The sequence below is a fragment of the Stylophora pistillata genome, chromosome 8 (genome assembly GCF_964205215.1).
Source record: "Stylophora pistillata chromosome 8, jaStyPist1.2, whole genome shotgun sequence".
In the NCBI taxonomy this organism is placed as follows: Eukaryota; Metazoa; Cnidaria; class Anthozoa; order Scleractinia; family Pocilloporidae; genus Stylophora; species Stylophora pistillata.
In genome coordinates, this window is record NC_142526.1 from 5,778,996 (window position 1) to 5,918,669 (window position 139,674).

Below are 139,674 nucleotides of genomic sequence, written 5' to 3' on the forward strand. Positions count from 1 at the left end.
GAAATTCTCTGGCAACACCTCGGAAACTTAGTCTGCACGATTACCCTCAATCTTTTCTTTTGTGCCATTAAAAGGAGTGGACTGATTATTACCTAACTGCATAAAGTTGGGTACAAATGACTTGCAAATGGAGTACAAATAGAATATAAATATTGTAGGTTAGTTTTTTTTGTGCTGTAAAAATACCTGTTTCACTTGTCGGTTTGCGCGCGCTATACTTCTCTCTCCGCTTTGCTTTTCCCGCCTTATGAGAAATAAGGAGAAACTTTTGATAGAAAAAAAAAAGCAATTGGATAATAAATAATTTGTCAGACGTTTTGAAATTTGGAACACTATTTCAAATTTCCAGCGCTCTTCAGCACTTAATTTACTTTTGAGCAGAATTTGAGCCTTTTTTCGCTTTTTGGGAAACATTCCAGCACATTTTCCCCAATTTTCCATATGTTAAATGCAGTGTTTTGTCTTCTGTGATGCTTCGATACAATCGATCGCAGAGAGACTAATAATAGTTGTAGCTATGCGTTTGATTGTATATAGTTCTGTGATGCTGTGTGCTTTAGAAACTATGCTTGACTGATAATGAAGAGCTTTTGTTCGACGAACGTTCACGGCTAAAAAACCGTCGTTCACTGTTAATTTTACGTAATGGTAAATGTCTGAGAAATTTAACTTTAAACTAACGTTTTCCTTTTACTTTATGGTCACCTCGGTATATAAGAAAGTCGAAGTTAAGAGTTTGATAGAACTAGGAACGTGTAAAAACCTCTGCTAGAAAACAATACTAATAATAATAATAAAAAACGTGACTGCGAGCAACTTTTGTGCACTATTTCTAAATTTCGAGCCGTTTTTTTTTATATAAATCGAGCACTATTTGAGAACTTTTTTTTCTATGTTTTGAACAGTGTTGGGGATTTTTCCAGCGCAACCGGGACAGGCCTAACAAGGGCATCCAAATCACTACTCTGGGGCGGATCCAGGAGTGGCTCGGGTGGTTCGGTTGAACCCCCTAAATTTTCCCTCAGAACGCTGGAAATCATATATGTGAACGATCGTTCACATATACGTCTCATAACCGCAGTTCATACATATGTTTCATATGTTTGTTGTTGCTGGAAATCATGTTTGCGAAGACCTAATTTTCAAAATCTTGGACCCCTCAGAGGGGGAATAATTCTCCGAACCCCCCTCCGAACCCCCTTGACTAAATCCTGGATCCGCCCCAGCTATTGAGATGGCGTTCCATCCACCTTGTTTTGAGTTCCTTAGTACACAATTTCCTCACAAATCGTAGATAACAAAAACAACCTTTCTTCTTGTATCTGTTAAGACATAACCGCGCAGTACAGCGTTTTTTTTCGAGCGAAGCAACTGACTCATTTCTTATGACTGATCCCTCTTTTCCTCAGGCATTTTATAGCTCTATCGCCTTAAATTCCATCCTGACGAGCGTTTCTGAAGTTTTTTTTCAATTAAGAAAGCAATTTTTCTGATTTTAGAAAGTAGCATAATTATAAGTCCACAAAGGGTAATTATTAGACGGTCTCTTGTCTAACTTCCGTATCCCGAAAACACATGAAGCCGGACAGAAAATAGTACAGATCGGTGCCTTGAAAATGAGATCGAGAAATCCAGGTGAGAACTTAGCAAAAGCCTTCGCAAACGATCGCAATGTTCGAATGTTCTGCGTCCAAGTTATGCAACATTTTTTACACGATTTTTTTTTTTTTTATTTCGATCTTTCACTTTTACGCTAATGCGACAATGTTGCATCGTTTAGTACGGGCTGTAATGAACCTGCTCTAAGGAAATTCTCGCTTTGTAGGTTCTTGACAGGTGTTAAGAAAAAAAAAATTCCATGCAAAACTAAATTACTTCACTTTTAATCAGTCAATAAAGTGAAAGTTCTCACTGCATCAAGCAATATGAGTTTGTTTTGAGTGGATCGCAATTTGTACTCCTCACCCCTACCCCTCACCTGCTACCTCTTACACCTACATCTTACCCGCTACCCCTCACCCCTGGAATAGACATCAGTGTGGTGGATTGTGAGAGTTGATCTTATACCCGCTGATGATGTTTTAGAAGTGATATGTTTTGCCGAAAACTCTGTCGAAGGTATAGACAGTGGGGAAAGTAGCAGTCTAGATGGGTGGGTTAAAAATGAGATCGAGAAATCCTGGTGAGAACTTTGTAAAGCCCATCGCGAACAATCGCCATTCAACACGTGATTTTGAAAAGCAAAGTTATTCACCTTCAGAAGCCTTTTTTACGTTTTACTTCGCGAACAGTGCTTAAGTTTTGATTAAAAACTCTTATCTAAGGACAAAAAGTTCTATAATTTTCGCCAAGAGCACCTTTTGAACGATGCGACGTGGTATGATCCTACCATTAAGCTGCATTTGCGTTTCACAAGCGTACGTTTATCCCTGGAAGCAAGTTATTGTATTTCATATAGTTTATTTATGTTATTGTTCATAGTCTGTTATCTGAAGCTTACAAATTGAGTTATTCTCTTCTTTTTCTTTTACTCCCTGCACAACTCGCCTCGATTAGCGTACGCTATATGCGAGTTGTACATGTTCTTCTTTTAAATGTAGAAACATTAATAAAGTTTGTTTGTTGTTTGTTTGTTTGTTTGTTTGTTTGTGATACGATCAGCTGTTTTGTTAATAAGTTTCGTACAGTTTTTGTATTTTGGTTAACTTCAAAAAACCAATGGAACGAAAACATTGTCTTGTTGATATTCTTATTGAAGGAGAAGATGCTGAGGACGAGGAGTTTCCGATGGAGGAGTCAGCAGCTTCCAGTGAGTGAACTGTTTTTAAGTGGTACACATCCAACATAACAAGTGTAATGTTTGATTGTAGATCCAGAAGAATAACTTTAAGTTTGTAGGATATCAGCATATTTGTGTTAAAGGTTATAAATTTACTCCATTTGAATTATGGATGTTGACGCCCCCCCCCCCCCCTACCTCTCTGTTTTGGCATCCTCTGCTGCTCCCAGTTCTTCTTCCCCAGTAGTTAGTCATAGCCTTTTACTTTTCAAAGAATACGTATGATGGACGATCCTCGCAGTAGATAGCGCTATTTGAGCAATAGCGAAATTCAGACCTGAAAAAAAAAAAAAAAATCAGGCCTGTACGGGACTCGAACCACTGACCTCTGCGATACTAGTGCAGCGCTCTAACCAATTGAGCTAACAAGCCAACTGAGAGCAGGCCGTTAAGTTGATTCGTAATGAACCCGTGAAGGTGATAAATGAGATAGAATAAATATATGAAAATCATATATTTTGAACTGCGGTATTTGATACGTATGATGGACGATCCTCGCAGTAGATAGCGCTATTTGAGCAATAGCGAAATTCAGACCTGAAAAAAATCAGGCCTGTACGGGACTCGAACCACTGACCTCTGCGATACTAGTGCAGCGCTCTAACCAATTGAGCTAACAAGCCAACTGAGAGCAGGCCGTTAAGTTGATTCGTAATGAACCCGTGAAGGTGATAAATGAGATAGAATAAATATATGAAAATCATATATTTTGAACTGCGGTATTTGATACGTATGATGGACGATCCTCGCAGTAGATAGCGCTATTTGAGCAATAGCGAAATTCAGACCTGAAAAAAAAAAAAAAAAATCAGGCCTGTACGGGACTCGAACCACTGACCTCTGCGATACTAGTGCAGCGCTCTAACCAATTGAGCTAACAAGCCAACTGAGAGCAGGCCGTTAAGTTGATTCGTAATGAACCCGTGAAGGTGATAAATGAGATAGAATAAATATATGAAAATCATATATTTTGAACTGCGGTATTTGATACGTATGATGGACGATCCTCGCAGTAGATAGCGCTATTTGAGCAATAGCGAAATTCAGACCTGAAAAAAATCAGGCCTGTACGGGACTCGAACCACTGACCTCAAAGAATGTCAGACTTATTTTCCTGATGATGAATCTATGAACAGGCCTGTAAATTTAACAAAACTCTTTGAGATGATTTCCACCAAAAGATTGCGAGAAAGTTTCGTGATTTCCCTGAGAATGACACGTCACCAGTAAATACCAAAGTAACACCGGTCCCCTGCTCCTCTTACTACCTAACCAACCTTCCTCTCAGTTGGTGTGAGCTTAGAATTATTTTAGTTTTTCAGACAAAAGCAACTTCCATTCCAAAACTAACAATAACATGATTGACGTGTTATTTAACATGTACAGTGGTGAATGACTTCATGTTTGTTGATATCCTTCAACAGGAGCATTCTGAAACTTTACAAAGCTTTACACACTGTAGTAGCCAAAACTGAAAATTTCTCACAAGGAAAGGCAGAAGTTATTGTGTTTACACAGGGGAGACAGGCAAAGAAAGTGCATCCATGGCTGATCCTATACATTTGAGCCAGGCTAGCTGTTCTGTAAAATGTGCCATCTTGCCTTCGTCAATTGTTGAACTCATTTATGTTCTTGTATAATGAGTAAAACTCCAAAAGAAAAGTTGTTTTCAGCCTCATTTAAGATCAGAAGTTTAAAACAAAGGCAACTATTGAGTATGGAATAGACTTCCATCTTTATTAGCTTAATTACTTACTAAAGCTGGTTGTTTTGATTTCTTTAACTGGATCTCCATGCTTGAAAAATATATTAAGCAATTCTTAAAAACAATATGATCATTAAGGAGTTTAAGAAAATTGATTCACTTTCTTCATTTCATATTTAAGAAATAGATCACAAATCTAACTCGTGATTATATCTAACTCGTGAACCGCCTCCCGGTTAGCTCAATGGATAGAGCGCTGGACTGTTGTGCGGGAGGTCGAGGGTTCGAGCCCCGGCCGGACCAACACTCAGGGTCTTAAAATAATTGAGAAGAATTTGCTGCCTTTCTATAACATCAAGAAATGGTTAGATATTCTAGTCTTCTCGGATAGGGACGAATAAATGGAGGTCCCGTCTCCTGCAGGGTTGGGGTAGGAGACGTTAATTTCCCACACACGAGATTACTGTGTGATGGATGTCCTCCCCTGGGGTGGGATGGGTGGGAGGGTGGACTAGCACGAATGGTTCCTATGTTCCTTTCTAGTCCTTCCCCACTGCAAAACTTAATGCAGTGAAAATGGACTAAATTAAAATTAAAATTATATCAATTCTTTCCCTCTAATGAAACATTAACTAGATGTTTAGAGAAAGTGAGTAATATGGACCAATAGAAGTGAAAGGTCTTGGAAAGAATTCCTTTTAGATATTTTTCCTTGATGTTCTGCGAGCCCATACTTTTTTACGGAGGCCGAAAAGGAACAATCCAAAAATAGTTTGAAAATTGGTAGAAATATTAAAAATGGCTATGTTTCAGAAGCATTGCTTTTGAAAAGATGGTCAAATGGAGAAAACAATTTCAAATCTAAGTTTATGTGGTAGATCCACATAGAACTTTCACGAAAATCAAAAATAGTTTACGTTCCTAGAGTCTTTCCTAAATCCAGAAAGTTTTTGCAAATCAAGAAAACTATTTTGTCATATGACACACTTGCACCCAGCTATGGAAGGCTTTGGCATGCCACACAATGGATTAAAGAGAAAAGACAGCAACATATCAGCCTGTTCCACATCCCACTATATCCAAGAGGTGATGAAAGGCCTTCAATTTTACTTTTAATTATTTCGATCTCAAACTTTGTACCCTGAATGGACTTCATTTTCCCTTCTTAACCCAAACCCGTGCAACCTTCTCTCAGAGTGATCCTCAAGTTCATAGAAATACCATGGTGGTATTTTTCTAAAAACTGAACACTAGTATCATTATGAAATCCTCTTTCAAAGTAATATTCAATGGCAAGTCTTTCATCTGATGAACTGAGAAATGCATTTTTCTGCTCAGGTCTCTTTTAATGTTCCACATCAACACAATGAATAGCTCATAGCTCACATAATTCCTTCCACAGCTGTGGCAGAATATCGCAATACACTTGGTGCAGCTTAGTCCGTTGGTGTAGTGACTCCAAGTTGACCTGTTCTTTCAAGTGGGACACAATGTGCCGTTTCGCAACAGCGGAGCACTAAATACTGGCACAAGTGTCGTCTGACAAAATGTTTTTTTTTCTCAATTTGTGAAAATTTTGTGTATTTTGGAAATATTCTAGGAATGAAAACTATTTTTGATTTTCAAGAAAGTTACTTCTGGATCTATGAGTAAAACTAGGATTTGAAATTGTATTCTCTATCTGACAAACTTTTCAAAAATCATTTATCTAAAGGATATTGATTCTGAAGATTTTTTTTGATTTTCAAAATATATTGGATTATCCCTTTTCGGCTTCTGTACTTTTTACCAATTAATTTATTTGATCTTGATTTGCTCGCAATGTACTTGATCAATAACTTTCAGTTTGCATTGCAAAATTAATGTGCATGAAATTGCTCTTTCATTTCTTTTAAAGTTGACGGGTTTTTTTTTCAAATCTGATTCCATGATTTTATGAGACAGACAGTTGGTCATCATTTTGTGAATGATCAAGTGTGATATTTATTGAGAATGGGAGGAACTTTAATGAAAATAAGACGGGAGTGTGTATATTTCATGCACAAGAACAGACAATTTTACCCTCCAGGAGTCTGCCAAGTAATATAGGTACAGTCAAGCCTTGATTGTCCAAACTTTAAGTATGTGAATTTTTCAATTATCCAGGCTAGCTGCTCTGTTATATACCCTGTTTATCATGTTGTTCCTTAGCTTATGTAACTCTTTTTCAAAACTTTTGACATATCCTAAAAGTTTATGCAAAATGACTTGAGATTAAGTCAGTGGAATCAAGGATACAGGTACCGTATTTATTCGCCTATAAGCCGAGCGATTTTTCCAACAAATTAAACTGAGAACAGGTAAATTCTCGCCAAGGAAGGGGGTTCGGCTTATAGCCGAGTATTTTCGCCAAAAAATGTTTACGGGTGCTTAACAAGATTCGAAACAATGTTTATTCGACTGTAAGCCGAGCGATTATCAACAAACACAAATTTCCGAGATCACGAAAGGTAGGTACATGTAAATCATTGTTGGTTCTGCTCGACGGAAGCTCGAATCGCATAGGAGTTTCATCCATATATTAGCGGGGACGGCGACGGGGACTCCTAAACCCGCGTAAGACTGGGGAGAGAACGCCGTCGTGGCGGGAATTTCTAAACAGTTAAGCAGCCATTACAAAACGCCGCTCACTATGTCTTTGAAAGAAGTTCGAAATCAACTTTTGATTAGCCACAGTGATGGTTTGATAAACGATGAGGAACTTCTACTCCTGTACGATTTAAACAGGTCCGATAATGTCGATCTTCCGTATAATTCTTATCCTGGTTTTGACTTCGATGATTTAGAAGACGACGAGTGCCGTTCAGAGTTTCGTTTCTACAAGAACGACTTACCACTTCTAGCCGAAGTATTAGGGATTCCTGAGGTAGTGGAATGCTATCAAAGAAGTATCTGTAGTGGATTGGAGGCTCTTTGCATTTTTCTAAAGAGACATAGCTATCCTTGTCGATATTCAGACATGATAGCTCGCTTTGGGAAGCCTGTTCCAGTGTTGTGCATGATAAACAACTACATGATCGACTACATTTACCAGGCACACAGTCACAGAATTTTGCAGTGGAATGATAGCATCCTCAACCCTCATTCGCTGGAAAAATACAGTAACGCCATAACAGCTAAGGGATCCCCCTTGGATAACTGTTTTGGCTTTATTGATGGGACAGTTAGACCAATAAGCAAGCCTGGCCAAAATCAGCGCATTGTCTACAATGGTCACAAAAGAGTTCACGGTGTAAAATTCCAATCCGTGGCCTTACCAAATGGAATTATTGGAAATATGTATGGACCAATCGGTAAGGGAAATGGAATATAAAATTACCCTTCAGAAAAAGAACCGAAAATTTTTAATCAAAATGTTTTTAATTTGTCTTCTTTTTTTAATAGAGGGGAGACGACACGACGCTGCCATGCTAGCAGACTCCAATCTTCTTCAAGATATGCAACGCTATGCTTTTTCACCTGGGCCAGCGGGTCGTCCACTTTGTGTTTATGGAGACCCCGCCTACCCATTGAGGGTGCACCTCCAGACCCCTTTTAGAAACATGATACTCACCCCACAGATGGTAAATTTTAATAAGGCTATGAGCTCAGTGAGAGTCTCTGTAGAGTGGCTCTTTGGAGACATAGTTGAGTACTTCAAGTTTGTAGATTTCAAAAAGAACCTCAAGATTGGACTTTCTTCAATAGGAAAGATGTACATTGTTTGTGCCTTGTTAAGAAATGCATTAACATGCTTATATGGCAACACAACCTCCGAGTTTTTTGAGCTGGATCCACCCAACTTGGAAGAATACTTTGCTTAATTTTAGGGAGGGAGGATAAGGATTTGCCAGACATTAAAGGATATTAATAACATTTAATATATTTAATACATTCTGCTGTGTAGCTTGATGGGATGGGAGGGGGAAGTATAATATCCTTTCTCATGTTTGACCCCTGGGGTACTTTAAAGTAAAGTTACAGAGAGCCGCATGTAGGTACTAATGAAGTCATATTACCTCTAAAATAACTACATATTTTCCAAGTACTTTTGGTTTGAATTTTAAAATGACTTCCCATCCCCCCTCTCCAAAAAAAGGCTAAACTCTTCTTGTTGTCACAAAAAAAGAACAAATATGCAACCAACACAAATATCAAAATCGAATATTTCAAACTTAATAAAAGGTTTGCTCCTCCCTATGCCTTTAACATTTCCATGTACCCCATCTGCTTACGTAGGGGGGCTTGCGACCCTGTACGTTTCATAAGCCACGCCCAATAAAGTAATAATAAAGTAATCCTCATCTATGAGTCATTACCAGGTCAAGAATAAAACTAATTGGCCATTTCAGATTTTGCAATAAATTTGGTATCTACAGATGCCATGAATCAGTTTGTATTTTTTAAGGGAGAAGGATCACCATAGAGATCACTGGTGTAATTATATACCAGCACTAACAACCATAAAAGACTGGCACACCAGGGCATATTGCCATGGTCCTTCCAAATGCTTACTCTTTGAATTGGAACTCTGTAATTATCTCAACCCAATAAAGAACAACAATTTTATCCTTGGTTCAATATTGTGTATCGTAACATGAAAATGAGTGTAAAACAAAGAAAAAGACAAATTGAAACAAGGATGAAATTGAACTACAACAAATACATAGTATATCAACTTAAACTAAACTTAACATGTTTTTATTCTGTCTACTGCTTCTTGGCAAGCTCTTGCAGCACAGCCACTAGTGCCTGGTTCTGTTGTTGTTGTTGCTGCATTATAGTCATTTGCATCTGGCTTAGCTGTTGAAGCTGCTGATGTTGCTGCTGCTGGAGGTTAGCAAACATTGTTCGCTGCTGCTCCTGTTGATGGATCAGTTGCTGTGTCATTTCCTCTTGCCGCTTTGCTTGGGCACACTGTTCCTTTTTTTTAAGTTCTAGCTCTTCTTGCCTGATTTTTAATTCTTTTTCTGACTTCTCCCTCAGATATACCATGGTCTCTGCTCCAGATCTCCTTGTTCTTTTCTCCTTTTTCTCGGGCTCTTCACTAACCTCATCACCAACCACTCTTTCTTGTTTCTCCAACTTTCTCCAAAGCCTTGGCTCTAATATCCTCCACTTGCTTTTTCTCTTTCTCTGCACTGGCTTTTTTTTCCACTGATATCATTTGCTGATCTCTCTCTGCAGCCTCAGCTTTCTCACATATTTCTTCGATTGCTGCATCAAACTCTGAAGGCTCATCAACTGCTATTCCACTGGCCTTGCTTTCTTCTGCAACCTTTCTTCTGTGTTTCTTTATTAGTACCAGGTTTACACGGTCTCTCACAGACCTCAAAGAAACTGAGAAACGGGGCTCAGACACTGCACTCAGGTTTGAGGCAATTTCTTCCCACAGTCTCGCTCTCTCCCTACTTCCCTTCGGCTGGCTATACGGATCAACAATTAGCACTTCTCTTACTAAAAGTAAATCGTGATCTTTCGTCCAGTACATTGGAGTAGTCGACCTTAAACATAAACAAAGTAGATTGAACTGCCAGTACAAAACAGCTGACAAAACATACTTATCACAAGGTCACCTTTCGACTTAAGAAAAAATAATAGCCTGCAGAATACAGGGCAACTTTTCATGGTTTAATAACAAGTTCGGCTGGTTTAATTCACACAAAAAAAGGCCACGAAACCTATATAATAAAATTGTATATGCTTTTTTAAATTGTCCCTTTCTATAAAAATACAGACTAGTAAATTAAATGCTATCATCTGCGGATGATAAAGCGACTGAAGCCTCGAAACGTCAAGATATTTTTCCTTATTTTAAAAGTGCATTGGATTATTTTCACCTTCACAATCTCGAACAAATTTACAAGCGATACACAGTCAAAAAATTTAAAGTTTTTGTTGCAGTAAATGCAGATTGTGGAGTTCAACGAACCACTGGATTCGCCTTCAAAAAAGGCTCTGCCGTTGTGATGTTGAACCCAAAAATACGTTATAAAACCTAACATACAGTATCATAATCCTACAAAGTAAATTGGAAGAATATATTCTCGTAAGATGTTTGTTGTGCTGGAAGATAAAAAAACCAAAACGGCTACAGAAGTTGTAGTGCTCTCTGCACTTTTAAATCTGGCAAGAATATCTTCTTTGTCAAACTGTTTGAATTTTGAGTGATTCTCAGAGGATAATTTTCGATTGATATCAGTGTGAGCCAAGCTTATTTACATTACAATTTCTTACTTACATGTTGCTCAATGGTGTAAGTCTCGACGTTTCTGTTTAAAAACAAACCATCAATTTAAAGAATAATCGTACTTTATGAAATAAAAAATCGATGAAAGTTATTTTTGATTGTCTCCTAGGAATATTTAACGTTTAGATAGCAGAGAAAGGAATGCTCACGTCGATAGCAGAGAAAGGAATACTCACGTTTTCGGCCAACGTCAAATTGACTCGTTTCACGTCGGGCCCGAACGCAGAACGTCAAACTTTTTCTCGCCAGTCATGCGCAGATAGTTATTTGGATTTTCCCTGAGAGCCTGCGGTCCCCGTCGCCGTCCCCGTTCTCGTTGCTTAAAGTCCCTATTTGAACAGCCTGGAGAGCGAATGGCCATACCGCTGCCGAAGTGCGATCACGAACCGATGGAACCGGATGATCTTTCCTTCCAGATCTTGTGGGAGTCGCTGTGCCAGGGTTGTCCTAGTGCGAAGGCCGATGGAATGGCGCTTTTTCCATCTCTGGTAGCAACCCAATGAGGCTCTGAAGTCTGGATCACTGCTCAACTCCTTCGCTTTTAGCCGTAGAATTAATCCGCTTACAGCAATTCCTGTGAAAGATAACAGAGATCAATTGTTTGACTTGTTTTGACGACATGAAAAACTGGCCAATCAGAAGCGGTCATTCCCACGGTTTGTGTAAACATTGCAACACGATCTGACAAGTATCAGTTGATCGAAGCTTTTCATTGTTTTAAAGAAGCGAAAGACTTACCTTGACTCCCCTGCCCTGAAAACCAGTCCAGTAGTGTCTGATCCAATTCAGGATACTTTGGCGAAAAGCAGCCCATCGTCTTTCGCTTTGCTGACATTTTAAGCACACCATAAAACAGGTTCGCTTGATCTTTTCGCCAGCGACGCACCATCGATTCACTGATTCCGTAATCTCTAGCGATGTCGGAGTTGTTCTCGACGGCCTCTGCTTCAGCAACGACTTTTAGTTTGAACGCTAAGTTGTATGAAGAACGACGAACTTTCGGCATGATAATCGATTACGATAACTTTGAAAGAGAGCGATTGTTTGAGACAGGATTCTGAACTCAGGTGAATGTTTTGTTATTTCACGCATGGTTCTATTTATTTTCACATTAAATTCAACTTATCTGTGATTTGTTGTTACTTTCAATGAAACGACCAATAACAACTGAGTAAATAACCTACTTTTTGGTTACATGTTTCCCGAGAGGGAAGCTCCTTTTGTTTTGGGTTTCTGTTAATTCATCTCAGTTAACGACACGCGTGCAGTACTTTGCAATTACTAGGTCTCGGCTTATAGCCGAATGTTTTGTGTTTATTTTTTATTTCAATGCAACAGCTGCTGACAGGAAGAAGTTTAGGGTCTCGGCTTATAGCCGAGATCGGCTTATAGGCGAATAAATACGGGTAGATGGATTGGTGTTGAATGTCAATAAACCTCTTTATAACATTTTTATCATGTTTTTATCATTCTTGCACTATCAGAAGTTATTTTGGCACATTTAGTTTGTTTCAAAAATTAGAGCTTTTTGATAGAATGTTAAGTTTGGGAAATCTTGCTAAAATGTGTCATATTTTTATAGAATGTTATCATGTTCGCATCAATCATGATTAAAGATTGGGAAGTGTCAATTAGCTATATTCTGACACTTTGATGTTTATAGATCAATGTTATTAGTTAAAGTTCAAATTATCAGAGCAAATATGAGATGCTTGGCTAATAAACAGGCTTCACCTTCACCTTTTACCAGTTTGCATATAGTTAAATATCTGACACCTAATAGGCCTTCTCGAAATACAAATCTTTCTGGTGTTCTTGGTTTTCCCAGTTTCAGAGTAAATCTATTATTTGTTTCTTTCTCTAATGCAGTGTTTAATTACCCCTGTGGCTCCTTACAAGTATCACCATGGCAACAGTGGAAGGGACTACTGGCACATCAGAGATTGAGCAGTGCGCATATGCTTCTCTGCAGAAAGTACCACTAAAAGTTGTGGCCCCATGTAACACTGATTCTGGAGCATCATTATCCAGGCTTAATGATGAACACCAGGTAGTTATCACATCACTGTTAGTCTGATTATACAGTAAATGATTTGGAACTGCATGTGTATAACATTTAATCATTTCAGTTAATTTATCAACTCAGATTAAACATGGTTGATAGCATGCAAAAATGTTTACTACAGTTTTCTATAATTAAATTGCTGAGCCAGAGCGACGAAGACAGAGGCACTCGAAGCTCTTTTTAATGGCAGAGACTAGCTTGAGACTCATCCTTTCTGACTACAAACGTTTTACAGATTTCCACTTTCTTGTGGGGCTCCAAAGTTAAAATGTTTTAATTTTCTTAGATTACTTGCATATAATTTGCAATGACATGAAGATTAACTGGTAATTGAGATAAAGAATCTTCTTAGTTGCACCTAATTTAGAATAAAATTTGATGCCTGAAAACCACTCAGCTATGCAAGGTTGAATTCTTGAGCTCAGTGACTATAGTCCCTACTCTTCAAGCACCTTTCTTTTTTTTTCTTTGTTGAAAATTTAATTCAAGATGAGAGAGCATTTGGCGGTTGCTACAGAAGAATGGAAATATATTTTTTGTTCATAAAGTTGTACCAGAGAACACTCTAAAGAAATATTGGCCCACAGCAAACAGTAAACTGTTTCCAAACATTTACACATGCACATTGCAATATATTTGAAAACTGATAACCTTAAAAGCCTCAATTTTGTGTGAAAATGTACTGATATATTTGTCCTTTGACATTATCAAGCTCATAGTTTTCCTCAAACTTTGCTCAAGGAACACTGTTTGCATCTTGGAATAGGTTATGTCTGCAGACAAATATCCTGGCATGCATATTTTCACAACAAATAGAGGACATTCTTTGTTTGTTTTCTCTCTTTACCATGTACCTCAGAACTCCACAGCTGGAAGACAGCAATGACAACAGCAAGTCTACAACATGATGAAAGACCTTCAGCAAAAGCATTTAGCCAATCTCATACAGGGCAAAATAACTGAACAGGAAAATTCTGATCTTTCTGAGTCGCAGAGCATCTGCCGTCTATGCCACTCTTCTGGGGAAGAAGCCCTTATAACTCTGTGCTACTCTTCTGGCTCGGCACAACACGTTCATGCATCATGTCTTTTGACATGGTTTAAAAAAAGAAGAAAAAAATATTCGTCAATTGTGCCGGCATAAAGTTGATATCAAGAAAAAGGGAAAACCTTATGCTGAGGTAATTGTATTTTTTATTTTTGATTTGGCAGTTGATCTCTTAGGTACCATCATCATTATTGTTATTGCTATGATCATTATATTCTATACAAGGCTAAAAGATTAGCCTTGTATAGAATATACTTTACTGAGCGAACATTATGGATACTGTTATCATTGTCATCATCATTATTTCAACCGCCTTTGTTACCTCTTCCATATCTGTCTCCCTGGCTCTTCTACTCTCTCCTCCCCCCTTCAGTTTTAACTTTTGTCCCTCTCTTTTCCTATGTGCCTGTTGGTAAATAAAGCTGTTTGAAGGTGCTTGCACCTTGTGAGTCCACAGGATTTTGACCGCTGTGATGACGAATATTATTGTTGATTAGAGTACAGACCACTTTAAACCACTGTTGATTTATCAGTGAATATGAATATATGAAAATCATATATATGTAGTACTATTTCATGAAACCTATGAGAGTGATCCTCGCAGTAATATGTAGTAGGGGAAATAAGGCCTGAAAAAAATTCAGGTCTGTATGGGATTTGAACACACGACCCCTGCAATACTGACCAGTGCAGTGCTCTACCAACTGAGCTAACAATCCAACTGGGAGCTGGTCAGTACCTTGGTTTGTATTAAATCCATCAAAGCGATAAATCAATGAATTTCATTTGTTAAACTATCCAGAAGTGATTACCTTGTAACCTCTCCTTATTGCATCCATACATTTACTATCAAAAAGGTAATGAGAATACCTATCAGTTTTTATGTTGATCTAACATCAAATTCCTATAACTTCTTTACAAAGAAATGTATAGCAGCTATAGGGGAGAATTAGCAATCAGATCTTGGAATTGAAAGGAGTAAAGCCTCAGAAAATAGAAGCCATAGATGTTACAAATATGCACTTCTAGTTAAAAGAAATTTGCAAGGCTAACTTAGTTCCTTTCCTTTTAACCTTAGTGGTGTAGACCAGAAGATAAGCCAACCCCCATAATCTGGTTCACTGTATTTGTTGTTGGATTTTTCCTTAATGTGTTCTCCATCTCTGTGAGTGCTTCTGAACTGCAACAGCTTGTGTGATATTCTACAAAGTGAATGGATTTGGGATCATTCTTGATGCTGCTCTTCTATACTGCTGGTGGACAAAATTTCTCTTTTATCGGCAGAAGTGGTGTGCACTTAACCAGGAGTGGTCTATTGTAGTTGGCAATGGGCAGCCTGCTCCGCAGCAATGCAGCCAGGAAGAAAGATGCAGTGGAAGAACTATACAAATTCCTCATATAGTTTGAATTTGTGGTCCTATTCACCCACAAGTTGTTTTGCAAACAACCAGTTTACTAACACCTCAAGTCTTTTAGAAGTTGATCAGGTTCTGTGGAGAGAATCACTTAACCTTTTGTAGTATGTGAGCTCAATGACCTATAAGAAATTTCCTGCCAGAGATGTTGACGAGAAGACCCAAGATGTTAGTGAACTGGTCATTAGGAAACTAAATTGTAGTTGAAACCTTCAGTTACCCATAGTTCAAGAAGCTATTGAGGTCAGGGTGTCAAAGTGAAACTGCAGCTATATGATAGCAATGAATATGCAAGCTCTGTTATCCAATTTAAAATATTGTATCATGGGTATTAAGTTTGAAAGTCATGAAAATTGCAAGTAAGCCACAGATGCACATATTTATGTAGATAGGGTATTGAGAGTTTGTTAACTTGTAAAAGAAACTTGATTAAAAATAGGGTGAAGCAATTTCCAACTCTGTGTTAATCCTTTAACTGCCATGATCATGAGTGACCAAGACAGAATTTCTCCTTACATTATCAGTATAATATCAAGTAGATAAGTGATGAGAATAAAGAAAACTATTGATTAGGGGATCATTAGTTTCTCCAATTCCAAATTCTCTATACTTAACATGTGCAATCACGAAACTTTTGGCCAAAATTTTGAATATTCAGGCACTTTTTCCAGGAGTTGTTGCACAAAGACAGGGTGTGGAATTTGGTCCAGTTTGAATGATAGGGTTGGAATAATCATGAATTTCAATCTGGGATTGGGAAAGGTTCGCTTTAAGGAGGGTCCTATCCCTGCTGAAGAGAAGGTACTGCCAAGAAGAGCTTCTACAGAGGACTTGAGGCAGCTTTCTCAGATAACTTATTTCTACTTTTGTTTGATATTGAAGAGGCATGCCCCCCTCCTCTCCCATCGCTTCCCTTTGGCCAATTTTTTTTCTGTTACAAAGCTCTGTGTAAAGCCCTCTCCTCTGTCTGGTATGTCTAAGCATAGGCTGGGGCTTAATTGACTTCAACACAAAGTATAAATCTGCTGTCATGATTTATTCAACATTCATTTGATAAACTTAGAACTCTGGCCCTATCTACAAATATTTAAACCGGATTTCTTTGATTACAAAAAAAAACGAACTCTCAAAGAAAACTTTTAATCTAGCAAGAAATCTGTGCTTTATTTACTCATCTGATCCGCTCAGATCTCCAGAAGAACTTCAATAAACTCAACAGAAAACTATTTCTTGTAAAAGACACAAGCTGATCAAAACATACAGAAGCATGGAATAAATTAGGATGGAAACTATCCAATCATAAAGCGAGAAAGTTTCCTGAGAGGTCCGAGGTTTGTTTGTTCTCTCTGCAGTAAGCTTTGTATTTTTACTTCATTGTCATTGGTTCGACGTCCTTCGCTGTCAATAAACATCTTCATTGGTTCATTTTTTTTCATTTCGATCCGGTTTAATTAATCTTGCTCCTGTAAGCGCTTCATAGGAATTGTTTCGTTTCATTCAAGTTTTGAGTTGTTGTGTGGCAATGTTACTGAGCTGGTTACCTCACATTTTTAAAATTGTAAGTTGTTAGTATAATTTTTTTCCTTTTTAGTTTTATCAATTATTTGTGAAATTAGCGATGCTATATATAAAGGATACAGTCAGACTGACTCTTGCTAAGTAAATTCTTTGCGTGTTGTCTACCTGCTTCTGTGATGTTATTTCTGTTGAGGAATAACGTGCGTAGCTGACAGTTTTCGTTGCTGATGACTTCAGCCAAGTGCTGTGCTCCTTTGTCTGTGATGTTATTGCTCATGAGGTTTAACAAGCGTAGCTGACAGTTGTTGTCTCTGATGGCGTCAGCTAAGTACTTTGCTCCTTCATCTGTCAATTGATTGAGTGGGAGGTCTAACCAGCTCAGTTGAGAATTCCTACATTTTAACAATTTACAAATCTCTAAACAGCCCAAAGGGCCAATGTTATTGCTCATCAATTCTAAATGTGAAATGTTTTTACCTTGATTCTCAATTACAGTAACTAATGAAGCACAATCAACAGCTGTGAGTTGACAATAAGTAAAATTTACAAAATTAAAGTTAATTTGTTGAAGTTTTCTTTGAACTGTTTCCTTTATCTCATTATTTTCACTACAACATTTAAATAATGTCACTGCTAAATGTTTTTTATCGTAAGTCGGCCAGCGGGTGACTTTCCTTGGCCACTCTTCGTTGTTGCGTTTGCTTTCTTCCTCTTCAGTTTCCTCAGGAAGAAGGTCTGTGATAATTTCGCTCGGTAGTTTTTCTTTATCGTTCATTAGTCCTGCTAGAAACTGGAAAACCAGTTGCCATTTCCCATTATTGATGTTCTTAGAAACAAAGTTCCTCAATTCTGTTTTACTCATATTCGTCAGGTGCCTGGCAGCGAAAAACTCTTGCATTGTTAAATGAATAAAACAGAATTGTTTTTCGCGGTTTAACTCGTCAGTTCGGCGGTCGGGTAGGCGGTGAAAGAGGGCGCTGTCTTCCATTTCCCCTACTTCGTTCCCTCCAAAGATCAGCTTTCCTTCTTTAATTCCCTCAAATGCCATTTTGTCCAGTTTTTTAAATTTCTCTTCAACTTCGCGGGGTAAATTGTCAGATTCTAATTCTGCGCGAGTGAAATTCTTGCCGCGGAATTCTTCGTTGTGTCTCAAGTAGAAAATTTTCACTGCTTTCTTGTAAATATCTGTTAATTTCGTTGGTAGGCTAAGATTTAAAGAGCCATTGAAGCTCAACATATGAAAGAGACTTGAACAAATGATGAAACAACTCGCAGGAATATAGCATAGAGAGAGAATGTTCATGTTGCCGCCAATGTGTCGCCATAGTGTTTCTCCCGCGTGCGTGTCTTTTTCAGCAAATTTGTTTACGTACTCTTTGACTTGTTCGGATGAGAAGCCGAGGATCTCGTAGACTTTGTCGAAAAGAATCTTTTCGATGCATGGCATAGCTGTAGGTCTTGTAGTTGTCAAAACAGCAGCCCCTTTGAGAAGTTTCCTAGTCGCCAGCTTCTCATAAAGAGCGAAGAGAGGCATTTTCTCGTCCACACGGTGGCTTCTGAATTGCGGATCGTAGTTTTCATCACCGATCTTTGAGTTATGTTTAAATTCATCGATTCCATCGAAAATAATAAGAACTCTTTCGGGATTCTCAAGGATGTAATTCCAGACTTCGTCATCCATGTGATCAAAGGAAGAATGTTCTGACAATGTGAGCAGTTCCCGAAGGCTAAGGTCGGCTGCTGTGTTGAATGCCCTAAATTTGATGAGGAAAGCAACATCAAAATGAACTTGAGCATCTGACGATTGATGGAATACTTTGTCAAATGCCCAGTCTCTGAGAACTTTGGTACAGCAAAGTGTCTTTCCGATTCCGGGACGACCAACAATCAAAATGTTTTTGTTTTCGCGGTTAAAAATGTCCTCCGGCCCTCTAGGTGTTGTGTTTCTCTCACCCGATCTGGCGTAGACTTTGAGTTTCTCCTGTCGGTTTCCGGTAAAGTTATAGTCAGCTATGTCTTCAACAACAACAAGGTTGGTGTAAATCTGATCCAAACTCAAATGTTTAGGTGAGTATCCTTCGCCAGGAGTACTTGAAAAAGGTGACCGGAGTTGTGGAGGTCGACGTGTGTCTTCTTCAACAATTTTTTTTGTATTCTCGATGAATTCCTGAAGCGGTGTTGTTCGGAGTTGTTCAGACTCGTATGGAATATGCAGGACATTCGTCTCGTGGTCCGTTCTTTCCTCTACCTCGTGAATTTCTTGGGTGGGCCTGGTCGGATTTATAGCATTTTGTGAGCGGCCACGGGAGGGATTCAGGTGGGCTGTTAGAAACTGGGAATTTTTCATGAAATTATCCTTTTTCCACGCTCGCAACAAAATATATACGGCTTCTATCAGAACGACAGAGACAAAAACTCCGTTCACCACAAGAGCAGCCTTCATCCAGGAGTTTTTCTTAGTTGCTCGTTGATTATGACAACCGTGTAAAATTGATGTTGAGTTTTGTATGACGCCAGTAGAATTCCTTGGCTGATCTCCTGCAGAGTTTAGATCACAACTAAAGCTGGATGGAAAGTCCGTGGGATAAAAAATTTGAGTTTGTAGGACCATGAAGAGAACTCCAAACACAATCCTCGCGAAAAGTTGACTGCAGTAAGCGATAAACATTTTTTTTTCACTGGATAATGCGTTTTCGCCGTCGCGCGACTGTTCCTCGTCGCCGTTTATACGAGCGCTTGGAGTCAGTTTATCGACTGTAGGGCTCACCTTAAGGGAGTAAATAGCACAAACACTTACAACGAGGGAGAAATTAAGGACTACGAAGGCATAGATAGGAAGACTGTGTTTGTTGTACTGCTTCTCGTAGAGCTCAAAACATTGTCCACGGACAAGGTTGTTGTCTTCACTTTTTGCCCCACCACAGTGGAAATCGAACCTCGACTCGGCGATTTCCATCTCTAAGAAAATGCCAAAGAAGATTAGACCGATCGGAATCCAACAAGTAACTGCGAAATAGCTGACTTTGTTAAATGTTTTTAGCGCAAGCAATTCCTTGAGAGTATCCATTGGGGCCGTTTGTATTTTGAGCGAGCGAGTGGGAGAGGCAAGGATTGATCGATCTTGTCCCAATTTTGACCCGATGTTTCCGGGTGGTGATTATTTTACATGCTGCTTTATTTCGGATTACTATAGAAGGCGATAAACATCTCACAAGAAATTTAGAATGGCGCGATACATATCTTTTAAGGAGTGATTGGCGCTTAAGGAAAACTACGAAGCAAAACACTTTTACTGAAGAAGGACATTTTACTGTTTGAATCAGCGAATTACGTCCAGTAGATCCGAAAATATAATTGTTCAGTTCTTAACGTGACATGACAATAGATGATTAAGTTTCTCAAAGTAATTTTACAGTGACGTCTTCGGCACGTAATCGAAATCAAGATTGTTCCATAGCTGTAAGTTTAATCTGCATATCGTGGAAAATTTAAAGAAAAACTTGAGTCACTTAAAGAGAAAGCATTTTACCATTTCAATCATTGACTAATGCCCAGAAGAGCCGCAAAATATGCGAAGCGAGAGAGGTCTGAAATACTATACCTAGGAAATTAACAAGATGGCGCAATATCCATTTTGATGAAATAACAAAGGGAGGAATGGAAGAAAGGTGGAATATGGAACGAAAGTCTCAAAAACTAGAGTAAGAAAGTGATTTCTACTTAACAAGCAGCTGTTGATAAAAGCGGGAAGGCCGAAGGAGGATCGAAAATGAGAAATAGAGAACTGAATAAGGAATGCGAAAATAAAATGGAAATGAAGATTTTTTTCGAAGATTTATCTTTTAATATGCGGAATGAATGTTTCTCAGCAAAATTCAAGGAATGGAATTCTGCAACTGCACGCCAAACAAGAATAGTGTACTAAATAGTTGTTTCGTTTGTTTTGTTCTGTTTTTTTACGTGAAAATTTAGCCAGACCCATCTAATCTTGCATACTCCCAATCCCGAGAGTTAATAGTTAAAAAAAAAAAGAAAAAAACCAATATGTTTGTTGTCAAAATAAAAATTTTGAAGCTTCCGGAGCAGGACGTCGGGCTCTTTGAAGATTGGCGAAGATTTCGCAAGTTTTTCTCAACTTAGGTCGCACATATTTACGTTAACCATTTTCTTCCTTTTAGATTTCTCGCAAACATAATCGTATATCTACCGAAAACCCAAATTCTCCAAACGAGGTCTCGATTTTTGATGTTAACCAAAACAATTCCCTCCTCTTCAAACTTGATTGACAACTTCAAGGAAATTCTTTTCGTTACTCGCTCAGCTTCAGATACTCATAACGGAGCAAGTCGGTCAAATTGAAACTCGTTTTGTTATCATCAATTTCCTTTGTTCTTCAATTTTGCCTCTGAATGTTTTTGAAAAAAAACGCCGATATCGACAATGACCCCCGGGTGGGGTTACTCCCTTATAAGGGCTTAATGGGGACGTGTGGCCAGCCAGGGTATATTTTTCGAGATTTTTGTCTTAAACAGGGTATCGGATTCATCATTTTTTGTCTTAATCAGGGTATCGATTTATCAATTTTTGTCTTAAACAGAATATCTTTTCTTGGAAGATAAACAGCAAAATTTTTACAAGCTCTAATTTAATTATTATCGAATTCCTTTGATTTTGGCATTGATACCAGGCACATTAAATGTCTTAACCAGGGTATCAAAAATCGGAATTCTGTCTAAAAAGGGTAGGAAAATCAGCGATATTTGTCGTAAACAGGGTCAGAGTATTAGGGGCCGCGCCGCACCTCCCCACCCAGGAATATATCGAGTACCCCCCGGGCTATCACCGCAGAAAAATTCAAATACCGCATAAAAAAAAAAACCAATAAATCCAGCAAAATAAAAAGGTTCTCCCATTTTCAATATCTCATTTCGTTGTTTCATTCCTCATTCCCTATTCCTTATTCCTTATTCCTTAGTTCTATTCCTCATTCCCCATTCCTCCTTCCTCATCCTCATCCGTCCCTGAATAGTTCGCCAGCATTTTTCAACTGAGACACATCGGAATAACCTCGAAAGAGTTACCAAAACGAAAAGTTAGATTTCGAACTGGTAATGAACGGGAAATCAACGGGAAATCAACGGGAAATCAACGGAGAATGAACGGAGAATGAACGGGGAATGAACGGGAAATGAACGGGGAATGAACGGGGAATGAACGGGGAATGAACGGGGAATGAACGGGGAATGAACGGGAAATGAACGGGGAATGAGCGGGGAATGAACGGGGAATGAACGGGAAATGAACGGGGAATGAACGGGGAATGAACGGAGAATGAACGGGGAATGAACGGGGAATGAACGTGGAGTGAACGGGGAATGAACGGGAAATGAACGGGAAATGAACGGGGAATGAACGGGGAATGAACGGGGAATAAACGGGGAATGAAAGGAGAATGAACGGGGAATGAACGTAATCAAGGTGGTTTATGAGCACCTTTCAAGTCTGGTCGAGGTTAGGATAAACTCGCGTTACGTGTCACCCAAGCAAGCAAACCCGGCATGCAACCATGGGAGTTTCAACTATTATTACGCGCGGTTTGGGATAATTAAGGCCTTTAAAAAAGCAAATAAATAATTTTTAATGTCTCTGAGGTTGTGTAATTCGCAATTTCGAAACAGAGCATAGTACGGTTTCCCCTTCCTATAAAATTCGATTTCAAGCCTTATCCCGCATCCCGTTAAACCTATTGTTAGACCCTCTTGTAACATTCACATCACCACAAATGACTCCCGCAGTGTTCTTTGCGGTGAACATCCTGGTCCTTGAATTCCTTCGCTCCGACGAAGGGCTAACGCTCGAAACGTCAGCTTTTGTAATCGTTACGGTGGCCAATTTACCACTTCAACTTTGTTGATATATCCAAATTATTTTTTCGTTACTCCCACCGACGCAGCCCCAAACAGTTTCTTTCGAAACTATCAGCCTTTATTCCTTGAATTTCAGTCGCGTAAACATCTCCTGATTTCGGTCACACTTGGTGATTTTTGCTACCCGTCGATCTGCGTTTAAAAAGATAAAAAACGGATGAGTCTTCAGGTGAAAGTAAAAAAGAAGCCTGGCTGTAAGAACAGGATTCAAAGAAATTCGACACGAAATTGCGAAAGGATCGAATAAAGGCTGGGGATTAAGAAATCTTCGGCGCTTCCATTCGACTCACGGGCAACCATGAGTGCCTTCTCAGTGCTGCAGCGCGCTTAAGCCGCTTTGAAGTTGATGGAAACACTTGAAGCTGATCGAGCCGGCCGGCCGGCAGAATGGAACTAAAGCTTGGTCACAGGTAACTGTTTCGATAAGTTATCTACAAAATACATTTCGGGTGGAAATCTCCTGAGACTTTCCAGGACTAGTTTCGCAGAGTGTTGACAGAACTTGACATGCAGTCATGTACGCCAAATATCCTTAAAATGTTGCCAAAACTTTAAACTTGTAGTTTTATAGGCTTTTCGAGTGTCCTCCCAGCATCTCAAGTGGCTTTATTACGTTACAGAGGCCGTGAAAATATGCTTTGTAGTACTTCTTTGACAGAAATTCAGCAAATGGGGGCTCTAGAGGCTGATGAGGTCTCCCCTTGAAAACTGAACTGACCAATCAGACGATGCGTACTATGTTCATTCATGCTATAATATAAAGCTTTGTCAAGTGACACGCGTGATGTGATAATTGTCTGCCATATTTCCTCCGATTGATTTTCTCATCAACTATTCGTGTTCACAGAAACTGCTAAAAAAGACCAATCTTAGGGCATCGCAGATCCTGGCGTTACCCGACCAGCCCGACCCCTGCCCAAACCTCAGTTGTTTTTCCCTCCGCCAAGTTGCTCAGTTTTTACCAACAGAACTCCTCAATCTTGCTAGGTAACGCTTATGTGTCAATGTTGTATCGTTTAGTAGGGGCTGTAATAAACCTGCTTTCAAGCAAATTCTCGCTTTGTAGGTTCTTGACAGATCTTAAGACAAAAAAATCCCTGCAAAACTAAATTACTTTACATTTTATCAGGCAATAAAGTTAAAGTTCTCACTGCATCGAGCAATATGAGTTTGTTTCGAGTGGATCGCAATTTGTATTCCTCACCCCTACTCCTCACCCGCTACCTCTCACACCTACATCTCATCCCCTACCCCTCACCCCTGGAATAGCCATCAGTGTTTAGATTTAGAATTATTTAGCTTCGCCAACCGGCAGGGACACCGCCACAGCTTGCGCCAGTTATTGCGGGCCCAATAATCCCAACCATCCCACCCCAGGGGAGGACGGCCATCACACAGTAATCTCGTGTGTGGGAAATTAACGTCTCCTACCCCAACCCTGCAGGAGACGGGACCTCCATTTATTCGTCCCTATCCGAGAACACTAGTATATCTAACCATTTCTTGATGTTATAGAAAGGTAGCAAATTACTCTCAATTATTTTAAGACCTTTACTGTTGGTCCGGCCGGGGCTTGAACCCTCGACCTCCCGCACAACAGTCCAGCGCTCTATCCAGTGTGGTGGATTGTGAGAGTTTATCTTATCCCAACTGAAGTGTTAGAGGTGGTCTGTTTTGCAGAAAGCTCTGTCGAAGGTATAGACAGTGGGAAAAGTAGTAGTCTAGATTGGTGGCTTAAAAATGAGATCGAGAAATCCAGGCGAGAACTTTGTAAAACCCATCGCGAACGATCGCCATTCAACGCGTGATTATGAAAAGCAAAGTTATTCACCTTCAGTAGCCTTTTTTACGTTTTACATCGCGCACAGTTCTTGAGTTTTGATAAAAAACTCGTGTCTAAGAACAAAAATTTCCATAATTTTCACCAAGAGCACGTTTTGAACGATGTGATGTGATGTGATCCTACTATTTAGCTGTATTTGCGTTTCACAAGCGCACACGACACGTTATAAGATCAGCTGTTTTGTTTAAAAATTGAACAAATCGATCGTACTAAATTAACTCAGGTGAAAAGAGCTTTTAGTGGATAGTCCACATTTTGGCCATCTCCTGTTACCCAAAGGACCAAGGACCCCTTCCCCGCTCTTCTCTCCCCCCCTCGCCTATCCCTAGATATAGAAATCAACAGACCCGTTTTCTTTGATCAGATGGTTAATGATATAGGACCATTTACCATTCCGATGTTCTTAACCATCTACTCGAAGCCACTAGCCGCAGGAGCATTATGAATGGCGATCGTCTGTCAAATCAAGAGTAATCATGGATGAATGTTTTAGGCGATTGCACCCCGCACCCTTAACCCAACGAACTTAGGTTGAATAAATTGAAACGCTCTGTCCTTACATTTTGAAGTTCTTGACTATCATCATGAAAATAATTAAACGCTATTCTGTACTAAGGGATGAATGCCATACTTCCTTTTTCCAGAAACTTTCCTCGTCCCAAAGTATCTGCAAAATAAATGAGGTAAAGGATAAGAATAACGGTAATTAAAAATATCAGTTAATTTACATGTAATCGTAGGTGGAGAGTTTTATTAACGAAAGTTACAGCTCAAACGTACTGACGATGATCATCTTTCTTTTCTTTAGAGGTCATTTGTGTTGTGGAGTATTTTAAAGGATTGCTATTTTGAGTAGTTTTAGGTTTATCTTTTGTTTTAATGACTCTCGCCTTTTTGCGTCTGTGTTATTTTGGTAAATCTATAGTTTTGATCCTTTACTTTTAGTGTGTGCTTGAACTTAGCTCAGTTCTCTCTGTGCTAGACATTTTAATCGCTTGTTATGGTTGAGAATAATCAGTTTTATAGGTGGTCATGTTTCGGTTGGTAAAACTGACCTTGAGCTTTACCCACACTAAGATCATGTTTTGTGCGCGTGATTTTCGTATGCTGCTCGATCATTGGCGTTTAATTGGTTCCTTGGTGCTCGCCAAGTGTTTCGAAGCGAGCCACCCCATTTACCCCTTTGCAAAACAACGAATACACTGCGGAAACTCTCACGGTCAGCTAACCCAAACATGTCTGTGATTTTTACATTAAATGCGAGGGCACTCCTTGCTGAAGTTGGAAGAGAAATAACTGTGGGAGTAGAAGGTAGTAGCAACAATAGAAGAGTAGAGAATAAAGAAGAAAATTAATGTCTTGGTACCTCTCGTTAATTCAGCCAAGCGAGCGGTAAAAACCCCCCAACAAATTTGGTGGAGGACCCGTCTTCAACAAAACTGGAGGAGCACCCGTTATCTACAAGTTGGTAAAGGACGTTTTTGGAATTCCTACAATTGTGAGTGGAACTTCGCTTTTATCAGCATGCTTTTCCGTTGCAAGCTAATTTGACTTTCTACATCTGAGTGATAGCCCAGTTCTTTTCTAGTCAGCGTAGAATGTAGCAGTTTATTTAGTGTATAGGTCAGTTAGCTTCTGGTTTGAGTATCGCTGTTAATGATCAATTTCATGGTTTGGATTTTCAATTACGCGTCTGCAACATTTTCTCTTTATTAGAACCGTTTTCGATTACGTTGCTTTAATTTTTGGAAATTTGGCTCATGTGCCATCTCTTTAACAATCATCCTGATTACTAGGCAGCGAGCGCGTGCCCTGGCAGAAGAGGCCGTTCGCCAGGAAAATTTAGCCGTGAAAATTCGCCAGGAAAATTTGGCCGTTCGGGGTCGAATGAGTGGCCAGCCCCTCCTCCACCCGTTCAGCTATCTAGAGTACCATTCTTTCGTTCACTTTTTAAATCAGCTAGTAGATCGCTGAGGGCTGACGCACAATCAAGGGCGTTAAGTGGGATTCCTACGCCTAGTGAATGTTCTCTAGTTTCTTCTTGTACCGGTAGCCCAAGTTTTAGCTGACTCCGAAGAAGATCTTATTTATGAGAGCGGCAAGACCAGGAAAAATCTTGAGAATCGTGAAAAGTAAGCGAAGATTCTCTCGAAGCCCGTAATGACTCAGTTGTTAATAATTGACATAATTCTTTATACTCAAATCAATTTTCTCTTGCACCAGCCTATGCAGAAATGGAAGACCAAGTTAGTCAGTTATGCCAAGCAGTCGAACGAATGCAAACTTCGGTTAATTCACAAAATAGAATCGGTGGTGTGAAATCATCAGATACGTCTCCAATTTAATAGAGGTGACGAATCCGATGACGCTCATGAGTTCAATTTATTAGGAATTATAAGAGGGCCGGTAGACTAAATGGTTGGGACAATAAAAGTTTAGCATTAGGGGCTTCCTCTTTATTTAAAGGGTTACGCTTGCCTAGCGCTTGGTTTAAAACTTTACCGAGAGCCGATGAGATGTCTTTCGAAGAATTGTCTGAGAAGTTACTCACGCATTTTGCCTCCGGTGCTAGTGAGTGGCGCGTAAGACACTGGGCGCTAGGGCAGCGACGACAACTAGAGAAAGAATCGGTTGCGGATTATGCCTATAGCCTTCGAACACATTGTGCGAGAATTAATTTGCCTAATTCTGCGTGGACACACTATTTTGTCCAGGGTCTTCCCGAGATTCGCGAGTACGTTGTTTTGCAACAACCTGAAAATTTGGAATCGGCAGAAAACTTCGCTAAACTAAAAGAGTCAGTATTACAAGGGTCGGGTAAACGCGCAGACTTTAACCTAAGGAAGTATCGGCGCAAATTTTGGAAGAACTCTCAAAAGCAATTAACCCTAAAGATAAGTCAATTGGTTTTGTAGGTCCAGCTTTAGATCAAAACTCTCACATGAGCAAATCTGAGATGAAACAAATTATTGGAGACGATTTTCGCGAATTAATGGGAAGCAATATCGATACTAGACCCAGTGGTTAACTTCATTGTCTTCTATATATTTTGCCGGTGCATCTCCATCTACCTTTGCCACATTCCACGCCTGTCAGTCCACCTATCTTGCCAACAACCGTTCCAGAGAGTCACCGACAGAAAACCCGCACTCATTATTCGAAGCACAAGAGGACCGACCAATCGTCCAAAAAGAGCCTCCAAGGAAGCCCGTACTGCAAGGAATTGAATTGAACTGAAGTGAATTATTGTTTTCATTTTCTTATATTTTCATGATGAACTACCTAATAACTTTAACTTTAGTTCATTTTTCTCGAATATTAGAAGAAGCAACGGCCACCCAGCTAGCGTCGGTCAGCGGCCTGTTCGCAACCTTTAAACATCAATGTGAGAGTCAGCATCCGGAACTTGTCACTCCAGTATTCCGTGTAAACCAATCTTTTTCATGACAGGCATTTGATTTATTTTTAGTGTTCTTTTCTGGCCACGGACGTGCCATCGATTGGGATACTCATAACCTAGTTGAATTTGTCGATATTAGTCATTACTTCGTGGTTCATGAACAGTTCTTAAGTCATGTCTTTCGGGGCCCCATTTCTGATAATTTTTACCCTTTGTATGAAGAAAATCAGTTGCGTGCAGTAATGTTCACTTTAAAAATAAGGAATTGCCTTTCAGTAGTCCATAGCCTTTTAATCCGCGCGTCACGCGAGTGCGAAAACGTCTTCATTTTCAAATTAAAAACCTTTGGTTCGCAGGTGACGTAGTTCAATTTCGACAGTTGGTTAATGACCGCTTGGTTGGATTAAGTCTAAATTGATAGGTAATTAAAAAAAAATAAATAAATAAAAAATTCAGTTATTTTGTTAACGGAGCGAAGAGGTATCAATTAGCAATTTCATATCTATCATCCATGCAGTCTTTCCCTTACCATACGCATCGAGGACGATGCTTAATTTAGGCGGGGAGTAATGTAATGTTGTGGAGTATTTTAAAGGATTGCTATTTCGAGTATTTTTAGGTTTACCTTTTGTTTTGATGAGTCTCGCCTTTTTGCGTCTACGTGTTATTTTGGTAAATCTATAATTTTGATCTTTTATCTTTAGTGTGTGCTTGAACTTGGCTCAGTTCTTTCCGTGCTAGACATTTTAATCGCTTGTTGTGGTTGAGAATAATTAGTCAGTTCATAGGTGGTCATGTTTGGGCTGGTAAAACTGACCTTGAGATTTACCCACACTAAGATCATGTTTTGTGCGCGTGATTTTCGTATGCAGCTCGATCATTGGCGTTTAATTATATAATTGGTTCCTTGGTGCTCGCAAAGTGCTTCGGAACGAGCCACCCTATTTCCCCCTTTGCAAAACAACGAATACACTGCGGAAACTCTCACGGTCAGCTAACCCAAACAGGTCTACCATTTTCCTACTTAAAGCGTTGAGCATGGTGATGATTATTATTATTTGGATATATCAACAAAGTGGAAATGGTAAATTGGCCACCGTAACGATTACAAAAGCTGACGTTTCGAGCGTTAGCCCTTCTTTGGAGCGAATAGAGGAATTGTGGGTTGTGTGTGCTTTTAAAGGCAGAAAATGGAGCTACGTTATTGGTGGGAACATGGCAACGAGAAAAACAAGAGTAAATTAGTGGAATGAAAAGCGTTCGTTGATGATTATTATTAGATGCATAGAGCGTTGCTGTAGTAGCTGTCCAGAAGAGAATAAAGAAGAAAATTACAGTCTTAGTACCTCTCGTTAACTCAGCCAAGCGAGCGGTAAAAACCCCCCAACATTTGCATTAGATTTTACGGCGATGATGCTCCAAAGACAGATTTGCCAGCTTTCATATCGGCTTCCCCATAAAAGATCTACAAGAAACTTTTCTTCACGCAAACTCACAAATGATCAGTCATCATAAACAACTCTCCTACCTCGTTTTCCAACATATATCTCTCTTTTTCAGCACTCTTTCAACGTTCCTCCCGCAATAGTTTAATCTGTTTCTCCATTTCACTACAATAAATTCAAAAGACCGCAAAGCACAATTTTTTGGGGTAAGTACCGAATACAATGCTTACAGTGAATTTGCTTCATTTAGCGTTAATTTGCTCGTTTCCTGTTGCTGTTATTGTGACTTCTGCAAAGCTGTCCTAAAATCTAAAATTTGACAGAGTCATTCAATAAAGTCTACTACCAAGCAGCAAGTATTCTTGCGTTTCCTTCTCACGAAAACTGCATTTAGTGAGTTTGTTTGTTATTATGGGTCTGCTATCCCCTTCCCCCCCCCCCTCCCCCAGTATAAAAAACTCAGATAAACTCAACCGACCGGTTTTCTTCTACTAGCTTGCTGAGTATATCAGAATAGTACTTCATGGGGCCACCAGTAGCTATGTCAACCTCGTTCTCAGGGCTTTGCCCTTCCAAAATATTCAAAAAGAGAAAAGCCCTGGGAACGAGGTTGGAGCTCTGCAAGCCTGAATCCTCGGTCAAGTTAAGAGAACAGTTCTGTCAATTTTCTTAAGTCCCCCCCTTTTGGCGAGAACTAATCCCCCCTCCGTTCCCCCTCAAACCCCTTTGTAAGCCCCTTTCCCACCACTTCCCCCCCAAAAAAAATTTATACTGAAAAATAAATTTTATCTGAATGGTCCTCCTTCCTCCAAGCGGTAAATAATGAAGTTTACTTGCTCCTGATTTGAGAGATAATTAAGGCCCACAATTGACGGAATGAATTGTGGGCTGTATTTATCGGTCTCATCAAGAGTAATATTAATGTTCTTGCTTAATTTAAGGCCGAGCGTAATTCATCGATCACTCCCCAAAGACAAAAAAGCCATTTTGCAGTTGTGCGCTTAGTTGCCAAGCCTTTGATTTAGAAAAGGCTGAAGGTGACCTTGTTGCGATAGAGACCAGTATCTAATTAGTATGATCACAAAGTTATTTACATTTGAAAAGCAGCAACATTTGTGTCATAACAAGGTCACTCGGTCTCACCCATGTTCAAAGGCTTGGCAACCAAGCACGTAACTGTAAGATGGGCTATCCGGAAGGCAAAGTCTAAAAAATAGAGATCAATGGCCGGAAATGAAATTAGTTCGTTTTGGTCCGGTAATGTACTACATCCCTCTTCTTTAATGTCAATACCTTATCCAGGAATCAAGACATGAATTGTTATCCGCAAAAAACTTGCGGATCAAGATATTTTGGAATAACCAGGCTCGTTAATTATTTTCTTTTTCTTTTCAAACATCATTCTCTGAGCGATTATGAAACCATCTTGAAATCGCCCTTATTCAATACTGAATATCTAATACACTTTCCCTTTTTTTAATCCTTATAAACCCAATCGAGATTTTACTTTTCACCAAAGTCCCGAAGAATGTGCAACCCCATTCTAATAACTGCATTTAAAATACAATATCATTATAGTTATTCCATTTGTGAAAATATGACCCCATCCAGTGGCGCGCACATCCTCACAAGCCTATTTATGGGATATGCCCCACGGGGAAGAAACTTACTTCCTCGACAACAGCAGCTGGAATTTCATACTTTCGCCTTTCACTGTCGACAATAATTTCTTTTGCAACTTCGATCGCCTCTGTCAGTGATGTGATGCTCTTCCCAGAAAACCGATTCTTTATTTCTTAGCATTTCTCTTTTGACTTTTTCACACTCTCTTTGTGGTCCCATTTTGGCATTATTATTGAACAAGTTGTTTGAATTTCGTCAGCAAAGTGAACCTGTCTTTTACTACGCGTTGATGCGAGCTCCGATTCATGACATTTTATCACATGGCGCCGTTCAGAGGATTTTTTCTCGTATTCTTTGTTCTTAGACTGGCCGTCAATCAATAATTTCACAATCGTCAAGCTGTCAAGGAGGGAATTTCTCCTCTCGGAGGTATGGCGTTTGATGATCCTTCTTCTTTCAGCATTACGAAAATCTCTCTTCTCGTCGTCTTTATTGACATCCTTGATCGTTCTAACTTTGTCCTGGATACGGGCAACTGAGGGGACGTTCGTAGTCTGGGAGACTTCCGTTTCCTGGGGGACGTTCTTACTCTGGTAGACCTTCCTTTCCTGGGGGATTTCCGCACTCTAGGAAACTATTGTATTTATGACTGAGTAATTTGTTGATGTCATAAAAATGATGAGCCGTTTTTTAGACGAAGAAAAAGGATTGAGTACCGATGTAACAAACCGGTTCACTTTCATTAGAGCAAACAATATTAGATGCTTGTGGCAGAACATCCTACAATCTGATTCTTCGTTATCTGTTTCCTGTTTCCCGTACAAACATTTTCAGAAGAAAGAATCTCAGAATCAAACTGATATCAAAGCGACACATGGATCGAAAATTTAGCTTTGAGCACCACGATTTCGAGGGCGTTAAAGTCACACTACCCCGCCATCCCAGCTCCATTTAGCGTTGAGCAAGAATATGTTACTACATGTAGAAGCATCTCCGTTAATACAATAGTTTTTTTTTTGCAATTTACCTCCGTAGAAAGCAGACAATTGACTAATAATTAATTTCTTAAAGAAGCGTGAAAGTCCATCGCTTTCTCACACCCGCTATACCCTGTCTCGATTGCAAGTTTCGTAGCGGGTGTGAATTTTCCTACTCCTTCACTTCCTTTAAAGCGCAGCCGCTAGCTTTTCCGGCTTTATCTCATAAAAAACCATGATCATGCCTGTTGTAAAAATTTATTTTCATACCTGGTGTTTGAGAAGGACTGGGCAGAGGCTCTTCTTGAGGATAGCAAAAGTAGTAATAGCCCCCTTGATAATCATCTTCTGGAGGATAACTGCTATCAACTCTGACGATGGTAAGCTCTTCCTCGCCACTTTTACCAGTCTCTGCATCCGCATTTCTCGTAGACGTGTACAAGTATTCATAATGTTTCCTGATAGACCTGCAGGTAAAAACGAAAGGTTTAAGAACCTTATCTTAAGCTACGAGGATAACTGCATCACCAGCGACCTACTGTTCCTATCGTATATTTCATCTTAAGAATCAGTTTCGGAGTAAGAAGGGTTGAAACCAAAATACAGAAAGATTCAGACTCTCTGTGATTATGTGAGAAGAAAGGTCAAGAGGTCTTCAATTCCCGAAAGAAAAAGGGCTTACCTTTTTTCTTTAGCTTAAAAATTGATTACCAATTATATCTCTTTCTAACAACTAGCCAATCTGCTCAAGTAGCATATAAAGTTATCCAACAGATAAGGCTCTACCTAATGGGTAAGTGTTATCAAAACCTACTGCGCTCTTCACTCTGGATGAATATTTAAAATGCAATCCAAACTTCGAACAACCTAGGTCTGGCGAATAACGACACTTTGCAGTACTCCATCCCAAGAAAAACATCAAGACCATTAACCATCAACGAATGATTACGGTTTGCGATTTTGAAACGTGACGTTATACATACCAAGGAAACACAAAGAAAGAAATCATCTTGAGAAGCAGAAAGACCCCTGCTGCCCCGAAGGTTGTGGCAGTAATGGAAAGGCCACCTTCTTTTTAGTCTTCCGTTTTGTCGTTTGCTTTGTTGGCACTTATTATTTCGCCATTGCTTTTTCTGTGAGCCAGGGACAAACCAGTCCAGCGACTATCAGATCCTTGTATGGTAAGAGGCTTTGGGGCTATATTAGACTGCATACTGTACCTGGGATCTTCAGGGCCATGTCGTGCGGAGATCTTTTCTTTCGAAGGCAAAAGGACAAGAGGTGTACCAGACTCCCTGTCAATGAAACGTTCAGCCTCAAGATGTCGAGGCTCTCCGGATCCCACGTTGGTTTCACCAGAACTCACTTTGTCGTTAGGAGGACTAACCTTAAACAAGTAAATATCAAACATAGATACTATATCTTGTCATAACCAGACCATCAAAATAAGAAAAGTTTAACAAAACTATTCACAAATAAGGAGCCAAAAAGCTTTCCACAGGCTGTCATGTAGGTGATAAAGTAGAACGATGCTCCACCGAAATCTTCCAGAACACTGGATTGGTGAGCCACAACATACGGAACATGGGTTTGTGTTCCAGTAGGGTAAATGCTACGGGAAGTAACAACACTCCGAGTAGACTCGTGCCACAGAAGCTGGGATAAGCTCTGAGAGGACGAACCTTAATGCTCGTAAACTGACCTTACCTTTTTTAATTTTTTTGATGATTTTAGTAGGTTCTCCACTCTCCTCAAGATATTCTTTCCGATGTTAAACGATTTCTTCAATTTAGCTGTAAGGGTTGGTCCTCCGCTCTCGGTAATCCCATCACGGGTAGATGTTTCTGAACTGGTATCTTGGCCAGTTTTAGCATAATCACCTTTGCTATCATGGAGCCTGTTTTGAAGAGGCTTCAATGAAAAAACGGGAAAGCTACCTGTCCCTTTAAGACTTGTTGATGGTAGAGAATTTCCTACAGATAAAACAAACGTATGCCAGGATTGTCGTTACAAAAGATAATTTTTGTGCCGCGACGCCCCTGGCCTACATAGGTTAGATTTCAAAGAACGTTCACTTTTACCTCTGGTGTTTTGACTGACCTCTTTTTTCTACACTTTCGCTGTTATTGGTTAAATATATCTCTCCAATCTGGAGACGATTTCTAAAAATCTTGATCCGTTTTATATATTTCTCAGTGTTTGTAGTTGTAGCAAGTTAAAAAAGTAACTGGTACCCAAAGGGGGACAAATGCTAACTATTTCGATTTGTTTATTTATTTATTTATTTATTGCATGAGTAGGTCTTCAGTGGAAAGATTTCCAATTTTTTACTTTTTAAAAAAAGAGTGAGGGAGAAAGAGGGCGAATCGACATACTTGACTTATACCCACGGCTAATTTTCATTGATTAGCTTTTTCGTTGTTGCTGACTGAATATTTCAAATGTCTTTGACTTAGCGACAGTTATTACTGCATGAGATGGGTACGCTAGGAATAGCTCCTATTGTCTATCTAGTTACAAGATAAACCAAAGGCTCTCAGCGCGGAATTCAAACTGACATAAACAACAAAAATGACATGCACCATATTTTTCCCTCTTCGCGCACTGAACCGTCAGGCCACGAAGTAAATAGAAATCGCTTCAAATTTCGAAATTACGCAAATAAAGTAGAAATGCAACTAACCTTTGCCAAATGCGGAAATTGCAAGAGCAAAACTCACGATCCAAATCACTCTCATCTCATTTTTTTAGGAAATTATCGCTGCATAAATAACTGCGAGGCTCTCCGAAAGAAAAGTGACTGAAATGTGACCTCGTAAAGGTTTATTGCGAGCTTGGAAACAATCATTATTAAGAATTAACGTAATTGTTTGCTGCGCGGTCCTGTGCAGAACGTGACCTTCAAGCTAACAGGATAAGTTTTTTTCCCTTTTTCTTTGGTATTTTTGAGATTTCTTACTTCTGTAATTTTTGATGCTATTCTTATCAAACAGAATAATGGAAAAGACTCAGTGCGCGCAGGTTCTTTGTCGCAGTCACGCAAGTGTTTTCGATAACGTGACCGTAGTTTGTGTCGTGAAAATCCAAGTGACCGTTTGCCTTGATCCACGATATTAACCAGCGCTACGTCACAAGTAAAAGTGGTAAACATTTTCAGTATACGGTATTGTGCAAAAGGTATGCACAAGGCAAACGCCCGTCGACGAAATTTGACAAAATTCCAGAGTTTTCGACGAACTTTGGTCCAAAAGAAATTTACGTGACATTTCAGTGAAGTTTCTGTGCAGCCATCGTTTGATTTCATGTTTTACGGATTGATCAACTGGGAGCGCTAGTGAGTCTCGAATTTCGAGAGAAAATTCGTAGGGAATCTGTTAGAGGAAATTCGCGTTTCAGTATTCACGAAAATACTGTTTAAGATACAATTAATATATGAAGTTCATATATTTTGAACTGCGGTATTAGATACGTATGATGCACGATCCTCGCAGTAGATAGCGCTATTATACAATGGCGAAAATCAGACCTGAAAAAAAATCAGGCCTGTACGGGACTCGAACCACTGACCTCTGCGATACTAGTGCAGCGCTCTACCAATTGAGCTAACAAGCCAACTGGGAGCAGGCCGTTAAGCTGATAGCGCTATCTACTGCGAGGATCGTGCATCATACGTAAAATACTGTTTGTTAAGGTTGACTTATTCATTAAAGAACAAACGGAATTTCCCGCTGTGTTCCAGTCCTCAAGCATTCAAACAAGTAGGTAACAACTTTGTTCTTTATTGGAAAGGTATTAAGAAGGAACATGAACGAATAATTCAGAGCCTTCCATGACTGGCCGTGAAATTACCGATACTGTCAGTACATTTCGAAACTGAAAACAAAGAATCTCGTTCACATTTCTCTTCCCCGTCTTTCTTTATCAAGGAAAAAAAAGAAGTGTGCCAGCGCACCAAATTTAAGTTCGAATCAGTGACTGAAAAGAGGTAATAATATTGGTTTTAAGTGTACACAGTATCCTTTGGATTTCCTTTTCTTTGTCAATCAGAAGTGTTAAATAAGATTCCAGTTCATGAAATCAGGAAATGTAAGCTATTACACGAAGAATAAAAAATAAAAAATACAAAGTGAAGAAAAGAAATGAACGATAGAGACTTCTCACAAGCAACATGTTTACCATTCCAAGGCATCTGTCAAAAACAAAGGAGGTTGTTAGTGCAACAAGATTAAGTCTTACGTTGTAATTCAGTTTAATGAACCGAGTTAATAATGTAAATTGGCCACCGTAAAGAGTTTAAAAACTTAATTTTTTTAGCGTCAGCACTTCGTCTTTCGCTCGGACGAAGGACTAACGCTAGAAACACCAGCTTTTTAACTCTTTACGATGGCTAATTAACATTATCAACTCGGTTAATAAAACCAAATTATCTGGCTGTACTCCATGCCCTCACCGACACAGCACCAGGGTTTCTTTGGAAACTTATCCCCTTCATTTAAAAGTTTTACATTGTCTGACTCGAAATTTCGCAGTGCAATGCCTAACGATTTCTTTTCAGTTTTTCGCCACTTTTTACCTCCCTTCTTCTGTCATATAATACAAATGGATAATCGAGGTCAATTTGTTGAATAAATTCGTAGCAGCACTAAAGATTTTTGAAGCCTAAACATCACGTCATCTGACGTCTTCCTCTACAGGAAAACCGCAGGCCCAGGTTGTTCGAAGGGTGAGTGTTGCGCTATACCATAGATAACTCTCTATCAGGTAGACAGCAGAGTACATTTTGATGACAATATATTCGCTGAACAGGGATTTCTCCGTTGGATGCCGCCATCCACTCTTTGAACAACTGGGCCTAGAGCTAGATGAAGTAAGCGAAACTCACCTTTAGACTTTTTTTACATCAACCTTGACGACTTTACTGGGTGAAACACATCATTTTTGGCAACAGGCTTGGTTAAGTCCAACTCATGGTAGCTGAGGTGGTCTTTGGGTTCCATGCCTAAGTTGATCATCTGTAAATCGAGTGAAGGGAACATTCTCTGAGACACCGAAACTGCGACAAAGTACGACTTATATATGGGATCCCTGTGGTCTGAAATCTGTTAGCATCGTATTTCACGTGAGCAAACCCTATGAGCTCAGAATTTTGACCTTTCGTTTCAAGGAAACACTTAGAATTGTTCTGTACAGTGACGTGAAACTATCACAACTTAAAACTTTTCAGTACCTCTTCTACCAAGTTGAGTGGAAGACTGTATCTCTTTGGACTCTCCAGAATAATGGATTTTGCAATCTCTATATCGTCTGAAAGCGATGCTCTCCTCTTTCCAGAAGTCTGCTCCTTAATTGCTCGACGTTTCTCCTTGGAATGTTCCAATCTCTCCCTATAAGGCGAGTCTGGTTCAATCACTGAACAGGCAATCTCCAGTTCATCGGCAAAAGACACCCTTTTTTTATTCAACCCTTTGTCTGACTCAAGACCTGAGCAGCACTCCTTGATAATGTGTCTCCGTCGTGCGGCCTTCTTCTCGAACTCTTTATTCTTTGCATAGTCACCAATGATGGATTTAGCAATTGTAATGCTGTCAACCAGCGAGTTTCTCCTTTGGGAACTTTGTTTCTTGATGAGCCTCCTCATTTCAGAATTTCGCGAGTCCCTCCTCTTGCCGTCAGCCATCACATCCGGGGCCTTCCATTCCCCGTGTCGATGGCTGGTGCCTTCCACAGTTCTGGTAGTCAGGTGCTCTTTACTCTGCAGACCAAAGCGTGCTCTGAGCAAGTTGACGAAATTTCCACTCACTTTGAGAGCAAATTAAAACAAAAGGATCAAGACGTAATCCAAAGTAATTGAAACAACCAATCAGAACAAAAGTGGCCTCACAAAGGGCCAATGAAAACGTGGAGTAAAGATCACGTAAACTACGTGAAGTATGTGGGTGGCGCCTGACTCTGGGTCGCGAGATCCTGGTTCGAGACCTGGTCGTGTGATTGTGTTGTAGTACTGGGTCTAGCTCCCAGTGCTACTCTCCATCAAGGAGTGTTACTGGGCTTGGGAAGGAATAAATAAAATTATAGACTGTGGAAGGATGATAAATATGTAACTTATTTGTATTTTTAGCAGAGGTATTTTTTGGCAAGATCAAGAGCCACCTTGTGAAAATACTGAATAAAGTCATTATTATTATTATAATTACTATTATTAAATACAAAGTAATTCTATATTTCCCTTAAATACAATTGTAGCTTGAAGCTAACAGTTCTCCAAAGCTTCAGTCCTGAAACAGCAAAGTTCTCCACCTCTTAGAACAGAATATTTCTGCAGAAAACTCAGAGTATTTACTTTCCCTAAATTGATTCTACTGTTTGCTTTGAGTACCTGGAGCAGACTTGGGAGTGTAAGCCGTGGTAACTTTCTTCAAGGGTGGAGGGGGTAGAGGCATTTCATACTCATGCTCTAGGGGGTGGACCCTATCAACTCTGATACTTGTGAGCTCCCCATTCTGTCCAGATTCTCGATCTTTGTCCATTTGTCGGCACAGATGCAAATAATATTTCCTTACAGGCCTGTGTATGAAAACAGAAACACACACACACACACAAACACACACACAAAAAAATCAATGCCAAGCTTGGAATTCAATGCAGTTTTTCAAAGAAGGGGCTAATCAAAATCTCATCAAGGGCCCCATAGTGAGTCATTTTCTTATAATGAATACATGATACAGTATGTACATACATCTATGGAACTATTTGAAGCTCTTGGACATAGGTATATTCCATCTGACCCATATGCAGACGGCTGCTTATGTTACTACATTTTCTAAACAGCAAAATAATCTTGCCCTATTAATCCACCAAAACCCCCACTAAACAATAAGGCCCCAAAAATGCAACCCTAACTAAACAACGCAACAAATTATTTTAGTCATGAGCATCATTTGTTTACACGCTTAAGATCTGGAAAATGTCTGAACATGCATCATGCCTTTTTGTGGTGTGTCATGTAGTTTGATCTAATTATTTCTCTGTGTCTTTATTTCAGAGGTTTCACTCCTACATGTAAGCACAGGGAAGGTTCAAAAGAACTTTGATGCTGTTTTAAAAGAAGGGCAAATCTAAAGGAGGGGAGGGGCTTATAACATTTCAACTTACCATGCAAAAGCAAAGAAAGCAGCCATCATTACAACCAACAAAATTCCACCCACAATGAAAATTGCTTGCAGCGTGGTCACCACCATTGAAAGGCCGCCTGATTTTTCCGTGCCGTTTTTTGGTTTATCTTTTCCTCTACCAGAAACACCATCATGATGTCTGTCGTGTGCCAAAGACATACCAGTCCAGCGAACTTCAGAGACAGGCAACTCGAATGGTTCATTACCTGATTTCACCCCAGTAGATTGCTCTGAGTGTTCTTCTGGATAATAAACAAGGGAAGGGAAAAAGACCTTGAAGGAAATTATCTGTTATTTTCAAACTACAGAACCCACTAATCCTGAAAATGTCAAACACAGAAAACAAACAAGAAGAGAACAAGGACTGAAGAGATCAAGAAGAGATCCAGGATTTCTGTGAAGCACTGGCTACCTTTGAAATTTGCCAAATGAAAATGCAGCAGTTGTGGGTTGGATTTTTGGCCGGCAATTGCTTGCAATTGATAAAGCACAACAGGCACTTCTGAGGTTACACACTTACACTTGTTCACCACCTTTGAAGCCCCTTACTTGAGATTTAAGCAAGCAGCATAATTTCTTAGCTACAACCCTGCCTATCCCCTCTATAGGAAGGAGTCAAGATGTCACACCTGGTTCTTCTGATTCCCGTTCATTCTCCAGAAAAGATTCCACCAAATCCCTTAACCCTCCTTGAGTGGACACTCAAGGAGGGTCAAGAGATTTGGAGGACACTCCGTATAAGATAGGTAAAGGGGATGCATCCTCTGTATTAACCTGCCCACCTGAAAATTGTTGTTTTGGTTTTAGGTTTTGTTTAGGAGGAATCTGTTGATGAACCAAACTTGACTTTGTAGTAAAGGTTTCTCCATGGAGAAAGCTTTACCTACAAAATCAAGCTTGGTTCATCTTTGTACCAGTCTTCAGAATTCCCTGTCCACCAGTTAGTTCTAAAGAGAAATCATTTTTATCCCACACTGATCTGATTGTACCTTCTTTCTATAAATTGCAATTAATTCGATTTATAATCATTCTGTTGCAGACTGATCCTCAAACTAGTTTCATTTTAAGGAAGCTTTTAATGAGTTTAATCTCCATAAATAGCTGAATCTAGCAAAATTCTTACTTTACAATCCGGTACAATTCTTTCTAAGCTACACAACCTACATAAAAATTATTCAACTAGTCCCTTTCATTAACCATTTAGACCCTACCATCACTAGCCATAGTATTATCTATCTCCTCTCTAACTCTTCTCTATAGATTTCTTTTGGTACTGGCAAAGAGAATTTTGCTTTCTCAATCAAAGTTCTCTGGGTTGGCGATCACATGTGATATAAGATAAGATAACCCCTTTATTTAAACACGATAATATTAAAACTAACAGCTTGAGGAGTCATGTATTTGGTTTATACATTATTTAAATAAGAAGATGACTAGCTAAATATTAAGTAAAATGCTGACACAAACATCTTAATCAAAAGTTGACAAAGTAATAATAATAATAATAATAATAATAATCCACCAGTGAGCTCGAATAAAGAAAAATCATTTTGAACCCATACTGATCTGATTGTTCCTACTTTCTACAAATTGCATTTCATTCTAATCATTCAATCCTCAAACTAAATTTCATTCTAAGAAAGCTTTAAATGAGTTAAATATTTGTGAATGGCTTAAAAAGGTCAGCACAATAATTTTCTTCTAACCTACAAAGTACAGACATTTTTTAGTAACCTATTCTGCTTATTATACCGTAGGAAAGAGGTTGATATCACACCTGGTTCTCCTGATTCCGATTTAGTGTCTTGAAGAGGTTCCTCAAAATGCCTTGACTCCCCTTGAGATGCCTCTCCAACACCACTTTCTGATTCCAAGTCCACATCATTTGGATCTAACTCCCCATCCAAAATTTCTTGTTTTGGTTTTGGAGCTGAGTAAGAATATTTGCACGAACATGTTACGTACCATTCTTGCATAAAATACTAGCCTTAAAGTATTTTAATTTGCAAGTTGCCCCCCACTCATTTCCCGCCTGCCCCGCCCCAGCCCTACCCCTAACCCCCTGCCCCCCACACACACACACATGTATAACTCATTGGGATTCTGAACAGTTTCCCATAATTCACTTGGATGCATTGGTGAAAAAAAGGCATCCACAAGAGGAAGGAGCTAATTGTCTTAGAACAACATGATCTCTCACACATATTGCCATTAATCACTTTCCTCCTGGAGTCAAATGCTAAATATCATGCCTCAGATTCACCTGATTCCAGTTGAGGAAGTGTCTTGACATTGCTTGACGTTTTGGAAGAAGTTTTCCCAGAACCACTCTCAGAATCCATGACCTCCTCTGAATCAACTTCCTTGTCTAAAGATGGTCGTTCTCGTTTCAAGTTTTGTTTTGGCCAATGCTTCTTAAGTAAGCTTGACAATGTAGGCAGAGCCTTCTCAATAGATCCAAATCCTTGCTTGTTTACAGGAATGTTTGTACCAGTCAACTGACTGTCACTCTGCAGGGAGGCTCTAGGATTATTGACATGTGGTGCATGAATCTTTTCAGTATTCTTTCTTCCAAATGCATTTGGCTCACCTACACATTTAGCAGGTCTTGCGGTTAGTAATGAATGTTTTCATATGAAACAAATGTCCAGTAGTCATATCTAAAATACAATCATCATTTGTGATCACCAACTTATCTGAGTGCCCTGTAGTAGTCCTTGTTCACCTATGTGACTGTATATGTATCTCCAATCATTCTGGAGCAAGTTTAAAACTCCTCAAAGAAAACTAATCCTAGGGTTGCTCATGAGTTTGACATATCACCAAATTATGTTATAGAAACCAGAAGTGCACTACCACTATTGGAGCTATCTGTGTTTCAACGGCATGAAGTGAGTATGAACATTGAGATCGATGCATATAGTCAGCCTCTGCATTCTGACAAAATTGTTCATCAAAGGTATTACAACCCCCTTTAACTTCATTACCTCACTAGGTTTCCCTAGAATTTCCTTGTTTCCTATTCAGACATAGCTGAAGTGAAGAACAGTGTGAAGGAACAGTGTTGTCTATGAAACAGTAACCATTGGGCTACCAAATCTCCATAATTTGAACTTCAACATTTTTCTGCATTTTTCATGTTCCCAGGGTCAGGGCTACGTGAGGTGATTTTCCACAACACACATTTACCAGCCAGATGGCATGACACAAAGAGCCTTCCCCTTCCTTCACCCCTGAAAAAACCTGGCTATGCCCGTAATGTTCTGCCAGATGCTGTGACACAGGGAGCCTGCCCTTTCACACACCCCAGTAATACCTAGCTATGTCCCCAATGTTCCCCTTATTATAAGAATGAAGTGATGTCATACCTGTTTTTCCTGTTCTCAGTTGAAGGCCTACAACATTGTCTGGCTCTTCAGACTCAAACATGTCTCGATAAGATTCTCCAGAGCCAGTTTCACTATCCATGTTTGCCTCTTCTAGATCAAGCTCCTCATCTAAAAATGGTCGTTCCTGTTTTGGATTTGGTTTTCCAGAGTTTTTATGGACCAGGCTTGACTTAGATGGCAGAGGTTTTTTCACAGATCCAAGTACTTGTTTGCTAACAGGAATATTCATACCAGTCAACTGAATATGACTCTTCCCAGATGTTCTTTTGGATGGACTTGTTTTAGAGAGAGGTGCCAATTTTTTTAAAAAGCCTTTTAGACTCAAATGAGAAAGTTCCCCAGAACCACTTTTCCTATCCATCTTTATCTTCTCTGGACGAACTTCCTCATCTAAAGACGGTTGTTCTTGTTTTGATTTTTTTGGGAGGTTTTGTTTTGAATGTTTTGATTTTTTTGGTAGCTGGCGTGATTTGGTCGGCAATGCTTTCTCCATAGATCCAGACCCTTGTTTGCCAACAGGAATATTTGAACCAGTATGTTGAAGGTCACTTGTTTTAAGGAGGGGTGCCAACTTTTTGTGAAGGTGTTTTAGATTCAAGCGCCCATGCTTAAATTCCTTTTTTAATTCTTTCAGTCCATTTTCTCTATCTGCATTGGACTTTCTCTGTTCTTGGCCGATGGGTGGCCTCTTTGGGGGTGCTTCCCCAATATTCTCTGAACTGTCATCATTGAAGTCATCTGCAATTCCCTGGTATCCATCGTTGATAGATGCCAAAGGTAATGCAGTGGGAACATTTGCCTCCTCTGAAAATGTAGATGGTAAAGATTTTCCTAGAAATCAAATAAGAAATAGAAATAATCAGTCCTTTGCAATATTCAGCACAATGGATTTAGGGTACGTTTGTTCGCCAAGTAAATTATCTCAATACAGCTGTCAATACAATTTAACGCAAGGTGGTAATGAAAATTGAAGTAATCATCAACTATATAATACAAAACAATTTTTAAGAGTCACCACCGAAATCTATACAAAAGTTAATAAATTCTGAGAATTTTACTTTTTTTTAAGTTTCTCACTGAAAAGGTTTATCAACAACACAGTGATGAATGTGAAATATCCCGACAAAATATTCTAAAAAAACTCATTAATTTATACGATGAGTACACGTCGGAAGTTCGGAAAATGGTGGGTGTTAAAATAAACGAATACTTTTGGAAACTGGCACCGAGACTCGTGCATTAATCGGAACAAACCATCGGTATTTTTCAGCTGATTGGCTTTTCCTTCTCTTCTGGTGCCTCCAGAACAAATAGAATCTTACCAAGGAGTACATATACTGGACAATGGGAAAGACACGTCTGTAACAGTCGTCAACGGCCGAACTTAGTACGACATTATTTTGCTTTTTGAAACACCTTGAGGAACACAACCTAAAGACAGGCCGCCATATATGTCCTCCTGTATTTTGCAAAAGTCTGGGTCGAGTGCACGTGACTGAAAGTTACTGCTTTTCGTGGGCTGGACTTGAAAAGGCTGGAAAGGAAACTCCTAACCCAACCTCTCTGCTCTTCATTTCCATTTTTTTTTTTTTTTTTTTTAGCAGCACCTATTCTTCTGCCACAGAAAGAAATTTTACAGGTTTAAGCACGCGCGTTTTAGCTACATCAGTTGCCCGATTTGTCAATCACTGAAAACCCAAATACAACTACAGTCTGCAGCTCAAAGTTGGCATAGAAAGCTAAAATCACACTTGCAGCTAGTATTCAGAAACTAAAAGACTTTCAAGCTCCCAAATTTCCTCTTACAAGTAGGCAGTTTTTTTTGTATCCCTCGCATTTAATTTCGTCTTTTCCGTTTAATCGGTTCAAAGGCTCGCGTCAAACTTTAAGTCATCCCAGAAATACCTCACTTACCTTGAGCAAGGAAGGCAAATGCAAAGATAAGTAAAACAATCCGATAAAGTCTCATTTTCTCTCGTGAATCATCGCTACATTTTTCTCGTTGCAACTCACCCACAATCGAACGGTTGAGTGATTTACGTCACAATGTGAAAGTAATAAAATAGACTGCAATTAAACAATTATAAACGCGTCATTCATTTTTAATTCTTGCTTTGCTCTACTAATCAAAATCCAAGTCTATGACTTTTTAATTTCAATGCTGTACGTAAACTTGATTCTGAATTTCAGAATTAAGCTTAGCTTTCCAGACGAAAAAGCTTTATCGAGCGATCTAATTCCCAGGGCCTCTCGGCATGTTTTCTGATTCTTTAGCGATTTGAATCCTCAGGGTGATTTACTCCTTTCAGTGTATAACCGCTGAATTACAGGGGTGATATAGCGAGAATAGCGAGAATAAAAGAAAACAATCATCGACTGACAGAGCTGAATAACGTATACGCATGCGCCAGGTTTTGCCGCGGAAACGCGGATTTTGAGTCGTTCGCATGGTTGATTTCTTATTCTGTTGCTTCGAGGTGTCGTTTTCCTTGCCGCTTTTCTTTTACAGAACAACCTCCAAAAACTTGGTACACCCCCTAAAAAATTAATTTTCTCCCTTAAACCTTTGGAATAAGGAAAGTGCCTTGGACGAGAATAGAGTTCCCCGGTTTTAAAGGTCAGCCCTTATTATTTTCCGCTAATTTTTCAAAATTTTAGACCTAGGACACTTGAGCCCGCGTTGTTGACCGCATACCCTCTGATGTAGCATTTCATTATTCATCTCTGTCCGTTGGAGAGACAGTTTTCCACAGGCGTAGAGGGAGGGTGAGTCTACAACGAAAAATAATGGAGTCAGCGGTACTAAGCATAAAGATACTGGAAAGTGATACGTAACCTCCGATCGGTAAACCCAAAACAAATTCCGGTCTTTAATATGTCACATTTTCGCCAGCTGGCGGGAAAATCGCCCCATGTGGCATACGAAGTCGATGCAATGGCTCCGTCGGTCACCAAGGAGAGCATAATGTAGAAAGAAATCAGATGCTTGCATGAAAATTTTCACGCTGTTCGCTTTTCTGACGATTACTGTTTCGCAACATACAGTGGTGACGCCGAAAGTGTAAATGATCTTCTTGATAAGTATCTTTCCATAAATTCAACTTCGTTCATATAGAAGATTAAGTAGGAAAGGAAAGGAAAGTCTTAAGCACTCTAAACAACAAACGTGTCTAGTTACAATGATAAGGTTGAGATCGGACGTCAGGATTATCAGGCACCTCTGGCAGCCGCTTCAGTCCATGTAACGATCTCACCTTCCCGCCCATCCCACCCAGGGGAGGACATCCACCAGACAGTAATCTCGTGCGTGGGAAATTAACGTCTCCTACCCCTCACCCTGCAGGAGACGGGGCCTACGGTTTATTCGTCCTTATCCGAGAAGATTAGAAAATCTATCCATTTCTTGATATTAGAGAAAGGTAGTAAATTCTCCTCAGTACATAACTCTTTGTGGACTGGATGAAACTCTGAAACGAGATGTAACATCACGTACGGTGACTTAGCATCATCTTGCCAAATTTCAAAGCAAAAACAGATGTGGATTGTTACGCAAAATGTAGAAGATTTGAGCCTAATTGAGCAATCAATAGCATTAGTTAGTCAATTTACGAAATTTTATTTACAGAACGATTGAGTTCCGTAAATTCTCTTCCGAGCAGGTGAGCTTCAGAAATAAGATTTAAATTTTAATTTCATGATAATTAAGATTTTCGCATGAATGCTTTAACATGCATCTCTAAGTTATTTCATTACAGAAAGTAGTTCAGGATATTGCTCAACAGTATTATGTAATTCAACAATATTTTGCAATGTTTAGCTCAACTGAGGCGTCTGTGGGTTTGTTTGTAAAGTCTGCGGTTAAAAATACATGAACGCTAATTACGTTAAAAGTCTTTCTGTTTTTCATCTGCGATCTCAAAATTAAACATCTCTCCTTTCCTATTTACTCACACAAAGTTTTTTGACATTGTTGATCCCAGCAGAATGCAAGACGCGTGTTACAAAGGAACGAAGAAATGGTCTAGTTTGACATTGAGCCTCTGTGGCTTAGTGGTCAGCAGTAGTGCCTCGCAACTTTATAAGTGAGCTGGCCTGAGGTCTAGCTGGACAAATGGAATGCCTTACGCATGTCGTCTCCTGTTTAATCCGTTTTCTTTTAGACGAGCGAGAGAATTGTGAGTTGAAAGGGAATTGCACTACTGGATGAGTGCGGTAAAGAGAGCCACAACAAGGACAAATTTGGACACGAGGAAATTCGTTAAGGATAAAAGCGGGCATGTCACAATAGAAAGCCATCTCCTAACGAAGGCCGTACGGCAAGTTTTCGTTTGCGAGTGGCCGCTATAGGAAACGTGCACGCGCGGGAATTGCGCTCAGGTGAAGCGATATACATGGCAATCGAGAGGGAAGGGGAAAGGTTGAAGAGGGGAAGGGGGGAGGGGGGAAGGAGCTGTGGAATACATGCAACCGAGTGTTTACTTAGATGTGATGCGAGAAAGCGTAATGGCACTTACAAAAAATTTGGCACGCTCCCAGGTGCCAACTTAAACTGTACCAGAGTAGACGTATTTCCGAAACTACTGGAATTGATGCATCTGTAAAAACCTTATGAAAGTCATGAGCATTAAAAAATTTAGTCAAATTAGTAGTTTCTTTAAATTTCAAGTGGAACAAGCTCTAATTGGCTTTATCATTCCCATAATTCTCTCTTTTTACGATTGGTACGAAGAAGATAATGCTTTTAAATCTGGTTTTACATCTCCTAACACTAACAAAATGATATTTGGTGCATGTAAGTTTATCTGTCGTAAGTGATCGATAATTACCGGAAAAAACATCAGTGGTCAAACGTTGATAATTCATCACCTGATTCACAAATACTAACAACAACTAGACTATCGGTTGCCTCTGCGCAGGCCCGAAAGAGTCCGTGCGAATGCATATCATGTGATAATATCGGTCAATCAAGAATACTTGGTGTTTAACTAGGAACTGAATAATTATATTTAGTCTCCAAAGGAAAATATAAATTCTTGTTTTCATTCTACATTTTTTCCTTAAAAATATCTACAATATTTCATTTAAAACTGACTTAAGGTGTACACGTGATAGGCTGTGTTTCAAACACTAAATCAGTCGAGAATTTGAAATGTTGAATCTCTCGTGTTTTTCATTTTTCCACGAAGATATGGACAAAATTTCAGTTAAACTAGCTTAACTCAAGGTAAAAGGCTGTGATTGAAAAAAAAAACATAGATCAATCTCGGATTTAAATAATAGTATCTCTCAAATAATATATTAAAACAACTTCTTGTGAATTGTTTGTATGACTGTTCAATAGATTGTCACTTCAAACCGCAATCAACAGTTTCAGATGTAGGTTAATCACTCTAACACGGAAATGAACTGTTTGTATCACACAAAGTCCCACAAAAGATACAGGCGGATTGTCTTATTTTTTTCCGCGCAGCAAACTTCGAAGGATCCAGGGTGGAGCATTCAACCTTTCGTGCACAGGGCATCATGAGTGCAGAGGTGTACTAAAGCTGAGATGCTGGCCTTGCTGCCTCAGTTCTAACAGGAGCGCTATTAAACCCAGGTACTGCCATCCTCAGGAAACGAGCTCCTCGTAAGATCTCTGCTTGCTCATGATTTGGCAAATCTTTCACGAGCCCAATTGTTGTCTGCGAGCGATTGAACTCAGTCTCGGGTTATCGGTAGGCCTCTCACCTGCTACTGTAGCTCGGCGTTGCCTTCTTTGTCCAGGAACCTCGGCCCTCCGTCCTTCGTCTGGTGCTGCTTCGCCGGCAATCATCTTTCGGGACACTTTCGGATTCCTTTCGGCCACGATCCTCACGCACAAGATCTTCTAATTTAGGAGGATGATACTGAGAGACTTTTGCGTTTCAGAAAGGAATCATTGCAAAGGCTTCTTCCAATTTTCTTTGTCTTCTTCTAGATCTCAGGCGTTTAATCTTCTTAGGGCGTTCTCTTATTCTTCGTCCTCCCCATGCATTCAACATCAAACTAGAAATTGGGGCCACAACGTCTGACATACTACAACAGTACTTTGGCTTGGACTTTTGAGCTGAAGGGATGTGGGGAACGGAATTTGGTTGACTGCTAATGCTTGGAGCTTTTGCTTTTAACTGGAGCATGGTCTTGCTCGTCAGACTTTGATGCCAGGGGAAGGGACTTTTCTGACAAACTTCCTCTAGATTTGGGCTTGGAGGTTGTGCAATCGGCGTTTGGTTTAGCTCTATCCGAAAAATGCGGACTCGTGCTTTGTTTTGGTTTCTCCGGCAACCTTGGTAAGGGACAAACACTAATTTGAGCGGCTTTGGAAGGTGGTCGGCATGGCTCGCCATTTTTCGCATCGTAGTACTTTGCGACGTACAAGTGTTGGAGGGCAAAGGTGGACAGCTTTGAAGCTGATTCGCGAACAATATTCTTTTCCATATTTTCGATCTCGTCCAGCTTTTTGCACAACGACTTTTCCTCGCAAGGGTTTTTGCTTAAAAGCGCGATTGACAAATAACTCTTCATTCTCTCACCTTGTTTCAGTTCTCAGTCTTGTGTCAGTTTAACTGGAGGGGAAAATTTAGACTCATCAGGTAATTAAGTAGCAATTAGCTGTTTGAGCAAAGGCTAAGTATTTCAATAAGCGGGGTTGTTTATTTGCTTTGACCAGGCTTACTTTAATTCTTGTTTGCACAACATCTCTTTGCTCCTTCCGAAGATGGTAAATATGGACTCGTGACTCGTTCTTTTGGAGAAAGTGTAGAAACAAAGTTTGCCTTTATTTCACTTTGCCTTGTTTCGTATATTACTTCTTTGGTCCATTCTATTCTTTTATGCGCTTATACAAGATACCGATAGGTATTTACAAAAAGTGGGCGAGAACGAATCGAAAGGAGGTCATGTGCAGCTTGAAACGTGACCCCACTGGAATTGGGTCTTTGTACGTATACATGACATTGGTTTCTGATCTAACTGCCCCTGAATTCCACTGAGTTCTCTTTATCCCTCGAGAATAGGTTTTCAATTATTCCTTTTTAAACGCCGACATGCATGATATAAATGAAAACGGAAGACGGAGAAATCGAAACTAGATTACGAGCCCTTTAGACCCGTGACCTTGACGTTATTTTTAGTAAAGTGTGCTAACATAGGTCTTCGTTCTAATTAATTTTGTTTTTAATTCTCCCTGTAACTTTTTCACGATTTTTCTATGTTTATAGTTTTGAGTTTTTTTTTTTTTTTCTTTCAAGCACTGGCATGAGTATGAAATTGAACATGAAAGCGGCTACGAACAAATCGAAAATAGCTAGATCACGTGCTCTTTCCACCCGTGACCTTGCGAGCTTTTGTGGAGAGAGGTGTTCAATCATGATGTCGCTAGACATTTTAATTTTCCTAATCATTATAAGCAACATATGGCAATCTGCGGTCTTTCCTTGCACTTAGGTGGCACGGAAAGCCGTAAAAATCTTGAACAAAAGCTTATCTTTCAAACCGGCAGTCTAAATCCCACAGGGATCAACGAACGCTTTTCATTCCACTAATTTATTCACGTTTTTCTCGTTGCCATGCTCCCACCAATAACGTAGCTCCATTTTCTGCCTTTAAAAGCACACACAACCCACAATTACTCTATTCGCTCCGACGAAGGGCTAACGCTCGAAACGTCAGCTTTTGTAATCATTACGGTGGCTAATTTACCATTTCAACTTTGTTGATATATCGAAATTATTTTGTTCAATCATAAGTCTTCGTTCCACTGAAGTACCTCTGTATCTCACTCTGCCAGTTACTGCAACTGTCTTGTTTACGTATAGAAAGTAAATCATCTTTTTTTTAAACCGCTTACATGAGTATAGAGTACTAAGAGAAAAATTTAAAATTCCGTGGTTAAAGTTGCTTATCATCAAAGTTCATAAAACCTAACTTGTTACATAACGGCGTAGTTATTACGTAGTTACGTAACCGGTATGACCAGGCCATGAGCAGAAGATCCTTGGAGAAGAAAAGTAAGCATGTAGGTACAGAGGGAGATGAAATTCGATTAATACATAAGTTGTAGCAAAGCTAGTCCTAAATGTATTCGATATTATCTTTGCTTTGAAATATATTTATATTTAATCACTTTTACCAGAGTATGGTGAGGGTCGCACAACAGAGCGAGGCTCCAAATTAAGTGTGCCCAATATCCCACCCATCCCATCCCACCCCAGGGGAGGACATCCATCACACAGTAATCTCGTGTGTGGGAAATTAACGTCCCCTACCCCCAACCTTCCAGGAGACGGGACCTCCATTTATTTTTCCTTACCCGAGAAGACTAAAATATCTAACCATTTCTTGATGTCATAGAAAGGCAGCAAATTCTTCTCAATTATTTTAAGATCCTGGGTGTTGGTCCGGCCGGCGCTCGAACCCTCGACCTCCCGCACAACAGTCCAGCGCTCTATCTATTGAGCTAACCGGGAGGCACAACACTGTTCCTTGCACACATGACTACTGACTGTCAAAAATTGGGTATTCATTCACTGTGGATAGTTCTTTTCTGGCCGTTGTGCGGCTTGCTGGTCCTGTTATGTTGGACACAGTGCTCTGTCGGACAACTGCAACTTTTTCTCATCATGGAGCTTCCTTTTACTTGTTTCCTTTCGGTAGTAACAAATTGCGTTATGGAAGGGTTCCGTACTTTTAATTTTATCACAGGGGGGGGGGGGGTCAGATATCATCGCAGTAAAAAAAAAAATAATGATTTGCATCCGCATTTAGAAATAAAATATTGACAAAAAAAAACTTAAATAAAATTCAAGGTAGGCTATCAATTTGACAGAATTCAAGAGGCAAATTGTATCAATATCTGTGGCGCCTGATTTAACTGTTTCATGGGTAGCATGCGAACGTTTTTGTCCTTCTTTACTTCTTCGGATAGTTAAATGCAAACCTATCGTATACAAATGTTTCAAGAAAGGATATCGGAATAAAATGGCAAAAGTGCACGCTACACTTCCGAAAGGTTATTTCGGTATCAGGTAATCAGTTAACTTCAATACGTCAAACAAATAAGCAAAGTCTTTAAGCTCGCCATGACTAGTCTTGGAAGTTTCCCTGAATTCTTGAGGTTAAACAACCGTGACCTGAAAATTACCCACAGAACCTTTCGGGGTACGGTTGTCGCGTGCAGTTTTACCCTTTTACGTACAGAATATCACGAAACAGCTGTAAATGGTAAATCTCCACCTTTACAAGCCGCAGCTTTTGTAAGAGGTTCTGTAACTTAAAGTACTGACCGATATAACAAAGTCAGTAAAATATTTAACAATTATTCGACGAGCGCGCGTTGGATATGAGATGATAGATAGCCAACGAGGCGCGTAGCGCCGAGTTGGCTATAATCATCTCATATCCAACAAGCGCGAGTGGAATAATTGTTTTATTAAAAACGCCCTCAAGAAATTATTATTTTGTAAGAAGAAACTGGATTTTTTAGTTCCCTTTTGATTTTAAGCTGACGCGTACGCTTACCATATTTGTAGATTATGGTATATTGGCTGATATACCATAATGGCTAAGCCAATAAAAAGTCTTGAATTGCATTATCCAATGATCCAGTTTTTAATAAATATCTATTATATCTTTGCAACCTCGTTCCCAGGGCTTTTCCCTTTTTGAATATTTTACCGCCCGCTAAAATATTCAGAAAGGGAAAAGCCCTGGGAACGAGGTTGATATCTTTAGCTTCAAAAAGAGATTAAGGAAGATTTTAATTCAAATTTAGCGGGTCGTATGGTGAAATGTGGCCCCCTAAATTAAATTAATCAATCATAACGCACGTACTGACGGTAAGGTTGAATAATTACTTAAGTGTTACATGGTTATATAACAGCTGACATGAACTTCGATGGTCAGCGATTTGCACGGAATTTTCCCATTTTGCTTCAGAACAATTTTCCAATTTTAAACTCATATCAGCGCTTTAAAATGCAAATAATTTGCTCCCCACACATAAACGATGCAGTTAGCAGTAACCGGCATAGTGAGATAGAGAGGCAAGTGGAACGAAGACTAATGTTTGCTCACTTCCTTCCAAAACGAGTCGGAAGGACACATCATCTATTTTCAATTTTTTTGCAGCCGTTTTTCAATTTCGAATCCATCCAATTACTTTAAAAAGAAAAGCTTATACTCCTTACAAGCACAATACCTAAAAAAAAAATACAGAAAGAGTGGAAAACAGAGGCAATGAGAACGAATACCAATGTTTGTACACTTGAGTAAAAACAACGTTTAGGTCATGGTTCTTAGGGACACGTAATATAATTGCGAGATTTTCTGTTTTACTATGTCAATATTATGTCAGTTACCCGGGGGTTGGCCCCACGGGATGGCAAGTGACACCTGCATTTTAGTTCCCTCGAGAGCCTCCAAGAGACCCTTTTATGTGGTCACGTGGTTTGGCATAAGTAAACAAGAATTCAAATAGTTGCTTATGTATGTGCCGCAGACGACATCTTATGGACGAAATTCATTCTTCTCTCGCCGAAATATTCATGGATAAATCAACACTGAAATGACTGAACTATTTTAGAAATCGGTGACAATCGAAATGGATTCTAACTGAGATTATGAACAACCCCTAGAAAAACAAACCGTTTGAGCACACGATCTTTCAAGATAGCCAAAATACATGAAAAACGGGAACATAAGGGAAGCATGACGAGCTTTGCCCACCAAAAAAATTTATGCAAATTAGGCTAAGCCGGATCTGAGTTCCGCCTGGCAATTATTAACTGTAAGAGAAGATCTCAGTTCGCGCCCACAGCACGTTCAAGGTGTTGCGGATGAAGTTTCTGTAATTACTTTTTGGCACTTTTCGGCGTCAAAATTGCATAGTTTGGGTAACCCAAAACCCTTAAGCTGACCTTTCTTGTCATAACACGAATGTTTTCCAGAAAGGGACACGCGGTAATGTCGGTGTCACTCGTGTGCAGGCATTTTTTCAGGTAAAACCCTCGCGTGGAATCAACTCATGTTTACTTTAACGCTCCTTTTAGACGCACAATGTAAGCCAAAGCAATTTTATAGTTAAACGTGAAGATCAGAATATTTTCTTCTAAGGATGATAAATGATCGACGCTGAACTAAATTATACGTTGAAGAAAATGCAAAACAGCATAACATGCAAAAGAGGAAATTTGGAAAAATTCGAACTTACGGAAACCATGAAAATCTTCGATTTTTAAGAAAGGAAATTTTTATAATTCCAAGCTAAGTAAGCTTTTCTAGTGTTTCATTCTTTAAGGCTTTGTGTAGAGCGGGGCCTTTGTTTTATTAACCGTAAAACTTAGTGACAAGTCGAAAGGGCTCGCTCTTGGTTATGATACCAAAGAGTAGAGGGACACCACGGTGATCTTCCAGGTGTTTGATCATCGTCGCCGCTCGTGGTGTACTCCGCTACTTAGGTGAGCGAGATCGACGTTCTTCCTCTCTTTAATTTTGACTGCTGTGTGAAAGACTTGATCCTTACAATGAAAAACGGTCGATTGTGCTTTTTCAGTGGCGGCTTTAACGCTCGTCCATATTCAGCGCTTATCCTAAACATGCATGGCATCTCTAGCTATCTACAAGACACGCTGCGATGTATTATTCGTCCATGTTCAACACAACAACTGCGCTAGTGAGATAGAGAATTGAAAGATCACATTGTTGCGCTCGAAGAAGTGCGCTAAGTTTGCCAAGTTCTACAATGGACAACAGATCGTACGGCCTCCCGCAAGAATAAGGACAAGGTCTATCAGTTACAAGCAATGGATAAGTGGAATTGTAAAAAGTTTTAATTCGTCCGGGCATCGAAAGGCCGACGGTATGTAATTTTGCTCTTTTCCGTCCTTCACACACTGGAATAGCTGTTAAAATTAAATTTAATTGCGGGTTGTGCAGTCAAAATATAACGTCGCCCAACATGGTTTTAGTTAAACCAGTGTCTTCTGAGGCGCTTCCACCAAAATAATTTAGAAGGGAACAACAGCGCTAACCGATTTAATATCTTCTCAAGAACATGTCAAAGTCTATTAAAACGCAGAAATTAAAAATAGTAAGAATTGGTGGTTCATGTTAAAAATCATTAAAGAACAGTTCTCAGTTTGGCTCGATAGTGCTGTCACTTTGCACTAGTTGTTCATAGTGACTTACTCATTACTTTCAGTATTTGTTCGAGCTTTTCTTCGACGAAATAGGGGACATACAAGAAAACGCAATTCACCTCTAAAACAAACATAATAAGCTCTCCCAATTGGACACCAGATATGACTGCGTAGTAATAATTGCGTAGTACGCGAAGTTGCAGTGTGAGAAAAATGAGTGAGGAAAATAATTCTAAGTGCTGTACAGCGCGGTTTTTAACATAGATTACCTAGCTAAATGACCTGCTTGTCTTAGATATTTATGATAATATAGGAAGGTCCCCAAGGAATACTAATAACCCGGCGTGTAATTTTGTGATTGACAAAACCTGATAACTCAGGTTTATGTTTGAAAGGGCAAATCATTTAGTACATTTCACTCCAGAAGTAAATAAATCTCTTAACTTTCGTAATTATTATTTTGGTTTCAGGCAAATGGTGTCGAGTTGAAAGATACTAAGTTCCTGAAACATACATCCAAGCTTTGTTAGCAGGCATGCCGAATGCTTTTATAAACGTGCGAGGGTAAAAATACATTTGCGGCCCCCTGTATGGAGAGAAAAATCCAAAGTTTTTTATTACAGGGATGGTAGAGTGAATGATGTTATTTCTGGTCTGAGTCATCAAAGTTCTGTACCATTAGAGTTAAGAAAGGCTATCGGGGGAATATGGAGGTTGCTGCAAGTAGTAGCTGTTAAACTCTCAACAAGCTTTACAGGCGGCCAATTAAAGAGTATGGGGCAAGAAATCAAGCACGATTCTCACCCAGTAAACTAAAATGGTTGTTGGAAATTGAGATGGACGAGCAACCAGAGAATTTGAAGTAATCTGGTGGCCTGATCTTTTCTCAGGCACTAAAAATGGGAAACTGACCTTGCGATTTTATGTTCCTAAAGTGATACTTTGATTTCAATGATGTGTAGTACACAATCTAGTTGACTTGTTCGTCATGTTTCCATAAATTTAGTAGCTGTTTCTTGGCAGTTTTTGTAAGTTTGTTTTAAAAAACGATAAAATGTGTTTTGCATTTAGAGGAACAAACTTGTCTGTAGAAGGCTAAGATTAAACCCTGAATACAGCAAAATGACCCTGTAATATTAATGCAATTCATGTCTAGCTGGGCGCACTATACTCTGATGCCCTTCCTTCTGTTGTAACCAAATTCAGAGGAAAAAAAAACACCTGGAGAAACTCTTAGAGGGATAATATCTGTGGACTTTCACCATTTCTATGGTCATCAGGAATGACAGAATAAAGCAGTAACTGTTCACAAAGTCTTAATTCACTTAACTGAAAGAATAATGAGTTGGAGGGAACTATAGATCATTTTTTTCCAAGCATCTCTAATAATTCATGATGGAAATAGTAATAACATTGATAACAATAATAATGATAATAATGATAATAATAATAATAACAATGATAACAATAATAATGATAATAATAATAATAATAATGATAAAAATATTTACAATAGTTAGAGAAATAATGTTCATTATCCTGATGGTTATAATTCCTATGATTATTTCCATTAATCTAATCATTATTATTATCATTCATATTACTATTATGATTATTTCAATGTTTATCTATGAACAAAATAGTGTTATTGTTAGTCTAGCTGATTGAGTATCCAAGTGATTGAAACTGGGGCAAAAACAAATTAAGAAAAGACAGAAAAACCCCAAAAACTGTTCAGGACTGCAATTCTTGAGTTGGCTCATTGTGAAAGGTTTTGGGACTTCATTAAGCTAGTGCTGTCTGTAGTGGGCCCTGTGTCAAAGAGAGAAGAGTAGCAGCTGAATTAATAATAATAATACTAAGGACAATGATAGCATTGATTGACCAAAGTCACCCTATAACTAATAACAGATGATACATGACAAGCAGCATAAGCAACACACTTTTCAAAACAAAAAGAGCAAGCTAAAATTGCCATCAGATAAAAATAACTGTCCATAAAAGACTGACAGCATAGAGCTGAAAAAAAAAATGGGGACTGGTTCTGCCATCAGATGACAACAGTCCATAGACTGACCACCCAAGGGAAACAGAACAGATCGGTGGTTCTGCCATCAGATAACAACAGCCCATAATGGACTGACTACCCAAGAGAAACAGATCCACCTGTTAGTTCTGCCATCAGATAACAACAGTCCATGGACTAACTACCCAATAGAAACAGAACTAGGCAGGTGGTTTTGAATCAGAAAACAACTATTTAAGACCTCTGTACAATGTGTCTTAGAAAATCTTCTGCATTCTAACAATCTATTGAAGAGACAAACTATCAGAAACACTTGAATTTCTATTTGGGGGGAGGGGGGAGGAATTAAATGAAAATCTACTTGCCTCAGCATGCCATCCTCACTGAGCAGCCTATTTCAATTTGAAAATGATGATCACAATCATAAAGATAATGATAATGATAACAATAACAAATCATTATTATCATCATTTATATTACTATTATGATTATTTCAATGTTTATCTATGAACAAAATGGTGTTATTGTTAGTCTAGCTGAATGAGTATCCGAGTAATTGAAACTGAGACAAAATAATCTCAAGAAAAGCCAGGAAAACCCCAAAAACTGTTCAGGACTGCAATTCTTGAGTTGGCTCATTGTGAAAGGTTTTGGGACTTCATTAAGCTAGTGCTGTCTGTAGTGGGCCCTGTGGCAAAGAGAGAAGAGTAGCAGCTGAATTAACAATTATAATAATAATGAAGACAATGATAGCATTGATTGACCAAAGTGCCTCCGACTAATAACAGATGATACGTGACAAACAGCATAAGCAACACATTTTTCAAAACAAAAAGAGCAAGCTAAAACTGCCATCAGATAAAAATAACTGTCCATTAAAGACTGACTGTATAGAGCTGAAAAAAATAGGGACTGGTTCTGCCATCAGATAACAACAGTCCATAGACTGACTACCCAAGAGAAACAGAACAGATTGGTGGTTCTGCCATCAGATAACAACCGCCCATAATGGACTGACCACCCAAGAGAAACAGATCCACCTGTTAGTTCTGCCATCAGATAACAACAGTCCATGGACTAACTACCCAAGAGCAACAGAACTAGGCAGGTGGTTTTGAATCAGAAAACAACTACTTAAGACAAGCCCTCTGTACAATGTGTCTTAGAAAATCTTCTGCATTCTAACAATCTATTGAAGAGACAAACTATCAGAAACACTTGAATTTCTATTTGGGGGGAGGGGGGAGGAATTAAATGAAAATCTACTTGCCTCAGCATGCCATCCTCACTGAGCAGCCTATTTCAATTTGAAAATGATGATCACAATCATAAAGATAATGATAATGATAACAATAACAAATCATTATTATTATCATTTATATTACTATTATGATTATTTCAATGTTTATCTATGAATAAAATGGTGTTATTGTTAGTCTAGCTGAATGAGTATCCAAATAATTGAAACTGAGACAAAATAATCTCAAGAAAAGCCAGGAAAACCCCAAAAACTGTTCAGGACTGCAATTCTTGAGTTGGCTCATTGTGAAAGGTTTTGGGACTTCATTAAGCTAGTGCTGTCTGTAGTGGGCCCTGCGGCAAAGAGAGAAGAGTAGCAGCTGAATTAACAATTATAATAATAATGAAGACAATGATAGCATTGATTGACCAAAGTGCCTCCGACTAATAACAGATGATACGCGACAAACAGCATAAGCAACACATTTTTCAAAACAAAAAGAGCAAGCTAAAACTGCCATCAGATAAAAATAACTGTCCATAAAAGACTGACTGTATAGAGCTGAAAAAAATAGGGACTGGTTCTGCCATCAGATAACAACAGTCCATAGACTGACTACCCAAGAGAAACAGAACAGATTGGTGGTTCTGCCATCAGATAACAACCGCCCATAATGGACTGACCACCCAAGAGAAACAGATCCACCTGTTAGTTCTGCCATCAGATAACAACAGTCCATGGACTAACTACCCAAGAGAAACAGAACTAGGCAGGTGGTTTTGAATCAGAAAACAACTACTTAAGACAAGCCCTCTGTACAATGTGTCTTAGAAAATCTTCTGCATTCTAACAATCTATTGAAGAGAAAAACTATCAGAAACACTTGAATTTCTACTTGGGGGGAGGGGGGGGTAAATAAATGAAAATCTACTTGCCTCAGCATGCCATCCTCATTGAGCAGCCTATTTCATTTTGAAAATGATTCAATCACAATTATGAAGATAATGATAACAATAACAAAATCAGGACTTAATAATAATGATAATTATAATAATCATAACAATAACTACAACGACAAAGTCCGTGTTAGTCTGGCTTCTACCTTGCAGAAAATACAGCCCACCAACTGAAGCTGAATTCTTTAAAGGCATTGTGTTGCAATTGGTCATTGAGGCACTCAAGACACCTCACCACGACAAGGTACGAACATTGAGGTGGAAAAAGGGTCTGTAAAATTGACTCCATGCTGATTCGAGATGAGAAATCTGTGTTCGAAGCTTCTTCAGTTCCACTCCAAGGGAATTTACTCTAGCTGATCTTTCGGTAAGTTAGGAAGCGAGCTCTTCGGAGTCGTGACTGAGTTTGGCGCCAAAAGATAAATTTTTCGCGCCTTCGGGCTCAAAGTCTAGCGTGGCGGAGTTCACCAGATTTACGATAGTCATAAATCCCGCAGATTTAATAAGTTCGTCAGGCATTGTTTATTACGAAGAAGATAGACCAGCTATTAGACAGAACGTGAACACAACGTGAACGAGGTCGGGAATCCTGGCTAACCCCACTACTCCGAACGATGAGTTGGCCGGCTGAAGTTCCCGTGTCGCCACACTTTGGATTTCGTCGGGAAATATCTTAAATACATCGCATATGAAATATTTACGCAAAGGAACGTCACATACCTCTTTCAAAAGTAGATACCAATGCTTGCAAGGGTCAAGTGTGGCACTTGTAATCCTGCAAAGACTCTGCGTGGTTAAGTTAGCCGGTGGAAAGCCGCACGTCGAAAATCCGACTGCCGCTATGACTTCATTTCGAATGGTTTCGAAATCGAAAACATGATGCTTTTCGACATGAAAAATCTCGTCGAGGTTTAATATTACAATATTGGTAAGAATTTAACCAGGATACGAGGCCAAGTCGTGCGACCGCCACAGGTTTTGTTCCAAAACAATAACATCGTGTACTACGATCGCAAAGCGTGAACACTGATCGATCCACCAAGTAACGCAATACTGGAAATTCGATACGGTTGTTATTCAGGTCGTACGGCACATGAAAATTGCGATATCTTTTGTTACTGTTTTATGGCAAACCAAGCGAAAGAATCATACCTAAATAATCGAAAGAGAGGCTTTTCGAATACGGCGCCTCGCCGGTATTGCCTCTTCTGTGAAAAGGAAGGATCTTTGAAAGACTACGTGATTAAAAATGTCGTTATAAGGAAACAGGCAGAAACAGAGAAAACGAAGTATTTTATGACCATTACACGCACAACAAACTTCATTTCATTTCATGATTTTGATTTTCATCGCCAACAGATGACCCCGCGTTAACTCGCACGCAATCGCGTATCTCTCGTGGATTCGTGGGCGCTAATCTGTATAATTACATGGTGGTGTAATTAATGTGATGACATCCACCCAACGCCTTCTTCCCCAAACCTCGGCATCAGTTTACGATGCCTGCTGAGAATTTTTTTCTTGAGCAAAGCTCGTCATGAATATATTACAGAGAAAACACTTTGGTGATTCTCGAATTTGAGCTCAAAATGAAACTACTTTTTATCGAAAACTGTAAACTTTGGTTTTGTTTCGCGACAAATGGTACGCTCACGTTTCGAGCGAAAAGCAAAAGATTATTTTATGAAAGCGTCACGTGTTGTGTGACGTGTGTTACGTTACACGAGGAACCGTTAAGAATTTAAAAGCGTTAAAGGGAAACCGGGAATGGTGCAGGGAACGAAATAACAGCAATAACAGTGGTAGCAAAGCAAGCCCAAAATAGCAGAAGTCGCCAAACAACCACAACGGACATGCAAAGAGTGAGTAAGTTTAATCAATCAACGTGTTCGCACTTTATTTTTGCACGATTGCTGGATGGCCATTTCCCACAACCGCCACGGAAAAAGAAATAACTTCGCGGCAAAAGAAAAACCTCACGGCAAAGAGAAAAAGACGCATGGCAAAATAATAAACCTCAAGGCAAAAGAAATAACCTCACGGCTAAAGAAATACCAATGTCCTCACAGCATAAAAGAGAGCGTGGGGGCGAGGGCGATTTTTTTTTCCTTTTTCACGTATTCAAATTTTAATTTTTTTTTAAAATAAAAACTAGTGAGTGGCACACAGCAATGGATCTTGACGAGTTAGCGTTAAATCGTGAGCCCCAAAATAACTGATAGACATTGCTTAATTAACGTGACTTGTACTTGAAACTTCTCGTATATAAGGAGGTCATTTGTAAATCTTTTCCATATCCCTGATGATTTCTGTTTGATTAAACGAAACCGGTCGGATATCAAACAAAGTTGACAAGATCTGTTGCAGTGCGCCCCTCACTAGTTTTCAGTCAAAAAGGAAAAAATTAAAAATTTTAAAAATTGAAAAAACTCGTCCCAGCCCTCACGCTCTCTTTTATACTGCGAGAACATTGTTAGTTCTTTTGCCGAGAGGTTTTTACTTTTGCCGTGAGGTTCTTCCTTTTTCCGCGAGTCTTTTTCTTTTGACTTGCGATTATTTCTTTTGCCAAGAGGTTATTTCTTTTGCCACGAGGTTATTTCTTTTACAGCCCGGTTATTTCTTTTGCCGTGACAGATTTGGGCCACGGTACATTACAGACCACGTGACCAAACTATCAAATAAGTTGGTAGAAATGTCTATCTCTTGAAGGCCGGAGATGTTGAAGCAAGTGCGATTGCGGAGAGTTATACGAGTTGGGCTATGCTTTGCAGGGACAGTAGCCTTGATATGTTTATTCATACGCCTCTTCGTACCGCCAAGTCACCACCGAATAGATCTTAGAAAATATCAAAGCAATTTTGCCATCATGTCTCCTTTGATAGCACCACAAGTTACTGACTTCGAAGACTTTTTCATTTTGGTGATAGTTTCAACTTCTCCCGACGACAAGACTAAAAGAAGGGATGCAATACGTCGTACTTGGGGAAATTGTGACAAAACTCACATAAAATACAAATGGAAAATTCTTTTCATGATGGGTAAATCGTCGAGTAGCGATGTGAATGAAAAAATAATGGCAGAACACAAACAACATGGAGATCTTCTTATAGCTGATTACATCGACAGGTATCGAAACATCACGACAAAACTTCTAGTGGCTTTTAAGTGGGCGACGCAAATAACATGCAATTACATTCTTAAAACTGACAACGATGTTTACGTTGATATTCCTGAGTTAATAAAATGGTTGCTGAATCGAGGCGATCGAAATTCCTTGTACGGTGGGGTATTGTACAGGGGAATTGTAGTACGAGATAGAAGGCATCGTCATTACGTAAGTAAGGACGAACTTTCGTTAGACTACTATCCTACGTTTTGTAAAGGTTCTATGTACGTTTTGTCGGCGAGTTTACTTCCAAAGATGCTCGAGTTATCGAGGCAGGTCACTCGAATTGGACCCGACGATGCCTATGTGGGACTGTTAGCAGATCAGCTTGGAATATCCCCAGTGGGAGTTGAAGGATTTTTTCAGAAAAGTTTCTTACCCTATATCTTCAGGTTTATAAGTAAATGTGAGTTGAGAGATCTCCTTGGAATTGGCGATTCACTAACTCCAAGTCAATTGGACTACATTCATGAAGTGAAATACGCTTCCTCTGCCACTTACTATCTTTGTATTTCGGTACTCGAGAAATTTTTCCTACTTTTATCATTTTTAGTCACCTTAACCTGTCTGTTATTGTTAGGCTGTAGGAGATTTCCTAAAAGGAATTCAAAATTAAAATGAGATTTCGTTTGATTATCTCTTCATTATTTCACTTACATTCATTTGTGCATGCATCCATGACCTCATTTGATATGCACAAGTTTAACCGCAACAAACTTCGACGAATGTGAATACATGAAAATCACATGTGTATCACAGTTCACATGTGATATTCACATACTCTCAGTCATCATTTCATCACTTCACAGCTTTATCATGACTGGCCCTCAGTTGGCTTGTTACCTCAGTTGGTAGAGCAATGCAGCTGTATTGCAGAGGTCATGGGTTCAAAAACTTAGTTCTTATTAACTGAGCAGGAGGTCTGTATGGGAGAATCTTGACTGAGGTTGCCAGTACAGACCGAATGCAGTGAGGTCTATACCAGTGACCGAGGTCAAGATTCTCCCATACAGACCGACCTAGCTTGGTCAATAAGATGTTTATTATATGGCTGTGTTTTGTACGCTAATTTTTTGCATTCTTTGTACCTTTTTTTTCTAGACCAGTCTAGATGGGAAAATCTAGACCACTTTCATTATTGATATCAGCCAATCAAATTCATGAATTCAGTAGTTCCCAGTCCTTGCAAGACACAGCCATGTAATAACATTACTTATTTACTGCCCATCATGCCTGTGTGGCACTTAGGGCTGCAACAAAATCCTTCCAACCCTGCCTATCATTAACCAGTTTTTCAAATACTGTACAGGCCTGATATTTCTTCAGGCCTTATTTTCACCATTGCTTAAGTAGTGTTCATTACTGCAAAGATTGTTTTCACAAATTCGAAAGAAACCTCTCTTACATGATTGGCTATCACCAACCCAATTTGAAGACTTAGTGACAGTGTGTCCATCATCCCTGTAATTAGACATACTGATAACATATTCCAATAACACCTTCACAACGTGGAGAGGAATGACAAGGACACATCGAAACCAGTCACTAGACATTTTAATTTACTTAACCATTCTAAACAACACATGGCAATCTGCAGTCTTTCCTTACACTTATGTTGTATGGAAAGCCGTAAAACTCTTAAACAAATGCTCATCTTTCAAACCGGCAGTCTAAATCCCACAGGGATCAACAAATGCTTTTCATTCCACTAATTTATTTGTTTTTCTTGTTGCCATGTTCCCACCAATCACATAGCTCCTTTTCCTGCCTTTAAAAGCACACACAACCCACAATTCCCCTATTTGCTCCGACGAAGGTCTAATGTTCGAAACATCAGCTTTGATCATCGTAACGGTGGCCAATTTACCATTTCAACTTTGTTGATATATTCAAACTATCAGCCTTTATAATTTGTCACAGCTTTGTAATAGGACAGTACATGTTGTGTGGGTTTTGTCAAGCATTTTGCCAAGTTATTATTATTTTTTTTAACCTTTTACTCCCAGGATCTGGTTAGTTATTCTCCTTACTGTCTGCTGTAAAATTCTTGTGAGGTTGGTTGTGAGAATTTGGTATTGGGTCAACTAATAATCCCCTAAATTATATTTTTCTATATTCCCATCACTTGTACGCTCGATATTACATTGTCATCGTAAGGAGAAATTTTGTCTTGATCATTAGTAGGAGTTCAGGGGGTTAAAAACATGAACTTATTACAGGTGGCTCTAGAACTGATGTAATTAATAGATATTGTAGAAAGATTCATTAAAAATTGCACCAAAATAGACAAAGTGGAAACAGATATGCACTAACATTGATGTTTGAAGAGAGAGAAAAATTTTACTTTGATTCAGATACATGTAGACTAGATGAAGACTTAATTAAAAAATTTTTATGCTGGCAAATACATGCCCCCTGAGATATAAACTGCAGGCTATGCTGTAGCAAGTAAATTTTTCAGTAAGACTGTACACATAGGTTTTTCTGTTCTTTTCTTTTTTTTTTTATACAAATAAGTCAGATATTTAAATCTTCGTCAGGATCATCTTCATCAAAGTCATCTGCTTCGTCAGGTTGGTAGAACACTTTTCCTTCACCCACAGGGTTTACTGTGACCTCACTTCTCTTCTCTTCGTGGTACATGTAAGGAAGTTTCAGTTTAGAGCGAGCTTGGCACTCGTCATCTGTCAGCGTCAGATTGAATGTGAGATTTTGAGTTGGATCAACCTGAAAGAATACATCCAATTGAAAATAAAATAACAACTACAGTCTAAGAATCAAGAGCTTCTAGAGTTGGTGATCATTTCCTTTATTCTTGTGACCTTAACGTGTGTTTCAAGCAGGATACTGGTGGGAAGAATTTGGATATATCAACAAAGTTAAAATGGTAAATTGGCCACTGTAACGATTACAAAAGCTGACGTTTCGAGCGTTAGCCCTTCATCGGAGCGAATAGAGGAATTGTGGGTTGAGTGTGCTTTTAAAGGCAGAAAATGGAGCTGAAAACCGGCAGTCTAAATCCCACAGGGATCAACGAACGCTTTTCATTCCACTAATTTATTTGTGTTTTTCTTGTTGCCATGTTCCCACCAATAGCGTAGCTCCATTCTCTGCCTTTAAAAGCACACACAACCCACAATTCCTCTATTTGCTCCGACGAAGGGCTAACGCCCGAAACGTCACCTTTTGTAATCGTTATGGTGGCCAATTTACCATTTCAACTTGGTTGACATATCCAAATTATTTCGTTACCCCACCAACGCAGCCCCAGACAGTTTCTTTAGAAACTATCAGCCTTTACTGGTGGGAAGAATTACTTGTTCGCCATTCTCAGGATTAAAAATTCTAACACATCCTTGAATGACGGCAGCAAAGGAAATTACAATCAGCATCAAAATTAGTTGACACATCATGTTGAAAGAGATCTATTTATAATAAATGAAGAATAACTGTCCTGTTTCTATGACACTCTTTATCATTAACAGACCGCTCCCCCGTTCAATGTCTGCTAAAATCACAACACAACATTGTGTCAGGAGGAGAAGCGGAAGAACAGGTTAACTTAATGAGGGAAAAAGAGATAAAACTGAAGAAATAAGGAGTTGAAAAAATCAACGCGTCAACCCCTTTATCACTCCTTGTAGCTTCAAACTCACTATTTGTACCTCACATCACAAGAAAATGTCATCTTCTCTTAATACAAAAGAAAAATCTGTAAATTGTACAAGGCTCACCTCATTGACTGGTTCCATGACAGCTTTTGAGGAAGAACCATTCCAATCCTTTTCCTCGTGTTCTGTCAGTACATATTTATCATTCATGGAAAAGCTTTCAAACTGCAACCAGGATCAAATTTGAAATAAATAATACTCTCAACTTATTACAGGGAAAATAGAATTACAACTTATTCGTAATGTCAGTTAGGAGGAAAAACCTATCAAAGCATTGTTGGTAAAAGTTTGACAAACTGTCAGTAGCACTGTTAGATTTTCCAGAGTTCTGTTGCATCATTATTTACAAATACATGTACCACTATGTGTTCCTTCATTGGGGGATCAAATATGTCAATGTTTATCAACCAAAATATTCACAGTTACTGTAAGAAATACTTTTGCCAGAACATGATAATTTGCTTTTATCAACTGAGTTGTTACATAAGAATTTGCCACTGTAAAGGGATTCTGGAATTGATATTTCAAGCATTAGCTCTTCATCAGAGGGAATCAATTAGCTCTGATGCTCTAAACTTGAACTTTAAGATCCCTCTACTGCTGCTAATTCACTCTATCGACTGGGTTTATTGATAAACTCTATTCATCCTCTTGTAATACCCCCTGTGTATACCCATTACTCATTTCTTGGTAACACATTCTGTACCTTCTTTATCACTTTTCCAGTTTTCCTCTTGTGAAGAACTTTACACCAGCTCACTGACCGATCTGCAACACATTTTACCAGTGAAAAGATTGCACTTTTGAAAGGAATGTTTACATTATTAAACTTACCCGTGGTCTGAAATATCATTATGACAACTGTACATAATCACGAATCTACTACACTAAAAAAAAAAAGACATTTTGAATTTAAATTTGCTGCCATAATCCTTCACATCCTATTACATCAGTATGCATATTCTCCATACTGTTCTCTATACATTTCCTCAGTCACTGATGAGGAGAATTTTTTTAACTTGTAAATAACTAACTGGTTTGCCTCCGACCAGTTGGGATTCTTAACAATTTATGTTCAATTTCAATTATTTGTTTCTGTTGTTTATTGTGGGCCTCGTGGAAAGTAGCTTGTAGCTAAGTGTGGTGCCACATTAAAATTAGATATTTATTATTATTTTTTTTTTTATTTAACAATCAAGTGCCTCTTTAGTTGATGATCATTTCTTTAATTCTCCTGACCTTAATGTGTGATTGAAGAAATTAGATGCTTGTCACTCTTAAGGGTCAACCGGTTGAATTTTTTTGTTCAAACCTTGTTGATCTCCTCTGACCTAATTGGCTTAACTGCCCTTAAATACAGGTTTGAGCAAAGCTTTATTTATTTGATCAAAACATATTTTTACCAGGATCTTTCTCTTCCTTGTCCTGCGTAATCCAAAGAAGCGATGAAGCCAAGAAATTGATAGTATTTAAAGTATGGTCATCGTGGAGATCGGAATGGACTAAAGCAACAACTTGAGCGACTTGATAACCTGAGAAGACAATTTAACCAGGTCAAAAAAGTGTTCTTTACAAGTGAATCACTACAGCCATCCAATTTGATAAGCTGAATCATACAGGCATTTTGATTGGTTCTTATAATCTATCAGAATAACAATATTTTGCTTGCATTATTTTAAAAAGTTAAATAAATTCCATGCTGCTGTGGGTCTGTACAGTTTCTGTTAGTAATGGATCACAGCATGCCATAAAAAAACCCAAACACAAGAGCCTGCTTGCAGGCTAAACAGATGGTAAAGAGATGCTGTAGACAGTGGTAGACCACTGGTGACTGGTTTTTATTGAAAGCCCTCCCCTGTCAGTTCAGTGGCAGTATTACCCCCCCCCCCTTCCCAAATGGGACCTTGACAATCCAATACCACCCAGAATAGCTGCAAATTTTTCAAAGAATGATTACCTTGCTGTGAGTCTGAAGGGTTAGAGTACAGTTGATTTAGTAATGTACACACCACTGTTGAAGATTTCCACAGTAACAGCCTACTCAATGAATTGAATATGACAGCTACTTTCACTACATCACCTGGAAAATAAGAAGCCATAACACAACAGTGTAAGTCATTGAACAACAAAAGCCAACTTCAAAATGCACTCAGACTGCAACCTTTGTTTCTCTAGGAAAAGCAACATACATACATACATACATATAATTTTTGTTAAGGCAGGTCGGTTTGTGGCAACCCAAAGGCTGGTGTGGACCTGCCAGGAACTAAAAAGGAACTACTTAAATATATGGACAATTCTAAGGAAAAAGTAAAGAAATTTTAAGGACTTAAAAGTATAAAAAATCCGTTTGCTTTGATGTTATCACACAGGCCTCCTTTTCGAATTGAATGCGATCTAATGTCCTTGAGGCCTGTCTAAGTTTTTGTTTAAAAAGCTGTAGAGAGGAAGCATCCTTGATGGCTTTAGGCAGCAAATTCCATACAATGGGCCCTCTGTACCTTGCACTATTTCTACCAAGGTCACTGTTACACCGTACATGCGGAAAGTCATTAATACGCCTTAGATTATAATTACTATCAATGTTGCGTTTTGTGAAAAGGGCAGTAAGTTGATCAGGTAAACTATTATAATGTACTTGATACATTATAGAAGCGAGTCTACGTTTGTAAATGTAGCCTAATGATTTCCATTTAACTAGGTCAAGGACGTCAGAGTCAGGAGTTTCGCTGGGCAGTTTATGGATTAGTTTGGCTGCTTTCAAGTGTAAATGTTCCAATTCATTAAATGTAGATGGTGAACAGGACCCCCAAATAGCAATGCAGTATGTGATGCTTGGGACAATCCCTTTAAAATATATTTCTTCTAGTACACCTGATGGTAGGGCTTTGAGCTTTTTAAGGAATTTTAGCTTTCCTCCAAACTTGTAGTGCAGGGCTTTAACTTGCGGTTTCCAGTTCAGTTTATAATCAATTTCAACACCCAAGCAAGTAGATTTGGTGGTGAAGTAAATGTGAGAGTTTCCGAACATTAGGGGTCTCATTGGTCCGACAAAGACTTGACTGGAAATTAACATTGCCACGGTCTTACCAGTGTGAACAGTCAGGTGATTTTTACAGCACCACACTTTGAAGTCGTTTAATATTAAATTTAACGCATCAATGATTTCTTCGACTCCTTTCCCAAGGTAATAAATTGTGGTGTCGTCTGCAAACATATGAATGCACCCAGTTTCGGACGAGTTCGGTAAATCGTTGACATATATTGTGAAGAGTCTGGGACCCAGTAAAGAACCTTGTGGAATACCGATATCAATTTGTTGTAGCTTTGATCGTACACCGTTAACAGTAACATATTGGGATCTTTCATGAAGGTAGCTTGCGATCCATTCGAAGAACACACCAGACACACCTACATCGGACAATTTGTCTTTTAGGATGGTATGGTCGACGGTGTCGAACGCCTTCTTGAAGTCAACAAATAAAACTCCAACTTTGTAGCCATCATCGATTGCCTTTTTCCATGCTTCGGTCAGGTACAAGAGTAGTGATTCGGTGGAGACACCTTTCTTGAAACCCCACTGATTTGAGTGTATAAGTTCGTTTGTTACAAGGTGATAATCTAAGGAATCACAAACAATGCTCTCCAATATTTTGCTATTTAAATTAAGCATAGTCAGTGGTCGGTAATTGGCGCAGTCTGATTTGGTCCCCTTCTTAAATACTGGGATTACCTCTCCAATCTTCCAATTACTGGGGAAAATGCCACGTTGTATACTATTTTTGAAGATACTAAAAAGGCCTTCAAATAGTGACTCAGCTGCCTCGGCCATATCACGGGACATTATTTTGTCGGGACCACCTGTTTTTTGCTTGATGTGAGTTAACTTCAGCTTTATTTGTTCTTCGGAAAAGGACACTTGATCAAGGACATGTGGCACAGGGTTAATAGTTGCTGTAAGTTGGTTAATCGAGGAACCAGAGTCGTGATGGAATTTTTCAGCAAGCTTTATTCCAATATTCGCAAAGTAATTATTCATTTCCTCAGCCTTGTCGGAGTCGTTTGTCAGAATGGTACCGTCTCTATCTTGCACAGGAGGTATTGGCTTCCTCGCACTTTTACCTTGAGCCTTACTAACAACTTGCCAAAAATTTTTGCTGTTCTCAGCTTTTGCAAACTGCTCTCTCCAATAAGTGATTTCCGCGTCACGTATTTGTCTCTTGACGCGATTTCGAGTGGTTTTGTATAGGGACCAAGTATGCGTGTCTTTATTAGCCTTGTAGAGCTTGAGGAGACGATAGCGCTTGTTTTGTTCTTTCCTTATTTCGTTGGTTATCCATGGGAGTTTATTTTTCCTCATCTTCACTTGCCTGGTAGGGATATGGTCAGATACTATTCGCTGATAAAGATGTTGCCATGCCCAGACCTGATCATCAATATCGTCAAAGATCTCGCATACACTCCAAGGGGCGCTTTCGATGTCGTTTCTAAATTTCTGCTGGTTGAAAGATCTGTAATTATTTATGATTTTAATCATCAGGGGACTCTTTTCCTTTCTCATTCGCAGATTTGCATACACAAAGCTGTGATCAGATATTCCCAAGTGAGACACACCAGCCATAGTGATTTTCTCTGCGTGGCTAACAATTATCAGATCGATCAATGTTTGTGCTACATCAGAAATTCTGGTCGGTTCTTTTATGACACATTTCATTCCATATGATCTTAATATGCGCAGGAGACGTCTACCAAGATGAGATTCCGCATCTTCATACCTTTGAGGGGACAAGTCAGAGTTTAGGTCGCCCAAAATTACAATATTTTTTCGTGTAGACCAGATCTTCTCAAGCATAGTATTAAATGTGTCATAGAAGGAAAGATCGGTTGGCGGTCTGTACACACACGCAAATAGCCATGTTTGGGATTGGCATTGAACATTTATCCAAACACCTTCGATAGTGTTTGGGACTTGTATCTTATGCTCCTCGTATGCCGCTAGGGAGTCCTTATAGTACAATAGCACGCCGCCGCCATTCCTATCGCGATCGTTGCGAATAGTGAAATATCCCTCGATACTAATTTCCTCGTCAGTGATGTCATTTGCCAGCTTGGTCTCCGTTATAGCGAGTATGTCAAGGCTAGTTTTAATCAATAACAAATGTAACAATAACAAATGTTAATAACAAATGTTAAACAAATGTCAATAACAAATGTTAAACTTAACTGTTTAACCTCTCAGAGTGACTTGCATCTAATTTCTCCTTTCAGTATCACCCCTGAATCACACATTAAGGTCAGGAGAATAAAGGAAATGATCACTGACTACAGGAGGTTTGGATTATCAAACAAATTCTCCTTGTCAGCACCTTAGTAAATGTATAAAGAACAGTACGGAGGATACAAAAACTGATTTTAGGGTTCTGAAGGTTAAGGTCCGTATAATGCACAATCCTCGCAGTAGAGGGCGCTATTTATGCAATAGCGAAAATCAGACCTGAAAAAAATCAGGCCTGTACGGGATTCGAACCACTGACCTCTGCAATACTAGTGCAGCGCTCTACCAATTGAGCTAGCAAGCCAACTGGGAGCAGACCGTTAAGTTGATTCATAATAAACCCGTGATGATAAATATATGAACTTCATATATTCATCGTAACCAAGCTTAAGGTCACAAGAATAAGAAAATGATAAGCAACTAAAGAAGCTCTTTGACTGTTAAACAAATTCTCCTTGCAATTAGCATGATTGATTGTGGCAACCTTTAACAATCCTCACCAGACTTTGCTGCGGTATTCTGCACACAGTAACGAGCTATGTTGCTTTTCACCATCTGAGCCACGTCAGAGTCCTGATTTATAATAGTCACATGATTATTTTGATGATCAGTTCTGTGAAACATAAATTATCACAACATTGGTTTCAAATTTCCCCTTAAAAACCTCCACAACAAAGTCAAAATTGTATTGGACATGGGCAATCAATTAACCTTGAAATCTACAGAGGTGATTTGCATGCAACTTCTCCTTACAAAACCCATACATTATTGGGAAAACAAGTAGTGAGAATACTCAAACTTATCAGTTAGAAGTTATTCTCTCTATCTAATTAACACCAAATTGTTGAAGCTAATTTACAAGGAAATCTGTCGCAGCTGCATGAAGGGGAGGATTGACAATCCGATCTTGAGAGGTAAAGGGTTAAATACGAAGGTGCGCTATAAAAGGAGCCTTAGGTCCCACTGGACCATTTGTCGATCAACTGTCGTGTGATGTAGAACTCTTAGAGTCAAGTCAGCTTGAGCTACAGCTACTCCAAAGCAGTGAACAGCGGGCGCATTCCTCAAAATTGTTTTATGTCTTCATCAGAATACAATTATATTTGAGATTTGTATTTCCTTTCTCCAATGGAAGCTGTCTTTATTTGTGGGGGTAAATTTGAGATCGAAGTAGGTGGTTCGCACATTACCTCATGCCACCATGCTGGTGGCAGTAAACAATAGATATCTCATTAGTTCCTTTTGTTCGTCTACCAGCATTTAAATTTGACCCACACACATCAACGGTCAGTGACAAATGAGCCTTGGTCTTCCCAGGGAAGACTTCCCTATATAGCGCGCCTTCGTGTTTAAATATATGACCTTCTTTGGGAAAATGTATACTAACCATATTCCATTAAGCGTTAGAAAACTAGCGCATAGTGAACGGATAGCTAACGGATTTTCAGACATTCTAACGGTTTTTCCTAATGCTCAAACGGTTTGTCCTAACGCTCAAATGATTTGTCGTAACGCCTTAGGAATTGTTTTTCTGACATAGAATAAACTCAAAGCTTATGACTGTCCATAGTTGCCAAGTGATGTAAGAATGTCTTACCTTGTCAGATTCCATCCAAGAGGATCTGAAAAGCCATCATAGCAATAAATCCTAGGAATAAAAAAGAATTGAAGAGAATAATCTGGAATTCAAAACTTTAAAAAATGGAACATCTATCATACACTGAACATAACTTGCTTGTAAAATTTATTGGAAGATCATGAGTGAAGTTTGCTTTGATAACTTTCTACTACCAACCAAGATATCACAAGAATGACAGTGATAAAAAAAAGTCATGAAAATGTCTCCTCTATTGACCTTTCTTTCAAGAGTGAGTCAAATGAATCAACAAACTGCTGCGGTGGTACATCCCAGAGTATTAAATGCACATAGTCAGTCCTAGAAAAATCAGAAAAAAAGAGTGCTGAAATTGTTGATCATTCATCAAATACTAGAATCCACCCTCCAAATACTTTTAACTAACAAGACAGCTGTGAATGAAAAAGTCAGATTATTATGCAGAGAAATGCCACATAAGCTTTGAGAGCATCAATTACAAAAAAAGGTATTTGCTCTGATTCATTTTCCACTGGTCAAAATGCACCATGTCAATTATTCTGTAGATTCAAACCAGAGAATTTCTGTCCAGTCAAGGTCTTGAGGGAGCTAGAGCGAGACAGAAAGTAATGTCATCTGATTCTAAGCTCACCAAATTTTCATTTGAACAAGACTTTGTTGTTTTTGGAATTACTTGTCATTTTATATGCACACTTCCCTGGGTGGGTTCTCTACCCAGTATGAACCAGACTGAATTTTAAACATTCGCTCCGACAAAGGGCTAACGTTTGAAACGTCAGCTTTTGTAATCGTTACAGTGGCCAATTTGCCATTTCAACTTTGTTGATATATCCAAATTATTTTGTTACTTGCACCGACGCCGCCCCAAACAGTTTCTCTCGAAACTATCAGCCTTTATTCATTTGAATTTTAAACAAATCACCCTGCTATTCTTACACATTGGTTTGGAATTTTTTGTTTTTTTGTTTTTTTTTGATGAACTTAAGAGAAACTATGCACAATTACAGCATTGGTTCCATTATCAACTATGTTTAAGTATAACTGACCATCTTCTAGTTCACAATTTTCTACCTGGCAACATTTACCTCTCGAGCAACGACTTGACAAAACAACAGAGCAGAGGCTTACCATTTTGATTTACGCTATCTGGAAAAGAGTGATACAGATGGAAAATCGTTACTTAGAGCATCGCTGAGCTGGGCTCCATGCAAAATGAACCTCAACAAATTTTTAACTGTACCTGTTCAAACACTGAAAAACTCACCATGAATGAGAACAAGATGAGAATTTTCTTTTCCACTGATTATATCTCCTAAAAGCATTTTTTTCTATTGTTTTAATTTTTTTTTTAAGTGGACAAATAGAACTGTGGCGCAATGTCCACGCGAGCCGCCATTTTGGACGCAAAATTGGAGTAAACCTGGGACCAGACAGAGCAAAATTAGGCAAAATGGTCAGCGGTGATGTAAACTAGCAACAGTGCGTCCATGACGACACATTTTCATTGAAACGAAACAAATACTTCTTATTCCACTTCTAATTACTTTTTCCAAAACTTCGAGAACAAGAATGGAAGAACACGCGGATGCGAAATGGAATTTACCGGAATGGAAAATAGAGCAGAAGTACAACACAGATGTACTGATCGGGAATTGGAACGAAGAACGACGAGTGGTAGGTAGTACTTCATACCTTTTAGCAGGATCGAGCATGCCATCATGCGCATGTTGAAATAATTTCTCGGCACAATAGAACCCAACAAGCTGTGAATAATTAGCTGCGTAATATCAGCTTGTTAAGTTACCCTCTTCCTTTTTTTTTTTTTTTCAATGCTTAATCAGCTACATCTGAAAGAATTCTCGCAACTAATTTCCGATACAAACTATAAAAAGTCACACGCAATTATTTGCAATTTAATTTTAATGCCCATTGTTGAAATAATTTTAATTCAAACGATTGAATTGTGTATTTGTTTAAACAGCTGTAGCAATGATAATCGAAACATCTCCTTTGGAGAAGAGCCAGAATCGAAGATTAAAAATATGAGTAACTATCATATCACCCGATTAAACATACCTTTTTCAGATGTGTCTTACTTACCTATTGTTCCCCAAACATCTGGGAAATATTTTAATACTGAATTCCTGATACGCTGGTACGCTTGCAGTCGCTCAGATGGAGGAAACAAATCCACCGAATAAACGAGAGTTTTAAATCAAGAATGAAGTAGATTATTTAGTTTATAACCTCGTTAAATTGAAGAGCAGTTTTGGTAATTATTTCTAAGTTCTGTACATGAATTTTTTTCTGTTTGCTTTTAAAATAAATATTTTTTCTCTGAAAACAGCAGGTAGGATGCATATTGCATATTTCTCATTCTAACAGGCTTCCAGTACAGATATTTCTAAATTTTACTCTTCATTTCTTTTGTCATCAATAGGGGCACTTCATTCTCCGGTAGTTTTAAAAACAATTAGTTACAAATGCATCCCCACAAAATTGTTCAGTTCCCAACTGACCGAATTTTTGAAAGACAGAAAAAAAGAACCAGTTAGATGAATACAGTTTTCTTGGTGGGGCCTTTAGAAGTGCCAAGTTTCTCTTCCAAGAACACAAAACTTAATTAAAATTCAATTTCTCATTTATAATATTGTTGTGATTTTTTTTTTTTTTCAGTTTGAGCGTGGTGACTCCCACTTTGGCAGTACTCACAGAGTAGACTTCAAAAATTATGGAAAATTCCTACCAGATGTCACAACCAGAAGAAAAGCTCTTCAGCAACATAATGTAAGTTATTTAAAATTCAAATTACAATTAAGTCAGTTTCTATCAACATTGCAGTCAAACTTTCATCTTTTTTTGGTGCACTGTCTAAGAACACACAGTGCCCTTAAAAACAGTTGTCAGTGATGGACTGGAAATTCTAGCCCTGGCTCTGGTTGTTACAAGGTTGAATTGAACCACTCAAAAGATAATTAACAGCATGATAAGTTGCCAAACTTATTCTTTCACTCCCAGGATCTGTTACCTTTTTCTCCTAACTACAGGTGTCCATAAGTTTCTTTTTTGGCTGTTAGTTAGAATTTTTAACCTAATTTAAGACAAGGTCCACAATCATTTTGAGAATAGGTTTTTTTTTTTAATTCCTACTGACTCCCTGTTAGCCAGTCTATCAAATTTGTCCCCTTAATTTGGGTAAAAAAAAAATTGCAGAAGGAAGAAAAGCAGGCGGGTATACACATAGAAAAAAAACACCACCACCCCACCCTCCTTAACTCAAGGTCTGGATTCACCATTGCATATCCACCCTTTGTACAATTAAAGCCTCATAAAAAAAAGAAAGAAAATAGCTCAGATATTAGCAGTGTACTCTTGTAAAAATAATTTTTATTTTTCAATGTTGATTGATTTTTTCAGGGGCTAGGAAAAGAGTTCATTTTTTCCCACCATCAAAAAGCGTATGTGGGCAACAGAATATCCTGGTATGACCAACAGTTTAACAAGCGCGAGATTACAGAGTCAAGGCTACCCCCGCTGAGGAGCTGGGATAGGCAAAAATTGGCCTGGGCACCAGAAAAATCTGATTACCCTACCCAAGGTTTGTTATAAGACATAATTTGAATATATCAACTAAGTTGAGATGGTAAATTGGCCACCGTTTCAGTTATAAAAGCTGATGTTTCAAGCATTAGACCTTCGTTGGAGCAAATAGAGAAATTGTGGGTTGTGCGTGCTTTTAAAGGCAGAAAGTGGAGCTACGGGATTGGTGGGAACATGGCAGCGAGAAAAACACGAATAAATTAGTGGAATGAAAAGCGTTCATTGATACCTGGGGGATTTAGACTGCCGGTTTGAAAGATGAGCTTTTGTTCAAGAGTTTTGTGGCTTTCCGTGCTACCTAAGTGTAAGGAAAGACTGCAGATTGCCATATGTTGCTTAGAATTATTGTTATAAGACAGTTAACCCTCCACTCCCAAAGAGGAATTTCTCTTTTATGAACACATTGTTTAGAAGTAGAGGGATAGTAAAATAAGGAAAAAGTCAATAAAGGAATATCCTTTGATTTAACACTAAATCATCAGAGCATGGGTAAATTATAAAAAATACATCATGGACCATGCAAATAATTTTCATTTTACGTTTTGAACTAAGGAGGTTAAAATTGCTGTAGTGATTTCAAAACAGCCAAATGGTACTCACTCCTCCCCTTCCAGCTTGCCACTGGTTGTATTTCAATTATTTTTCAAAAAATTACTGGTTATCAAAATTGGAAATTTAAAATTGTCTCATTTTGGTTCATCCTCGGTGTAAAAACCTAACGAGGTTTTGTTTGTTTCATGAGGTATTGCTTTGCTGTACGCTATTGTTTTTAATGTTTAGTTGTCTTTGTTTTGTCACTTGTGAGCTTCACAGGTTTTTACACCAAGGATGAGCCCTCATTTTTGCATTTAATTTTAAAACTGCATTCCTGTTTATATAAACCTTTACACAACTAATATCAGGGCCCATATTCTCCATACTGTCCTCTAACATTTGCTAACTTAAAGGTGCAAATGCAGCCCCAAACAGTTTCTTTAGAAACTATCAGCCAATGTAATAGAGCTTTAAATGCTTTGAGATAACTTTGGATGTCTTGTAGATTTGCTGGATGGATTAAATTCTCTGGGGCTATACTTGATCTTTAAACCATGACAGCTAGGTTCAGTGAAAGAACAAATATAGCATAGGGAGGTGTAAATTAAAGCAGGTATTATAGATTTGAAGCTTCTTTGATGACTTAGGTGTTTACTTTCTGCAAAAAGCTATCCCTTAGTTATTAGGGACTTTAAGCAATCAGGATGGCAACGCCGATTAAAAAATGAGTTTCTACTTTAAGTTAAAATTTCAAAAATGGCTGTGTTTACTGTCTCATAAGGCGCCAGACCTCAAACTCAACATAATGCATAAAAGTAGTGTTGAGTTCCAAATGTAAATTAAAATAATTTGCTGCTGCGGTTTGGCATCGTAGACGATGCAAATTTTGGTGATTTCACGTTGTTGTTTTGCAAAGGACGGCTAAGAAATGTACAAAATTTTAAAACGCAAGTGCTGGGCTATTGTTGTGCCAATTAGATCTATTGTTTTCCTCATTCTCGTTGCCTTAGCCGTCATGGTTTGCTTAAAGTCTCTATTGTGTGCCCACCTTCCTGCATCTATCACTATTCCAGTGTCACCCTTGTTTCCACATTCAAATCAAACAGACCTCACCAGGTTACATCAAGTGCACTTGTATTAAAAAATGATTTTGTTCCTCTTCAACAAATACCTAGGACCTCCTACAAACTACGGGCTTCTGCAGAAACTTCAACAGAAGTGGAAGGATGAGGCAGCTTTGGAAAAACTTGGAACAAATGTGTCCACTTACACTGTGTCATTCACCCAAAATCCAAAGGAATCATTTTCATTTCAACACTATGCAAGACCCAAGAGTCTCTCATGTCACTTCCATCCACACAATGTCAACAAAGATCTCCATTTACGGGGAAAACAGCTTAGCGCTGCTCCAGAATTTCCTCCATCTCTTGCCATTCCACATAATGTCCCTCCCAACTTTCCACAGTCAACAATACTGGCAGTTTAAAATAATTTCATTTAAAAAAAAAAACATGGAATTTTATGTATATATATATATATGACGTGTCACTTAACTGTGATAGCTCTTAGCTTTGGCAACAACCGCTCTCAACACTAATTTATTCATGTGCTTAATTATGATGTAAATAAATAAGCGTGAAAATACACTGTTTGGATTGTCTCATTGAAAGTCACTCACAGACCCTTTGCCGGTTGGCTTAAAGAGTTGCTTGACATGATGGCTGTAGCAAAGAGAGTTCACTCATTGTCTTACATCTGCTGATGTAGAAATGGTTACTACTAAATAATACAGTAACCAACTTACAGTGATTGATATGAACAAAACTGTGAGGTTATAATTGGTAATTAGGGATACACAAACAAAACGCATAAAAGACTGGAAATAAGTCAGCAATTAAAATTCCATCTTGACTTTGCCACAGAAATGATACTGTTAGGAAAATGTCTAGCATTGTCAGAACTCGTAAATCCTCTTTACAAATCATTACCACAACAATTTAAGTAATGACTGTTATGCAGACTTGAAATTAGAAATACTATGCAGTTGCAGACTCTCTTCTTTAGAAATGTGAGATTTTTTAATTACTGTTATAACATAACCAAAGTAAAGCGCGCGCTCTGATTGGTCAATTTATGTAATGACTGTTATGCAGACTTGAAATTAGAAATACTATGCAGTTGCCGACTCTCTTCTTTAGAAATGTGAGATTTTTTAATTACTGTTATAACATAACCAAAGTAAAGCGCGCGCTCTGATTGGTCAATTTATGTAATGACTGTTATATAGACTTGAAATTAGAAATACTATGCAGTTGCACTCTCTTCTTTAGATTAAAGAAATGTGAGATTTTTTAATTACTGTTATAACTACATTTTAACATTTTTCTGTAATTCTGCACGATAGTCAACTTATTGCGCTTGTTGTTTGAGTCATTTTGTGAAAACCAGCCATGTATTTATCTTAGACACACCTACCATTAGCAGTAGTTTTTGTAAAAGGTCACTTGATGATTTGTACAATTTATGAAACAAAAATGTTTGGTAATATATTTTAAAAATAAAAAAGCACCTTTCACAAAGAAAGTATTGGCAGTGTTGAGTTCTCTTTTGATTACCATTTCTTTCTGTTTTGTTTTTGTATTCTATTTAATTTATAAAATAAGCTTACGACCTTACAGTGTGTATATAAGGCTTTCTTCAATCACTTTCCTTCTTTCCAGACTCCTTCATGCTTGCTGTATATTTAACAATTATTCCACGAGAGCGCGTTGGATATGAGATGATAGATAGCCAACGAGGCGCGTAGCGCCGAGTTGGCTATAATCATCTCATATCCAACAAGCACGAGTGGAATAATTGTTTTATTAAAAACGCCCCCAAGGAATTATTATTTTGTAAGAAGAAACCGGATTTTTTAGCTCCCTTTTGATTTTTAGCTGATGCGTACGCCTACCATATTTGTAGATTATGGTATATTGGCTCATATACCATAATGGCTAAGCCAATAAATAGTCTTGAATCGCATTATCCAATGATCCAGTTTTTAATAAAATGGTTTATTTACTGGCCTGAAAAACTGTTCTTGAAAGCTCTCTGGAACAGTGATAAGTAGCACTTGTTCAAGCACTATAGCAGTGAGACCCCAAATCTTGTGAGGTCCGTTAAGAAACAATGGATAGACAGCTTGAGATGTAAACTTGGTATACCCATGATTTTGTGGACTACAGAGGTGTGCCAGAGAAAGAGTGAAGACAGATTCCACCTTAAAACAGGAAAAATTATTATAAATTAGCCTTTGGTTCTTGAGAACTCATTTCAATTTTTTTTCTCCTTTCTGGTCTCTCCACATTTCCCTGGAATTACCTAATAACTAAGTTGAGAGAGTTTGATGTTGTAACATCTCATTTGTTGAAGAAATTTAACCTTCTACTCCCTAACATCAGCATGCATATTCTCCACACTGTTCTCTATACATTTGCTTAGATGTTGACAAGGAGAATTTGTTTATAACAATCAAGAGCTTCTCTAGAAGGTGCGCATATCATGTCCTTTCTTCTTTTTAACATCACAAGTGATTCAAGGGTGATATTGTAAGGTGAAATTAGATGCTAGTCACTCTTAGTAGTTAGAGCGCTCACCCTTTCACTCACAAGATCTAATTGTTAATTCTCCTCTCTTAAGTTGCTTCACATTGCCATAAATATTAATTCTGAGAATTTGGTGTTGGATCAATTAAGATTATAACTTCTACTTTAGTTGATAAGTTTGAGTTATAATTCTCATTACCTGTTTGCTGGACAAAGTAAGGATATGGTAGGGAGAAGTTACATGCAAATCACCTCTGGGAGTTAAAAGGTTCTTAGTAATACCTTTTTCTATTCTGTCTGATCACTTGTGCTTAGTAAGGATAACATGCTTTTCTGGGAGAAAGCGTTAGGATGGATCACCTAAAGTACCGGTAAAGCCAAAAACATTTTTGATGGAACAATTCAACCTCTCCACTTTTCATATGGTTAATTATCCAATCCACAATAGATAGTATGAAATGGAATAAAAAAAGGTAGCTCTTATCAGATGGTAAAAATATTTTACCCCATTCAATAAATTGAGATTGAATTTTGTGAATGATTAAAAAAAAATGTTTACAAAAATATTTTTATTCTTAGATCATTGATTTCTTACCTCCTCTGGATTCAATTTAAGTGAATTCAAATCAATTTCTCCAAGAAAGCCAATGACGGGAGTGACAGCTGTTTTACCAACCTATGATAAAGTTTTACTATGATAAGATTTTTGTGTTTTACAGCACTACAATTGGGTATATTTAACACTGCTGTCATCTCGCAACGGGCTCCTTGTTCCTGCCAGCAACTTTCACTTATAGCAAAACAACTAATAAATATATGTGTGGCATCCTAGTTGAGTCTAACCCTTTTGCTTCCAAGATGTCAATTAGTAATTCGATCTCCTTTAGTTGTCTGTCATACAATTTGCATGAAGTTAGTTTAGAGAATTTGGTATTGGATCAATAGATGATCCCCTAATTAATATTTTTCTCAATTCTCATCACTTGTCTGCTTAATATCATATTGATATTGTAAGGAGAAATTCTGTCTTGGTCACTCATGAGAGTTCAAGGGTTACCTCTTGAAACTATTATTATTATAATAATTAGTAATATATCTGCCCTAAACAAGGTGACACACCAAGGAGTATGTCTGGTTGGAAAAAGATAAGGGGAAAGTCTGTGTACAAGCTAATAGAGTGTCCCATCAGGCCAGTTCTTTAAACTTCAGTTTTCATCACATGAAGCAACTAGGAGTATTAATTTTCTACTCCCCCCTGGATGGCACACCATTCCATTGTAGGGTTACCCCCCAGCATAAAATTAGCTGATATCCACTTAAACACCAGGGGAAAGAGAGGCACTGTGAGAGTAAAGTGTCTTGCCCAAGATCACAACACAATGTCCCCTGCCAGGGCTCAAACCCTGACTGGTTAATCTGGAGTCGAGTGTTCTAATCATGAGGCCACCACTCCTTGCGATCTGGTTGGACCACAGATATGAAATTTACCATTGCAGTTTACAACTAAATAATCACATCACTGTAGATACCCGATCTGGAAATGCTGGCATCTGAGCCCAGACTTGAACATGACTTCTCTCCAGTCCCAATTCCTCTTCCATTTCCCTCACGGCTGTGTCTACCATACTATTGTCTTCAGGATCTCTTTTACCACCTGGAAAACTACAAAATTATCGAAGTATCAAAAGAGTTCATTAAATCACAGAATCATACCTGAGCTGTGCCATGAATCAAGAAAACAGTTAACCTTAAGTTGATTTAAATGAACTGATACTTAATATCAGATTTCTTACTAAGCTGAAATTACTAAACTTGGTTGAACAGCCTTGCTTCAAAATACATAATGAAACACTAAGACACATATAAAAAAGGAAAAAATTAAGGAAAATAAAAGGAATTTAGCAGAGGCAGTTCTACAAGGAGGTGCAGCAGGTGAGAAAAACCAGAGAACCTGTACAAAAACAAGAACTAACCGCAAACACATATACAGGGGTTACATTAAGGACCAGGCACTGGGCAAATTGACCGGTTGTGAGGACGGTTTTGCCTACCTGATTTGACAGTCTGGAGGAAAGTTTATCTTATAAAGGAGTTCAGTTCAAAGAGTTTTGCCCGCCTGTGAAAACCAGTTGCCCTCCTGCAGAAAACATTAATGAAGCCCCTGCATATACATGAAAGGGTGACTCTATGTCAGAGAATCTAATGCAGGCCACAGTAGAGGGAGAGTCTATCCCTTCAGCACTAACCAATCATTATCATTTACTAATTAATAAAATGAAATAAAATTAACCCCTTAACCCCTCAGAGGTGATTAACTTATAAATTCTCCCGATCAAAACCACACAATATCCAGCAAACAGGCAATGAGAATACTCAGATTAATCAGGTTAAAGTACATACATACATACATATACTTTATTTATGCTCGAAATGTGGAGCGAATATATTCAAGAATATATTAGCCTGGATCTAACATTAAATACTCATAACTGATTTAAAAGGAAATATGTGACAGCTAGAGGGGAGAATTAACAATCAGATCTTGTGAGTTGAAAGGTTAAGGGACACGACCTCGAGAGATTAGCAACTGACCTTACTTCTCCTCTGTGACTGTTCAACTGACTTGAACGAAGGGTAAAAAGTAAAGAGGGTATAGAGTTCACCAGACAGAAAGGAACAAATACAGCAGCCTCCTCTGAACACCTTGCCACCAAAGATTTAGGAATTCTCATTCTTCCAAGCTGCCTAACAAGGCGGTCTTTATTCTCCTCTGAGAAAGCATCACTAAAATTTGAACACGTTCCTTTCGGACTGGAAGTGCTAATTGTTCCTGAATTGTGACTTCTTGCAAAGACGGGCGCTCTGCTGCAACGAAGAATACTCGACGAGGATCCGGAGGAGTTTAGGTAGCGTCTTGAAAATCGTAGTTTACGAATAATTCTTGAACCTTGCGTCATTGTGGAGTTTTTTCCCTTCTCGACCAAAGGTAGGTTTTCGACGTAGAAACATGAAACTATTCAACGAACTGCCAGGTGATAACTGAATTACGAAAATCTCTCTATGACGAAGCACCCTATGCTAGCCTCAAAACAGAAAAATTTTTCTGCTCGAAGGTTATACCTTAAAAATTCATTTTTTTTCTATACACGTTTGTCAACTAGAGATAAGCATCCATCGTAGACTATTTTATGTCTATCGTACAAGTTTCGCCGCCATTTTGACCTTCTTTGATCAAATGGTCATGTAAGTCAAATGAATATTCTCCTTTTGTGAAAACGCCGCTGCGCACTGTAGAGCCTTCAGTTCAACATGGCGGTTGCAAAGAGGACGGTGGAGTTGTTTTATGATGTCATTTCACCATATTCGTGGATCGCATTTGAGGTAGGTCACCTGATTTCGGCGAGTTTTTATTTTTAAGACTGCACTCGCATCTCAAGGTTTTTTTTTTTCTCAACTTTTTACAGCCTCGACTAAATTCTTTTCATGAGTGTTCTTAGCAAAGTTACGTATATTTGAGGCTCATTAGACGCGTGCAAGTATCCATAAGAATGTGCTTCATCTCCGGTAATGTTATATAAGTGTTTGATACTCTGATTTCTTAATCTTACGCAAATGTGAAACTTAAAAGTTGAGATTATCTTTGAGGGTACTAGGGTGGGGATATGCAAAGATAAAAAACTATATATATATATATATATATATATATATATATATAACTAACTGCAGACAGTACTGTTTCGGCCTTCTGGGCCTCATCAGTGCAGTGCTAATGCTAGGATGGGGGAGAACCGAGACGGTCACCCCAAACGACCCAACCTTTGTGGTATCGTCTAAGCCATGCCAGAGTGCTCAAACTAGAGTAAACCAGCGAGCATGCGCAATTGCAACAGCAATGACTCATCCTAGATAGAGTGCTCAATTTGGACATGAAAGCAAAGCTTTGTATGCCAAAGAGCTATATCTAACTGCAGACAGTACTGTTTCGGCCTTCTGGGCCTCATCAGTGCAGTGCTAATGCTAGGATGGGGGAGAACCGAGACGGTCACCCCAAACGACCCAACCTTTGTGGTATCGTCTAAGCCATGCCAGAGTGCTCAAACTAGAGTAAACCAGCGAGCATGCGCAATTGCAACGGCAATGACTCATCCTAGATAGAGTGCTCAATTTGGACATGAAAGCAAAGCTTTGTATGCCAAAGAGCTATATCTATATATATATATATATCAGTAGGGGTGGGGTTGGGGAGATGATTGGAGAATACCCCAGTAGAGCTTTCTCTCTCTCTTAGTGACATCATGTGTCAATTTAAATTAAGCTTATAAAATCTGGAATTAATAAATATTAGGAATTAGTCAATTTTTAACTCTGGTTCAATTGCATTTGTTTTGTTCTGATTGGCTCACTAAACTCTGGTTATCTGCTCATATTCAGAGTCGCAATGCATTGTGTCATGTTGGAAGCTGAAAATTTTTGACAGAAAATATTCAAAACTATTAAACACCAGATTGGTTATTGCCATTCTGTGCTATGCACCTCATTGGGTGTTTGCTTTGGAACTTTGGAATAACTTACCTGAGGATATTAAATCTCCAAATTCAATTAATGATTTTAAACACATACTTAAAACATTTCTTTTTATTCGAGCTAATGAGTCATGATGTTTATGAATCGATAAATAGTTCCTATCTATCGTGTACATTTATCTATTGTGTAGTTAGTACCTAATATAATTTTAATGTCAATTTCTTGTGATTATTCTACTTTCTAGCCTTATCAAATTTTTGTAAACACCACCTTTGAATCTTGTAGTAAAGGCACTATATAAATGGATTATTATTATTATTATTTAAGGATTTTATCTTAATTATTTTCTTTGTAAATATTTTTTAGATTAGAGTGAATTATTGTTATCATAGTGTGTATCCTCTAATTTTTCTTACATTTTTCTTAGGCATTGTAACACATTTTTTTTCAATTTTCAAGCAGTTTATGAAACATTTTTGTTACAATTTTTTGTCATTATGGTGAATAAAGGATTATTTATTGTTATTATTATTAATCTTTGTCGGAAATGTTTCTTCTGACAATATATTCACGACTCACTTTCAATTGAATAAACTGAACAATTTTATTCCGACTTCTAAGTTTTTACAACTCTCTCCCCATGTGCTTTTTTCTCTTATCCCATAATGTTTTTTCTTTTGTTCCCAGCCTCTGCGGCTATCCTAGCTAGGGATGCCTGACTAATCTTACAATTAAGCACAAACAAACAAATCAATATGGCTTAAACTTAACATAATCTCAGCAATTATTGTATCCAACCCTCATAAATGAAATAATTGTCAAACGGGGCCAGAAACATGACAGGTATAGAAAAAGAACTCCTTGCAATATGATGAACACAACTTTTTTATCCACTTATTCACAGGTCCTTTGTCGCTATAGACCCAAATGGAATTTAGACTTGCAATTCCGTCCTTTTTTACTGGGAGGAATAATGGCAGGCTCAGGTACAAGATAAATGAGGTTCTGTCAATTTGTTAATAAATTTATTGTTTACATTAAGAGATGGTTATATAGTTGGGTATGCAAATTTGTCGTACAGCACTATTTTTTGGCACAATCCATTGATTCACATAGCATTTGTGATACTAATTTACCTTAAATGAGTGTTACTATAATCATACATAATTATCATTTTTGCTTTTGCTCTTTGTACAATGCAAGTATTTGAATTTTAATCAAGTTTTCCTGTTATTTATGGTGTAATTGTGAAACAAGTAGCTTATTATGACATTCTCTGCCTTTGAAAAAATTGAATCATGTATAATTATTTAAAGTTGATATTGTAGGAAGTGGTTGCCAATTCTTTTGAGCTGGTGGCTCATGTTAAAAACAATCAACTCCAGATGGAATTGGAAGTTGGAATGTTGATTTTTTAGAGGGAGAAAAACTAGAGGAGCCAATTGAAAGTAAAACTCGCGGAGCAGGGATGAGAACCAACAACAAACTCAACCCATGTGTGACATCAGGTCCAGTAGTCGAACCCAGGCCACAGTGGTGAGAAGCAAGCTCTCTCACCACTGTGCCATCCCTGCTCCCTGCTATCACTTAACCATGAAGGGTGTTAATGTGACTCCTCTTAACCCTCTACACTCTAACATCAGTATGCATATTCTCCATACTGTTCTTTATACATTTCCCAAGGTGCTGAGAAGGAGAATTTGTTTAATAATCAAGAGCTTCTTGAGCTGATGATTGTTTCCTTTATTCTCCTGACCTTAATGTGTGATTCAGGGGTGATATTGTAAGGAGAAATTAGATGCTGGTCACTCTTAGGGACTGTCATAGCCAAATCCCAGGCAACACTCTAGCTTTTCTCAATCACATTTAATTTATGCATGATGATTTTCCTATCATCCTTTTTTTATATTTCTTTACATCAAGGTAACAGACCTCCAGCAATGGTTCCCGCCAAAGGTGTCTACATGATGAAAGATATTCAAAGACTGCGGGAGTTTTATGGAATCCCCATCACTCCACCCTCTGTGAGTGTCAATTAAATGTATCTTTTAGACGAGTTGGTATAGAACCAGAAATCCACTGTCCTTGATGATAAGAAAAGAAGCATCTTTTGCCAAATTTTTTTAATATCTCCTATTGGCCATCATTTGATACCTTTGACACTAATCAAAGCTATGAGGTGAGCCCAAACCCTCTAGCCACTTCACATTTCCCTGAAAATTAGCAACAAGAATTTGGTGTTAGATCAAGAAGTTAACTTCAACCTGATAAGCTTGTCTGAGTATTCTCATTACCCATTTATTTGATGATATATGGACTAGATGCTTAGAAGTTATATGTAAATCACTTGGAGAGTGAAAGGATTAATTGTGTTTGACAAAGAACATGTTCATAATGCAGTCAAAATCGACATTTTTGGATTATGTATTCATGGACACTAATTTGGCCCCCCCAAAGAATTATTCAGGGGCAAATGACATCATTTCCATCGACCGTGTGCTTTGTTTTTAGTGGGAGTTGAGTTTCATGTTTTGCCTCTCATGTTGATGTGCTTGCTTGTCCCAAATGGTCATGCAAACGCATCTCCCTAATTTCTGATTATTACTAGTTTAATAAAAGAATAGTTGTTGTGTTTGGGAAGGTTTGATTTCTCAATCTAAGTTGTAATTCAACTCTGAAAGTATTTGTATTCGTTTTAATCATGATTTCTTTAGGATCCTGCCAATGTGATGTTTACCAAAGGTAACAGTTTTTTTCTTTCATGAATATTCAGATAAAGAATATTATCGGTATGTAATTTTATTATGAATTAAATTATGCCTAATACAAGCAGCTTTTTCAAATATCTTATATCCCATACATGTTAGTTAAATGGGTTTAACTGATCGAATGAAAATCAGAAACAGAGAACTGAAAAAGTGAATTTTCCTTAAAAGAACTCAAGTAGTCTCTAACTTGTAATTCCAATGTACTAAATTTGAAGAATACAAATTTAAACCATGTCTAACAACAGCTTTAAAACTTGTTTAAGCCTTGGTGTGATTGGGATAGAACTACAAATTAAAAGAAAAAGACAAGTTAATACATAATATGATCAAATATCTTAAAAAGAATTCGGTTTGAGTTTTGAATAATTTTTTCTTCTCAATTAATTTTGATTTCAACTTTGTTTTGAGATCCTTTCAAAATATACGGCACAATAACAAGCTGCAGATCATTTAAGAATATCTTGTAAATATATTAAAAAATTATAAAAGTGTGGTGAAAAAAAAGCTTTCATTCCGGCTGATTTTTTTATGGTCAACAGGTTCTCTACCCACTATGCGACTCTTAACAGCAGCCTGCAAATACCATCCAGAGAAACTTGAAGAACTTAGTCGTGAGTTCTGGATGAGAGCCTGGTCCAGGGTGTGTTGATAAGTATTAGATTAAACCACCAGTTATTTAAAAACTATGAAAATTTGTTCTTTAGCAGATGACAGTTTTGTTTTGCTAAGTTGAAAATAAAATGTCATAAATGAAAAACGTTGAACTGTCAACAAACTGATAGACTCCCTGTACCTTAATTGTTTCTGTCAGAAATAATACATTTTACAGTTGTGTGCTTGGTTGCTAAGCCTTTGAACAGGAGTGAGGCTAAGGGTGACCTCATTATGATACAAATGTAGCTGCTTTTTAAGTGTAAATTACTTTGTCATCATGCTAAGTAGATACAGGTCTCTATCACAAAATGTCACCTTCAACCTTGCTCCAAATCAAAGGCTTGGCAACTATGTACACGACTATAAAATGGTGTATTTTCCTCTGCAGAATAATTTTGGGTTCTTTTTTTACATTCTATACATTTTGAGTATGTCAACTATTCAATATGTGCAACCTAAAGCATTTTTTTTTTTTTTTTTTTACATATAGAACTAAGTGTTCCACCCCTCATCAAAAAAAAAGGTGTCTCACAACACCTGCTTTCCTAACAATGGTCACCTCTCTACAACCACCTCCGTCTTTCTCAGGAGTCAGGAGGCGGCATGGCTGAGTGGTTAGGGTGCTCAACTTGAAATCCAGTGTCCCAGGTTCAAGTCATAACCCTGCCACTTACTGGATTTGTTCTCGCTTACCCCAAGTTCAACTCCTTGGCTGTGCTCTGTAAATAGCTCACTAGTCTGCCTCCTGCTAGTGGGAATTTTTAAGCACTTAGTTAGTCTACATTGTGGCTGAAAAGCCCCTAAGGGGGAGCTTCAATTTATGTATTCATTTTTAGTTTTGTTTTAATTTCTCAAGTCACAAATGTGCCATTGAGGGTAAGTTCCATTGTATAATTTTTAAAAATATATATATATATATGTCTGTGTTTTAGGATGAAGACATTGTAGAACCTCAAAGTTTTCAGGAGGTAAATGTTGTCTGCATATTTCTATGGTAACCATTTTCACAACAATCATGAAATTATGATGGCACTTCATCATAGCTAACTCTTCAAAGACTGGAAATAAATAATTTGCGTGGCAACTAAAGGAACTTTTTCTCTCAAATTTCAGATTATATATACATCTTTGATATTTAAGCTTTGGGTGAATCATATTTTATCAATTTGTGCTTTAGATGGCTTAGCTGTTAGAGTTGTTCACTGAGATTTTAAGAGAGGACTATACATGTATTGAATCTTGGATGAACCTGACATAACATAAACACCTTGATGAAGGCCTACAATTGTAACATCAGCTTTAGAAACTCTTTAGAGAGGCCAATCAACATTTAACTTAGTTAATAAAACCAAATTATCTTGTAATACTTCCCCACCGACCCCCCCCCCCCCACTGATGCAGCACCACTCTTTCTTTGGATACTTTCCCCCTTTATTCATGAGCAATAAGTCAGACTTGTTTCCTCTGTTATGACTGCAGCAGTTTGCACTTAACAGAAGGTAGAGGGTAGCCAACTGACTATTGATGTGGTTTTGTTAGGTGTGTACAAAAGTTGGATTAAGTGCAGATGATACTCAGGCTCTCATTAGTAAGACTAAAGACCAGGAAATCAAGGATACATTGAAGGAAACCACACAAAAGGCTCTTGATTTGGGGGTAAGTGCATGGATATTTTGGTGGAATTAGGTGGTTATGTCTACCCCCCCCCCCCCTCACTCATGAACTGGTGCAAAGTGCACTGAAAGAGAAAAAGGAACTAAATGATTTTGCTTTGCTCCAACATAGTACCACAGTTTCTTTAAAACTTACCCTTATATTCATTTCCAGAGTTGTTAGTTGACTAACTTCTTGGCACGCGCTTGAGATTAATTAAGACTTAATACAGAATTGTTGAACTGTGTTATCCTAGATTTGTCAGGAACAATTGTACTGAAATCAAGACAATACACGAGGCTAATAATTTCAATTTCAGGCTTTCGGAGCGCCTCTCATTGTTGCCCATGTCAATGGTGAGCCTCACACGTTTTTTGGCTCGGACAGATTTCTCCTGCTCGCCCATTTGCTTGGTAAGTGCACATTGTAACCAAAGAACCTCTCAACGCTACTTTTATGCGCTATGTGGAGTCTGAGGTCTGGCGCCCTACGAGACGGTAAACACATGCAGCCATTTTCGAAATTCTAACTAAAATTAGAAACTCATTTTTTTATCGATGTCTTCTGTTGCGTTGCCGTCCTGACTGCTTAAAGCCCCTATTTTCCTTCTTCCAAGGGCCCTTTCGATCGGGGCCTGGGGCAAGCTTAGCTACATAAGTTCATTTTTACAAGTTCTTTGAATGTTGAACTTTTTAACCGGCCAGACCCTCTCTTTGTATTTTAAGCTTTTTTTTTTTTATTTTTTTTTTACTTTTTTAGGTGTGGAATGGCAAGGACCGCTGAGGTCTCAAAACTCTAAACTTTAATATTAGTCTAAATCTGTAACTGAATTCGCTGATCGATCTTGAATATTAAAAAGATCAAAGAAGTCGGGCTGAAATAGAACCGTTTTCAAGTTTGCTGGCAAACAACCACAAGCATAAAGTTTCTCAATGCAGCGTACACTGCCGTACATTTCTTATAGAGGCTACACTGAGAATTCGGTGCTTGATCAAATGATAATACCCAAGGCTTGTAACTGTAGCGATATTTTAAGGAGAAATTCTGTCTTGGTCATTTGTGGTAGTAAAAAGGTTAAATAAGCATTACGGTTGTTGTAAAACAAGCTGCAAGCCCAAAATAAAACACTTTATATGTAAAATAAATTGAAGTGAAAGATGTGTTTAATCACAGTGTGGTGATCTGTTTTATATTTTACATTTACAACACACGTTTTTCTCGCTTTCTCGTGTTTTACGCGCAGTACTTATCTAGCAGACTACACGTTCACATGTTACCCCCGGGTTCAAGCCATTTACTGCAGTACGTATCTATGTAGCTTTTTTTTTGTTATTATTATTATTTTTTTTTATTATTACAAACACACTCTGAAACAGGGTCAAGGTAGACGTGTAAAATCGGTCGAAAGCCGGGAAACGTTTTTTGGGTTCTGTCCTGGTGTACCGGTTCACAAGGGAATTACCATTGATCTTTCTTTGTTTAGGAGTTATTGGTTAGCTATTGTGTATTGTTTGGTCTTTTGTATTGGCTCTTGTGAACCGGTACACGAGGACAGAACCGTTTTTTGTATTTTTTCAAATTGGCTCTCGGGTTGTCTGTATTTCTACCTCAAATTTGCAGTCAAACTTCAGCGACCGTGTTCGTCGCAGCTTCGAATTTCATTACCGTGAAAGAAACCGATGTGCAGTGAATCTCAGAGATCGTTTCTTGACTGGACATACCTATAATGATTCAAATAACGTCTTATATACAGTAGGTATGATTTCTCAGAAAGGGGCATATTTGTGAGGACCACAGAAAAGAGGTCCCTTATATCAAGGGGCTCAGGAAGGAGAGGACGGCGCATGCAGAGGTCAGTATTTATGATAAGAGGGTTTTATCACCAGGCGCGGTGATTTGTATCCAGTTGGAATGGGCGATATACTGTTTGGTCGTGAACGAGTGTTGATTTGAGATGAAGAAGTCTGCTCCCAATCTTCAGGTATATCAGGAATTTTTCTTCGACTTGCCCTCTCGCCAATCGGTGGGGATCTGCTTTCCATGTCCTCGATACAAATGGACTTCATGCGCCTTCGCTCCGGGGTAGCGGTATTCGGGGAATCCCCCTTAAAATTATTTGTAGATCGAACAAAACTGCCATTTCTTCGCACAGTCGCAGGCCTTTCTTCGGCAGTTTCAGGGTTTTTTCGTCCTGTGGCCACTTCTTTTTTTTTCTTTTTTTTATCCTGAGTTCCATCGTGAACAGCGGGCGTTTTTTGCGTCTTCGCTTTTACGACAATGATATCTGAACTTGAATCTTGCGTATTACCCTGTGCTTCTTCATCCGATGAAGGCTCAGGATTTTCAATTTTTCTTTTCTTTTCCTCCTTTTCTTTCCTTTTTTTCTTTTTCTTTGCTTTGGTTTCGCTCTCTTGTGATGCAACAAACTTACTTTTATGTTCTTCAGATAAACTTATCACAGTCAATCCGGCCTCTGTGTCCGGAATGAATTTCGCGGTTTTTTCTTCGGATGAATCATCTGAATCAGCCACTTTTATCTTTACTTCCTTCTCTGCCTTCTCTTTCTTCTTCATTTTTTTCTTCTTGTTGCCCGTTGCTGCTGTATTTTTATCCTCAATGACGTCCTCAATTGTTAGTTCATTCGCCTTCGTTCTGCTTCCCTCAGGGAGGCTTTCCCCAAATCTAGCGGGCTCTGCTGCAGATTTCCTCCGCTCGCCGTTTATGGACGTAGTTGATCTTACACGGAATTTTGTCACGCTACCCTCAGAATCCTCTTTCGCCCCTGTTATCGCGGCAACGGAAACAGAGTTTCTCTTCTTTGTCGTGGTGGTAACTGATAGTACACTCCCCTTTATTTTGTTCTTGCCAGAACTCTCCGAATTTCTAACACCAATGTCTTCCGCACGAGGCGAATGTCTAGGACTTGCCAAAGTTGACGCAGTAGTGGTCTTTTTCCCTTTAGAGTTGGTATCCTTCAGGGTACCAGGTCTTCTTTCTTTGTCGGACGAAGCTAGAGAAGGTTTTCTACTTTTTTCTTCAACAAGGTGCTCTATTCTAGACGTGTTTGGACTCTTGGCCCCACGCGCGGAATTTTTTCGAATCCCCTCGTCTTCGACAACGGAAGTAATGGACGACCTCCTGATAATTTTCTCACCGTTTGAGGGCGACAAAAATTTGTTCACCTTCTTCTGCTTCTCTTGTTTTTTGTCCTTAGCGGGCAGGAAAACCGTATCTTCACCGGCGTCCAAGCTTAACTCAGAAGAGGCAATGGAGCCGTCCCTTTGATTGTGAACATCAATTGGATTAACGGATAACTTTGCATTTCCTTTATCAGGTGTGAGCGATTTCGAAGCTATGCCCGGCTTCCTGTTTAAACCTGGATAACTATTTCCAGTTGTCTTTTCGTCCTCGATGAAAGCTGGATTTGTGTAACCTGGCGAACAAGGCGGGCAAGAATTAGATGGACAAATGAATTGCTCATCATCGCTGTTCAAAATGTCACTCAGGGTGTCATTGTCTAAATTCGACATGCTTGCGCTACCAATACTCCGCCTGTCCTCAATATCACAGCCTTCATCGTCCAGTATGAGTCTTGGAGGAGTCCGCTGATAGTGTAACTCAGTTGGTTCGTACGCCGGTTTAAGGGACCTCACGGGGTAGCCTGGGGGCCACTGCTTCTTGGCCTCGACATTGCTTCGAGGCAAGCTCAGAGAGGATGATGCGCTCCCATTGGCTGTATGAAAAAAAATATCGAAAGGCTTTAGCAGACAAATAGCCTTTACGACAATATAGAACAATTTTTGATTGAGATAGGAAGTAATCTGAGATAACATTAGCTTTGCTTCACGACGCTCTATGACAAACCCTGAACCTATTGGCAAAGGGATCTTCCATTAGAGAAATAGGTTGGTACCAGCCTCATTCCCAGGGCCTCTTTTCTTACTTGGGCGGGAAAAGGCGCTGGGAACGAGATTGAGGTTGGAGCATGCGTATCGCGTTATCTTTTCGGGCGGGTTTTAGCGAGTATGGCTTAGTGGCAAAAACAAGGTAAGATAGCAATACGTTAGCAGTCTCAGTATTCAACCAGGAAAGGGCACGGTCACCTATGATAGCTGTGCCTGCTTTGTGACTAATAATACTGCAATGAAAGTTCACGAGGTAAGTATTTCGCGAAAAATTTTAATCTGAACCTCAGTATTACTTATCTTCGAACTTTTCTAGACTTATAGATTTGTAATTTACGTCCTCACTGCCAAGAATGAATCATGCCAAGAAAATTTGCCTGTGTGAACAGAGCTTTCCATTTTTATAATTACCTACCTGTGACACGATCGTTTTCCTCCATGGCCTCTTCAATTTTCAATTGCTTTAGTTGCTGGTCTGTTTTGTGATCCAGACGGTCACTGTTGATCGGAGTAAACTTCTTTCTTGACAAAAGCCAGGATTGTTTTATAAACTGCCATAAAACACACAAAGCAACGAGTCCCAATATAGAAGCACCCGCATAGATCATAGGCTTCAAGTCCGTCTCAATGGGCGGGACGCCATCTGTCGGAGGGAGGGGTAGCGGTAAAGGCCTGGGCGCTTCGTGCAAACTATATGAGTCACCATACATGGCGGACAACATAAAGGTTGAAAAAATGGTTCTTCCATTCCATAACGGAATGATAACAGAGTTATTAACTTGTAGCTGTCTTAGAAATTTAAGAGATGATTCAAGAGCAGTTTTGTTTCTTTCGTAGATGGTGATATTGGCAGTCAAACTGTCGCAGTCCTCTTCGATTGCGTAATAGCGGTTCGTGTTGTGATAGTTAAATTGCTTCTCGTTTTTCTTCTTCTTACTTCCCTTCATCCGACCTCCCACAGCTAGGCGCCTTTCGCGATGATGTGCCCTGATGCTTGCCACGTCTACCCCGCAGTATGGCCGCTGACCAGAGGCGCAGCTCATGTTGGTCACTGTGATCTGACTTAGTGGAATGCTGGTCAGGCTAGAAATTCTCGTTTGTAGTGAGTTAGTCAAGTTGTCCTGGAAACTTTTGAACATTTCACACTCTAGCACAAAGACCAGCAGCAACGTGAAGTTCCAGGTTGGTTGTGCTAGAACTAGCGGAGCTGCAAATTGACAAAAGAAAAAAAATAAAAAAAAAAAGAGAACGAATTTTCGCTCCGGACTCAAATCAAAGAGTCTCAAAGTATCCGTCCGTCTGGTGTAAGGAAGAATCAATTGTTGAAAAAATGCTGAGCTTGAAAGAAAAAAAAGGCAACAAAAGACTCCCGCACCACTCCTTTGCACTAAATTTGGTAAACCTCAAGTAGTCTAAAGGTCGGTGGTACGTTTTCACCGCTCTCTCGAATCCTGTTAGATTTCATTTCTCCCCGAGAAGGACCTTTCAGGTGAGCAGCTTGCTAATTAAACTTACAAAATCTGTTGTTTACAACTGTTGCGATTTTCTTTAAGTTGCCTGTCTAAAGTCTTTTCAGATTTGGTGATGAAACTACAAGTTTCGTTCCTGTGGGTGTTGGTCAAATTGAGTCGAAACGCTAGTATATTATCCGAACTCGCATTTTTTTACTGCTGCTCAGTCAGCTCCAACATTTTGTTCTTCAGTGTTTTGTTTTTTTGCAATAATTCAAGAACTCCGAGAAAAAAAGCCAATTACAAAACTTTTCTCCATTTCGGCAAAGTCAGCCAGTGTTACCCAAACAGGTTTCTACATTTTTTAAACAACCTCTGCTTTATTAGAAACTTCTTTATAAAAAAAAACATAACAAAACAAAAGAAAACTTTTTCTCCCTACCTACTACAGATGAAGTTGAAATGTTGGGACACTTGTCACAGCAATAGGTCGTATTTGGAGGACAAACACAGCAAGTCCATTTAGACGCAATTTCATTTGATGCCCCAGTCAGGTTTACAAAAGCCTGCTGGTCTAGAGTATCGCAGACTGAGCTGTTGCTGGTCTGACATTGGCAGACGTTATTCTTCACCAGACACGGGTTGATTGAGATCGAACCGTTACAAGAAACCTATGGAAATATTGATCAACTATTAAATGCTTGAAACTCGGTTGTCACTGTTTTTTGTTAAGTTCTTCACACTTCTTTTCCTTAAGTATTCTGTAGATTGTTTAAACAAACCTTTTTATTAAAAAAAAGCTTGCATTTACGAAACGATGCACTTGACTTACTTGACTGAGAAATTTTTATGGCACTTAAATTTTTATGGCTACTGCCTCCTATGGAGGCAAAAGCCATAGCGTTGGTCTGTTGAGTGAGCGAGTGGCTGAATGCAACTATAGAATACGAACGACCTCTTCGCCCTCTACGAAGTCTGTTGAGTTGTACCCGATATTACTCGCTCTTTGCTTTTGTCTGTTGCGGAACATATTCGGGCGTTCAGTGCTTGGTGACAGTTCCTTTGGATTGCTTCAAATGTTACTCGGAAATAGCACGTAATTAAACTGTTTCTTAGTACTACTTGTTGTGTCGGAGTACTTCAGAAGATGGTAAACATCTGACAACCATTTCAGGATGGCGTGTGAAAAAGCTGAGTTTTACCTTACAGAAATGTCATGTGAGGTGTGATCGGCGCATCATGGAAACAACAGTAAAATTTTCTCTTTGAAGAGAGAGCAAATCACTGTGTGAATCAGCGAATTATACCCATTAGATTTTTCAGTTCTTGCCGTGACAACACCAAAGGGGATAAACATCTCAAAATAATTTTACGGCGGCGTCACCGGCACGAAATTGAAGAAAGACTTCCCTTGTAGAATATCTAAATAGGTTTGATCTGCACATCGTGAAAACTATGAAGAAAATTGTTATTTATTCGAAGCGAGAGCATTCTACCATTTCAATCAGCGAAATATCGTACAACGATGAGTGGCTTATTGCGTGAAACAAAAATCTCACAAAAATTGAATTGATAACTGATTATCAAAATTAAAATCACAATTGCAAGAAGCCTAGTTTAATCATTATAAGAGCCTAGAGAATAGACTACAGAGGAACGGTTAGGTTCATAAGCTAGCCCCTATAAGTTATTAATATTACTATTTCTATTGTTATTATTATTATTATTGTTATTATTTATCACAATTGTTAATATGATTATTTATTACCACTAAATTATTGGTTGAGTGTGAATTAGTCTCTATATTCTGGAATCATATTTCTCTCGTGGAACAGGGTACTCATAACTATATGTGGGATGCGTCAGCCTAAACTGGCAATTTTTTATATACACCATGTCGCTCCATGCTAAGGAAACCAGAACGCGTTCCGGATGAGTGGAACATTCGGCCCGACTACAGACTTATTGGAGTAATTTAGCGATTGCGATAAAAGCTTCCCTCCGGAGGAATGAATTTTAATTTTAAGAAAGTTAACAACTGAAAATTTGTTTCTTCGGAATTAAAACCAATATAACTTTGTTTTGCGAACCAGCATCAATTTGCTGCTTTCTTCTTTCAGTTTACTCTACATTTTATAATTTGACCGCTTAGTGTTGAAAATTTCAGCGTAATAGGACGCGAGAAGCGGGCACACGCAGTCTGACAAGGGCACAAAAAAATTCTGCGATTAAAACTTTTCTTTATTTCCAACCAAACAACGATGTGCAGTTTTTAAGAACTCTGAATCACTCAAAATTCAAGTTTTCTTCGATTATTTTTTGTTTTCTCTATTTATCGGAGACACTTTTCCGTGTTTTCATAAAGATTCCTCGAACAGGAGAAAACTTGTTAAAAATTCAACACATACAAAGAACATCTAGCCTCGGGCTAAAATGTTCTTAACATAACTGTTAATTCAATTAATTATATATGACTCGTAAGAGAAAGCTAAATCAGCTGAAACTTCCACCTAGATAAAATATTAAATATCTGCTTTTCGATGGAAAAGTGGGTGTTATTGTATTCAGAGCGCGTACGTTTGAGTCCTTAAAAATACGTCAAAAGGTGTTTGCTTCCCATTGGTTGCCGAATTAAGAGAGAAACATTAAATGCAGCCCATGCAAACTTTGAAACTTCCAAATGCGCTTTTTCAATCAAGTTAAAAAGGATTACCATGCTGTACGTTCAGAGTATGGAAATTGAAATTAATAATGACCTTTACAAATTTTTCTGTTAACAAAGGGGTTTGATCGATTTATTTAAGCAAGAAAAATCGTTTGCATTATTTTTTACTATTTGAACACCAACATTTGATAATTTCAGCTTTTTCGCTGGTAGTCGTCTCGTTGAAGTTACTGACCTAACCGCAAATAAACGCACATTAAAATTTACCCGAAGTCTAAAAACTCCAAACGGTTTTCTGAATTGATAATGTCAGCTGCCTTATCAATGCGTGTATTTTGTTCTTTTAAATCAATTTTTAGAAGGCTTTTACGTTTCCTCTTCTGAATTGTGACCAAATTTTTTGTGCACTGATTATAATTGTCTATAATCTTGTTCAATTTTCCAAGCTTAAGTTTAGCATGTATAATCTATTTTCACAAGTCTCTGGATCTAAGACTATTCTGAATATATCCAGTAACTTGACAACGCTGTGATTACAATTCAGTTGAAACAATAATGATAATGTACTGTGTACCCAAAGGTGAAACCTCATTACAATTCAGTATTCGATACAAATCAACGCATAAAAGTTAAATTTTTTTGACATCGCATTTTCCGCTCGCTTGACGCACATCGCTTCGTTATAAATATCAAGCTGTTTCAAGAAGTGAAAAAGGGATCTAAAATTCTCTTTCCATGTTTAAATTTAATTGCAGTCGACTTTAAATAGGAAATACGTTCCACAATAATTAGGTTACATCTGTCTCAGCAACACAACAAAAGGGAAAACATTACAACCACAGCCGCCGTGAACCATCTATTAAAAGCTAGGAATATAATGTGCTTTTACGTAATTTTCCGTTCGCCAATAAAGCTTTTCGACAAGTTGTTTGTGCTGGCAATAAGACCTTGCGCTTGAAATGGCGCTTTTAATTTGATGAAAGATTTTTTCTCCGCTAACGTAAGCAAAAGTTATGATCGGGAGATTTAAAAGCACATCGAAAATTTGAACACACCGAGTGCTGTCGCTTCACGAACTACTGTGCGCAAATTCTATATATAGAGAGCTGGCTTTCACGTGGCAAAGCGGTAGGCACATTTGCTTATGCAAAACACATTTTACCCTAGGGTGCTGGAAGAACTCCATAAACATGTTTTGTTTGTTCACCGATATGGTTCAAACGACAAATATATTTAAAATATAAGTCCTTTAATTCCTGAGGGTTCGTTCTGGTTTTAAATGGTTTACGAATGAAAATCTGAATGAGAGCAAAGCATTGCTTTTTCCACATTTTTAGTCTCCTTGTTCCCTGAATATTTGTTTTTTCGCGATAGCTGGATTACCTTCTTAATTCGCCAATTCTACAGCCTGATTTGCGGATTTAAAAAATCATGTTGTTTAAATACCACAATCGAGTGAGAAGTTATCCATGTGAAGTTTTGAGAAAAGAGTACCTGAGGGCAGGAATGAAATATTCCTGAATCCAACGCTGCACAACCCAAAAACACCATGACCACTACACCTAAACAAATGAAAGAGAAAATTAAATTGATAGGTCAGTTGAAGAGACTGAAACTCACTCGATAAATAGCTGTTTCTTAAATTTTATGAACTCGATTTTTCAAGTGAAAAAAAGAATAATAATGAAGGAAAAAATTGATTTGAGTACAGCTTTTACCATTTCGAAGAAGAAAATTATTATAGCGAGACATCATTCCGTGGGCAGCTCTTGAATAGCAAGTGCTTCGTTTTTTACATCAGTTGGACGCCATTGGAAAATGTTGTCGCCCTTAATTTCCTTTTTTGCCAGACGGTGTTATCGCAGACTTGGAAATTCAACAAGCCTACGGTAAATGAGGTATTCTGGGTTACTTGTAAACGAAATTAAAATGCCCAAACCCTTGTCAATTCATTGGTTCTTCGTTTCAACGAATTATTTGATTGGCTAAAAGGAACGGATTTTCATTGGCTAATGGATTTTCTTTTGACTGAAGAGGGCGCATCTGAAAGATGCTGTCCACTTCAAAACATTCTCGTGTCAGTTATTCCCAGCTGCGTAAACATTGTTTGGTTCACTTTCTCTTCTTTCTTATCACTCGGTTACCGACGTGAAACTGCTAACGTCATACGGAGAAGGAAGGCACTGAATGTAATCTGAAAATCTCTGCCGCTAATTGCCTGCTTTCTTTCGTTCTTTTGGTTTGTCGATAATATTGTCACAGGGCTTTTGTGAACTGTCACTTGTCATTCATCGCTGTTATTGTTTAGTCTCTACGTTCTAGACAAATTGCTTCGTTATCCAGTTTTATTCATAAGTAAACAGTCAAAATAAGGTCCCTCCTCTTAAATTTTAAAGACTTGACGTAAATTGAAAACAACTGAAATGTTTTATGTTTGGGAAAATTGCTATTTTTTTTAGTATTATTATTTCCTCTTTCAGTGCAGTTACAAGTGACTCCCTTTCTTTTCGTCTTTATATTGGCGTTTAAACGAACGATTTCGAAATGATAACTTAAGGCCACACTGAGCTGATCCATTGTACGTCAGGAGTTTCGTGTTAATTCTACGTACAGCATCAGAGTAAAAACCCGATACACTTTCAACTCCTTGGAACTGCACAACCTCGCACATTTACACTCCTCATTTTTTTAAACACAATTTGCCATAAAGTCGTCTGGCGTTTAGCTTCCATCGATTTGCGGACGCATCCAATTGGGAACTTTTTCCACGGAAATTCCAAATGTAATTTACGAGTCAGTGCAGAATTTTTATCATTTCTTACTATGATAAATTTCGAAAACGTCTTTTTACGTTCGGACATTAAAATGTCACAGTTTTCCTCACGCGCGTTTACAGATATGATTTTTACCCACCTTTCTTGCGTTTTACGTCTCCGAAGAAGTTAATTGTCGCTCAATTTTCTCCGCAACTGATCTCACATTTTCCCTCATTACAATGTAACATTAGGAGTCTATTTTTAACTATGATTTTCAATTCATGTTACACAGGACAACTTTTGACACAAACTTGTTGCAACTGGTGACAAAGTCATACTACTGAAATATTATATTATTTGTATTGGTTCGCTTCCGAAAACCTGTGCCACATTACTCCAAAAATTATGGTAAAAATTCCGCCGTGCCACATTCAAGAATCGGCTGCTGTACATCTTAAGCTAGTACTGAAATTAAACAAACTGACCCGCTGATGAATAATAATTTTTTCTCCTTTTTTCTTATGATGCAAGCTCAATAAATAGTGCATTGAGTTCTTAGGAAATTTGGATTAGAATAATCAAGTTGGGAAAATTTCGTAAATATAGCCGTCTGCAAGGGTAACGTGTTAAAATTACGTCTTCAGTAAGTAATTTAGCTTTAAGGCTCCAGTAGGCTATTCTTATGAACGACTTTTAAACGAAAAAACGCCTTTTGCAGAGGTAAGTTTCCCCTTCCACGAGCATTCCTTGCGGTGTAGATGGAGGATAATCAGTTTCGTTTTCAGATTCTAGAATGTAACTGTAATTGAAATGTAACTGAAATGTATCTGAAACAACCGCGTGGCCGTAAAGGTCTGGGTACGTGGGTGGGAAAGTAGATTGAGGAATATGGCGAGGTTTTTTTGTTTTTGTTTTTAGATCTCGACAAATAACTGGCGTGCCAAGTTTTGAACATGAACACTCGTAGATTGTAATCTGTTGTGAACACTCATCAAGGAAAAACTTGTAAAGCACACGAATTGGGTAGAAAAGAAGGCTGGTATGGTGACCGATCACTGCCATTGGTTCTTATAAAATGTATTTGAAATGAATTAAAACAAAATCAGTTTGACACAAAAACAAAAGTGTAATTGTAAAAAAACGCATTTTTCTTTTTAAAATAAATTTAAAACAAAAAGAAAGCTAATGCATATCGAAAGCAATATTAGATTGAAAGCAAAAACTAGAGCGAATTGAAATAAAAAGCACATGAATTTGAAATAGGAAACAAATACAAATTGAAATTAAACGCAGTGATCGGCCGCCATAGAGACAGGGACATTCCTGATCGAGAAAATGTACGAAGCTAAGGCGTCAATTGCTGAAAATCAAAGCATCATTTACGACAGACGTGTTTGTAGCTTTATTTCACGTTCTGTCTTCAAAGTACAAATGCCCTTATATCGAAACGAATAGACCACTTGCAGTCTCTCCTCAGTTTTCGGTGAGTCAGTCGCGCGAGTAAAAAAAATCAATGACAATAAAAAAAAAATGAACTAGGAGCGCCGCGGGAAGCTCTTGGAGTGACGTCGATGCGCCGCGGGAACGTCATGAGTGACGACCTTGAAAAGTAGGCGTGAATAAACAAACAGTAACCGCTCACCAGCCTTAAAATTATCTTGAAAGTTAATTGCATGATCGAGAACAATTTCATATAGATGTAAAATTTGCTGAGTGAAATTCACGCTAAAAGTGGCTGGGAAGCAAGTGAATTTCGTGATTCCCTTCAAAGAGTGTTCCTAACGATTTGTTCTTTAAGCCGACATGTGAAACCTTGAACAAAAGCAAACTTAAAAGCCTTGACAGTGATTTGTGACTCAACACGAAACAACCCCGCATGTTAAACTCGAGTGTCCGTCGTAGCGCCTTAGTAAAAAGATATAACCAGTTAAGGCGTCGGAAGCATTTATGTCTGACAAAATTAAAAACCCTGATGACTTCTCAGTTTGGGATTTTAAAACTTGATGACGTTGCGAAAAATGGGTCTAGTGTCACATAGAGCTTTCCTAAATTCAACAACACTCGTTGATCACGCAAAGAATCGTGCGATAAAAACTTGAACATGAGTGGGACATTGAAACGCAACTTTTTGCCCGAGGCAGGAGGGGGGGGGGGATTTGTACGAACCAATCTCCAAAGGTTTAAATGCCCGAGCGGTTGCTGGGGGGGGGGGGGGGGGTAAATAACTAAAGCCTCGAAACGATCGAAGCATCAGAAAAATTCTGAGTTACGCAACACAGGCTGACTGATCAAGCTCAAGATAGTGTATTAAATCCAACATTAAACAGATAAAATTATTTAATGCCTTTGACATAATACATTGTTTTTCCTAAAATCTAATCTACATAAGTTTGTTTAGAGAGATTTTTGTTTCTCTTTTCAAGGTATCTATTTGCAATAAAAAAGTAAATAATCAGATACTGACATCTTTTTTAAATATTACTTGAATTGTTAATACTTTTTTTACCTATTTACTATGAAAGAAAGTAATGAAATCGACTGCCGTCTACAGGTTAATAAAATATACAAATCTAATTTATCGTTTTGTCGCACCATTGATTCATTTTTCCTCATAGAGAAAAGCGAATTTCGATTGCGTGTGGAGAAACCAAGTCCCAAACAGCTTCTATTCGCGCAAAGCTGTTTGCTTAACACTTCATATTAATTTTCATCCTTTTCACCGCTTATTTACACTTCATTTTAGCGCTTTGTTATTAGTTATTAGCTCTATTGTTTATATGTAAATACTTAGCTTTTACATTCATTCCATTGTTTCAGAAATCGTATATATGCGGAAATTTACTCATGAACTCTAACTTGAAAAAATGACCGTGGAGCGGTCGAAACGTCGTTCATATTTTTTATCGCTCGTTTTTATCACTAAATGTTTTAGTAAGAACTTATTACTTATGTAGTTTAACCCTGCAATTTGTAATTTCCTAAGAAAATAGGAAAAGTCAAAATCTGACCTTAATAAATTCTTTATCATAATATTCATGTTCTGAGTGCTAATCTTACCGTAATAATGTATTTCTTAGTTTAGTTTTTCCAAATTTTAGATATGACTTTTTTCAGCAAAGAACTTGGACACCCACTAGAATTTTTTTGTCACTTGAACACGTAAATGATGCTCACCTAAGACAATACGAAGTTTAGCAAACTAGGAGCCAACAGACTGAAAAATTTAAATAAAATAATAGTGGAAAAATAAATCCCTTATTCGATGGTTTGTCATGTAATACGAGCATGTATTCTGCTCTGCTCGTATTTTCTTCGCTCTTACGGGCTCAGAAAAATACTACGCGACTTGCAAAATATCTGCGCACATTATATGTAAATCATCTGAGACATTATCAGTGTCTAATCAGTGGATTTCTTGAGATCGCGACATACTTTTCACTGGGTTTCTAAAATGTGCTCTTGCTCTAGTTAAACCCGTGACTGCTGTCATTTAGTTCACACTGCTCCAGCTCGTAAGCCACTCTTTCCATGTCCGGTCGGTCATCTGGGTTTGTTGCGGTGCACCTTCTTATCAGTCGTTGCATGAACGTATTGGTAACTTGTTCCACTTGACGTTGAATTTCTCCGGGAACAGGTGGTTTTCTGATGTTCATCTCCATCAACACAAGCCCGAAACTATATACATCCGCCTAGAATAAAAAAAAAATAATAATAATAACAGTGGACTGACTCAGTTTGACATAGGTCAACAAACGTCAAGGAAAATACCAGAACTCAAATGATCCTATGTAAACCGGAATCGTCCTTAGTCGTCTACTGCTTTTGAAACGCATCCGCAGAGTCGCGAGAGACTAGCACTACCACGATAAATGGGACGACGGGAAGGCCAAAGGCAGTAGACACTTTTCTTTTTCTCTCTTCCACCTGCCCCCATGTGCGCCTCTCGCTCACGTCCCTCCTTTGTAATTAAAGGTCTAGAGACAACTAACGGCGACAAAGAGTCAGCTCCCAAATTAAACATAAGCAAATCTCAGGAAGCGCGGGAAACGAGAGCCGAAGCCACGATTGCCTTTAGCTGCGCAATTGATTGGTTGAAAGAATGGTGCCAGTTTTCTAGACCGATCACAAAGCAAAGTTAATAAAAGCCAAACCAAAGCCGTAATTCTTGGACCATTAACATGAAATGGCTCTAACTAGGGCATCTGTCAACCAAACGACGTACATAAAACCCAAATTGTGTATCTGGTTTCCATTTTATTGCTCAAATGCCACCACGGTGCTAAACAAGGGAGCTGGTAAATTGGCAATCGTAAGAAGACGAACTTACTATCCTGAGATTCGTTTACTCTGTGATCTCTGCCAGATTGATGGGAGAGCCGACTTTTTTCTCTACGCATTCATAGCGATCGAAACAGCAAAATGGAAATTACACTTTTAAGAGAAACTTCTTGGTATATCAAATCACCCCCTTACTTTTGTTGTGAACTGTTGTGTTTGTGTTTCGGGAGCCAAGTACACAGGCGACACTAGGTCGGGCGCCTCGACACCAGATACAAAATTTGCGTTACCCATGTCGCCAAGCTTGGCAAGTATTCCTGGGGGCTCCCCTATTTGGAAAATGAACACGTTTCCGGGTTTAATATCTCCATGAGTCATTGGTACCGGGTGACGATGTAAAGAGAGGATGCCTTGCGCTACATCAGAAGCAATAGAGAATAATTCAGAAGGCTGCAATGCGCGATTTTCTAGAATCATTGCCAGACTACCACCGTTGGCAACTTCTGTGACTATCCATGGTAATCCATCATCAAATACTCCAGCTATAAATTGCAGAATATTCTTGTTCCTAGCCCGAGAAAGCATTTCCATCTCTCGGTAAAAGAGCCTACGAGAATGAGGTGAGTCGATGGCGCCGTGAAGTTCCTTTACAGCAACAGGGCAGCCGCCGAACTTTCCTCTGTAAACTATTCCCCAGGAATTCCGCCCTAGAGGCTCCTGTTCTCGGTAGACTACAACTTCATGGCGTGGAACAATCCAGCTACGTTCCTCTGGCTGTTGGTGGAGGGCACAGTTCTCTCTGGCTACTCTCTCTATCTGCTGATGTCTTTCTTCAAACTGCCTCTCACGCTCTGCTATAGCCTGTTGAACTTGGTTAAATAGTATTGCCTCTCTAGCTGTTCTTTGGGTCAGATGAAAATTGTTCAGTTGCCACAATAGGCTTTCGCACTCTGCTTGACATTCTGCAGTTTTTTGTTGTATTTGCTGCTCGAAATTTTCAAGATCTTGCTTCCTATTTTCACAAAGCTGTTGGCGCTCAGCACTTAGCTGTTTTATCATGTCGTCTTTGTGACGTAATTCTTTCTCTGTTTTGTGGCACCTGATGCCTGCCTCTGATAGCTTTTGGTTCAAGTTTTTTATTTCCTCACAATTAACCTGTAATGTAAAAGTTTTGTTTCCGTTGGTTCAGTTTCAAAAAGAGAACATTACAATCACTTGTTAACTAGGGCAAGGGAAAATATAACCCTGTTGAAGGTAACATAAATCACTCATACGAATTGTTGGGGTTTTTTTCCGATAAACTGAAATGGTTTAGCTCAATCAAATGTTCAGATTGATAGCATTCAACCCCCAGGCGATTCCGTTTTTGAATAATTGAGAAGAATAAGCTACCTTTTTATAACATCAAGAGATGGTAAGATATTCTAGTCTTCGCGGATAGGGACGAATAAATGGAGGTCCTGTCTCCTGCAGGGTTGGGGGCAGGAGACGTTAATTTCCCACGCACGAGATTACTGTGTGATGGATGTCTTCCCCAGGGGTGGGATGGGTGGGTTTCCACAGTTACACTTAAACGAGCTATCGCTCATATGCGATATGTGGTTAAATAAAATTACTTACTTACACGAGACAACGATGTTACAAGATGATGCGTTGAAATGTTGCATGCGTTTAACCGGGCTGGAATAGTCTACCTAGTGACATCACTAGCCTAAACTCTACATATAGTTTTAAGTGCAATCTCAAATATGGTAAGCATACGTGTCAGTCTAAAATTAAAAGGGAGCTAAAAAATTTAATAAGATTTTAATTTAGTTTAAAGTTTTTAATAAAACAATTATTCCACTCGCGCTTGTTGGATATCAGATGATTACAGCCAACTCGCCTCGTTGGCTATCTATCATCTTATATCCAACGCGCGCTCGTGGAATAATTGTTAATTATTAAAAACTAGATCATTGGATAATGCAATTCAACACTTTTTATTGGCTTAGCCATTATGGTATATCAGCCAATATACCATTATCTAAAATATGGAAAGCGTACGTGCCAGCTTGAAATTAAAAGGGAGCTAAAAATTTAATAAAATTTAATAGAATTTAATAACTTAATTTAACGTTTTTAATAAAACAATTATTCCACTCGCTCTTGTTGGATATGAGGGGATTATAGCCAACGAGGCGCGTAGCGCCGAGTTGGCTATCTATCATCTCATAGATCATCTCATATCCAACGCGCGCTCGTGGAATAATTGTTAATTAATACTTTTTATTGGCTTAGCCATTATGATATATGAGCCAATATACCATAACCTTATATCTTTACATTGTAACATCCGGTTTCTTCTTGCAAAATATCGTCGAGAAGATTCGTGTAATATCTTGGGGGCATTTTTTTTAAACAATTATTCCACTCGCGGTTGTTGGATATGCGATGATTATAGCTAATTCGGCGCTACGCGCCTCTTTGGCTATGTATCATCTCACATTCAACGTGCGCTCATGGAATAATTGTTAGTATATACGTATGATGCACGATCCTCGCAGTAGATAGCGCTATTTAAGCAATAGCGAAATTCAGACCTGAAAAAAATCAGGCCTGTACGGGACTCGAACCACTGACCTCTGCGATACTAGTGCAGCGCTCTAACCAATTGAGCTAACAAGCCAACTGAGAGCAGGCCGTTAAGTTGATTCGTAATGAACCCGTGAAAGTGATAAATGAGATAGAATAAATATATGAAAATCATATATTGAACTGCGGTATTTGATACGTATGATGCACGATCCTCGCAGTAGATAGCGCTATTTAAGCAATAGCGAAATTCAGACCTGAAAAAAATCAGGCCTGTACGGGACTCGAACCACTGACCTCTGCGATACTAGTGCAGCGCTCTAACCAATTGAGCTAACAAGCTCAATTGGTTAGAGCGCTGCACTCGTATCGCAGAGGTCAGTGGTTCGAGTCCCGTACAGGCCTGATTTTTTTCAGGTCTGAATTTCGCTATTGCTTAAATAGCGCTATCTACTGCGAGGATCGTGCATCATACGTATCAAATACCGCAGTTCAATATATGATTTTCATATATTTATTCTATCTCTGTTAGTATATACTTAAACAGTGGATAGCGTTGAAGGCGCGCTCTGATTGGCTAATCAAACTCCGAATATCCTTTCCTATTTACCTCCGAGCAACTCGAGAAAAAATGGCGTCCCGGTTTCCATCCGTGACAAGCGAAGAAATCACTTAAATTAACAACGGTGGTGTACATTATCTCACTGTTTTAGTATATAGTAAAACAACTATTCACCTCAGTGTCGGTGGTTAGCGGTGGATATTTACCTCGCCGCTTCGCGGCTCGGTAAATATCCACCACTAACCACCTCCACTTCGGTGAATAGTTGTTAAGTATACCATTTATGATAATGGCCGAGTAGATTTAAGGTTCCAAACAAAATATCAACGCAACCACCTAACTAACATCGTAAGGTTGGGGGGGGGGGGTGGGGGAAACATGGGTTTGCTTATGTGATATTGCTGCTCACAAGTTTACAATCTAAATGTCTAGTTGCCCTTTCCGTGAAATACACATGGTTTAAGAATAATAAAGTATACCTCAGTACAAGAGCCTATTAGCCCGTCCAGCCTGGTTTACCCCAGTTTCCATATTACTTTTCCCCTATAGGGTATGCCAGTCCATTGCAAGGTTACCCCCCAGCAATTTTTTCAAACTTCCCTAACAGTATTCCAGCCCCAAGTTATGCTCCTGGGTGGAGGGAAGCACTGTGGTAGTAAAGTGCTTTGCCCAAGAACACAACAAAATGTCCCGACCAGGGTTTGAACCTGTGCCTCCTGACCTGGAGTCCAGCGTACCAACCACATCTCTCGCCCCCACCATTCCTTCTGTAAAATTACGTTGCCAGATGTTTTGGTAGGTAATTTAAATGAAGTTATTATTTCAAAATAGCATACCTGGATCGTTCTTAAACAAAGTTACTAATATAAATATAATACCAAAACGTATGTTAGCTTAAGTCCCGGCCAAACGCACACAACATTTCAACTTAAAATCTGTTAGCGCTGTTGCACGTAAAGTGTTTCGCACGCTTGGCCACCAGGCTCCGGTTGTTCAAAGAGCGGATAACGCTATCCAACGGATAAATCGCTATCCAGCGGATAAGTGTTGCCAAAACTTACGGTGCTATCCACCGGATAGAGATTTATCCACTGCATAGCGTTATCCATACTTCGAACAACCGGGGCCAGGTGGCAACATGTTGCACGATGTTGTATCGTGTTGGATCAAGTTTAAACATGGTCAAATCTTTGTTGCAAGATGTTACGTGCGTTTGACCAGCTTCTTCACAACATCTTACAACACGAGACGACGATGTTGCATGAACTTGCATTGAACTGTTGCCTACGTTTGACCGGCCTGGACTAGTCTCCACCAAGTGACATCACCAGCCTAAACTCTACAAGACATACTTCTGAACTCCTCTCTTGACTCCTGAGCTGGGTTATGAGGTCTGCATTTTCTTCTCTTAATTTCTGCCAGCCACAATAAATACACAAATAAAGATATAAGAAAATCGTCAATAACTAAATTCATTAAATGACCCGTCCAGCCTTGCTCATGCAATCCCATAGGTGACCGTAATGAAAACTGACATAAGTAGGGCCTTGAGCTGAATATCTTTTCATCCTGCCCTAACAAACTCAGTCAACAAAGTACATAACATCAAATAACGACAGAAAAGTCAAAAAGTAGATTAATAATCAATAAATAAATCAATAAAGTTATAATAATTATCATCAAAACAGTAACTTAAAGACACTCAAACGATTGGTTTTTCCAACACAAGATGATTTTTAATTTTTTCAGATTTTTCATAAAAATATTCAACTACTTCCTCCTCCTTTCTTTAAAGACTTCCAGTACTTTCTTTAAAGAATTCCAAACAATTCAGGACCTATACACAGATGCAAGTCTTCTAGTGAGACAGATCAACAAATGAAGATAATTTAATGTTACTGTTGATTTCTGAATAAAATTTACCATCAACATTTGAACATTGTTCACACATGGTATTAACATACCTGCACCTCTGAAACATCATGGGTACTTGTTTGCCATTGAGAGGCTGTGGATTGATTCATGACTGGTGCCTTCATTGCTCTTCCTTCTGTCACCACAAGATTGAACTCTTCAATTGGTGTTAGAGCACTACTACTATTAATCTCCAAATTAGCAGGCCCAGAAGTTGCCACATCTACAATGAAAAAAAATGGTTAAAACATGGAAGCTATCACTTTTCAATAGTTTTTGCACTATGCAATGACTAAGAGTGTACACAACACAATAGCAGTTTCATTTATTCTTTGTTATTCTTCATGGTAAGTACGCTATCTGGGATTCAAAGATATCATCTAGCAAGCCAAAATCATTAAATGGTGAGAGAAAAATATATGGCCGATAGCTGTTTAAAAAGACTAGGAGGTACTACTAAAATACACCTGATTTTTAAGTTGCTTACATTTGAAGCTTGTTCTGTGGTACCCGGCCCTGGATGCTACTGACATTCTTTGTTCCGGGCTCCTGATTTCCACATTTTTTTGCCCTAATATCTCCTCCTTTTCCTGTAATGTAACCTTCATAATCATGTTAGTTGAAACTCAATCAAAAGCCTAGATGGATAGGGGTTCATGTCCACTAGCCGCTACAGCCGACACAGAGTTCAACCATTAGATGACTTCCAGCTAGAGTCCACTAGTGCGGACAGAAACCCTGATGTAGGTAAAAATACACTTTTCTGATTTGTTTGTTCATAAGGCCACAGTGCCAAGGGGATTTTACTGAACTGAAATGAACTTTGGTTTGGCTGATTCAAATATAACTGAAGCATTCATTAAAAATATAAATATAAATCTGTTAATTTGGTTTTTATTTTTATGTGAACTGTGAAAGATGCATATGCATTCTTCTAACAATCAATACCATGACAAGTTTTGTATTAAGACTTTCTTAATACAAAAAAGGACTGTAACCTAGTCACGGAAATAAAATTAAAAAAAAAAACAACAAACAAAAAAAATAAACCACCATGAAGTTAACATACCTTTAGTTTCTCTTGTAGATAACGATTTTCGCCATGCAATGTTCTACTCAATTTCATTTCTCTCTGCAGAAAAAAAAAATATGTATGCATCATCATGAGTCATTATGGCAAATATAATTTCATTAGCTTGTGCTCTATTACTTATTCCCACTGGAATGTGATTTACTCTGTTTTTACTTGCACTGAAAAATGACACATGGCTTTCAACTAAAGGACATGTTCATGTATGCATCCATGTAGCAATACACATTACAAACTGGTCAGTTCATAAAAAAAGATTATCAGTATTTAGTATAATTGGTCTGGTGATTATAGAGATGCACACACTCTGATTGGTTGAGGATTGGTTCATATCTTGCTATAATCACCTGACACAAGGTGATTATGGCAGGGGTGCTAAACTTTGCTCTGTGTTTTGTCACTTTTACAGAGGAACTGATGAATGCCATAAAGAAAATTCAATTTCGAAGAACACAAAGGATGCTACTTAGTTTGAAGTAGCACTTTTCAGAAAAAGATAAGAAGTTTTTGTTGAGTGAATTAAATGAAACTGTTAAATTCTAGTGGAAACCGACTCTTAATATTTCAAGAGTAATCAAAATAATTGAAACAGAAGGGTTTACGCATCAAAACAAAATATTAATAACAAAAATCAAAAGGATCTAGTAAGCAATTATACTAAAAAAATTATTCACCTTAGTCTCAGTGAATATATATGTTGCAGGTAAGTTTTTTTCGAAGGTAAATTTTATTTTTCACCCGGTACAATATTTTTAACCTTGGTAATTTTGCACCAAAACATTTTTTTCACTTGCTATAGGGTAACTAACTGTTTTTTTTATTGATAACAGTGATAGAGATATTGGGGTTTGTCAAGATAAGGATATAACAATCTGAGAGAGCAAGATCTTCACTGCAATTAGCCTGATTCTGTCAGTTAGTCAATCAGAGGATTAGATCTAGGTTAAGGGTTCAAGTTAAGGATTAGGTTTGGGGTTAGGGATAAGGTTTAGGTTTAGGGTCAGGGTTCAGATGTACTTGCAGATTGAAGAACAGAAAAAAGGAAGATAGGTTTTGAAAAAAAAAATAAGATGGTTTGCTGTTGCTATAAAACACAACAAATATAAAAATAAACATGAAAGCAGTTTTATTTTCTATTGTTCCATTGCCATTTTACATGCTGCTGTAAACGTTATTTCTTTAGTAGTTTCAAAAACAATATTTGGGCTTGAGCATTTTGTCAATCTTGAGGGGGAAATGAGAGTTGTTATTAAACCAAATTTGGTTGATATTCTTGCATATGTGTTTTCCATTTCACCTATTTTCCCAAATAGAACACTGGGATGAAGTGCACTACTCTTATCAATCTTATCAATTTTGACACACGTAATCATTTACTTCAAATTTCTTTACACTCAGTCTTGCAGATTTCATTTTTTTATTGTATATATTTTGTTTTGGATTTGTTTGGCTTTTTATTTCTTTTCTGTTTTGAGATGAACTTTCTTCAGCTTTTCTTTTGCAGGTAGGATTGTTTACATCTGAGACTCTGGTAGGCTCAGTGCTTTCAATAAGACCTGGCACCCGCCGGAGCTCCGGCGGCTATTCTGTTGCGAGTCGCCGGGTATATTTCACCGCGCTCAAGTCGCAGTCGCCACGCTAAGTCGCAATCAAGTCGCTCTCCGGCGGATGTTGTCCCGAGGTAGCCACCTATTTCAAATCTTAATGAAAGCACTGAGGCTCCTCAACTTCTGTTTCAATTGTGTTCTCTGAACATTCATTTTCATCTTCACCTTCTTGTTGTCTATCTGCTTCCATAGAGGAACATTGTTGTGGTGATGGTGTTGTTGGCATGCTTCTATGGGGAAGAATGCCGAAGACAAGTTCATATGGGCTTCTTGAAGTTGCTCTGTGTATTGTGACATTTCTCTTATAGACAGCCTCTCCAGCAAATCTGCACCAGGTATTCAAGCTGACTTGTTTCTCCTTAGGGATGTTTGCTAAGTTTTCCTTAACAGTTCGGTTGTTTCTTTCAACTAGTCCCTGCATTTGTGGAGTTCTTGGAGCTCCTTGAACTAGGTCAATTTTATGTTTATTGCAAAAGTCTATCATGTTCTTATTCTTGAATTCTCTTCCATTATCTGTGTGAAGCTTTCTGGGAAAGCCAACCTGCCAAAAGAGTTGTGTGACTGCTTCTAATACTTCCTCACTGGTTTTATGTGACAGAGGAAAAAGCCAGGAGAACTTGCTGTAATGATCAGTTGCATATAAAAGCCAGTTGTGGTTTTTTCCACAAGAACAATTCAAATTTTGAAAGTCTATCAATTCCAACTGTACGTGTGCCAGAAAATTACTTGCCTGTATTGGTTTCGTTATTGGCCACTACAAATGGTCTGTTGCACTTTTTTGTTGTTGGTGTAGATGGCACAGACCAACAAATAGTGTTACAACATGTTGAGATATTTCTGCATATGTTCTCTTTACAAATTCTTCAGTTTTATCTCTCCCACGGTGTGCGGTTAAAGAATGAGCTTGGGATAAAATGCCGTGAAGTTGGCTATTAGGTACCACAATTTTTCGCTCCTTGGACAAGATGTTGTCATTTTGAATGGTCCACTGTTTCCCCTTAATCGTCCCTACATCTGTCTTTATTAGTCTGAACTGCTCGTGATTCTTGGGTTCATTTTTGAGCCAGTACTTCGCATTCTCGTAAAATTTATCATCTATGTAGACAGTCAATTTACTGTTACTTTTTTTGGAGCCTTTAAGAGCATCTAACTTTTCATAAAACGGGTCTTTAGTGACACAAAACGGTACACCCTCCATCGCTTTCTTTGCTTTTGATGATTAAGTCCCATTTTCATACAAGTGCGCAAGTGCATGCATGTTTTGCATAAATTAAATTTTGACCGAGGTGAGTCTGGTACCAAAGAGAGAATAAATGGAAGAAAAAAGTAAGTATTTAGAACAAGGACTGTGTGGTATAGAGAAGAGTGTGATGGACAGGAAATCTAATCTGCTACGAAGGTCTTAGGTTCAATACGCAGAGGGTAAGTAATGCTTCTTTATTCTCAATGAAGTATTGGTATTAATATAGATGGAACTTAGTTATTATTTAATAACCAGAATTGTGAGATAGTGAAAGAGTAGAGGTGGATAGAAGGAAAAAGGGACCAAGAGAGGAATGTGAAAGTGATATAATTAATTTTGTTAATTCCTCTCTATCTTTTAAGAACCCCCTAAAAATACCAGGCCCCTATTTTTCATCCACACCCCAGAAAATGAAGGCCCTTTTTTAGACAGTTGACTGAGTAAAAATTACCTGGTTAAAATAGAAAATACCTAGTTAACAAATATATTTACCTAGTTAAAAAAAAATTACCTATGGAAAAATTTTAACTACAACATATATATATATATATATCTTATTAAACATTTTATTGTGTAGTATTACTGATTATTATAATTTATGGCTGTGTCACACAAGGACTGGGAACTACCAAATTCACAACTTTGATTGGCTGAAATCAATATTAAAAGCAGTCTATATTTTTCCATCTAGACTGGCATCTAGAGCAGTCTAGAAAAACAAGGTACAAAGAACATAAAAAATGGCATATACGAGATAGCCATAAACATCTTATTAACCAAGCTAGGTTGGTCTGTATGAGAGAATCTTGACCTCAGTTGCTGGTACAGACCTCACCGTGTTCGCTCTGTACTGGTGACATCGGTCAAGATTCTCCCATTCAGACCTCCCACTCTGTTAATAAGAACTAAGTATTTTACAAGTTATGGAGTATTTTGACAAGCCTGTGGGGTGAGTCAATATACAAATAACAAGTAAAAATTCAGCAATACCACACAACAAAACGTCTAATCAGAGATTTACTATCCAACACGCCAAATTGTTATTTCAATGTGGGCAAATTTCACAGATATTTTTTTAGTCACTCGTGCAATAAGAAAAACCTGTCAAACCAGTTCTCTGGGGTAAAAATACCATGAGATATTTGTGCTCATTTTGGGAGTTATTCCTACCCTACAAAGCACAGTCAGATAATAATGTTGACTATTCCATTGAATTTGTCTTGGGGATTATTCAACAATATTTACTGAGCCTGAGGTGAATAATTGTTTAGCAGCAATGGACAGAAACCGAACCAAATGAATAATTAAATCAAGTCCTATGAAGTGATAGCAATCTTCAACAAATTTTTAACTCTTGAGTTAAAACATTTGAATGAAAGTTGCTAAAGAAACTGTGGTGCACTGTGTCAGCGGGGAAGTATTACAAGATATTTTGGTTTTATCAACTGAGTCGACAATGTAAATTGGCCACTGCTTTCATCATTCACTTGGACAAAAGGTCTACACTTGAAACATATTAAGCTTTAGAAACTCTTGATGTTGGCCAATTTACAACATCAACCCATAAAAATAAATGATCTTTTAATGTTTAAGACACAAACCTCTAAACTCTCCTCAAGGGCTTTAATCTCTTTTCTCGAAGTCTAGCACACATGATAAAAACATAAAATAAAGATCTAACAAAATCACCAATAATTGAAACATCAGTCAATAACGGATATAAGTTACCAGGGAAAGGGTTTGATTTGATAAATGATCTTTTAATGCTTAAGACACAAACCTCTAAACTCTCCTCCCAAGTCCTGAGCATGGCGCCAAGGGCTTTAATTTCTTTTCTCGCAGTCTAGCACACATGATAAAAACATAAAATAAAGATCTAACAAAATCACCAATAATTAATACATCAATCAATAATGGATATAAGTTACCAGGGAAAGGGTTTGATTTTGTAAATCATAGCATGTTATCTGCTAAACTTTTTAGCAGCTAACTCTGAAACCCTGAAAAGTCAATTGGCAAGACAGCTTCTTGCATGAGCATGCTAGACAACAGTGCATTTCCTGTAGCAATTACAAATGTGATTGCTGGGCTGTTAATAAGGAAACCATGCAAGGAAACACAAGCAGTTCTTATCTTTTAAAAATTGTTTTGAAAGACCTAGACATCGTTGATAAATTGGTACTCTAGCCCAGACGACTCTACAACAGAAACAAAGGTGATCCTTCTGTAAGCCTGGTTGAATGGTTTTTGATATGTTCCAAAGGAAATAACAAGTCATGTAATCTGAGTTAATGTAAAGAACTAATTAATGAAGTAAAGAAGAAAAAATTAAATAAGTAAAGAAGATAAGCAGCAGCAGCATTCAGTTCAATCCGCTGAAATGTTTTGTAACTTGGATTTTAAGACTTGAGCGATAATGCACAACAAGGAGAATAAAACATAGATTAAATAGCTGCATCATTATTGTTCATTGTAGTGAATGCAGTTTGCATATACCTATGATATTAATATGTCATAAAAGCACTGTACTTTGTACCTAATCATAGAAATAAAATTGTAAAAAAAACCACCACCACAAAAAAATCTGCCATTAAGTTAACATACCTTTAGTTTCTCTTGTAGATAACAATTTCGACCATGCAATGTTCTACTCAATCCGGGTATTCTCTGCAGAGAAAAAAACACATTCTTCATCATGAGTCATTATGGCTAAGTCATTAAGTTAACATACCTTTAGTTTCTCTTGTAGATAACAATTTTGGCCATGCAATGTTCTACTCAATCCGGGTGTTCTCTGCAGAAAAAAAAACATTCTTCATCATGAGTCATTATGGCAAATATAATTTCGTTAGCTGGCGCTTTATTACTTATTCCCACTGGTATGTGATTTACTCTGTTTTAACTTGCACTGAAAAATGACACATGGATTTCAACTATAGGACATGTACATGTACACATCCATGTAGCAATGCAACCTGGTCAGTTCATAAAAAAAGATTATCAGTATTTAGGATAATTGGTCTGGTGATTATAGAGATGCACACACTCTGATTGGTTGAGGATTGGTTCATATCTTGCTAATCACCTGGCGCAAGGTGATTGTGGCAGGGGTGCTAAATTTTGCTCTGTTTGTCACTTTTACAGAGGAACTGATTATGATGAATGCCATAAAGAAACTTCAATTTCAAAGAACACAAAGGATGCTACCTAGTTTGAAGTAACACTTTTCAGAAAAAGATATGAAGTTTTTGTTGAGTGAATTATATGAAACTGTTAAATTCTAGTGGAAACTGGCTCTTAATGTTTCCTAAGTAATCAAAATAATTAAAACAGAAGGGTTTAAGCATCAAAACGAATATTAACAACAAAAATCAAAAGCACCTGAGCAATAATACTAAAACAATTATTCACCTTAGGCTCAGTGAATATATATATATCTTATTAAACATTTTGTTGTGTAGTGTCGCTGAGTATTTTGCAAGTTATGGTGTATTTTGACAAGCCTGTGAGGCAAGTCAAAATACAAATAACGAGTAAAAATTCAGCAATACCACACAACAAAACGTCTGATAAGATATTTATTATCCAACATGCCAAATTGTTATTTCAATGTGGGCAAATTTCACAGATATCTATTTTGTCACTCATGCAGTAAGAGAAAACCTGTCAAACCAGTTCTCTGGAGTAAAATACCACAAGATAGTCGTGCACATTTTAGGTGTTATTCCTACCCTACAAAGCACAGTTCGATAATAATGTTGACTATTCCCTCAACTTTGTCTTTGGGATTATCTAACAATTATTCTTTGAAATTGAGGTGAATAGTGGCTGAATATTTACCAAGCCACGAAGCAGCGAGGTAAATATTCCCAAAAGCCACTATTCACTGAGATTGAAAAGAATAATTTTTTTAGTATATACACACGAAGTGATCTCAACAAAATTAAAAGGAAACCATTTAAAGGCAATTTCTGCTTCTGAAACTTTAGCGAAACGCGAGTTTACATCCGCCATTTTTTTTTCACATTATCCACTCGCTCGGAGGTGTATATTGTTGAATAGCCCGAGATAGCGAACCAATCAGATTGCTTGAAACACCAAGATCACTGAGTGTGTGTATACTAATCAAGAATATTCACTGAGCCTGAGGTGAATGTGTGGTTCCAGAAAATATCCAAACCCCCTACAGAAGATCCTTGGAAATTCTGAGGGGGAGGGGGGGTCCAAGGGCAGTAATTTCCGAAGGGTAGGGGGTTTCATGGGAAACTACTTTTCCAAAGGGTGAGGAACCACGTAAAAAACATTGAAAGCAACACACGATTGATCTGAAGCACAAAAACATACTGACGTACGTTGTTTTGAAACAAAAGTCAGTTCTCCTGGCCATTGAGATAAAGTTAACATTGTAAGCTTTAATGTTTCGTTTTTCTTTGACTTAGCTGGCGCTACAATAATTGTTATGCAACAATGGACAGAAACCAAACCAAATGAAATATTACATCAAGTCATATATAAAGCAATAGCAATCTTCAACAAATTTTTACCCCTTGAGTTAAATTGTTTGAATGAAAGTTGCTAAAGAAACTGTGGTACACTGTGTCAGTGGGGAAGTATTACAAGATAATTTGGTTTTATCAACTGAGTCGATAATGTAAATTGGCCACTGCTTTCATCATTCACTTGGACAAAAGGTCTACACTCAAAACATATTAAGCTTTAGAAACTCTTGACGATGGCCAATTTACAACATCAACACAGTCAATAACAATAAATTACCTTCTTTAAATAATATTTAAGACACAAAACTCTAAAACTCTTCCCCCGATTCCTGAACATGGCTCTAAGGGCTTTATTTTCTTTTCTCAAAGTCTAGCACACATGATAAAAACATAAAATAAATATCTAACAAAATTACCAATAATTAATACATCAATTAACAACAGATATAAGTTCAGGCAAAGGGTTTGATTCTGTAAGTCATAGCATGTTATCAGGGGTTTCATTAATTTTTTCAGCAGGAGGGCAACTGGTTTTCACAGGCGGGCAAAACTTTTTAAACTTAACTTCTTTATAAGATAAACCTTCCTCCAGATTGTTAAACCAGGTGGGCAAAACTGTCCTTACAACAGGTCAATTTGGCCAGTGCCTGACCCTTAATGAAACCCCTGTGTTATCTGCTAAAATTTTTAGCAGCTAACTCTGAACCCCTACAAAATCAATTGGTAAGACAGCTTCTTGCATAAGCATGCTAGACAAGAGTGCATTTCCTGTAACAACTACAAATGTGATTGTTGGGCTGTTAATAAGGAAACCATGCAAGGAAATGCAAGCAGTTCATATCTTTTAAAAATTGTTTTGAATGACTCAGACATCTTTCATAAATTGGTACTCTAGCCCAGACGACTCTACTACACTCTCTCCCAAAAGAAACAAAGGTGATCCTTCTGTAAGCCTGGTTGAATGGTTTTTGATGTTCCAAAGAGAATAAGAAGTCACGTGTAACTCTTCAGAGTGACTGTAAGTTTACCACACACAGAAATCTTAAATCAATCAAAGTAACACCCCCCTAAAGAACCATTTACCCGACATTTACATCCCTACTAAACAGTGTGCCCCCCTAATACTCAAGACAGCCTCATATTTTAAATTCAATTTAGTGTAAGTGATTTGCAAGCTAATTTTTAATCGATATTTTACCTATATGAGGATATTTCAAGAAGTAGGGAAGAATGCCTGACTACATCCCATGTGTCCCCCTACACTCCTTAAATTGTGCTCTAGCTGCTTTCTACACACTTTTCAACAAAACATAGCAAAGTCAAGGCTTCTTTGTTTGCTAATTTTCATTTGAAACACATGATGTTTTGGTCCATTTCTACTCTTCTAATTTCTAATCCTGTATTGTGAAATTAGCTTTTACACCTGCCAGTCCTTAATTTCTTCAGTAAATTATAAACAATTCAAGATATACATAGATGAGGGTCTACCTAGCAAATAAGTAAACTGATGAATGAAAACAATTCATTGTTAGTGCCAACCTCTGCATGAAATTTCCTTGCAACATTTATCTACTGACACAACACCTAAGTACCTGCTGTCTGGCAAAATCATGAGATGAGGTAACCAAGTTTGAAACAGTAACTGCTGTTTGCCCTGTGACCATCAAAGCTCCTGGGCCCCCAGTTGTTGGAGCACCATCAGGAGCACTCCCCAGGGAAGTAGATATCCCTGTCGCAACAAAGAAAATTACTGTTACCTTAATTTCCGGCCGTTTACCGGCGGGTAATCTGTTGATTTTGCCTTAAACACACACCACTGTGGGTAATAGGGAGGTGCGGGTTATGTGACAATTATCCAGCAGTGCGGGTAATCTGTTCACTTTTTTTTTCGCTGCATGCAATAATCAGCTGGTGCAGGCAATCGGCCGTGCAGGTAAATGGCCGGAAATTACAGTAACCCATAAAAACTACCGGTATCACTTTTTGCAATTTTCGCACCACACTGGCATGATTGTTATTAGAAACTGTAATACGTGTATAAGCTGAATTGAGTGTGTGACTGAATAGAGTTATGCTTGCATAGCAAGCATGCCATGTTGCTTTGCATTCTGCTCCTCTGTTGGGGGCCTGGCAATTGGCCATATATTCATGAATGGGCTAGTCAATAGGCTAGTTTCAAATTGTTTGTGCAAGAAAATCTGGTAACTAGTTTTTAGCACCAAGTTGAGGCTGAGGGGAATAATAGTTGTCTCAATATTCCAGTGAATGTAAGGCCCCTTCCCTAGTATGAAAGTATCTGAACTTTAAAAGTTTTTAAAGGGAAGAGATATTCAAATTTCTATTAGTGGCAAGACTAGGAGAAGGGCAGGACAACTGGAACTCTCTTGGAATACAGCTGAAATAAAAGTTCCAATATTGAAGGAGAATCACTGAAAGGCGACAAATTAATTGATTCCAAGTTAACATTGCCCGGAGGAAAACTACTTCTGCATTCATTTTGGTTTTACTGATATTTACCACTATCTGATTGGAAAAGATGGCTACGACGAAGACTGTTTGTGCAAAAGTCTTGAGGGTTTTTGCTTATTTGTAGATGGTCATGTGGAGGATATGAAGTACCACCATGATGACGAGACAGATAAACAGCCATTAGACAGGCCAAAGTTGAAATCCTGTGTAGAATTTCACAAATTCATCCCTTTTCAGCACATCATCAAGGCTGTGCTCTGAGAAAAGTTGAAGGGGCCCCAGCGCTCTGAAACTATTTAATCCAAGGTGCCCAGCATATGCTTTTCATGAAAAAACTAAGATTACTGAGTTGCCCAAGAGCAAAAGTAAGGCACCATGGGCCAGTGGGTGCTGCGAGACCACAGCCTTGCGTCATCCATGAAAAGTACTGTTTCAATGCTGGCTTGTGATTGAGTTTGTTTAGGATGGTTTTGTTATCCAACACATTTTTTATCATCTCGTCCATTTGTTTGTGGTCAATGTCTGTTTGACAAGAAACAGACTAGTGGCCCCTGCATGCCTTACTCTTGCTCTTGGGACACAGATTCGTTTTCTTTCAATGCTTTAGCTCCATTAACTTTGTTTTGATATTGCGTGACACTGCATTACACACCAGGATGGCACACAACTTCACATTCCACCTATGATCACTCCAATCTGCTTTCAAAATAAGTGCATCTTCTCCTCAGCCTCAACTTGGTGCTTATAATTAGTTACCAGACTTTCTTGTATCAACAATTCGAAACAAGCCAATAAACAGTACAGACCAGCAGACATGCAAGGGGGAGGGGGAAGGGGAAAGAGGGAAGGGGGAAGGGGGAAGGGGGTGCAGATGCCATGTTGTCACCCATGACTTTTTTTAATGAATGTGGGGCCTTTTCATTTGGCCATGAGAAGAATGGAAAGGAAACATGGCAGGTCATTGGTCAAAACAAGTAGGATTTCTTCAACATATGGCATATTTTCAAACTGGGAACATCTGATAGATATCTTAACATAATATCTTAATGCAATCTTTTTCTAAAAGATTGGAAACATTATGAGACAACTTTGAGAAATAGCCAGTAACATTTACTTGAACAGCTGGTAAAATAAAAAATAACTGGTTAGCAGCTCTTGACAAGAACCCCGAGTCCAGTCAGTGAAGGGGTGTACTTAGCAATTACCTGTACCCATTATCTTTATTCACTCTATCAAACAATTTCAAAACTTACATATCCTGCTGGAACTGTTCTGTGGCCTCCAAGGGGCATCATCGGCAAACACCTTTTCCTTAATGTCAACATATGACAAATTCCATAAAAGTTCTTTAACATCCTCTGCGGACAACATGCGGCCTTTCTCCTTTTCAAATTTTTCAAAAAGCTCCCCCACTGTTTCTACTCCAGTGGTATCTACAGATTCTATCCATAAAGCCCTTATTTCTTCAAAGGCTCCGTCTTTTATGGAGAGTAATTCAACCACCATTTCTTTCAAGCCTTTTGTATAAAATTCAGAAAAAAGTAATCAAAGAATTACTGGAAAAATACTATGTAGCCATGTAAATGAACTGAAACTACTACAACAGTAGTGCGCAAAGACCATTTTGGTCACCATGGTGAGTGAAAAAACATTTGACAACTAAAATTTCAATTTTAAGTCCCCAGTTGGTAACCAACAGATTAAAAAAGGGAGAGTTGATATAATTAACAATCCTTGGGTCAAATTCTCAGGGGAACAAATGCTAGTATCTCCTGTCTTTCTCTTTTTCTCTCTTACCATTCCATAACTCCCCGAGTTGAAAAGATTAGCTCACTGAGAACCCCGAACAGGGTTTGTCTAAAAACCAGTGACAGAGACACAGGTTTGAAAACAAGGTGAAAACAAGGTGAAAACAATCATTCCTGTTCTAAGTAGAGCTCAGAACTCACAGTTTCCATTATACAAGCTTAAATCATGGAACGAGAAAAAAAATACTCTGGGCAGGATTTTGTGCTTGAGCTTCAGAGGAATGAAATGGTGCCTAGGCATCTTAATATAATTGGCAAGTTACAACATGAAAACCAAAAACCAATAATAACAACTACTCACTTTCAAAAACTACTTTCATGACTCATTCTTCTACTGCTTGTACAATAACTTGATAAAAAGGCAACACTTGGAAATTTCACTATCCAAAAAGTCTGAATATCTTTTATTTTTATCTGTATTTACTTACCATTAGCCATCGTAATTGTAGAATTTCTTGCTATCTCTTTCCAGAGCGTAAATAATCTGAAAAAAATTGATTCTTAAAAATTAGTTCCAAGTTTCCAGATTGCATAGGACCCCAGGCTTAGGTCTACACACAAAGACATTATCAAGCAAGAAGCAAAAAAAGTAAAAGATGGAAAGAAAGACAATTAACAAGTTCCAAATTAAATGTTGTAGTTATCATAGCTATACACATAGAACTTCAAGCAGACTATATCATTGAATGTTTCACAAAATTCATTTCATATGAGGAAAAATAGACAGTCAAAGACTGCGTGTGGCTACTGGTAAAGCACAATAATTTTATAGCATCAAAAAGAACTGGAGGTTGTATACTAATTTTAGAAGGAAGTGTTGCAGAATATTTGTCTCACATGCAGAACAGAAAACCCCTGCATATTTAATGAGTGTCTGTTCCACCAGAGAAAGATGATATATTGTCTAATTGATATTCAACCGATAACTCAATGGTGACAAATAACAACAATAATAACAATACATATGATGCACGATCCTCGCAGTAATTAGCGCTATTTAAGCAATAGCGAAAATCAGACCTGGAAAAAATCAGGCCTGTAAGGGATTCGAACCACTGACCTCTGCGATACTAGTGCAGCGCTCTACCAATTGAGCTAACAAGCCAACTGGGAGCAGGCCATTAAGTTGATTTGTAATAAACCCGTGAAAGTGATAAATGAGATACAATGAAATGTATGAAGTTCATATATTTTGTACTGCGATATTAGATACATATGATGCACGATCCTTGCAGTAGATAGCGATGATAAATGTATCTCATTTATCACTTTCACGGGTTTATTACGAATCAACTTAACGGCCTGCTCCCAGTTGGCTTGTTAGCTCAATTGGTAGAGCGCTGCACTAGTATCGCAGAGGTCAGTGGTTCGAATCCCATAAAGGCCTGATTTTTTTCAGGTCTGATTTTCGCTATTGCTTAAATAGCGCTATCTACTGCGAGGATCGTGCATCATATGTATCTCATACCGCAGTACAAAATATATGAACTTATATATTTCATTGTATCTCACTAATAACAATAATAATATAATAATAATAATTTGAAGGGTCTTGCTCGCAAGTCTCATGGTTCCCCAATCCACTGACATGAGAAGACACACAGGGTTTGCACTGTAAGTATCTCAGAGAGCTCCCTACAATTCTTTATAATAAAAATTACAAGGAATTGTATGGCACTTTTTTAGCATTAGTCGAGGCGCGGCAGGTGTTGTCACGTATGACCCTTACAAGGATCATACGTGACAACACCTGCCATCCGCCTTAAAATAAGATTATAAGGAATTGTATGAAGCTCTCCGTGATACTTTCAGTGCAAGCCCTGTGTGTCTTCTCATGCGCCAACAATGATCATCTAATGATGCTTCTTTTAATTACGCCTGTTAATTATACATATTTTCCTGTTTTACTGCAATTCCTTTGTTTGAGACTTGGGTTTCATATAAAAAGGCGTTCCGCATTTTAGGATATTCCGTCATTCTGCATCTTAAGATATTCGGCAATTCCGTCCATCCACGGTGTTCCTTCGTTTCATTATTCAGGGCAGCTCGCTTGCTTCGCAAATTTAGCAGCTCTTTTTGGATTAAGTCCCTGATTCAAATAGTAAACTGCCCTCTTTTTAGATAATGAAAAAAATTTCTCAAAGCTTCCATGGTTTGCAGATCACAGCTATTGAGATATTTCTGTGACAAAAAGTTTCCATTTAAATCACGCGATGGTGCATGCCATTGTGAAATTAGTTTAACAACAATTATTAACCAAACCGCGATATAACGAACTCATTCCCCCAGTCCTTTAACACTTTGTGAAATACGTACATGTGACACCTACAAGTGAATGGAAGTAGAGAGTAGCGAATCGTGTGTTCGATCGAAAGTAGATTGCAGTTGAGGAACTCTTGATCGCAGATTCTTAATGGATTCCACATCGATTTTGGTTTCATTGCCAGAATTTTGTCCACTGTGCCTACGTTTCTAACAAAATCTGCACATGCATAACATTCGAAACATGGAACGGGTGAATACGTATACATTAAAAGGGAGGCTTCCGACCTGGATCTTTTCCAACCTACGAGGGACTTTTTTCCGAACAAGGTGAACCTATTCCGTGCACTGACATCGAAATGAGGTTTTTTCACTCGAGGCCCCCGAAAGAGGATCAAACGATCTAAACATCGAATGAGGTGACCGTAAACTAACTGCAAGGCTAAAACAAAGCGATAAGGAACTGATAGGATGGAATTGCTACAACTTACCACAAAAAGACACTCTTTCCTTTCACTGGATTTGTCTACAAAGGCATCACTGCGCCTGTAACAGTCCGTTGCGCGAAAAGATCTTAGCTTTCTAAATTCTCATTGGTTTCTTGCTGGTCACATGGACGATCACATGATATCTGAGCTCTGGCGCGCGAAAAAGTATTCCCTTCCTGATGAAGAAGAGTTGGATGGGCGCGGGGTGGGGGCCGGGTGGCGTGTAGATGTTGCATATTATGTGCTCGAAGGTTTTCAAACTATGCTCAAGTTGTACTCGTTTTCAAAAACTGTGCCGAATTTTTCTGAAAAGAAATCTGACGAGAAAGAATGGAAAATTGATAAAATTTGCGAAGAGTTTAATTTGCATGTGAATGAAAACTTATTATCATACGAAAGGATGAGCACCAGGACTCGTTTTGAAAATGAGGCCAAGAGTAATTCGGAAATAGGCTATTGGCAGTCGATTTTCTATCGACCCTCCTTTACACCGTCAGCGACGGCTGTTCCCCCCCTCCGTTCCCCCTAAAAACCACGTGATCCTCCCAAAACATCGCACCCCTTTTTAGGCGATAACTAATATTACTGTGTGCGATTGGCAAGTGACTGAACGAAAGAGGGAAGGATGAAAGAAAAAAGTAAAGCCTTTAAACTCCAAATTTTTGTCTAATCCTTGACTTAGATCTATCTGCTCCATCTAGTCTGCTCGTGGATCAGTGATGTAAAAGTAAACACAAAAAGCAACCCACAGAGATCATCTCATTTCCAGTTTAAAATGCATTATTTGTTTAATCATAAAAAAACGAGCGTCGGCCGGGTGCACATTTAATAGAACTTAGATTGAAGTCCTTCTTCACATTTTTCTATTTACGTATCCATTTCTGACTCCCTCATTTCTTTACCATTTACCATACGACGGACATTTAAACCTCTCGTGTTGGATATTGTAACCAAAGCAGTGAGTACCTATGAGTCTGCGACACTAAACTTCCACAGACATCCTTGTTATATGAAAAAAAACATTGCTCATGAGATTGCTATAGAGAGTATTGTTTCATTCACTGTACAACGGCTGGTGCTGTCCTCTGTTCTTGACTCTCCATTTCTTGTTGTTCTTGCTTCGCAGTGTCAGCCTTCATTTTCTGGATGGCATCGTTGCAGACTTTCAATTATTTTGTTTAAACTCGTTGATTTCTTTGCCAATCTTTTGACGAGCTGCACTAAAAAAAACCATTATTCGATTTCAGCCCCCGTAATACAGAAGAACATGAAGAAGGTAAAATTGGAGTTTAACCCTTTAACTTCAAGAAGTAATTAGCATTTAAAGTGCTACTGCGACGAAAGTTTTTCATTTTATTTTCCCAATTTCTGGTGTTAACTTCATATTTAGACCCTAAACTATAAGAATAAGCGTAAGTTTCTCAAATTTGACGACGTTATTCCTTTAAAGCAGCGCCGCGAAGACATTAAAAATTCTTCCGCCATTGCTCGAATAACACACTAGAGAGCCCGCGAAAATAACTTCAGCGGTTTTAGTTGTGACGTCATCGACTCACTTCGACAACGCTGCGAAGGCATGCCTTTACAAGAAATACGCAAAAGAAAGCTGGGGAACAATTCTTTCGAATTTTATTCCTTCTTTCCTGCGGAACCAGAAAAACAACTCTCTCTCGTTTGTTGAATCGTTGACGTCACTTCCGTTCTCGACCCAGTTACTTCTTCTTCGCGCGGAGTTCTGTAGCTCGAAGAATGGCGGCCGTTTAGATCGCGAATTTAGTGGGAAAATGTTACTTCTCGATGGAGTTTTTCCTTAAGATTCGGCAAATTTGTTACTTATGGTAAGTACTTTCAATCTCTGAGGAGAAAAGAAAAGGTGCAGTTTTGGTCGCAGTAGCACTTTAACTTCTCCCTAAATAGCCAGACGTTACCCAGTTATCAGGTAATGGAAATATTCAAACTTATCAGAAAAAATTTATCTTGATCTGTTACCAAAAGCCCTCACTCGCTCTTACCTCGCTCGTTCGGGTTTTTGACACAAACAACTCGTGAATAAAACCCCATACGCCGCACTTTCTATGACGTAAACTATATCTGCGCCTTATGTTATATAGCTCAAAGAAAGCTGATTGACGTGTTTTGTTAATAAGGCCGCGAAACTGAAAGTTAGAATCGAACCAGACACCTAAATTCCTAGCTTCACTGACTGATTTTACTTGCGTGTCACCAACCATAAGGTGGACAATTAAAACTTTGCTGTTGCTGGCGAGTTCCTAGAGCATGAATTCAGACTTATCTTCATTCAGCTTTAATTTATCAACAATCAGCCACGCCCTTACGACCCTGATATATCTTTCCATAGCACCTCTTGCTTCCGTCTCACCCACTGAACTGTCTGGCTTCAACGACAATTAAAGCTGAGTGTCATTAGCATACGCATGCGCATTAGGCAAATGGTTCTTGATAACCTGGAACAGCTCGCTCGCATAATCAGAGAACAGAAGTGGTCCGAGGCATGACTCTCGAGGAACTCTAAGTGACAAATCAAATCTATCAGACAGTACACCATTAATGATGATACTGAGATCGAGCTGACAGGTAGGAGGCGATCCATTCGAATCATCTCCAGTAACACCAAAGGATGTCTCGAGACGGCGTAAGAGGATGGTACGGTCGACCGTATCATACGCAGCGCTAAGGTCAAGTAATACAAGCAAAGACACCTGTTGACTATTCATGTCAATTAAGATGTCATTTACTATCTTAACCAGCGCGTCTCAGTGCTATGGGATTTCCTGTAAGCTCACTACAACTCGGGAAACACTTCGTTGTTCATGACGTGGGCGTATACTTGGTCAAATACTGCTCTTTCAGTGATCTTGGACACAAATTGGAAATTACTAACCGGACACAAGTTCTTGTACGCCGCGAAATCATTAGCGCCCTTCTTGAACAAAGGGTTTATGATAGCTTCCTTCCAATTGTCAGGAAAATATCCAGTGGACAGAGATGCATTCGCCATATTTGTGATCACCGGAAGCAGAACATCCAATGAATCACAGACCACATAAGTTGGAAATGGGTCTAATACGCACGAATTTTTCGCAGAGGCTTTAATGAGCTCACATACATTTCGCTCACCAAGTGTCGTGTCTTATTTGTGTTTGCCCACTAAAATATTTTAAGAACGTAGCACGTGAATTCCAGCAATGCGAGTTCCAGCAAGTTCACGTGCACGTGACCTTTTCCGTTTCTTTTTTTAAAGTACTTTGGAACTCTAGTTTTTCGAAAAGTTGGTATCTAAGTTAGTTTGTAAAGTTCGCGAAGGGTTTTTGCAAAAGATTCAGAGAATTTCGAAGCGACGTGGAGCGACATAGGTACAGAGGCTGATTTACGACGCTGTGGAACTCTGAAGAAAAAAGAAATTAAATGTGGAGTTTACACCAAGGTTGCCAAAACAGCGCAGTACTTCGTCAGTGATATCCGAGGCCTCCCCGCCCGGCGGGACAAGATTACGATCAGCAGAACTCAAGCAGATGGAATCAGTATCCTGACGAATGTACTCTCTCCTGCGCACAAAGAATTTACCGACATCATTTGCAAACACAGTCTTGTCAAGATGGACAGGAAAGTTCAAAACATCAGATGCGCCAAGCAGTTTTTTGGCTGCAGTTTTTTGGCTGCAGTTTTTTGGCTGCAAAGAAAAGCTTTCTCAAATCAGTTTCCTCATCCTCTATAAATATGGAATAAAACTCTTCCCTTGCCTTGTTCATGAGATTAATAACCTTATTCCTCTTCTGCTCGAAGTCAGCAAAATCCACAGGCAGCCACGTTCTTCTCCATTTTCTTTCAGCCTTCCACCGTGAGCGTTTAGCATCATCAATTTCACTGCTGAACCAACGGACCACAGGTCTGCTAACCTTAGCACGAGTACTAAGCGGAGCATGCTTGTCTAGGAGAGCAGAAAAGGTGCTGTTGTACGGGTTTACATGCGCCTCTAATTCATTAGCAGTCGTTGGTTTTACTGCTGCAGATAGCTCAGTAGACTGAAAATCTCTTTTAAATTGCTTCATATCAATTGACTTTATTTTTCTATAGTTGGAAGTCTTCACGGAAAGAGCGGGTCTCGGCAGTGTGAGTCAACACAGGACAGCGGAATGATCGGGGATAAACTGATCTACTACGGGCGTGCGCGAAACCAGGCATTCAGACATGCGTGTCATAGTTAAATCAAGAGTGCGTCCGTCGCAATGCGTGGGCTTATCAACCTGCTGTTCTAGACCCAGGCCCTCGAGAAGCTCCGAGAATTTCCGTGCATCAGAGTCTTGAGGATCGTCTAAGTGGATGTTGGAATCGCCTGTTATAAGCAGCTGTTCTTTGCATAATAGTTGAGAGTCAAGGTATTCCGGAAACTCGGTGAGAAACACGTGCACATTAACGGGAACACGGTGCTCCTCTGAGTAAGGCGGTCCGTAGGCAATCACAAGCCGTATGTTCTGTGGGGAAGATCTTACAATCCACTGGGAGAATTCAAAGGAGTCGTGATCACTAGCTCCAGCACTAGCCATAGAAACATCGAGTGAGTCTCGATAGATGAGCCCAGTCCCCCTTCACGATCAAGTTTTGGATGGTCAACAATACAAATTTTGCCTTCACTGCTCAACCGGACACACAAAGAGTTGATCTCTGGGCGGGTTGGTCAGCCAAGCCAACGTATATTTTAAGGCCAAGTCGATATGCTAACAGAAGCCTATTACAATTGAAGTAAACTAAATGCACCAAAGCCTGACACCAAAACCCCTAAAACCAGCAGGTGGAAAAAACGGGGAACATGTACCCTCGACCAAGGCAGCGGTGAAACTCTTGGGGTTTTAGGGTATCCTATGAATGACATTTTTACACAGTTACTAAAGGTATTATGTAAGTATCGCTCTAAATTTATACAAAAGACGAACACGAATAGCTACGCCCGGTGAAGGCTGACCGTATAATGCCTTGCTCTACTAACGATCTCTGCTTACAAACCACGATCCCATAACTCTCTGCGTACCTCGCAGCCACCCTAAGTCCTCCGATACGTGCCGGCAAAATATAAATTTATGCTAATTAGGATTACCACAATTACATTTTAGCCATCAGGACATAGCTCAGTCATAACAGCCGAGTCATTCGCTGTCAGCCAGTGTTCAGTAATGGCGACTAAATCTACTTTGCGAATCCGTGCTGTTTTATTTCTGACAGAACGAGCAATGAGGTTGCATAACAACATCTGCTTGTGCAATCTTATGTCCATTCTGGAACGTCGTATTTTAATTAACAAATGGTAAACACCACAGCGTACACTATTAAGTTATGGATGCATGCGGGAGTTTGCTAAGCAGGAAAGAAGCGTAAGAGTTGCTCGAGGCGACAGCCGAGAGCGACTCTAGCTTCTTAAGTGCTTAGCAAACCTCCCAAGTGCATCCATAACTCAATAGTGTACGCTGTGGTGTTTACCATTTGTCTTATAACATAACATTGATACATTGCACCTAAAGAGTTCCCTTTTATTTAACAAATCTTACGTGGCCAGAAAAAACAAGCGCGCTCGGAAAAATAGTCTTTGCATTTGCTCACGTCAGCAGCGTACACCCATGGGCAAATGGGGACGCTAAATTGACCAATCAGAGCGCGCGCTTTACTTTGGCTATGTTATAATCAAATTTGTAGTGTCCCTATCCGCCTGAAGTTCTTGATAGCACGCTGCGATACAATTGCTACTATTGGGTTTCGAGTGTTAGGAAGACCCGTCGCGGTGTCACTCGGCCATTGTCTGGAAACAATTGAACAAGAGCCATTGTCTGAAGATCTCACAGGGCCAGGATTAAGTTTGAAAACTAAATGTCCCATAAGAGGAACGTGGAATGAGGCGTTGGTGCTGGAATAATTTTTTTCAGGCCTTATTTTCACTACTTCTCAAGTAAGGTTCATTACTGCGAGGATCGCTTTCATCTACATTTTTGGTTGAGAATTCTAACTTAGCAACAAATTATAGTGGCACATGTATGAGACCTGGTTCAGGTTTGGTCAGACCCTAGTTAGGTACCATGCTATTTCATTTTTCATATGTGCCCAAAAAAGGAAGCAAAACTGCAAGTTCATCTACCTTGAACCTCCAATTCCTATGAGTGAACAAGACGGAATTTCTCCTTACAATATCAATACAATATCAAAACAGACAAGTGATGAGAATAAAGTAAAAAATATCAATTAGGGGATTATGAGTTGATCCAGTACCAAATTATCTGCACTAACATCAGAAGAATTGTATGGCAGCTGGCAGTAAGGAGAATTTCTAATGAGATCTCGAGATTGAAAGGGTTAGCTTATTTACTTCTGCTGAACAAGACATTTCTTAATAGTTGAGCCAATCACTGAATATGTTGTGTTCTTACAGTCTGATGGAATTTAGATAAGTTATGCTAAGGGTATTATCGCGTAGTATTAGGCAAGCACTTCTCCGTCTTCCTTCGCTTGTGTCCGCAAAATATGCTCACTCCATAAGCTAGTCCAGTCAATTTTTTTGAAAATTAAAACGAACGTCCGTACAGTCTGACTCATGTTTGATGGGTTTTTTAGCCAGGGTGCACTGGGTAAACACTTGCGTCATCTGTATGGGGTCCTGAAAAATCTAGAAACTTATGGATTAACAGCTAGAATACCCAGTCCAATTAGGAAAAGAGAAGCATCTATTCACCAAATATCCTAGTTACATTGATTCCATCATAGAATTGCGAAACCAACTGTTTCTTTCCAGACGCAAGAGCAGATTCTGTTTGGAAAAGCTTCAGAAGGTGATAGAATGTCACCGAGATGTTGCCAAGTAGCCTGCTCCCCTCTGCAAATCACCGCTGAATCTAAAGGAAATGCAGGACCGTTACAGTTTGGCATTACCACCGTCATCGAAGATGTCAGAACGAAGTTTAGGTCAACAGTGGACTGACTTGGGGGCTCCGACTTGTGACTTTTCACAATCTACCATGTATTCTAAACCTTCTTCGTAGCGCCTCAGTAAAAAGCTGTAATGTCAAACCACTTCTGGCTGATGAAGATGAAAACTGTTGTCTTTTCAGTTTGGGATATGCAAAACTTGATGACGACCGGCGCTTGAAATGGGTTGGTATTAAAGACTTTCTAACTCCTATGTCTTGTTGTGAATACGGAAGATTTAAATTTGGACTTACACAACACAGACCGATTGATCAAGATCATAAAAGTGTATTGAAAATAACCAACATGAGGTACATCATAACCTTTAATGTCTTGGGACTTGACATGTACAGTGGTTTCTTTTTACACAAAATCTAATCTATGTGTCTTTTTAGAGATACCTTTACCTCTCTTCACATTCTAGATATCAGTTTATTTATTTGAATTGTACTATTTCATTTTTTACCTACTTGTTTTAAGGAAAAATACAGCAACTACACGTTAAAAATTCTATTTTGATTTTTTTAAGTTGTAATACACATTTTTGTAATTAGAATAAGAACGTTAGTAAATTTTGAGCTTAATCATATAGGGAGAGATGTTTTTCTTCTTCTCAAGCCAGAACGTGGGGCAAGGAAAAAATCCGAGTACTTTCCCATCGAATCACAAACCTTCGGATTCCGCGCTCTGATGCTCTACCACTGAGCAACAGAGATTCAATGGTGAGCAAGGCCCATGACCAAGTTTATACATGACACGCGTCCTGCACAGTGCTAAGATCCTTTGTTGATTCTAGCAGTATGCTGGCTGCGTTTTATGTATGAACCTCGTTTCTGTCCTAATCAGTCTCAAAATTTTCTGATTATCCTCAATTCGCACCTAAAAAATCTATTGAAATATTTGTTAATAAAATATACATTTTTTTCCAATGCTCGATTGCGGCATTTTGGATTAATTTCTCCCTATAAAGTAGAGCGCATTTCGATTGAGTGTTATGAAACCAAACTCCACGTGATCACAGTGGCCAATCTGAAGAAAGACAAACACCACAAGGGGCCAATGGGAACTCAGAGTAGAAATGACCTAACGGCTTGAAGCGCGGGAAAACGCGAGTTGCGTTTGGTCTCGGTCTTGCATCTGATTGGCCGAGAGGATGTTGCTAGTCTTTAAGACCAATCACAGAGCGAGAAAAAACCAAACGAATGAAGTCCCAAATATCTCTTGACACTCAATCTAATACTTGCACTATACTTGCGAGAGGGTCAACGATCGCTTCTGAAGCCTTGTTTGATCGTGCTCAGCATATTAAGTCTACACTGAACTTGATTTTTGAGTAATGTAAGCACTCCAATTCAGTGAAACTAAAATTCGTCAAAAGGTAATGTTAAAAAACCGTAGAAAGATTGAATATCCGCTGTAAAAAGAAAAACTAAAACAAGTTCGTTCGATGATGTAAAGAACATCAATTCTACATTGTGTGATTCTCCTGGAGAAAGAGTAAATTTTGAAAACAGACACAAGAAAAGCTTTTCCTATTGTTTAACTCTTAACAAGTTACCAAATATCGAATACCTCTTACACCATTAACGTTCTTCGAGAACTAACTAAGTGCTAATCTTGACGTCTCCTTGTAATACATTTTTTTGTCTGGTTTTTACGGTTTTTGGGTTCTTTTTAATAGTTTCCATTAATCCGGGCTGATTTGTCCAAAGTTGGGTAATGATAACCTTGGGTTAGTGTTATAATTAAATTCATATCTAAAAGCTTAAAAAGCAAATTCAAGTCAATTAATTCTGTGTCTGATTTGATGATTGGGTGTTCTTAAAAGAGTCGAGAAATCATCCGAGAAAATGCCTTTGAAAGAAAGGAAAAGAAGCTCGGATTCAAATTTAACGGTATGTTAGTTCTAATCGACGTTCGAACAATTGGGCATTGCTAGAGAGTTGAGTATAGTGATAAACTATTTTAGCAAGCAACCCGTTCGTTCTCAAACAGTATCATCAACTGCTGTTTCCAGATTTCACGGAGTAGCTAATTACATAACAGCTGGGTATCTTTAAGATATTCTTACTCCCTCAAGTCTGCAGGTCGGGTGACCTTAGTTTATAGCCACAATATCAGCCTTACGTTGTCTGAGCTCGGCAACCACTCTTTGCATATCGGGCCGTTCGTCGGGGTTTGGTTGGATGCATTCTCTTATAAGTCGTCGTAGGAAGTCATCGACCACATTTCCTAGTTGTCTTGAATGTTGTTGAGGAACTGGCAACTCTCCGATGCTCATCTCTAACACCACGAGCCCAAAACTATACACATCTGCCTAGAATATAAAGAGGGGAAATTGAGGGGCGCACTTATTCAAGGTGAGGGGCTTGTTAGGCATCAATTTTCTTTTTTTTAATCATTTTATTTGATTAGCTTTGCCAACAATACATATAACCTATAACACAGCCGGATAAAATAAAATAGTAATAACAATAACGGGCAGGCAACCACAACAGTGATAGCCAATTACTGTGGTCCCAAAAGTATTAAAATGGTAAACCGATCACATCAATGATTAATAATTAAGAGCAACCTTAGAGGGTAACCTACGTGTAGCCGCACCTGTCCCCTCGAGGAGAAACGGAAGGGGGGGGGAGGGTACGGCTACACTCAGGTTACCTAGAGGGTGGCCGCTTATTCGGGGGAGGCCGGCTTTTAGAGGCCGGACGCTTATTAGAGCATGGGTACTTATTCAAGGAAATGCGGTATGCCCATTACTGATACTGGCTTCGTAAAGCCAAAGTAAGATTTCTTGGCTTATTTTTCCTTGATTACTGCGATCGCAATTCTGACTTGAAATAAGTCTGAGGAGAAACTTTCTTTCTTAATGTTTGCTGTCTCTGGGATCTCCTATAGAATAAGATCGCACAGAACGCCAATCTATTTCTCAAAGCAGACTTGGCTATTACACCAACAAAATGAAAACCAGCTTTGTAAAAGAAACCTGTGAATCATTCTCTTACTTTTGTTGTGTACTCTTGTGTTCGTGTCTCGGGAGCAGAGTACAGAGGTGTTCCTTGATTTGGTGTCATGATGTTGCGCATAAAATTTGCGGAACCAAAGTCAGAAACCTTGGCAATTCTTGCCATGGGCAGCCCTACTTCATAGACGAGCACGTTTTCGGATTTGATGTCTCGATGAAGAATTGGGTCTGGACTTACACTATGTAAGTAGAGGATTCCTTGCCCTACATCAAAGGCAACGGATAACACTTCAGCAAATGGCAATGTGCGCTGTTGTATAATTTTTGCCAGGCTGCCACCATTAGCAAATTCCGTGACTATTAATGGGTCTCCACCTTCAGCTACCGCCGCCATAAATTGCACCAAATTCTTGTGTCGAAGCCGCGAAGCAAGTTCCATTTCTCGGTGAAAGAGAATGCGATTATGATCTGAGATGATGATGCGGTGAAGTTCCTTTACAGCAACCGGGGTACCGCGGAACCATCCTTTGAAAACTGTTCCCCAGGATCCCCTCCCTAGAATCTCGTTCTGGTCAACTTCTACTTCATGACGTTGAACGATCCAGCTGCGTCTCTCTGGCTGTTGGTGACGGGCATAGTTCTCTTTGGCTGCTCTTTCTATTTGTTGCAATTTTTCGTCAAACACTTGGCGTTCACTTTCCTTTTCTGTCTGAACTTTTTGGATTATATATTCATACTCATGACAGGTGCGTTCCAGCTGTATTATTCTTTCATCTCTCTCCTGTAATGCAATCATTGTATTCATGTTGGAGCAGGTTTGAATCCGAAGCCCAGAGGGTTGTCAGCGTATAGTTACGTAGTGTAGCAATCTCATAGCGCGTTACTTTGACGTATCATAATAGGGTGGCGCTAAACAGGAATGATACACATATAACTCTATACAGCCAGACATACCACTAAAGGGCCACTTGTCACTACTATTTTGTCAGTGCACACTTGTTTGGTTTATTTCGCCGGTAAACCAATAGAAAGTATGGTTTATTGTCGGTACCGTAGTACTTATGTTTATTCACAACTGATTTAACTTGACGAACGTCGAAAACTCGTACATTGGCCGCACGGCCTCGGCCAATGAATATAAGTGAAAGTAAAAGTGAAAGGTTTTCTGAAATTACAAACAAAAGAAGGCATTAAACTCCAAATACCTGCCTGAACAACAACAAAAAAACAAATATTAACTTACCGAACCGTTCGCTTTAGCCAAAGAAAGACACAATAACTCTTTTTAAACTCTCTTCAATAAAAAAAAAAACTGAAAAACCCGAGCACATGGCGATTCAAGTTAAAAGTCATGTGACCAGCAAAATCTCTCAAGGTAGTCGGGAGTGACATTTATCACTCAAATTGTCTATGGCCCTTGACCAACGAGCGAGCAAGAATTTCTACAGTTATTGTAAAAATATAAATCTAATATATAGATTTAGCCAAGCCTAAAAGCGGAGCTCCCAAGTTCGTAAGATTAATGATAACATAAAAGATGTGCATTTGCCAAGACTCGCCTGAGACACCCCTCCCTTCGTTTTGATAGTCTCCCCTACCCTACCCGTGCAATCTGAAGGCACGTACGTACGTACGCTCAGTCAGCCACGAGACAACCAAAGGAAAAGAGATTGACCATATTCCATGGGTATGGGGCTCTACCCCACGCTATAAATAAAGTGATTGAAAGATAGGCAAATTGTAACGTATTAACTAAAATCATATAAAATTCAAAATCCATTTACATACTTTTAATTGCTCTCGCAGCTCCTAAAAACACATTAAAAATATCAAACGAAGAATAATATATTATTAAACATGAAATAAGTAATACAGTTTATACATAATTTAGTGAGACATGTAATTCTAAGTAATAAACTGTAACTCTGACAAAAATCGTTTGAAATCGATGAAGTTGCTTCCAACACTTACATTCTTTTCATTACTCAGGCCCCGGCCCCGGTGGGTCCAGGAAATGCTTGCCTCTTTCGTTTGCTATTGTTGTATCAGGGTTTTTACATGAGCTACTGCCGCTGACCAGTTGAGATGTGTACCCTTGAGATGTTTCCCGAGTATAATTTTAGAGACTTTGATACAAAGGGGAAGGGTAGGGGGGACTAGGTCTGGAACCAACCATGGTCACATCTTGCAAAGCGATTAATTCACGGGCTTGTTAGCGGGCTCCGTTCGCCACGCGGGCCGCTCAAATCCTTAACGTGCGAAATTGGTCTTGAAAATAACTCCTTACCGTTGATTTTCTACAACTATTTGAAAATTTTATCCTAGTCAAACTGCATATTAGGGATACGCTGTTTTCTCCTACCTGTTTGTTGATTTTCTATAGCATAGTTATAGTTAGTAATGGCTATAGGTACACGAAAAAATTAGGATGTTGACAAATTGTCCACAAAATTTCCTTTTCATTTCTTCATTTCATTTTTCGGTTTCAATCAAAGGCAGCATAATCAAGCTAATTTGACCCGTAAATTTTAGGGTTAAAAGTCCCTTTCAACGCCCTTGGTCTCTCGCGTGATCACTGCGGGAGACTAGTCTTTCCACCCACGCGCGAGCACGCACCATCATAGCGTGTTGCGCAGCCCCTATGTGCAGTGGCAAAATCGGGCATCGTCCTGAATATCGTTAAAAAGACTAACGGTTGAAGTCATGCATCTTTGGAGCGACCGATAAAAACTTCACGGAGAAATACAGTATCGCGATTAGTTCATTTGCCTTTACTTAGAAAAGTAGATTAACAACACGATTGAGTACAAAATGTCCTCACGTACAGTAGTAACGCTATGTAACGCAATACACTAAACATAACAATAGTGGCGCAGTGCACTCTGGTTAAAAGCCATAATGCATTCTGTTAAAAAGTGATGGATTCGTGATTATTCTATTTCATCTGACCATGATGCCGCTAGCTTGATACGCTCGCTGCCCAGCAGAAACTAACGGTTGAAGTCATCTCATCAACCGATTAAAACTTCACAGAGAAATACAGCATCGCACTGTAAATAATGTACAGGGTTATTGACAAATGCTCGACCTTTTTTTGTCAACGTTAATCATTATTTCGTGTGAATCAACCGACGTGACTGTTTAAAACCAGCTCTAACAGAAGTATAGCACTGGATCGTTACAGCATCTAGGATTGCTCCAGTTCTCATGAAGGAAGGTCTGGAAATCACTATTTGGTTGATATTAACACGATTAGAGGTATACGTTTATAGTTACTTCTAACCGATTTATTGTCAGAAAATGATCGACCGTCAGATGCATTGCTCATAAGATAACATTCATTCAAAATCATGATTATCAAAGAATCCTAAAGCTTTTTTAATGGTACACCCCCTTGAGTGTTTAACGGCAGGCAAAATTGAAAGGGCAAAGAGGGATTGAAATTGGATCATCTCCCAAATTGTTTGTCAGAGACTAGGTCCTAATAATAATGTTTATGTACCTGTATTGTTGTATTATGGGGAGAGAGTACATGTTCCACTTCATCAAGCACTGATCTTACCTCACCTGCAAAGAAAACTATTACTAGGCCACAACAATAATTTTATGTAATGGCATGAGGCTGAGTAAAATTAAGGATTTAAATACCATGTTATCAGACATTTCAAAAATAGTCAGAGGCCCACAGTTACATTGGCAATTTCTGCAACTTCCGAAAACACGAGTGATATTAATCCTTGATTTTACCAGGAAAAAAAGCAATTACTAGTTTTCAACACAAAGGGAAATATCATTTCCTATCAAGGTAAAAAATGTACACTGTTGGCATTTCAGTGTTCATTTAGTGTCAGTGAACTGTTTACATCGACAAATCAGCTGAAAAAAATTCAATTTTGGTATATCAATGCCAAAGTAAAGAAACCATCAATGATCAGGGCTTGACACTTATGGTAGCCAACTAGCCACAGACTAGCACAATTTAGTTTAGGCTAGTGGTTATTGATTTCCACAAGCCGGTTTGGCTAGTAAACAAACAGAAATTGTTGAAACATCTAAGTTGTAACTAGCCACTTGGCTAGTAAGTTGAAAAGTTAGTTTCAAGACCTGAATG

The 139,674-nt window shown here is 38.7% G+C and overlaps 13 protein-coding genes, 5 long non-coding RNA genes and 2 pseudogenes across 30 annotated transcripts in view; 7 read left to right on the top strand and 13 right to left on the bottom strand.

The window, feature by feature from the left end:
• Window positions 1-2,026: 2,026 nt before the first annotated feature.
• On the top strand, window positions 2,027-15,789 carry LOC111344989 (uncharacterized). 5 transcript variants are annotated; one of them, XR_015990968.1, is made up of 6 exons: window positions 2,027-2,182; window positions 2,759-2,809; window positions 4,264-5,630; window positions 12,682-12,862; window positions 13,737-14,058; window positions 15,004-15,789. It is a non-coding gene; the product is annotated as an uncharacterized LOC111344989 (long non-coding RNA). The 5 variants fall into 5 exon arrangements; XR_015990971.1 differs by having other exon boundaries at window positions 2,027-2,118; XR_015990967.1 differs by lacking the exon at window positions 4,264-5,630.
• Window positions 7,114-8,456, top strand: LOC148724628 (uncharacterized). The gene is made up of 2 exons (XM_088731141.1): window positions 7,114-7,876; window positions 7,968-8,456. The coding sequence occupies exons 1-2, from the start codon at window positions 7,216-7,218 to the stop codon at window positions 8,384-8,386; spliced, it is 1,080 nt and encodes a 359-aa protein (XP_088587267.1). The 5' UTR covers window positions 7,114-7,215; the 3' UTR covers window positions 8,387-8,456.
• Window positions 8,137-11,127, bottom strand: LOC148724629 (uncharacterized; annotated as a pseudogene). The gene is made up of 3 exons (XR_015990947.1): window positions 10,989-11,127; window positions 10,804-10,834; window positions 8,137-10,066 (listed from the first exon to the last, which is right to left on the bottom strand). The product of XR_015990947.1 is annotated as an uncharacterized LOC148724629 (transcript).
• Window positions 15,790-16,357: 568 nt separating the features above from the next.
• LOC148724630 (uncharacterized) lies at window positions 16,358-21,954 on the bottom strand. Its single transcript, XM_088731097.1, has one exon. It carries the CDS (start codon window positions 19,923-19,925, stop codon window positions 16,962-16,964), a length of 2,964 nt encoding a protein of 987 aa, XP_088587223.1. The 5' UTR covers window positions 19,926-21,954; the 3' UTR covers window positions 16,358-16,961.
• A 517-nt stretch (window positions 21,955-22,471) lies between these two features.
• On the bottom strand, window positions 22,472-29,634 carry LOC148724631 (uncharacterized). The gene is made up of 3 exons (XR_015990993.1): window positions 29,557-29,634; window positions 25,189-25,295; window positions 22,472-22,917 (listed from the first exon to the last, which is right to left on the bottom strand). It is a non-coding gene; the product is annotated as an uncharacterized LOC148724631 (long non-coding RNA).
• Window positions 29,635-31,785: 2,151 nt separating this feature from the next.
• Window positions 31,786-34,811, bottom strand: LOC148724632 (uncharacterized). Its single transcript, XM_088730379.1, has 4 exons — window positions 34,757-34,811; window positions 33,781-34,046; window positions 33,294-33,460; window positions 31,786-32,540 (listed from the first exon to the last, which is right to left on the bottom strand). Exons 1-4 carry the CDS (start codon window positions 34,809-34,811, stop codon window positions 32,297-32,299), a joined length of 732 nt encoding a protein of 243 aa, XP_088586505.1. The 3' UTR covers window positions 31,786-32,296.
• Window positions 33,914-44,668, bottom strand: LOC111344843 (uncharacterized). Of its 3 annotated transcripts, none has more exons than XM_088731115.1 (9): window positions 44,549-44,668; window positions 42,614-43,465; window positions 41,509-41,835; window positions 41,023-41,175; window positions 39,226-39,487; window positions 38,450-38,637; window positions 37,301-37,872; window positions 36,956-37,085; window positions 33,914-34,046 (listed from the first exon to the last, which is right to left on the bottom strand). In XM_088731115.1, exons 1-8 carry the CDS (start codon window positions 44,601-44,603, stop codon window positions 36,969-36,971), a joined length of 2,526 nt encoding a protein of 841 aa, XP_088587241.1. In that variant the 5' UTR covers window positions 44,604-44,668; the 3' UTR covers window positions 33,914-34,046; window positions 36,956-36,968. The 3 variants fall into 3 exon arrangements, with proteins under 3 accessions (XP_088587241.1, XP_088587242.1, XP_088587239.1); XM_088731116.1 differs by lacking the exon at window positions 33,914-34,046 and adding an exon at window positions 35,833-36,262 and having other exon boundaries at window positions 39,226-39,484; XM_088731113.1 differs by lacking the exon at window positions 33,914-34,046 and adding an exon at window positions 35,833-36,262.
• Window positions 41,831-43,859, top strand: LOC148724633 (uncharacterized). Its single transcript, XR_015990992.1, has 2 exons — window positions 41,831-42,136; window positions 42,729-43,859. It is a non-coding gene; the product is annotated as an uncharacterized LOC148724633 (long non-coding RNA).
• An 8,990-nt stretch (window positions 44,669-53,658) lies between the features above and the next one.
• On the top strand, window positions 53,659-55,872 carry LOC148724634 (uncharacterized). Its single transcript, XR_015990990.1, has 2 exons — window positions 53,659-54,512; window positions 55,263-55,872. It is a non-coding gene; the product is annotated as an uncharacterized LOC148724634 (long non-coding RNA).
• On the bottom strand, window positions 54,553-60,305 carry LOC148724635 (uncharacterized). Of its 3 annotated transcripts, none has more exons than XR_015990973.1 (3): window positions 59,735-60,305; window positions 58,994-59,020; window positions 54,553-58,411 (listed from the first exon to the last, which is right to left on the bottom strand). It is a non-coding gene; the product is annotated as an uncharacterized LOC148724635 (long non-coding RNA). The 3 variants fall into 3 exon arrangements; XR_015990972.1 differs by having other exon boundaries at window positions 59,161-60,305; XR_015990974.1 differs by lacking the exon at window positions 58,994-59,020.
• A 1,165-nt stretch (window positions 60,306-61,470) lies between these two features.
• LOC111344841 (beta-1,3-galactosyltransferase 5) lies at window positions 61,471-62,816 on the top strand. Its single transcript, XM_022952105.2, has one exon. The coding sequence runs from the start codon at window positions 61,731-61,733 to the stop codon at window positions 62,799-62,801; it is 1,071 nt and encodes a 356-aa protein (XP_022807840.1). The 5' UTR covers window positions 61,471-61,730; the 3' UTR covers window positions 62,802-62,816.
• Window positions 62,817-64,494: 1,678 nt separating this feature from the next.
• On the bottom strand, window positions 64,495-74,161 carry LOC111344842 (elongator complex protein 5). The gene is made up of 10 exons (XM_088731144.1): window positions 74,006-74,161; window positions 73,827-73,887; window positions 72,982-73,062; window positions 72,724-72,774; window positions 71,627-71,739; window positions 67,809-67,931; window positions 67,255-67,383; window positions 66,558-66,619; window positions 65,915-66,016; window positions 64,495-64,907 (listed from the first exon to the last, which is right to left on the bottom strand). The coding sequence occupies exons 1-10, from the start codon at window positions 74,061-74,063 to the stop codon at window positions 64,698-64,700; spliced, it is 990 nt and encodes a 329-aa protein (XP_088587270.1). The 5' UTR covers window positions 74,064-74,161; the 3' UTR covers window positions 64,495-64,697.
• Window positions 74,162-74,225: 64 nt separating this feature from the next.
• On the top strand, window positions 74,226-79,458 carry LOC111344840 (cilia- and flagella-associated protein 107). The gene is made up of 4 exons (XM_022952104.2): window positions 74,226-74,415; window positions 75,418-75,528; window positions 76,159-76,339; window positions 78,051-79,458. Exons 1-4 carry the CDS (start codon window positions 74,311-74,313, stop codon window positions 78,359-78,361), a joined length of 708 nt encoding a protein of 235 aa, XP_022807839.1. The 5' UTR covers window positions 74,226-74,310; the 3' UTR covers window positions 78,362-79,458.
• LOC111344839 (mitochondrial coenzyme A diphosphatase NUDT8) lies at window positions 79,165-83,711 on the bottom strand. Its single transcript, XM_022952103.2, has 4 exons — window positions 83,055-83,711; window positions 81,992-82,124; window positions 81,058-81,138; window positions 79,165-80,137 (listed from the first exon to the last, which is right to left on the bottom strand). Exons 1-4 carry the CDS (start codon window positions 83,417-83,419, stop codon window positions 79,919-79,921), a joined length of 798 nt encoding a protein of 265 aa, XP_022807838.2. The 5' UTR covers window positions 83,420-83,711; the 3' UTR covers window positions 79,165-79,918.
• Window positions 83,712-83,738: 27 nt separating this feature from the next.
• Window positions 83,739-91,228, top strand: LOC111344845 (glutathione S-transferase kappa 1). 2 transcript variants are annotated; one of them, XM_022952110.2, is made up of 9 exons: window positions 83,739-83,843; window positions 85,891-85,972; window positions 86,910-87,010; window positions 87,701-87,728; window positions 88,294-88,394; window positions 89,341-89,376; window positions 89,948-90,064; window positions 90,381-90,474; window positions 90,821-91,228. In XM_022952110.2, the coding sequence occupies exons 1-9, from the start codon at window positions 83,772-83,774 to the stop codon at window positions 90,865-90,867; spliced, it is 678 nt and encodes a 225-aa protein (XP_022807845.1). In that variant the 5' UTR covers window positions 83,739-83,771; the 3' UTR covers window positions 90,868-91,228. The 2 variants fall into 2 exon arrangements, with proteins under 2 accessions (XP_022807845.1, XP_022807846.1); XM_022952111.2 differs by lacking the exon at window positions 89,341-89,376.
• Window positions 91,203-100,118, bottom strand: LOC111344844 (uncharacterized). The gene is made up of 5 exons (XM_022952109.2): window positions 99,801-100,118; window positions 99,577-99,644; window positions 95,860-96,088; window positions 94,382-95,173; window positions 91,203-93,794 (listed from the first exon to the last, which is right to left on the bottom strand). The coding sequence occupies exons 1-5, from the start codon at window positions 99,835-99,837 to the stop codon at window positions 91,915-91,917; spliced, it is 3,006 nt and encodes a 1,001-aa protein (XP_022807844.2). The 5' UTR covers window positions 99,838-100,118; the 3' UTR covers window positions 91,203-91,914.
• Window positions 100,119-103,157: 3,039 nt separating this feature from the next.
• Window positions 103,158-125,730, bottom strand: LOC111344837 (uncharacterized). Of its 3 annotated transcripts, none has more exons than XM_088731118.1 (14): window positions 125,636-125,730; window positions 123,311-123,366; window positions 122,328-122,591; window positions 120,198-120,334; window positions 116,838-116,900; window positions 116,711-116,773; window positions 115,887-115,949; window positions 115,708-115,749; window positions 111,236-111,298; window positions 110,654-110,756; window positions 110,217-110,389; window positions 109,605-109,667; window positions 105,312-106,271; window positions 103,158-104,527 (listed from the first exon to the last, which is right to left on the bottom strand). In XM_088731118.1, the coding sequence occupies exons 2-14, from the start codon at window positions 123,318-123,320 to the stop codon at window positions 104,303-104,305; spliced, it is 2,229 nt and encodes a 742-aa protein (XP_088587244.1). In that variant the 5' UTR covers window positions 123,321-123,366; window positions 125,636-125,730; the 3' UTR covers window positions 103,158-104,302. The 3 variants fall into 3 exon arrangements, with proteins under 3 accessions (XP_088587244.1, XP_088587243.1, XP_022807833.2); XM_088731117.1 differs by having other exon boundaries at window positions 110,654-110,768; XM_022952098.2 differs by lacking the exon at window positions 116,838-116,900 and having other exon boundaries at window positions 110,654-110,768; window positions 125,636-125,729.
• LOC148724636 (uncharacterized) lies at window positions 111,305-115,692 on the bottom strand (annotated as a pseudogene).
• Window positions 125,731-128,040: 2,310 nt separating the features above from the next.
• Window positions 128,041-128,651, bottom strand: LOC148724637 (uncharacterized). Its single transcript, XM_088730380.1, has 2 exons — window positions 128,437-128,651; window positions 128,041-128,323 (listed from the first exon to the last, which is right to left on the bottom strand). Exons 1-2 carry the CDS (start codon window positions 128,649-128,651, stop codon window positions 128,041-128,043), a joined length of 498 nt encoding a protein of 165 aa, XP_088586506.1.
• A 4,254-nt stretch (window positions 128,652-132,905) lies between these two features.
• Window positions 132,906-139,674, bottom strand: part of LOC111347122 (uncharacterized) — a 9,268-nt gene continuing 2,499 nt past the window's right edge. The window contains exons 4-7 of the mRNA XM_088731140.1: window positions 139,066-139,130; window positions 137,352-137,372; window positions 135,604-136,344; window positions 132,906-134,915 (exon numbers count right to left, since the gene is read on the bottom strand). Of these exons, the coding sequence (XP_088587266.1) occupies window positions 134,697-134,915; window positions 135,604-136,344; window positions 137,352-137,372; window positions 139,066-139,130 (1,046 nt within the window). The 3' untranslated portion in view covers window positions 132,906-134,696. The remainder of the gene's footprint in view (window positions 134,916-135,603; window positions 136,345-137,351; window positions 137,373-139,065; window positions 139,131-139,674) is intronic.

Excerpts from the sequence above, each read along its gene's own strand:
- LOC111344841 (XM_022952105.2), top strand. The coding sequence starts at position 61,731 with ATGTTGAAGCAAGTGCGATTGCGGAGAGTTATACGAGTTGGGCTATGC.
- LOC111344845 (XM_022952110.2), top strand. The coding sequence starts at position 83,772 with ATGGCGGTTGCAAAGAGGACGGTGGAGTTGTTTTATGATGTCATTTCA. Across the intron at positions 85,973-86,909 it reads AGGAATAATGGCAGGCTCAG|GTAACAGACCTCCAGCAATG; the intron begins GTACAAGATAAA and ends CTTTACATCAAG. Across the intron at positions 87,729-88,293 it reads CAATGTGATGTTTACCAAAG|GTTCTCTACCCACTATGCGA; the intron begins GTAACAGTTTTT and ends TATGGTCAACAG.
- LOC148724632 (XM_088730379.1), bottom strand. The coding sequence starts at position 34,811 with ATGAGAGTGATTTGGATCGTGAGTTTTGCTCTTGCAATTTCCGCATTT. Across the intron at positions 34,047-34,756 it reads AATTTCCGCATTTGGCAAAG|GAAATTCTCTACCATCAACA; the intron begins GTTAGTTGCATT and ends TTTTATCTGTAG. Across the intron at positions 32,541-33,293 it reads CATGGCCCTGAAGATCCCAG|GTCTATCAGGAAACATTATG; the intron begins GTACAGTATGCA and ends TTTTACCTGCAG.
- LOC111344839 (XM_022952103.2), bottom strand. The coding sequence starts at position 83,419 with ATGACGCAAGGTTCAAGAATTATTCGTAAACTACGATTTTCAAGACGC. Across the intron at positions 82,125-83,054 it reads AGTCACAGAGGAGAAGTAAG|TTTTCCAGGTGGTAAAAGAG; the intron begins GTCAGTTGCTAA and ends ATAATTTTGTAG. Across the intron at positions 80,138-81,057 it reads TTAAATTGAATCCAGAGGAG|GTGGAATCTGTCTTCACTCT; the intron begins GTAAGAAATCAA and ends TCCTGTTTTAAG.
- LOC148724630 (XM_088731097.1), bottom strand. The coding sequence starts at position 19,925 with ATGGATACTCTCAAGGAATTGCTTGCGCTAAAAACATTTAACAAAGTC.
- LOC111344842 (XM_088731144.1), bottom strand. The coding sequence starts at position 74,063 with ATGCTTTTAGGAGATATAATCAGTGGAAAAGAAAATTCTCATCTTGTT. Across the intron at positions 73,888-74,005 it reads TCATCTTGTTCTCATTCATG|ATAGCGTAAATCAAAATGGT; the intron begins GTGAGTTTTTCA and ends ACTCTTTTCCAG. Across the intron at positions 67,384-67,808 it reads CCCTTCAGACTCACAGCAAG|GTTATCAAGTCGCTCAAGTT; the intron begins GTAATCATTCTT and ends TTGTCTTCTCAG.
- LOC148724628 (XM_088731141.1), top strand. The coding sequence starts at position 7,216 with ATGTCTTTGAAAGAAGTTCGAAATCAACTTTTGATTAGCCACAGTGAT. Across the intron at positions 7,877-7,967 it reads AAATATGTATGGACCAATCG|AGGGGAGACGACACGACGCT; the intron begins GTAAGGGAAATG and ends TTTTTTTAATAG.
- LOC148724637 (XM_088730380.1), bottom strand. The coding sequence starts at position 128,651 with ATGGCGAATGCATCTCTGTCCACTGGATATTTTCCTGACAATTGGAAG. Across the intron at positions 128,324-128,436 it reads GAAGTGTTTCCCGAGTTGTA|CGCTGCGTATGATACGGTCG; the intron begins GTGAGCTTACAG and ends ACTTGACCTTAG.
- LOC111344840 (XM_022952104.2), top strand. The coding sequence starts at position 74,311 with ATGGAAGAACACGCGGATGCGAAATGGAATTTACCGGAATGGAAAATA. Across the intron at positions 74,416-75,417 it reads GGAACGAAGAACGACGAGTG|TTTGAGCGTGGTGACTCCCA; the intron begins GTAGGTAGTACT and ends TTTTTTTTTCAG. Across the intron at positions 76,340-78,050 it reads ATCTGATTACCCTACCCAAG|GACCTCCTACAAACTACGGG; the intron begins GTTTGTTATAAG and ends ACAAATACCTAG.
- LOC111344843 (XM_088731115.1), bottom strand. The coding sequence starts at position 44,603 with ATGAGACTTTATCGGATTGTTTTACTTATCTTTGCATTTGCCTTCCTT. Across the intron at positions 39,488-41,022 it reads ATCGGAATCAGGAGAACCAG|AAGAACACTCAGAGCAATCT; the intron begins GTGTGATATCAA and ends TTTATTATCCAG. Across the intron at positions 38,638-39,225 it reads GCTTTCTTTGCTTTTGCATG|GCCTGTAAGGAAATATTATT; the intron begins GTAAGTTGAAAT and ends TTTCATACACAG.
- LOC111344837 (XM_088731117.1), bottom strand. Across the intron at positions 116,774-116,837 it reads ATCTACAAGAGAAACTAAAG|AGAATACCCGGATTGAGTAG; the intron begins GTATGTTAACTT and ends TTTTCTCTGCAG. Across the intron at positions 110,769-111,235 it reads ATCTACAAGAGAAACTAAAG|GTTACATTACAGGAAAAGGA; the intron begins GTATGTTAACTT and ends ATGATTATGAAG.
- LOC111344844 (XM_022952109.2), bottom strand. The coding sequence starts at position 99,837 with ATGATGTCTCGCTATAATAATTTTCTTCTTCGAAATG. Across the intron at positions 96,089-99,576 it reads TATTTCATTCCTGCCCTCAG|GTTTCTTGTAACGGTTCGAT; the intron begins GTACTCTTTTCT and ends ATATTTCCATAG. Across the intron at positions 93,795-94,381 it reads GGAAAACGATCGTGTCACAG|CCAATGGGAGCGCATCATCC; the intron begins GTAGGTAATTAT and ends TTTTTCATACAG.